Source organism: Lithobates pipiens, unplaced genomic scaffold (assembly GCF_037356315.1).
Source record: "Lithobates pipiens isolate NorthernLeopardFrog02 unplaced genomic scaffold, aLitPip1_a1.2 Scaffold_22, whole genome shotgun sequence".
NCBI lineage: Eukaryota > Metazoa > Chordata > Amphibia > Anura > Ranidae > Lithobates > Lithobates pipiens.
The window spans coordinates 68,116,655-68,260,833 of NW_027507784.1; positions in this window are offsets into that span (position 1 = coordinate 68,116,655).

The following is a 144,179-nucleotide window of genomic DNA, read 5'->3' on the forward strand; positions in this document are numbered from 1 at the left end:
TTCCCAGCAGGCAGCGGGGCACTTGCGGGAAGGGGCGGGCACTTGCGGAAAGGGGCGTAAGTTACGCCCCTTTCCGCAGAGAGCTATCCCGGAAGTGGGTGCAGTTACCTGGATTATCCAGGTAACTGCACCCCCCCCTGAAAGGTGCCAATTGTGGCACCGGAGGGGGGGAGGGTTCCGATGAGCGGAAGGTCCACTTTAGGGTGGACCTCCGCTTTAAGTAAAGCCAACTCAATTTTTTTCATTTTATAGACCATAGTCGGAAATCTGCTTTAAGTTGGGGGTACATACCTTAACTTGTCTGGAACTATAGTTTTAAGTAAAGCCAACTAAATTTTTCCAGTTTATAGACACTAGGGTTAAGTAAAGCCAACTACATTTTTCCAGTTTATAGAGCATAGGTTCAGGTAAAGCCAACTCCATTTTTCCAATTTATAGACCATAGGTTTAAGTAAAGCCAACTATTTTTTTCCAGTTTATAGACCATAGGTTCAAGTAAAGCCTACTTAATTTTTCCAGTTTATAGAAAAGTTTAAGCTAGGAACACATACATTAACTTATTTATTTCAAGTAGTTATATAGCACCGTCAATTTACACAGCTCTTTACATATACATTGTCATCAGTCCCTGCCCTCAAGGAGCTTACAATCTAAGATCCCTAACTCACATTCATACATACACATACTAGGGCCAATTTACACAGGAGCCAATTACCCTACCAGCATGTCTTTGGAGTGTGGGGGGAAACTTACTCAGGCACAGAGAGAACATGCAAACTGCAGGCAGGTAGTGTTGTGGTCGGGATTTGAACCAGCACCCCCTTTGCTGCTAGTACTAACCACTACACCATTGTGCTGCCCTATTACTTAGTTACTTAGTATTAAGTGATATCAACTTGTAACGTGCTCAATTTTTTTAAGTTGGTAAACCTTATTTTCCAAATGTATTTGATATATGTTTGAAGGTTCTTATATACAAATAATACAATATGTTGTATGGAATAGTCTCATGAAAAAGGCTTTCAAAACAAATTAACATTTTTATTTATAAAGTGTTAAAAATGCAATATTATGAAAGTAGCATCAAATGTAAATGTAAACATTTAAAAAAAGAAAAAAAAATGCCTCTTTCTCAGCTTACAAATCAAACTGAAAAACACACATGTATATACAGTATATCTGTAATGAACATAGAATACAGAATGTATTAACTTTTTTTTTTTAAGCCTTTTAGGGAAGTAATTTGCACTTTAACCACTTCAGCCTTTTTTTCCCCCTCAAATAGAGCTTTATGTTGGTGGTATTTGTTCAGCTCTGCGTTTTTTATTTATTGCGCTATAAACAAAAAAAGACTGACAATTTGGAAAAAATATATATATTTTTTTACTTTCTACTTTAACCGGTTCCCGACCAGCGCACGCCGATGTACGTCGGCAGAATGGCACGGGCAGGCATATTAGCGTACAGGTACGTCCAATCTTTAATGCACCCCTGCCATCGCGAGCGCGCGCGCGCTTGGCGCGCTTGCATGATGGTCGTGACCCCCGTGAGTCCAGTCATGGGTCCCGCAGACTCGATCGCCGCGGGCATACCCGCGATCGTCTCACGGGGCGGCTGAATGGAGAGATGCCGTTGTAAACAGCATCTCCCCGTTCTGCCTAGCAACAAGTGACGCTGATCTCTGCTCCATGTAATTGGAGCAGAGATCAGTGTTCACTAAATTAAAGCCCAGCCCCCAACAGTTAGTAACACACCCCTAGGAACACTTAACCACTACACTGCCAACCACTGGTTAACCCCTTCACTGCCAGTGTCATTTACACAGGAATAACTGCATTTGTATAGCAGTGATTGCTGTATAAATGACAATGGTCCCAAAAATGTGTCAAAAATGTCCGATGTGTCCGCCATAATGTCACAGTCACAATAAAAATCGCTGATCGCCGCCATTACTAGTAAAAAAAAAAAATTATTAATAAAAATGCCATAAAACTATCCCCTATTTTGTAAGCGCTATAACTTTTGCGCAAACCAAACAATAATCGCTTATTGCGATTTTTTTTTACCAAAAATATGTAGAAGAATACATATCGGCCTAAACTGAGGGAAACATTTTTTTTATATATATTTTTGGGGGATATTTATTATAACAAAAAGTCAAAAATAATGCGTTTTTTTCAAAATTGGCGCTCTATTTTTGTTTATAGCGCAAAAAATAAAAACCGCAGGGGTGATCAAATACCAGCTTGTTTTTTGTGGGAAAAAAAGGATGTAAATTTTGTTTGGGAGCCACGTCGCATGACCGCGCAATTGTCAGTTAAAGGGACGCAGTGCCGAAAACCAAAAAGTGGTCTGGTCTTTGGCCAGCAAAATGGTCCGGTCTGTAAGTGGTTAATACATATCAAACCCCCCCCCCCCCCAAAAAACACATTTATTCATAAGTTTAGGCCAATATTTATTCTTCTACATATTTTTGATCAAAAAAATCCCAATAAGCGTATATTGATTGGCTTGCGCAAAAGTTATCACACCTAAAAACTATGGGATAGATATAGTGACTTTTTAAAATTGTTTTTACTTGTAATGGCTTTGATCTGTGATTTTTAGTGGGACTGCGATTTGGGGTCAGACAAATCTGACCCCGAATGACACTTTTTGGGGACCAGTGACATTATTACATTGATCGGTGCTATAAAAATGCACTGATCAATGTATAAATGACACTGACAGGGAAGGGGTTAACACTAGGGGACGATCAAGGAGTTTTGTATTCCCTGGGTGTGTTCTAACTGTGGAGGGGATGGACTAAAGAAAAAGCTGTTTCCGATCACTTTGAACAGAAGATCTCTGACATGTTATCTGGGAGAACGGGGAATCGCCTTGTTTATATAGGCAGTTCCCTGTTCTTCCTCTGTATACTGCGAGCGTGGGTCGTTGACGGACATCGATATCTCCTGTACAAAGACCGACTTACACCTGCGGCGGTTTGCGCAGGAGAGCCGACCTGCCGCAGAGTAATGACGGTGGCTGGTTGGCAAGGGGTTAGAGTTTGACCTTTTGAAGATAGATTCCCCACATTTAGCTCTAAAAAGATCTTCTGAAAAACTTCAAAGGTATATTTTAGGTTTTCAGGGTAGCTCAGGCTAAAAGCATAAATGAGTCCCATAATCATTTTTTCTGATACAAAATGAGAGTGCTATATGAAAAAAAATACACTATACCAATATGTTTGTGTTTCCTGCCAATGCAGCATAAATATGGTATATTTGTTTTTGAAATGTAAGTGGTTTTAGGTTACATAATATAATGTTGAATATCCAATATATCAATAACTGATCAAACGGAAAGTTTGTTTTTGTGATACAAAATCAGCACCAAAAAATTGTATACCATATTTATTGGAGTATAACACGCACCTTTCCCCCCTTAAAATCATTGTGTTATACGCCGGTCTCCTCTCCGCTGAGGGGAGAGGAGCCAGCGCCGCCAATATCACATAGCCGAGTGTACTTGGCTAGGCTCGGCTCCACTCACAGTTACGCCCACCATTGGACCTGTATTATGTCCATCATAGGGGCAGGACTGGGTGAGACTGCGAGAGGAACGGAGCTTAGCCGAGTACACTCGGCTTTGTGTATGTCGCTGGTGTTCCGTGTAGAGCTCATGATCAGCTGTTGATGTTTCGGCATCTCCTATGCTCTCCGTACTGCGCAAGCGCTGCGCCTGCGCAGTACAGGGCGGACATTATCCAATGGGGGACATTATTCGACAGGACACCGGCTCTCGATCCTCTCCCCTCAGCAGAGTGGAGATCGGCGGCAATTTTAAACAATCAGCCTTCCTGGGCAAGGCTGCAATGGCAATAACACAAAGCTGCAATGGCAAAGACACAAGGCTGCAATGGCAATGACACAAGGCTGCAATGGCAATGACACAAAGCTGCAATGGCAAAGACACAAGGCTGCAGTGGCAATGACACAAGGCTGCAATGGCAAAGACACAAGGCTGCAATGGCAAAGACACAAGGCTGCAATGGCAATGACACAAGGCTGCAATGGCAAAGACACAAGGCTGCAATGGCAAAGGCACAAGGCTGCAATGGCAATGACACAAGGCTGCAATGGCAAAGGCACAAGGCTGCAATGGCAAAGGCACAAGGCTGCAATGGCAAAGACACAAGGCTGCAATGGCAAAGGCACAAGGCTGCAATGATACAAGGCTGCAATGACACAAGGCTGCAGATGGACACTGATAAGGCTGCATTGATGGGCATTTAAATGTAAGTTTTTTTTTCTTAAACTTCCCTCCTAAAAGTTTTTTTCCTTAAAATTCCCTCCTAAGCTTGGGGCATGTGTTATACGTTGATAAATACGGTAATAGCTTTTAAAATGTAATAACATGTGGTGCAAATTGGGAGAGGTTTCATCAACTGTAATGCGCAATATCTATGAAACCAAACCAGCACATACGTTTGTTTTTGCAGCACAAATTCGGCACAGATGCAGTGCAAACTAATGCTATCTTTGTTTTTAAATTTCAAGAACATTGGGTGCAAAGTCGGCTGGGCTTGATGTTACATAATCTGAATTTGAATTTGAATATCTCAAAAACTGAACCGGCTGAAACATTCATTTTTGTGGCACAAAATAGTTTTTATGCTTAACAGCTGGTGGTCCCTCACCCTGCATCTTGGTAGTGTTCTGCCGCATGCAGTAAGCGCAAACTTTGCGTGCGCACAAGGGTGTTGTCTCAATAGGTGTATACAACGGACGTATGTCCATTTATGATAAATATATAAATCTGAAAATAAAAGAAACATTTTGGATGGTAGGTTAAGCAACATTTAAAACATGTGAATGATAATTTGTTCAATGTTCACTCTTACCTTTCAATGGCATTGCATGGCTTTGTAAATTCTTGTCACTGGTGGCACTCTTTTGTCCTGATGGGCCTCAAACTTATGGGAACTGCCTTGTGCAGGCTTTTAAAGTTCCAAAAGATGTCAAACTCTTTAAAATATACAGCATCAAAACTTGTGTGGTTGCACGTTTGGCAAATATATGCGTCCTGCAATTTCAGTCAGATGAAAAGATCGTTTTTTTTAAAGCCAAGTTCCACCCAAGAACGGAACTTCCGCTTTTCCGATCCTCCCCTCCTCCGGTGTCACATTTGGCACCTTTCAGAGGGAGGGGGGGGGGAGCATATACCTGTCTAATAAAGGTATTTTTCTCCCACTTCCGGGCATAGATACCCAAGCCACCTGTGGGTATCTGCGCCACTTCCAGCCCTCCCCCCCCCCCCCCGCTGTCTTCTGGGATACAAACGGGTCCCAGAAGATAGCAGGGACCAGTGGTAGTGCATGCATGGTAGGGAACCAGGAAGTAAAGCTGCAAGGCTTCACTTCCTGATTCCCTCACCGAGGATTTGCGGCGGCAGCACCCGACAGCCGAGGGATAGACATCGCGGGCACCCTGGACAGGTAAGTGTCCTTATTTTTAAAGTCAGCAGCTGCAGTATTTGTTGCTGCTGACTTAAAAAAAAAAAGGCGAAACTCCGCTTTAAGTAAATGTAACTCAATTCGAATATGGAAATGCACATGTATTAAAAGTTTTGTCTAGATTACGCAATATTATACATTATTTTTGTAAATTTAAAAGGTGTACTTTAAGAACTAATGAAAATTAAGTAAGGTAAGTAAAAATTAAAGTAAACTAATTAACATTTATTTTTATGCTGAAAATTATAAAAAATGTATGTTAAAATTACAAGCCAACAGAATCATTTTTATCAGTGTTCTTTCACTGCTATGGTCTTTCTTCTTCCTTCCCACCCTTTCCTTGGTGACATCTTTTCCCTTTTTTCTTCATCCTTCCTATTTCCTTTTTAACGTTTTCCCTTCTCTACCCGTGTTCTTTCTTTTTTTTTCCCCTCTCTTCTTCCTTTATTGCCCCCTTCCTTCCTTTCCCTTTCTTTATTCTCCCTCTCACTCTTCACTTCTTCCTTTCTTTCTTCTCTCCTTCCTATTTTCAACTCATTCTCTAGCTGTATCTCTCCCATCCTTCCTCCTTTCCTCTTCATCATTCTTTTCTTTCTTCCCACTTTCTTTTATTTCCTCCCTCTCTTCTTCCTGACTTCCTCCCTTCCAAATTTTTCAGTTTATTTCATATCCCCTTTCTAAGTTCCCCCTTTCTCTCTCCCTCCTTCCTTTGTTCCACCCTTCCTTTCTTTCCCTCTCTTTATCTTTTCGTTCACCTTTCTTTCCTTCCTTTGTTCTCTCCTTGTTATATTCAACCCTTCCCTACTCATTCTCTTCTTCCTTGCAAGCTTATCCCTGCTGTCCTTCCTCCTTTCCTCTTCTTCATTATTTTCTGTCTTCCCTCTTTCCTTCCTCTCTTCCCTTTATACTTCATCCCTCCTATCTTACCTCACTCTCTTTTCTTACCCTCTTTTTTCTTTCTTTTACTCTCTTTTTTTCCCCCTCCTACTTTCTTCTCTTCTTACATCCTTCCTTCCTTCCTAGTCCTATATTCTTCCTCCCTTCCTTCTTCTTCCTTCCTTCCTTCCTTTCTTCCTCCTTCTTTCTCTCTTCTTCCTTTCTTTCTTCCTTTTTTGCCATCTACCCTTTCTTCCTTCTTGCTGTTGGTAGTATATAAATAAGTAAAATAAATAAATGTTATAATCTGATTTATAATGCTCTATGGTTCTCTGAGACAGTACTGAGTGATGAGTTTAGATAATGCATATCAGCAAAGTGTACCTAAAAATGTATATACATACACTATATTACCAAAAGTATTGGGGCACCTGCCTTCACATGCACATGAACTTTATTGGCATCCCAGTCTTAGTCCGTAGGGTTCAATATTGAGTTGGCCCACCCTTTGCAACTATAACAGCTTCACTTCTGCTGGGAAGGTTGTCCACAAGGTTTAGGAGTGCGTCTATGGGAATGTTTGACCATTCTTCCAGAAGTACATTTGTGAGGTCGGGCACTGATGTTGGATGAGAAGGCCTGGCTCACAGTCTCCACTCTAATTCGTCCCAAAGGTGTTCTATCGGGCTGAGGACAGTCAAGTTCCTCCACCCCAAACTCGCTTATCCATGTCTTTATAAACTTGCTTTTTGCACTGGTCCAAATAATTTGGTGGTGGGGGGGATTATGGTGTGGGGTTATTTTTCAGGGGTTGGGCTTGGCCCTTTGGCTCGAGTGAGGGAACTCTTAAGATGTCATCATACAAAGACATTTTGGACAATTTCATGCTCCCAACTTTGTGGGAACAGTTTGGGGATAGCCCCTTCCTGTTCCAACGTGACTGTGCACCAGTGCACAAAGCAAGGTCCATAAAGACATATGAAAGGGAAAGACACCTAAAGAGAAAAAGAAGGATGCTGCACACCCCAAACAATATGCAAAAAAAAGGGAAATGTCCCCTAAAGGGGTTTTCAAGGCAGCAAGTGGATGAAATAATATTACATACATTTAAAAAGTTCAAATGTTATTAATGACAATGGTCAAAAAGAAGTTAAAATGACAATTAAAACATGAGCTATGGTACAGGAGATACAGAGACAGATACAGAGACAGCATCAGCGCGATTAATTAATAATACACAACATTTAAGCATAAAAAGTATTGGTGATATGCAAATCTGACGCGTTTCCCCCCTACGGGGACTTCTTCAGAGAATTTACTCGCTATGAAAGAATTTTACACATATTGAAATTCATGCACATGAGCATGAAAAATATATCTAACAATAACAATATAAAAACTCTTAATATATAGTTACCAATCACATCTTTCTGTACAAAATCTTCTGAAACCAAAGTCTTCTAAAAGACCCCCTCCACCTGATCCCACCAGGAGTCCCCAACCAACCGGCACCCCCAGGGGAACAGTGAGCCCAGACATCGGAGTGTGGCTTAAGAGGAGTCACAGTAGTGGAGGAATTCCCAAGAGCCCGGGCAGGGCGTAAGGGCGAGGAAGCGGCACCTATGGATAAAGCACCAAGGGGCAGCGCTGTGAGTGCATTGTGTTTAGCACAGAAACAATTGGTAATTTCTTTGGGTATAATTAATGAGCAGTTTCATATTGGATAGGGAGTAAACTAGTATAGGATATGTACTAATCAAATTTTAATAAGAAAAATGGAATTGGATGTGAATATGACTTATTAAAGATTATATTAATATTAAATATAATTTATTTAAAGATTGTAATCAGGTGAATTGGAAGTGAAGGAACATAATAATGGTACATAATAATGTAAGGAAAAGTGCGTGTGAGAAAAAAAAATAGTGAGATTACACTAAAAAGTGATGGGAGATGAAGAAAAAAAAAAGCTCATGTTTTAATTGTAATTTTTACTTCTTTTTGACCATTGTCATTAATAAAATTTGAACTTTTTAAATTGGTCCATAAAGACATGGCTGAGCGAGTTTGGGGTGGAAGAACTTGACTGGCCCACTCAGAGTCCTGACATCCACCCGATAGAACAACTTTGGCATGAATTAGAGCAGAGACTGCGAGCCAGGTCTTCTTGTCCACATCAGTGCCTGAACTCACAAATGTGTTTCTGGAAGAATAGTCAAACATTCCCAAACCTTGTGGACAGCCTTCCCAGAAGAGTCTAAGCTGTTATAGCTGCAAAGGTTGGGCCAACTCAATATTGAACCCTACGGTCTAAGACTGGGATGTCATTAAAGTTCATGTAAATGTAAAGGTAGGTGTCCCAATACTTTTGAATATATATATTTATTTTTGGGCTTGCTGTTACCTTTCGTTCTCCTTGTGACACGTCTAGGGGATGTTCCGTGGTAGATGGCCCAGTAATTTGAGACTGACAATAGCTCCAGTTGAATGGATTTTATTTGCAAACGTCGACCATTGAACAGTCTTTTAACTTGGGATCAGAGGGTTGGAAAGGAAAGTTCAGGTACTCTCAATGTCAAAGTCTATAAACATTATGGAACTTGCTTACTTCGACTGCATACAGAGAATAGTCATTCGCAGCTGGATGAGCACTCAGGTTGGACAGTCCCTCTCTCACAAGGCCTAGCAGCCAACAAGGTGCTTACTCACTTTATCACCGACATTGTTGCAGAACACGTAGGGAAATAAGCGGTATAACACTTGTAGGATACCTGGATCTTTCAGCCCAATTGGCGATATCCCCCAAGACTGGATTCTCTCGGTTACTTCAGCCCTTCCAGGCTCTTGTTAAGGAAACCAACCTCATGCATGGTGTTCTTCTAAAGGGTCCTCCCCTGTAATGCTCGGAGTACACTGGGTCTCTCCCGGACCGGAGACGGCACCCATCCACCTCGGAATCCTTCCTTGGTTCCCTTGCCTTGGGCTAGCCAGCCTCGAGGCATCAAAGTCAGGTGGAATGGCACCCCAGGCCATAGCCTTCCTGGGGGCTGGTCAGGAAGACCAGGACCATATACTCAGCACAGCATACTGGACTGGAACCCAGAACCACGTGACGTCCGCATCTTAAATACCCTCTCCCAGAGGGCACAGCGGGAGGGCCACTCACACTGACCTGACTCCGAGAGGGAATAATTCAAGCGCCTCACCAGACCATAGTTCCACACCTGCCCCCAGAGACAGTGCCCCCCTGTGGCCAGGCTGAACATCTCACAGTCCAGTCAGACTGACACAGAAGCCAAATTTAGTCAAATAGACCAAAACCAAACTGTAGTTTGGGTAAAGCTTTTAACTTTGAAAAACATAGCGCGTGCTCTTCAGGAGCCCGCTGCTACATATATATTATATATATAAATATATTATTGTATACATAAACACGATAGTAAACAGTATACCATAGAAAACCCTCTTACTTAAAGATTAATGATACACAGTACACCGGCCTGATGTAAAACTTCTATGCATGATTAATCCAAGATCCATTTTTTCCATTGAAAAATCACTCCCAGCACTGGATAGTTTAACGATACAAATGACATTACTCCCATAAGGAAATACAGATCTACTGACACTAATAGAACATTTGCAATCCATTGACTTCCTGTCTCTCTCTCTTGCTGGCAGATTATCAAAGATGGAGGGGAAGATACAACGTAGCTATTGTAGATACTGAATCGATATTTGGCGCAAGGACTAGAGGTCAGACAAAGTACTTAGACGGGCATTTTGCCAGACGAAAAGAGATGTCAAGGAAATCAATTAGATGCTAAAGAAAGAGCTGCCCCTGCTCTGAAAATCCAATCTTGAAAGGCTTGCTGTAGTTCAAAAGAAACCTATTAACATAAGTTATATCTTTGTGTGTCTTTAATACATATTATTTCTCAGTTGAGACATGTTGTGTGCATGCCGCCAGTACACCCCAGGTACAGGGAAATCATTGCATGAGTGTAGAAAACTCCAGATAAGTGAACTCCAGATAAGTGAACTCCAGATAAGTGAACTCCAGATAAGTGAACTCCAGATAAGTGAACTCCAGGAAGACAAGTAAATACTCTTTTGAACTACATGTATGTTAACCAATTTACCTGCAAAAGGATTTGTGATTCTGTTCAGCTAATCTTTTGACCCAGATAACTCTGCCAGACAGAACAGTCAGGCCCTGACTTCCCCCCAGCAGACTACACTTCAGTTTAAGCAAAATGGTGCAGAGAGAAACAATTATGCTTTCACTGACCTTCCTTTAAAATTACAAGTTGCCTGAAAGTTAAGCTTGAATCAAGGACACAAAACTAGCAGGCAGCAAGTGAAGTCATACTTAAAGTAATATTAAACCCTTAGCATTTTTTAGCCTAAAACATTGAAAACTTACATTCCATAGTAAACTACTTGTTTAAAACCTAAGTGCATCCAAAATCAACAATATAAATATCAGCACAAGGGACATAACTTACAACCAGTGGGATGTGTCCCTTTTGCTATTTTTTAATCTGTTAATAGCAATCCTCCTCTGTCCTGCCCTCTGCCTTTATAATCGTCCAGTGCTGTGGGGGTTAATACAACTAAAGGGCTGCCACAGGCTCTCAACAAGAAGGCCTGACTATGCCCCCCTCCCCCCCAGCTCTGTCATTCATAGAAGTTGTACTGCATCTTCTAATAATGAAGCAGGTTCTAAGAGTGGAAGATGGGCAGATGATTGATAGCTTTGTCCACTCCATTCTTAGTTCCTGTTCCATTCATACCGGTAGTAGCTGTAGTTCGGCTTCTATGAATGGTGGAGCTGGTCGGGTATAGGTGGGCTCTTTTGACGAGGACCTGTGATAGCTCTTTAGTTCTTTTAACACCTGCCACACCGGCAGGGCTGTCTTAATGCATGGGCACTGCCCAGGGGCCCCGAGTACATGGGGGGCCCATGATAATCTTGCATTACATCATATTTGCCAACTGTCCCAGATTTGCTGGGACAGTCACGCTTTTTACTAAGCTGTCCCGGGATTGCCCAGGCAGCATCTCGAAACCAGTATTGTGCCCTCCTGATCCCAATATTGTGCCCTCCTGATCCCAGTATTGTGCCCTCCTGATTCCAGTATTGTGCCCTCCTGATCCCAGTAATGCGCCCTCCTGATCCCAGTATTGTGCCCACCTGATCCCAGTATTGTGCCCTCCTGATCCCAGTAATGTGCCCTCCTGATCCCAGTATTGTGCCCTCCTGATTCCAGTATTGTGCCCTTCTGATCCCAGTATTGTGCCCTCCTGATCCCAGTAATGTGCCCTCCTGATCCCAGTATTGTGCCCTCCTGATCCCAGTATTGTGCCCTCCTGATTCCAGTATTGTGCCCTCCTGATTCCAGTATTGTGCCCTTCTGATCCCAGTATTGTGCCCTCCTGATTCCAGTATTGTGCCCTTCTGATCCCAGTGTTGTGTTCTCCTGATCCTCCCTGTACTGTGCCCTTCTGATTCCCCCCATTCTGAGCCCTTCTGCCCCCGTACTGTGTTGATTAGTTTTTGATTTGTGGCATGTTTTCTTATTGTTTAAAATTGATTTTATTGGTAAAACAAATAAATATATGTTTAATGCTATCAGCTTTTTACACTTTAAGGCCCCTTTCACATATGCGGATGGTATGTCCGTATTTCATCCATCCGTTTGCGGATGAAATATGGGCATACATTCATCCCTATGGGATAGCGGGTGTCTGCGGATGAGCATCCGCAGACACCCGCTATTGTCCGCCTCTGCAACTGTCCGATTCTGCAGACGGAGGAAAATCCTATTTTTCTGTCCGTCTGCAGAGCGGATCGGACGAACACGGACAGATAGTCCATGGTCATCCGATCCCCATAGAGGAGAGCGGAGAGCTGACAGGGCGGTCCCTGCACACTGTGCGGAGACCGCCCTGTCCGCCGCCGGCTCAGCGGGGACAACGGAGCGGTCCCCGCTGAGCGAGCGGATCATCACGGGGCGGATCATTACTGATCCGCCCCGTGTGAGAGAGGCCTAATTCTTGAGAGTAGGTGTGTAAATTGGGTTAGGCTGGTAGGGGGCCCAGTGCATTAAGACAGCCCAGTGTACCAGGGGTGGGGGGCAGGACAGAGGAGCAATACAGTGAACAGTAGAGGAATCAACACAAGGGACACATTCTACTGAATGTAAGTTCCGTTCTTTGTGTGGAGGGAGCTTGAGAAGCAAGAAACTGGCTCCCCCCATCTGTAAAACAGGAAAGTTGAGAGAGGAGATAACCTCATGGTAAAACGATAGATAGTTCTATAAGGAAATTTTTTAGTATGGTGAAGATTTCTGTAAGCTGTATTAGTCTGGAAAACAAGTGCCAATGTATAATATATAAGATACCCAGTGACTGTGGTGGTAACGACATTCTCATCTCTGTTCTCAGAAGGAGAAAAGGACAATGTGCTCATAATTCGAGCAGCTTATTCTGTCATCAAGTCATGAACGCCCCTCTATCTGTATAAACACAGCTGCTGTTTTCCAAGAAATACGGTACGGAATAATTACAGTCACAGTCACAAACAAGATCAAAGTGTACCGGTAGCCTCCACTTCCGGTAAAGGAGTCATCTTTAATCTTCACACTCGATGATGAATGAAATAGAAGTCACTAAAGGACAAGGATTTATTTCAATGCTAGAGAGACCTGTCAATCTCCATGGTCCCCGCAGGGAATGGGGCAGAATTCTGATGTCTCTTTAAATACTTTCTCCGCTAAATCTTTAACAATCAAACACGATTACTGAAATGAAAATGAAAACAAATTAGCAGCATGCAGTATGGTTATAGAGGATCTGTACTGTGGAAGGCATGCCCAAAAAAAAGCAAGCAGAAGGCAAGGGACTAGCCAACAGTATTACGTGTAGGCTCCCTGGAGCTAATTTCCTCATTACTGATTTACGGTATATTATTATGCAGTGTGTGGAGGCGGCCATCTTGGTAAAGGAGCAGGGCTTTGCTTATCCCCGATGATTAATATGATGATTAAAGTGGAGCTCCACCCTAAAGTGGAACTTCCGCTCATTGGAACCCTCCCCCCCCTCCGGTGCCACAATTGGCACCTTTCAGGGGGGAGGGGGGTGCAGATACCTGTATAGTACAGGTATTTGCACCCACTTCCGGCATAGATATCCGCAGAATCTGTGGGTATTTACGCCACTTCCTGCGGGTCCCCCGCTGTCTGCTGGGAAACACACGGATCCCAGAGACGCCGGGAACCATCCTTATTGCGCAACGCGACTCACGCATGTGCAGTAGAGAACTGGGAAGTGAAGCTGCAAGGCTTCACTTCCTGATTCCCATACCGAAGATGGCGGCGGCAGCACCCGAGAGCCAATCGAGAGATCGGCTTCGGGTGCCGACATCGCGGGCGCGCTTTGCGGGTAAGTGTCCTTATTTTAAAAGTCAGCAGCTGCAGTATTTGTAGCTGCTGACTTTTAAAAACAAAAAACGGCGGAACTCCCGCTTTAATGGAGGCACTTGGTAAGCCACAGAATAAGCACAGATCAACGAAATGAATGAAGCAGAAGCAGGGAGATCCTTGCATTGTAAGTTCTTAGACACAGCTTCTTCTCCAGCAAAGAGAACAGTGAACAGCATAGTAGTGGCATTGCTCCCAGCTGTCCCTGATCTTGAGGGACTGTCCAGTGGCGGCTGATTTTTTTTCTTTGGGGGGGGGGCAGTGGAACCCATGGCCCACCAACCCCCCCCCCCCGCGATCAGATGGATGGGATAAGCCTGGCACTCACCCCATCTAGGTAGCAGATGGGCAGGCAGGCAGCATGTTCTATGGGACATCCACAGCATGTCCTTGCGTGATCCTCCTCCCTTCTCCTAGTCATCCAATAGGATCGCCTGTCTATTCATTCAATTAGAAAATGGGTCTCACACTCGCTTCTGATTGGCCGAATTGAGGATCAGTGTTTCAACAGCGAATATTCATTCGCTATTGTAAAACACCTATGTGGGCTCCGGTCGCACTCTCTGCGACCCAAGCAAACCCTATTTTTAAGCCTATAAAAACCCCTGGTTCTATGCTGGTGCTTCAGAAAAAAACCCTATCCACTGTAATTCATGCGCCGCCGCGGCCATGAATAGATTCATGCTACACATGAATCTATCAATTGCATATAGGGGTAGGCCTGGAGAGAGGGGGCGGTGCCCGGGCTCCCCTAATGGAGAGGCTACCCCTGGGACTGTTCCTGATTTGGAACAAAGTCCCTCTCTCTCTTTCCTGTTGGTTTTGTCCCTCGTTTTGTCTGATCTATATAGCTGTATATAAAATACACTATTTATCTTTCAATAAGTGTTTCACAGTCCTAAACCTTTCATCCAATTTCTAAATTGCTACATTTGTAAATTTAAGAAGTCAGTATGAAAAAACAAATCACTTGTGGGTTTAACTTATTTTTGGGGTATAATTCTCCAAAAAGGGGCATGGCAGGGGGCATGTCCTATGGGTGTGTCCTATGTCTACATACTTTTGCTTATAGGTGTCCCTCTTTACCATCTCAAAAAAGTTGGGAAGTGTGGTAGTGGCATTACCAAATCACACTTCAGATCTCATGAGACAAGCAGTGAGAAGCAGGGACAAGGAGGGGGCAGCGGCCCTGAAGGGAGTGGGGGGACACACAGCGAACTGTGCTATCCTTACCACAGACATGCTTCAGAACAGTAGCTAATTCAATGTCCACTGTCACTGCATTCTACAGCATGCCCACTTTCTGTCTAATGCCCCGTACACAAAAACGGAATTTCCGTCGGAAAAATCTTGGATGTTTTTTCCGACGGAATTCCACTCAAGCTTGGCTTGCATACACACGGTCACACAAAAGTTCTCTGAACTTTCGACCGTCAACGCAGTGATGTACAACACTACGACGAGCCGAGAAAATGAAGTTCAATGCTACCGAGCATGCGTCGAATTGTTTCCGAGAATGCGTAGGAATTTTGCAGAACTTTTGCCAACTGAAAAACAGAGAACCTGCTCTCAATCTTTTGCTGGAATTCCACCAGCAAAAGTCCGATGGAGCATACACACAGTCACACTTTCCGACCAAAAGCTCTCATCAGACTTTTGTTGGCGGAATTTCCGCTCGTGTGTGTGTTCACAAGCGCAATCACTCCCCTGATGTTATAAACAAGGGATTGGCCTTGTACATGCCATGCCCCGCATGGGCAGCTGGATCAAGTGGTTGTACAAAGAATGGCTGCAGGGCGGTATACCCATTCTATACAATGCATTAGCAGTGGGCTCCCTGGGTGCTGGATAGATCTGCCTTGGTACTGCCTTAGAAGACAATTTCACCTTTAGTGAAGTTGCCCCTTTATTAATCCTCCTACCCACCTGAAGGCGGCCCACCTGAAATAATACTTATCTTCCTTCCCGAACTAGTGAACTTTATTCTGACAAGGTCCCAGGCCTAGTCCTCTTCATACTGGACATGCCCACAGCCCATTCATACCTATGGGTGAGAGCCATACTCTGCAGAAGACAGCAATAAATACAGCTATTCATAAGACTGCTTTGGACTATGGTGTACATGATCACTATTAAAAGGAGCTGTCTGGGACCTTGTTAACGGAAAGATCAGGGAGGAATGCAAGTATTGTCCTAGATGGGCTGCACTCAGGGGGTGGGGGCATTAATTAAGACCATCACCAAATATAAAACTATTTTAGAACAGGCCTGGACTGGCTATAGGGCAGACCGGGCATTTGCCCGGTGGGCCGGGGCCGCCTGTGGCCTGTTGATGATCAGGCCGCACAGCGGGAGGTAAGCGGCGGCCGCGGCCTGATCGTGGGTAACACAGGCCACAGGTCACGTATGGCCTGTGTCATGCGGAACTGGCGGCTGCATGGGCTGTGCTGTGTGTCTCTCTCACACACAGCTCAGCCTCAGCGCCGCGCTGACAGTTCCGCTCTCCTCCTCCAGCCATGGGCGTCCGCGCGGTGGGGAAAGCTGCTGCTGTCACTATTCCCCCCTCGCTCCCCCTCCCCTTCTCACGTCGGCAGCAGAGGAAGAGAAGGCATTCCTGTTTGGTCGTTTTCCCTCCCCATTGGCCAACACAGAGGGCCAATCAGAAGAAACTAGAGGGGCATCATGGGAAATGTAGTCCCAGAGATACATGGCACCATTGGTCTCAGCAGGGAGCAGACTACAGTCCCCAGCATGCACTCTGCTGGGGTGAAAGAGAAAACCCAGAAACAAGCTGAGGAGTGCTTGTTACAGCTACTACAGGAGACATGGCAAATGAAACAGAGGACTGTGCTGGGGGAACTAATAGCCCCAGCACAACCAGCCACGCTGCACCGCACCACCAGAGAGAGTGACGCTGCACCGCACCACCAGAGAGAGTGACGCTGCACCGCACCACCAGAGAGAGTGACGCTGCACCGCACCACCAGAGAGAGTGAGTGACGCTGCACCGCACCACCAGAGAGAGTGACGCTGCACCGCACCACCAGAGAGAGTGACGCTGCACCGCACCACCAGAGAGAGTGACGCTGCACCGCACCACCAGAGGGAGCGACGCTGCACCACCAGAGGGAACGACGCTGCACCGCACCACCAGAGAGAGCGACGCTGCACCGCACAACCAGAGAGAGAGAGTGACGCTGCACCGCACCACCAGAGAGAGTGACGCTGCACCGCACCACCAGAGAGAGGGACGCTTCACCGCACCACCAGAGAGAGGGACGCTTCACCGCACCACCAGAGAGAGGGACGCTGCACCGCACCACCAGAGAGAGGGACGCTGCACCGCACCACCAGAGAGAGGGACGCTTCACCGCACCACCAGAGAGATGGACGCTTCACCGCACCACCAGAGAGAGGGACGCTTCACCGCACCACCAGAGACAGGGACGCTGCACCGCACCACCAGAGAGAGGGACGCTGCACCGCACCACCAGAGAGAGGGACGCTGCACCGCACCACCAGAGAGAGGGACGCTGCACCGCACCACCAGAGAGAGCCACGCTGCACTGCACCGCCAGAGAGAGCCACCCTGTACCCGCAGCGCCAGAGGGAGCCACCCTGTACCCGCAGCACCAGAGAGCAGGTCAGTGTAACTGGGCCATGGACACAATAGGAGACAGACAGTACTGGCATGGCCACAATAGGACTGGGACACTATAATATAAAGGGGACTGCCCCGTAAAAGGGCACTGTAATCATTGCAGTGCCCCTTTTTAGTGCAGTTCCCTTTATATCACAGTGTCCCTGCACATTACAGTGTGGAGGACCAACACCAGCCACCCCCGCTAATGTCTACCGAACCCCCCCCCCGGTCCCTGGAAAGGTTGGCTGCTCAATCTAAAATGCCCGGGCCTATTTTTTGTCCCAGTCCGGGCCTGTTTTAGAATGATCTCACGCTGCAGATAATTAGCACTTGAGTGCCTAGGTAGAGGAACTGCAGTGCTAAATTTAAGAGGAAATTCAAGACAAAGGGAAGATTTTTAAGGCACTGCTTAGTTCTAATTTACATTCCAAGATATATCCTATAAGAGAGCAAATTAAATTTTTGTGAGTTTAAATTATAGTGATTGTAAACATCTGAGCATGAAAAAAGCATATCTTTCTACAGTGTGTACTTGCTTTACTTCAAAGGACCTAGTGTGATTTCTATCTGTTGTCTTTGCTACCTGCATGAGTCACTTCTGACAAGTCATGCAAACTCCAAACCCTGTGACTGACAGCCTCCGCTGTGCATGTTTCCCTATGACACTGTGTAGAGTGGGTGTATCCATTCCCTCCACTCAGGTCTCAGATTACACTTAGCTCTCCTTTCTATGCTGTGCAATGTGTGACATCAGATCTCCACCCCCTGCCTCTCGAAGCTTAGAAATGCTGTGTAAACTATAAAATTTGAATGGCTGCAGAGGAGAGAGTGCTACAAATAAACAGGAGGTTTTGTTTCATCTCTGTATATCACCTGAGGTTAGTCACTACACTGGGTATATGCAAGTGTTTACAACCACTTTAAAAGGAATTTGTCAGGATCAAAAACTGGGAACTTCCATTACTGTCTTGTTTTTAATGGTACAAGCCTTAGGGCAGTCATCCTTCTTCTTGCTTTATTATTTAGTAGGTCACTCATGCAGTCGGAGAAGGCTTAACTTTATGGAAGGATGAGGGTAACAGAATATAAAAAAAACGAGTGCAGCTGTACTATACAATACAAGCAGTTAAAGCAGAGGTTCACACAAAAATTGAACCTCCACTTTTCGGAACCCTCCCCCCTCCGTTGTCACATTTGGCACCTTTCAGGGGGAGGGGGGTGCAGATACCTGTCTAAGACAGGTATTTTCACTCACTTCCAGGGGTCTGTGCCTCTTCCTGTCCTACCACGCTGTCTGCTGGGACACACCCAGAATCAGCGGGGACCATTCGGATTGCGCTGTGTGACTCGCGCATGCGCAGTAGGGAACCGGGAAGTGAAGTCGCAAGGCTTCATTTCCTGATTCCCTTACCGAAGATGGCGGCGGAAGCACCCGAGCGACGGTTCGGCCTCGGGTCCCGACATCGCTGGACCCTGGGACAGGTGAGTGTCCTTATTCTAAAAGTCAGCAGCTGCAGTATCTGTACTTTAAAAAAAATAAAATTTGCGGGACTCCCACTTTAAAGGACCATTTTAGTGAAAATGTATAACTGGTATTCTGGTAACAGTTTGTGGTTAACACCTGTAATAATAGTATTCCGTACATGAATTCCTTTTTAATTTCACATACCTTTATTTATATTTTTCTCCACATGTACCCAAAGACCAAGAGGCATTTAAGGGCGGCACAGTGGTGTAGTGGTTAGCACTCTCACCTAGCAGTAAGAAGGTCGCTGGTTCAAATCCCAACCATGACACTACCTGCCTGGAGTTTGTATGTTCTCCCTGTGCCTGCGTGGGTTTCCTCCGGGTACTCCGGTTTCCTCCCACAATCCAAAAAAGACATGCAGGTAGGTTAATTGGCTTCTGTCCAAAATTGGCCCTAGTATATGAATTGGGGACCTTGGATTGTGGGCTCCTTGAGGATAGGGACCGATGTGGGTATAGCAATGTATAAGGAAAAAGGGACAATTGTAGACACTCACTCAGGTTGAACTGGATGGACTGGTGTCTTTATTCAACCTAACTAACTATGAAACTATGAAACTATAACAGCGCTGGAGGTGCTTACAACAGTCTGATTATATGCAAATTATGGCAGATAGGGGTAATTTACTAAAGGAGACTGTGCACTTTGCAAAGTGCAGTTGCACTCTGCAAGAGCAGTTGCGCCAGAGCTCAGTAAATGAACAGAAGCTCTGTTGACTTTCATCATCTAATCATGTGCAAGCAAAAATGCATTTTTTTCCTTGCGTGTGATTGGGTACAAAGTGAAGCTTTATCTCATTTACTAAGCTCTGGAGCAACTGCACTTGCAGAGGACAACTGCACTTTGCAAAGTGCACAGTCTATTTGCCTTTAGTAAATCAACTCCATAGTGTCGTTATTCTTTATCTATTGGGAGCCAGTGGGGATGTACAGATGGCAAATATATACTCTGCACTGCACATGCGCTACAGTCAGTGTACAATTAAAATGAAATACTAGATGAAATTACAAAAACTGAACGGACACAGATGTCACAAAAGTGAACAGACACCCTAGTGATCGGAATGGATGCTGCCTGTGTGAAAGAGCCCTAAAACACTTTTTTTCCCTTTATAATCTCATGTCCCTGCATGTTGTGATGGATTTTTCTTTGGAAATGCTTAAAAAAAAACAACTTTTTTACTCTCGCTAAAAAGGCTTCTTCCTGCCTCCCACTTCATTACTCTGTGCTGGCAGAGCAGAGTAGCAACCACACCCCTCCTCATGTCTACTTGTATTGCTGAGAAGGGCAGGGGGCACGCCTGATCAGGTCTATTACATTACAGTAATAACGTACTAGGTTTACTTCTGGTGCTTATTGGATTGTACAGTCAAATGTAAACTCCCTGAACAACTGCTCTAAGAGAAAAGTGAAGACCATGTATGAGGAGACTGTTAGCACAATATCTTTCTCACTTAAAGAGAACCATCTATGTTGAGCTTATGTAAGAAAATATTTTAAATCCCAAATAAAATATTGCATCTTTTTTCTTTTATAATCCTATGTCCCTGCACATTGTGTCTAATTGCCTGGAAAGCTTTAAAATACCTTTTGGTCTCTTGCTCTGTGCTGCCGGAGCTGAGTAGTAGCCATACCCCACATAACTATTGCAGAGAAAGGTAAGGGGGCGTGTCGGACAAAGTCTATTACATTACATTAGGGGTGGCAACCTTAAAGAGGTGGAGATCTACCTGAACAACATGGGAGGAGTCAAAGATCACCAGGCACAGTGTTGCTTCCTCACACCAGTTTTAAAACTGTATCTGCTGTGCTATTGTGTCTCCGTTGCATGCATTGCACAACAATCATGGGTTTAAATCAAGTGGATTAGAAGGCAACATATCTCCTCCTCACCTCCTGTCAAACACACTCAGATGGCTTTTTAGAGGAGCAGCAGTGCTTGTTGCATTTGCAAATGAGCCCTTAGTTGCATTTGGCAGGAGCACTCTTAGCCCTTGTACACACGGTCGGAGAATCCGTCGGAATGTGTCCTATCGGACCGTGTCGTCAGATAATCTGACTGTGTGTGGTATGCATCGGACTGATTCCGTCCGACCCAATTTTCCAACATGTTGGAAATATTTCCTGACCAACTGGGCCGGACGGACCTAATCCGATCATGTGTAGAGCATTTTCATCGGACCAAGTGCCACGCATGCTCAGATCAAATTCCTACATCAAAGCTATTGGCTACTAGCCTGAATGTAGTCCCATCGTAACGAAATTACGTCATCACGTTCTGAAAGATCGGATTTTTCGCCAACTTGGCCCGATCGTGTATATGCAACAGTTTCGGACACAATCCGTCGGACTAAATCCGACGGGCAAAATCCGACGGATTTGGTTGGCAAAATCTCCGACCGTGTGTACAGGGGCTTAGAGCTCGTTCACATGTAAATCCCTATGGTTGAGTTGCGGATTTACTGCCCCAATCCCTACCCCCTTTAGCTGCTGAGGCAGCAGCCAGAGGTGTACACATGTCGCAGCGGGAATTAAGCCCCCTGTTGCTTTTGGTGCAGGCTACCGCCTGCCAATCAGGACCTATTCAAGTAAATGGGACCACTCCGCATGGTACAGGAGCCAGCACTACAGAGGATGCATCGGCATATGCGGTTCTTGTTCCTTACTACAGATCCATCTTTACAAGTAGTCCTTCTGCAGTTCACCCTGTTGAATGCTCTGGGATGGCAGTGTCAGGGTTGGGCTCAGCCCTTCCTTCTCTGAACTGGCCGCTCAGCTGTTGGGTAATTGCCAGTTACCATCTCTCCACAGTTACTTAGCTGTTGATGATCTTGCTCGTCAGTCCTGCCTACTTAAGCCATCCAGTCCAGAGGAGCTCTGCCTTCGCCTTGGTCACATCACAAGAAACTATCACCTGCGGTCCTGTTTAAAGACTTGCTTTGCTGACATTCCTTCTGGCTCCAGATCCTGCTTGCTGTTCCAATACACTGATCCCTGACTTGGCTGACTATCCCTTCCGGTTACTTTGGCTATGTTTTGACTACGTTTGTTTTTTAACTTTCATTATTAAACAAGTGTGATTTAACTGTACTTCTGTCTCGGTCTGATTTAATGGTTTCTGACAGGCGGGTCAGCAAGCCCAGACCGCAATCTACCAGTCACCTGTCCGCGATCTACTGGTAGATTGCCATCTACAGTTTGCTGACCCCTGCATTACATAGAATAAATACTAGGTTTAATGCTGGTGCCTATTGGATAGTACAGTGAAATGTAAACTCCCTGCACAACTACTGTAATAGTAAAGTGAAGCGAAGCCTATGTACAGTATATGGATGATGTTAGCACAATATCTGTTTCACTGCATATCGACTTCTAAATTAATTTAACTATATGACTGAAGTATGAATCTTACATAAGCCTAGTCATAATTAGTTCTCCTATTATCCAAGCCTTCCAATAAATATCTTTTTTTAATAAGTACGAAATGGTTGTCATTCCTGTCCCCAGTGCAATAACAGAGGATGAAGGGAAGGCTCTGACTGGTTGATATGGTCAGCTAGAACGGTTTTCCTTTAGTTGCTGATAAAGAGGGCTTACGTTCTCTGTCAGAGCTTGGTGAATCTTTCTCCCACATCTAACATTTGTTGAATTGCATTACAGGAAATTGAGAGTTTCTCTGCCCCCAACATTGCACATTCCACTGCCAGTTTCTGCCGCTCTCGAACACCCACTCACACCAGACTTCATACATTTTTTTCATCTAGAATAAATCTTGCGCAGTGTTTTCTCAGTTCAGGAAACATCAGTTGATGTCAATCACACGCTGATCCCAAAATCTGGTGAAGTGTTACAGTCGTTACAAGTGGGAAAGTAGGGAATTAGGCCGCAAAGTTCTTGTGGCTCAGAGTTCAGTGCATATGTAACCCAAGTCGGCTTGCTATGAGATTTGGGAAAGCTGGACTCGAGACAACAGCTTACCACTTTCTTGAAAAGAGTTAAAGCCGACAGCTTTGGGTTTATTATCACATCCTGTTTTCAACGGCATTGATAACGCACGTCTTTAATGTCTCACTTACAAAGTGGGGGCAAACTGACCTAGATGGTAACGCCACCTTTTTCACACGCATGCAGAAGACAAAAAAAACAATCTTTCTTTGTGAAATTGTACAGTGCACCCAAGTTCTCTTTCCCTGCAATCTGCTTGTCCATATTGTTTTTGTAAAATAGAATTTTTATTTTCTATCTGCTTTGTTCCCCCTGTGGTCACAATTGTCCCCCCCCCCCTTCCTATTGGCCACACCAACCCCTTGCTCCATGGCCAGCCACATTAGGGCTAGCCATCCAACACCCCCCAACAGCGATATCAACTGGTCCTAGAACCACACATAGTAGAGTTGCCAACTCATCCCTTTAAACCCAAACACATATTAATTACACAGGTTCTGAGGCTAATTGAATACAGGTAAGACATTAAGTGAGTTAGCTTCCACCTTAATCAGCCACAGAACCTGTGTAATTAATATGTGTTTGAGTTTAAAGGGATGAGGTGGCAACCCTACCTTATAGACACATATGCCCACTTGTACAGACACAGATCAATGTTAATATCAACTGGTTCTTCAGCCATATCAAGTACCTCCTTGCAACCTTAGCAGATATCAGTATAGCTCTCCTCCACTTTTGTCAGGTTACTCCTCTCTCTAGTCCAGCCATTTTCAACCAGAGTTCTATGGAACCCTTGGTTTCTCCTGAGTCTGCTAAGGGTTCCTTGAGCTGTGGCTAATAATTGACCTCCCAGTTGAAAGTATCTGCATAGTTCTGGGGTCACTTGGTAGAGCCAGCTTCAAGACACCAATGATATTTTTTAGCTGCCTGTAAACGTGTCACTCTGACTACCACTGCAAGGGGGGAATCTATCCACTGGCAACCAATATAGGGGACATTTTTACAACTGATCAAAGTAAATTGATTTTGGCAAGGATTCCCCAATACCTGAAAATGTGTTTGTAGGGTTCCTTTGGGTTACAAAGGTTGGGAAAGGCTGCTCTAGCCACATTTATCCCCATCCAAAATAATTATAACCCCTTTTCATAAACACATCTCAGATTTGTTGTCTCCTCACCAATATATGATCTAAATCCTTTTGGTACTCATCATTCTTGGCAAAACAGAAAACAAGTTCCATCAGCCTGCACTGCTGGATTTCAACACTCAACATTGGTCATGGCCTAGATTCCTGAAACCTGTCTGGGGTGGACATAGTATTTTTTGGTTGCTTTTTTTTTTTTACCAGTTTGTAAAGTAGATTTTTAGTTTAATATGATTTATTTTTTTATATCAGCATTTGCAACATTTTTCAAATAAACATTTATGTTCAATCTAAGTTTATTGAAAAACATTTTTAACATACAAAATTTCATTCATAGATGGTACTATCATACAATAAATCACAATAAAACATAAAAAATATACAATCAATATATTTCTGGGAGTCACATTGGTGTAGAGGAATGTGTTATTTATAATACAAAGGTGCCCGCAAAGGAAAAATAAAGAAAGAGAGAGAGAAAAAAATAGAACATGTGTTATATAGACCTATATTACTGAATAAATGGAACAATTTACTTAAATATCTATTAGGAGGATGCCAAGCACTAATCATTAGGTACTGGAGCACAGTGAACCACCGCCCCCCAGTATCGTTAATAGTTAGGGCCTATAGCTTTCCGAACCTTATTATTCAGCAACAACTCCAAGAAGGGGAGAGAGAGGTGAGGAGAAAAAAGAACTGGAAAAACCAAAAAAAGAGGGGGGGGGGTAGTAATATACATTTAAAGCCCAACTTCGGACAACCTAAAACATAATCCTCTGCAGTGGAGCTGGGCCTGCACTGCAAGGGTTTATTGTTCTTTTTGGTCTAGGGGAACAATAAAAAAAGGATTAACTTACCCGATCCTGCTCTCCTCCCCGCAACTAGACTGGTCTCCGCAGCTTTTTCACCATCACACTCCAGTGGTATAGGGTTCTGATGTCAAAAAGACCAAAGCAGGGTCTGTAGCGCTGTAGTGGATGAGATGACACCAAGGGACAGTCTGCTGTCAGAGTGTGGGGGAGCCCCTTCACCTGGGGGAGCAGAGGATCAGGTAAGTAAAACTATTTCTCCTCTCCCCTAGACAAAACAAACGTTTAACCCAGGCAGTGTGGGTGCAGCCGCATTGTAATGCTGCGTACACGCGATCAAACTATTCGGTGGACTTGGTCCGGCGTGTGTGTCCGGCGGACTTAGAAAGTAGTTTTGACTCAAAAATTGAGTCAATCCGGCCGTGTGTGTGCTAGTCCGCCGGACTTTTGAAATTAATGGACTTTCCCGCACACGGAGAAGAGTCCATTAATTTTTAACGCGGCTCTAGGGAGACGGGACTAGTGCAGGAGGTCAATGTCGCCGCCTTCGGCGGCGAGATTGACACATCGCTGGCCCCGTCACCTGGTATGGACTTAAAGGGGAAGCCCTACGCTGAAAAAACAGCGTGGGGGTCCCCCCCAGGTCCATATAAGACCCTTATCCAAGCACGCAACCCGGCCGGTCAGGAAAGGGGGTGGGGACGAGCAAGCGCCCCCCCCCCTTCCTGAGCCATACCAGGCCGCGTGTGCCCTCAACATGGGAGGGTGCTTTGGGGAAGGGGGTGCCCTGCGGCCCCCCCACCCCAAAGCACCTTGTCCCCCTTTTCTCGACAACCCTGGCCGTTGGTTGTCGGGGTCTGCAGGTGGGGGACTTATCGGAATCTGTGAGCCCCCTTTAATAAGGGGGCCCCCAGATACCGGCCTCCCACCCTATGTGAATGAGTATGGGGTACAATGTACACCTACCCATTCACCTGGTGAAAAAAAAAAACACAACACAAGGGTTTAAAATAATTTATTGCACAGCTCCGGGGGTCTTCTTCCGTTTTGGGGGGTCTTCTCGCCGGACTCCTCCGCTATCTTCTGCTAGCTCTTTTACTAGCGGAGGAGCCCGGCTTTCTTCTTCGTCGCCGCCGTCTGGGGGTATTCTTCCGACTTCGGGGGTCTTGTCCCCCTCTTCGGTTCTTCTTGCCGGGCCACTGCTTTCTTCTTCCAGCTCTTTTACTAGCGGTGGCCCGGGCTTCTGTCACCGCCGTCGCCGCCTTCTCTTCTTCTCTCCTTCCTTGAGATATTGACTCCTTCGCTAGTGCCGGCTACCTGGAACCGCATTCAAAATAAACGGACTTTCCTCCTTGTGTGGGCAAGTCCGTTCATTTTCAAAAGTACGGCGGACTCCCGGCAAAAGTCCGGCGGACCTAGTCTGCCGGAAAAGTCTGGTTGTGTGTGGGCAGGTCCGCTTGTTCGGAAAGTCCGGTGGACCTCCGCTTCAATGTCCGACGGTTTGTCCACCGGGTTAAGTCCGCCGTACAGTCTGATCGAGTGTACGCTGAATAAGGGATCATTTTAAAAGTTACCGGAGTTAGATTTTATTACATGATACTCACATTGTACAATGTTTGCAGAGCATGCTGGGCTTTGCGATTAGAAAGTCCAGTACTAGATCTATGACTTCATGCACAAAAGAAAAATAGAAGTGGGCACTGTCTCTGCTAGGAGGGAATATGTCTATGTTTTTTTTCTGACTTAAGTTTGTAGAGAGGTCCCTAGCCATTGTCAGTCCTCAACACGCTGCTAAGGGGGACTGCTACATTACATGGCTGTACAGGGATCTAACGCTTTAGCCCACAGCCACCTCACTGCGCATGCAGACCTAACTGTTTGCTTCTTTGTGTACAGATGGTGGATTGAATACCCTACACTATACCACCCTCATGGTCCATCATAGCACTGAGGTGTCAGGCACTCTGTTAAATAATATCACACTAGCCAGAAGCAAAGTGAATAGCTTTTTTTTTTAAATGCATTTTTTTAAATGCTTGCTACAATGCATGCTACAAATAAAGTGGTTCTAAAGGCTAGACATGCTTTACCTTAACCACTTGCGGACCACCCACCATAGATATACTGTACCTAGTATGTGATCTGACACTTCCAGGTCTGGGGTGCGCCACTGTCGGCCCGCTACGGCTTTGATCACATACAGCGGGAGCCTGGCAGGGGGATATTGCGAACTTGATGTCCAAAGCAAATCACCGTTCTGCCAGTAGGGAGGGTATTGATCCTGTGTTCCTGCAAAGCAGGTAACACAGATCTATGCCTTCCCTTAGTAAAATAACCTCCCCCACAGTACACAGGAACTGGCTAGGAACACAATTAACCCTTTGATTGCCCCTGTTAACGCCTTCCCAGCCAGTGTCTTTTGTACAGTGACAGTGCATATTCTTTAGCACAAATCACTATATTAGTGTCACTAGTCTCCAAAAAGTGTTAAAAGTGTCAGTTATGCCACGTATAAATGATCGGATTATCTGACGGACTTGGGACAATCTGTCCGTGTGTGGGCTGACTTTTTCTGGCAGACTTAGAAAGAAGTCTTGACTCAAAATTGTTCGCCAGACTCGTCTGTGTGCTAGTCCGCCGGACTTTGGAAATGAACGAACTTGCCCACACACGGAGTAAAGTTTGTTTATTTTGAACGTGACTTCAGGTAGACGGGACTAGCAAAGGAAGTCAGATTGACACCTCGCGAGCCCTGTCTCCTGGTATGGATTTAAAGGGGAACCCCTACACTGAAAAAACAGCGTGGGGGTCCCCCTAAGTCCATACCAGACCCTTATCCGAGCATTCCGCCCCTTATGCCTATATAAGTCACCGCACAACGCGTCCCTGGCATTGCGGGCGGAGAGAGCGTCGTATCAACATCGGAAGGAAGAAGAGAAGAAGAAGAAGGCAGCGACAGAGACAGCGACAATGACAAGACTGGGCCAACGCTAGTAAACGCTAGTAAAAGAGCTGTAAGAAGATATCGGAGGCCTGGTAAGAAGAACCGAAGAGCGGGACAAGACCCCCAAAGTCGGAAGAAGACCCCCAGACGGCGGCGACGACGAAGAAGAAAGCCGGGCTCCTCCGCTAGCAAAAGAGGGGCAAAAGAGCAGAAGATAGCAGAGGAGCCCGGTGAGAAGACCCCCGAAGATGGAAGAAGACCCCCGGAGCTGTCTAATAAAGTACTTTAAAAACCTGTGTTGTGTTTTTTTATTAACATTTTTTCCACCAGGTGAATGGGTAGGGGTACATCGTACCCCATACTCATTCACATAGGGTGGGGGGCCAGAATCTGGGGGCCCCCTTATTAAAGGGGGCTCCCAGATTCCGATAAGCCCCCCGCCCGCAGTCCCCGACAACCAACGGCCAGGGTTTTCGGGAAGAGGCCCTTGTCCTCATCAACATGGGGACAAGGTGCTTTGGGGTGGGGGGGCCACAGGGCCCCCCTTCCCCAAAGCACCACCCCCCATGTTGAAGGCACGCGGCCTGGTACGGTTCAGGAGGGGTGGATGCTCGTCCCCACCCCCTTTCCTGACCGGCCAGGCTGTGTGCTCGGATAAGGGTCTGGTATGGACTTTGGGGGGACCCCCACGCCGTTTTTTTGGCGTAGGGGTTCCCCTTTAAATCCATACCAGGCGACAGGGCTCGCGAGGTGTCAATCTCGCCGATGGAGGCGGCGACATTGACTTCCTTTGCTAGTCCCGTCTACCTGGAGTCACATTCAAAAGGAACGGACTTTACTACGTGTGTCCATTCATTTCAAAAGTCTGGTCATGTGTGGGCATGTGTGGTCAAGTCTGCTCGTTCAGAAAGTCCAGCAGATCTCCGCTGCAAAGTCCGGCGGACTGTCTTTCGGACTAAGTCCGCCGGATAGTCTGATCGTGTGTAAGCGGCATTAGTGTCCAATTTTTTCTGTGTAAACTGCCCACAGTTAAAATTAATGCAGCCAGACTCAGTGGAGGGAGATTTTTGTAGCATATTTGGCAAGTACAGAATCCCAGTATATAAAATAATATGCAAAGTGGTTGGAGGGAAGCTTCAGAATGGCAAAGATGTTTTTATTACAAATTATGTGAGCAGACACATGCATTTCACATGCATTTCACATGCATTTCACATGCATTTCACAGTTCCTCCATAAACTCGCCATACCTGTGGTAATTGGAATTTTATTTGTTGCCAAAATCACACAGCAATCAGACATAAAATGGTACTTTCACTCAATCCACAGCACTTCTGCATTAAAGGCTGAACTCCAGGAGAGAAGCTTAAAGTGGAATTTCACTCTCTCAATTAGCATTGACCTTTAATTATGCTGTCAGCATTAGTAAATAGATAGGAAAGTGAATCATATTTACTTGCTTTAAACTTTTCTTAAAGCGGAGTTCCACACAAAAATGGAACTTCCGCTTTTCGGATTCCTCTCCCCCTCTGGTGTCACATTTGGCACCTTTCAGGGGGGGGGAGGGGGAGCAGATACCTGTCTAATACAGGTATTTGCTCCCACTTCCGGGCATAGATCTCTGCAGTATCCGCACCAATCTACGCCATGTCCGGCCCCTCCTCCACCCCCCGCTGTCTTCTGGGAGACACACAGGTCCCAGAAGACAGCAGGGACCAATGAGATCACGCAGCGTGACTCGCATGCACAGTAGGGAACCAGACTGTGAAGCCGCAAGGCTTCACTTCCTGATTCCCTTACCGAAGATGCCGGCGCCTCCAGCCGGGAGCCGTGGGACAGATCGGCTTTGGGTGAGGACATTGCGGGCGCCCGGGACACGTATGTGTCCTAATATTAAAAGTCAGCAGCTGAAGTATTTGTAGCTGCTGACTTTTATTTATTTATTTTTTTCCATGGAACTCTGCTTTAACATTTCTTCAGTTGGTTCCTGGTTTCCAGGCCTAGGCAAATGATGTCATACATCCCAGCAGTCTACAGGAGGGGAGGAGGGGTTTTCTCACCTAAGCACACCCTCCTGCCTGTATGCCTGAGCTAGGGGCAGATGGATTCCATGAAGTAAATGCTATAGGAATCAACTGCCCTTGCCAAAGTGATTTCCCAACATAATAAAGCATTGAGACATGGATGAAGAAGTTTGCTTTAAATAGTAAAAATAAAAAATGAATTAAACAGCATTTTTGATTTGTGGTGTTCAAAGCATTGTTTCACATTAGTATACAGATAAAATACACATGTGGGAGCTCTTTTATGTTTCAAAGGATTTGTATTTATGTCCATCCATTGTCCATTATGTAGAAGCAGAAGACTCTCTTTGTCTCTCTTTTCCTATACATAGCTCAGTGGCGGCCCATACACTGTCACAGCTCCCAACTGTCCCTGATTTTGAGGGACTGTCCTTGATTTGGAGCAATGTCCCTCTGTCCCTCATGCCTCTTCGTTTGTCCCTCATTTTGGTCTGATTTATATAGATGTATATATATATATATATTTTTTTATCTATCAAAAAGTATTTTCCAGCGCTAAATCTGATTTCTAAATTGCTGCATTTGTAAATTATTTTTTGTACAATTCTCCTTTAAGGGGGCGTGGCATACTTTTGCTGATAGGTGCCCCTCATTCCCATCTCTAAAAGTTGGTAGGTATTCACTATGGGCGCACAGGTGCCGCCCCCCCATCCATGAGCCTGGCCCCTTTCAGGACTTGCATGGAATCCTTGCATGGATTCCTATGGCGGGGGGGGGGGGGGGTGGTTCCTTTTGAAGCACCTGATTAGAGCCAGAGGCTCTAATAGGCTTCAAAATGGAGTTGGCTCAGGGTGCAGAGAATGCGCCCTGATCCCACCCAATTGTGTGATGATAGCAAATTAGTTTTTCGCTATTTTTACACTAACCTTCCTCCCTGCCAAACAGGAGGCAGGGCGTTGGAAGAGTGCTGGGCATCCAATAAGCACAAGTGACTGCATTTTACAGGCACAAGTGGCTGCATTTGAAGGGCACAAGTGGCTGCATTTGATCGGCAAAGGTGGCTGCATTTGACGGGCACAGGTGGCTACATATGATGGGCACAGGTGGCTGCATTTGACAGGCACAGGTGGCTGCATAAGATGGGCACAGGTGGCTACATATGATGGGCACAGGTGTCGGCATATGATGGGCACAAGTGTCTGCAGATACTGGGAAAAAGTGTCTGCATTTGATGGGCGCAGGTGGCTGCATATGATGGGCACACGTGGCTGCATATGATGCGCACAATGGCTGCGGTTGATGGGCACAGTGGCTGCATTTGATGGCAGTGAGGCTGCAATTGATGGAGGGGGGGGGTTCAGTATTTTTCAGTTTGTTTTGCACCCCACCAAAAAGTTTGAGCACCAGCCGCCAATGACATAGCTCCCAACTGTCCCTGATTTCGTGGGACTGTGCCTGATTTGGAACAAAGTCCCTCTGTCCCTCTTTCCTCCTAATTTGTCCCTTATTTTGGTCTGATCTATATAGATGTATATAAAATACACTTTTTATCTTTCTAAAAGTGTTTTCCAGCGCTAAACCTTTCATCCGATTTCTAAATTGCTGCATCTGTAAATATCAAAAGGCAATATAAAGGAATAGTAGTGGTAAAAAAAGCACTTACCTAATCATTAAAATAATTCTCCTTTAAGGGGACGTGGCACGGGGTGTGTCCTATGTCTACATACTTTTGTGTCCCTCGCTCCCATCTCAAAAAGTTGGGACGTATGCTATCAGCCTGTCGCTCGTTCTTGTGCTGCTTCTCCACTCCCAGTCTGAGCTGTACTGTACAGGAGGCTGATAACCAGTCAACATCAGGTGCTTACACTATTCGAATTTAAAAAATACCTTTAACCACTTCAGCTTTGGAAGGTTTTACCCCCTTCATGACCAGACCATTTTTTGCTATTTAGCACTGTGCTACTTTATCTGGTAATTGCTCGGTCATTTGTTCTATGCAAATTAAATTTATATCTTTTTTTTTCACAAATAGACCTTTCTTTTGGTGGTATTTGATCACCACTGGGTTTTTATTTTTTTCGATATAAAAAAAAAAAAATATATATATTTTTACTTTCTGCTACAGAACATATTCAATATAAATGTTATATATATCTATTTTTTCCAAATATATTTTATTTGGTATTAAACAACACATACAAAGTCAATGTTCCAAACTTCTCAAAATCAAAGTCTATTACAGCAAATGAACAGTGGGCATTCGCCCCAATCTTATGCCAAATCAATATATCAAACCTAACATTTGAATTAGGCCGCGTACACACGCGCGGACTGTTCGCCCAACTTTGTCCGTCCAACAGTTTCGGCAAACAGTCCGCTCAAACTTAGCATGGACGGACATGGCCACACACGACGGACGAACAGTTTGCTGAAACCGTGCGCGATGACGTGAACGGCACGTACGACGGGACGAAAAATACGACGTCCTATACACTGCATTATAGCTTTCGGCGTGAAAATCCTTTCTGAGCATGCGCGCAACTTTGTTTGACGAACAAGCCTACACACGAGCGGGCTGTTCGCTCAAACAAGGTTTCAGCGGACAGTTTTACGGAATTTCCGAAAAACCTTGTCCGTCCAACTGTCCTCTGAAACTGTCCGCTGAAAGCCCACACACGAGCGGACTGTCCGCCCAAACACTGTTCAGCGGACAAAGTTGGACGAACAGTCCGCCCGTGTGTACGCGGCCTTAGGGTCGCCACCTTTTCCTCAAGTCAAACCCGAACACTTTAGTGGCGCACAATTATTATTTTTTTGTTGTATAAACTGTACATCTATTTTGCTATTAAATAGCATTTCTAATCATATAAAGTTAATAACAAGAGTTCCGATTTACACAGAGTTCTCCTTTTACATTTGAACCCGCAGAGTTCCCTTTCACTGTAAGGGGGGACTCTGCAGACTCTGATGTAAGGGAGAACTCTGAGGACTCTAACATAAGGGATGCTCTGGGAACCCTGATCTAAGGGGGGACACTGAGAACTCTGGTGTACGGAGAGGACTCTGATGTAAAGGGGAACACTGCTGCCTCTGGTGTAAAGGGGAACTCTGATGTAAGGGGTGCTCTGAAAACCCTGTTTTACCTTAGTGTACTCACTCAGAGGCAAGAGAGAGAAGGTGGGAGACTTCAGTCACAAACAGGGATGGATGGTGAGCTCACTCACCCCTTGGCAGTCAGCACCTTTCATCCAGATGTATCTGAGGCTGCTGGACTTCAAATTTCCAGCCCCCACTTTCTTTTTCCGAGGCACATCCCTGGGGATTGGAGTGTGGACAGAGGGGTAGGAGCGGGAGGAAGAGGTGCAGATCGAGGCCTCGCTCCTCTCCCATCTGTACATATATTTGGGGGGGGGGATTGTTAATAATGGCTTTGGACAGTGTGAAAGAGTGTAACGGACACTCAGCTTAGACAACTGCAGCCAGCAACCCTTCTGGGAAGCCATATTCCAGTCTGAATGTGTCCGGGTTTCAGGCAGTCTGAAACCCAAGCGCATGATGCCAAACCCGAACTGTCCGAGTGAATCCTGGACAGGTGGCAACCCTAATTTGAATAGCACATGTGCGGGTACATAATGGTGAGACGTGGTAATAGGTCAGGGCTGTAGTATGATAGTCTTTGGCTCGGGAAGTTTATAACATCACAACACAGAAATGGTTATTAAAACCAGGTACCTGCCCCCCCCCCCCCCAAAAGGTGCCAAGTGTGGCAACAGAGGTCGGGAGATGGCAGATCAGTGGAGCTTCCCCTTTTGGGTGGAGCTTTGCTTTAACTACTTGCCAACTGCAGTTTGTCACCACGCATGTGCAATTTTAAAGCGTGACAAGTTTGGTATCTATTTACTCAGCGTAACATCATCTTTCACATTTTACAAAAAATAACATAAAAAATTGGGGTAAATATTGCATTTTATTTTATTTTTTTATTCATTAAAGTGTATTTTTTCCAAAACTGTTGTGCAAATACTGTGTGATAAAAAAAAATTGCGTTGATCACCATTTTATTTCCAAGGCTCTCTGCTAAAAAAAAAAGTAGAATGTTTGGAGGTAAAAGTAATTTTTCTAGCAAAAAATACTGATTTAAGCTTGTGAAAGTGCCGGTTCACGCTACAGCGACAGCGATTTGGGATCTGACATGTAACTCCTCAAGTCGCCCCAAGTTGCTAGACATAAGAAATGCCATAGAAGTAAATGAGAGCCATCTTAATGTACACTACTGAAGTTGCTCTGACTTCAGAAAAGGTTCCTGTACTACTTCAGGGTGACTTCTAGGCAACTTGTACCCATTGATTTCAATGGAAGTTGCTTCCAAGTCGGATCTCCATCTATATTGAAGCGACTTTACAGGAAAAAGAAAAAAATTTATCCAGGTACTCCCCACAATTACCCAGGCAACCCCCTCCCTCCCACAGAACTGATTATTCTGTGATTGGCCACAGCCAAAGTCACCTGTCCTGGAGGCAACTTTAAGTCGCGTTGTAAGTTGCGCAAAGTCGCGCTGAAGTCGCCTTCAAGTCGACTAGCAAAGTCGCGCTGTAAGTCAGGTTGCCCTGTGTGAACCGGCACTAAGTGCCAGAAAAAGCCTGGTCTTATAGATAATACCTGCGCCATACACAGACAAGGGCGTATCTACCGCAAAGCAAACAAGGTATTTGCCTCGAGCGGCATTTTTCAAGGGGGACGCCCCCCGTACCGGTATAATGCCTGCAGCTGTCAGTCCCACATGCATGCAAACAGTGACACATGTGAGGTATCGCCACCAACGTCAGATCATGGGCAGTAATTCTATCACCAGACATCCTCTGTACATCTAAAGTGATAACCTGTAAAGGCCTTTAAAGCGCCGCCTATGGATAATAAATTTTACGTTGTGGGGCCCGATTTTAATTTTGCCTAGGGTAGCACAAAAGCAAAATACACCACTGTACACAGATCACCCCTTCAGATGCGGGGGACATTACAGTAGCATCATGGAGGTAGTTGCCATCAAGGGGACCCCACTTTAGGACAGGATTTGGGTTTGGCCTGCCAATTTTTGTTTAACCAGCCACCGTCATTATACAGCAGCAGGTCGGCACGATCCCGCGAGCCGTCGCAGCTATACGTCGGCTCCTTTAAGCGGAATAGCAGGCCCACTGCACTGCAGGGGTGCCGATGCTCGTGGCTGATGGTCGCAATGACTGCTGGCCCCGAGCGATCGCGGGCACAAGAGGCAGAACAGGGATGTGTGTTGTGTAAACACACACACATCCCTGTTCTGTTCTGTAAGCAAACAGCTAGGAACCACGATCTGTCATTCACTCTAGTCAGCCTCCTACAGTTAGGCCTCAGGCACACGAGACACAGGTGAAAACTCTGCTCAAAAAAAGCTGAAACGCGTGTTTAGAAACGCACATTTTGCCGCGTTTTGCGGCTGAAACTTGGACATTTTTGCGTCTGAACCCATTTTTTTGCTTCTGGAAAAACGAGGTTAAACGCAACTGCATAAAAACGGCAAAAAAACGAGACTGTGTGCATGGACACATAGGATAACATTGAATGAGTTCAGGGGCAGTTGAAAAAGTGTCCAACTGCATCTGAACACGCGTTTAACTGCGTCTCGTGTGCATGAGGCCTTAGAACACAGTCAAGGAACACAGTTAACACCTTGATCGCCCATTAGTGTTAACCCCTTCCCTGCCAGTGACATTTATACAGTAATCAGTGCATTTTTATAGCACTGATCATTGTATAATATTGTCAGTCGTCCCAAACATGTCTCAAAAGCGTCCGATGTGTCCGCCATAATGTTGTAGTCACAATAGACGTCACAGATCGCCGCCATTACTAGAAAAAAATTAAAAATAATAAAAATGCCATAAATCTATCCCCTATTTTGTAGAGGCTATAACTTTTGTGCAAAACCAATCAATATACGCTTAGAGCGATTTTTATTACCAAAAATATGTAGAAGAATACATATCGGCCTAAACTGAGAAAAAAAAATAGCTTTTTTAAAAGAAAATTGGATATTTATTATACCAAAAAGTATAAAATATTGTGTTTTTTTCTAAATTGTCCCTTTTTTTTTTCTATAGCGCAAAAAATAAAAACCACAGAGATGATCAATTACCCCCATAACTTTTGCGCAAACCAATCAATATACGCTTAGAGCGATTTTTATTACCAAAAATATGTAGAAGAATTTATATCGGCCTAAACTGAGAAAAAAAATTAGCTTTTTTTAAATAAAATTGGATATTTATTATACCAAAAAGTAAAAAATATTGTGTTTTTTTCTAAATTGTCGCTATTTTTTGTTTATAGCGCAAAAAATAAAAACCACAGAGATGATCAAATACCCCCATAACTTTTGCGCAAACCAATCAATATACGCTTAGAGCGATTTTTATTACCAAAAATATGTAGAAGAATACAAATCGGCCTAAACGGAGGAAAAAAATTTGCTTTTTTTAAAGAAAATTGGATATTTATTATACCAAAAAGTACAAAATATTGTGTTTTTTTCTAAATTGTCGCTATTTTTTGTTTATAGCGCAAAAAATAAAAACCACAGAGATGATCAAATACCCCCATAAGAAAGCTCTAGTTGTGGGAAAAAAAGGACGTTAACTTTGTTTGGGTACAGCGTTGCACGTCCGCGCAATTGTCAGTTAAAACGACGGAGTGCGGTATCGCAAAAAATGCTCTTGTCATTGAGTAGCCGAATCTTCCGGGGCTGAAGTGGTTAATGACAGCTTTGAGCGGGCTAAAGTCTTGACTTTACATCTGTTACGATAATTATGTTTCATGGCCCTTTAAATACCAATGCATCAACAAAATTTGAATATCAACTTAAAATAAAAGCCAAAAAACGTTTGCAGATTATTAGAAAAGAACTGTGCTCCCTAGCAAAGCTCTAAGCGTCTATACATTAAAGCCCCTCGCAGCTGTCCTGATCCTACAGCCGTAAATTCAGGAGGGTAAAGCTCTGTGTTCTAGACAAGCGAGGCTAACACATTTGTTATTTTGTCTGGAATATGAGAGTATTTATGGTGCCATATGGCTCTTGTCAGTCTGTTAATTAACACTTTCTCATTTAAATCAGAGGGTTGTGCAAGAACTGTTCAGGCCTATAGAGGTAACCTGATGTTAGGTAACTGTGGACAAGTCAGAGGGCACGGGGTATTTGTCCTGGGGTATGAAAACAGAATTAAATAGGAACGTTGCATAGGAACTTGACCCTAGGACCCATTCACATGGGTATGCTACAGAAAAAAAAAAAAAAAAAAAAACTATAAATGCAATACACATTAACCACTTCAGCCCCAGAAGGATTTACCCCCTTCCTGACCAGAGCACTTTTTGCGATACGTCACTGCGCTGCTTTAACTGACAATTTTGCGGTCGTGCGACGTTGTACCCAAACAAAATTGACGTCCCTTTATCCCTTTATCCTTACTTTTGGTGGTATTTGATCATCTCTGCGGTTTTTATTTTTTGCGCTATAAACAAATAAAGAGCAACAATTTTGTAAATTTTTAACTTTTTGCTATAATAAATATCCCCCAAAAATATATAACAAAACAAATTTCTTTCTCAGTTTAGACCGATACGTATTCTTCTACATATTTTTGGTAAAAAACAACTCCCAATAAGCGTATATTGATTGGTTTGCACAAAAGTTATAGCATCTACAAAATAGGGATAGATTTATGGAATTTTTATTATAATTTTTTTATTAGTAATGGCGTCGATCTGCGATTTTTATCATAACTGCGACATTATGGCGGACACATTAGACACTTCTGACCATTGTCATTTATACAGCGATCAGTGCTATAAAAATGCACTGATTACTGTGTAAATGACACTGGCAGTAAAGGGGTTAAAAACTCTGGGGGGCGATCAAGGGGTTAAGTGTGTCCTAGGGAGTGATTCTAACTCCCAATGGGCTACCACTGACATGACAGTGATCACTGCTCCCGATCACAAGGAGCAGTAGATCCCTGTCATGTCACTAGGTAGAATGGGGAAATACCTTGTTTACTCCGTGACGCGATCGCGGGACACCAGCGGACATTGAGTCCGTGGGACACGGGGGCACGGTCGCGAAGCACGCGGCAATGCCACTGTGCTGACGTACATCGTCATGCGCTGTTCAGCTAGTGGTTAATGCACGATACATTCAAATTTATTTAGAATGCTACCCCAATGCACTTGTATGTTACCTGCCATCCCAAATTTATTGTACTACGCTGCTTGTGTCAAAAATTATGCAGATATGCTTCGGTGCCCTGCTAGCCTATTTGAAATCAATGTTTAACCCTTTCATGACTAAGCCTATTTTTGGAATTTGGTGTTTACAAGTTAAAATCCATATTTTTTGCTAGAAAATTACTTGGAACCCCCAAACATTATATATATTTTTTTAGCAGAGGCTCTAGAGAATAAAACGGCGATTGTTGCAATATTTTATGTCACACGGTATTTGCGCAGTGGTGTTTTAAACGCAACTTTTTGGGAAAAGGGACACTTTCATGAATAAAAAAAAAAAAAAACAGTAAAATTAGCCCAATTTTTTTGCGTAATGTGAAAGATAATGTTACGCCGAGTAAATAGATACCAAACATGTCACACTTTATAATTGCGCGCACTTGTAGATTGACGACAAAGTACGGTACCTAAAAATCTCAATAGGCGACGCTTTAAAAAATTTTTACGGTTACCAGGTTAGCGTTACAGAGGAGGTCTACTGCTAGAATTATTGCTCTCGCTCTGACGATCGCGGCGATACCTCACATGTGTGATTTGAACACCGTTTACATACGCGGGCGCAACTTCCGTATGCGTTTTCTTTGCTTCGCGAGCTCGCGGGGACGGCGGGCGCTTTGAAAAAATTTTTTTTTATTTTTTTATTTATTTTATTTATTTTAAAATGACTAAATTGTTTTTAAAAAAAAAATTTGATCACTTTTATTGCTGTCACAAGGAATGTAAACATCCCTTGTGACAGTAATAGGTGGTGACAGGTACTCTTTATGGAGGGATCGGGGGTCTAAAAGACCCCCCACCCCTCCTTTACACTTCAATGTATTCAGATCGCCGAAAACGGCGATTCTGAATATCGGATATTTTTTTAAAACCGGCGCCATTGGCAGCCGAGTAAACGGGAAGTGACGTCATGACGTCGCTTCCGTGTTTACGATGAGGAGACTGGAACGAAGCCGATTACGGCTTTGTTCCAGTTCCTCCCCAGCAGCCAGAGCCGACGGATCGCTAATCGGTGCTCCCGATCGAGCGGGAGCACCGGTAACAGCGGCGAGAGGCGGCGGGAGGGGGGGACGTCCCCTCCCGCTCCTCCGGCATAACAGCCGAGCGGCTTTTAGCCGCATCGGTTGTTATGGCTGGAAAGCCAATCGCCCGCTGTAAAAAACGGTACCGGGATGATGCCTGCAGGTGCGGGCATCATCCCGGTATACCCCCCGGAAGCCGAGTACGCAGATCTGCGTACGCTCGGCGGGAAGGGGTTAACCGATTCCCGACCGGCGCACTCCGATGTACGTCGGGCAAATGAGGCGTACCAGTACATCCCTTTAAATTTGCCACCATGCCATCGCCACTATGCCATCGCACGTGCGTGCCAGCCGGGACCTCCGTGCGTTGGGTCGCGGGTCCTGCGGACTCGATCACTGCGGGGATACCCGCGATTGTCTCACGGGAAGGAAGAACGGGGAGATGCTAATGTAAACAATGTAAACAAGCATTTCCCAGTTCTGCCTAGTGACAGTGTCACTGATTTTTGCTCCCTGTGATCGGGAGCATAGATCAGTGACATGTCACACGTAGCCACGCCCCCCCACAGTTAGAAACACTCCACAGGACACACTTAACCCTTACCCTGCTCCCTTCACTGCCAGCGTCATTTACACAGGAATCAGTGCATTTGTATAAATGACAATGGTCCCAAAAACGTGTCAAAATCTCTGATATGTCCGCTATAATGTCGCAGTCACAATAAAAATTGCTGATCACCGCCATTACTAGTAAAAACAAATTATTAATAAAAATGCCATAAAACTATCCCCTATTTTGTAAACGCTATAACTTTTGTGCAAACCAATCAATAAACACTTATTGCGGGGTTTTTTTGTGTTTTTTTTTTTACCAAAAATATGTAGAAGAATACATATCAGCCTAAACTGAGGGAAAAACATTTTTTAGATATATTTGGGGATATTTATTATAGTAAAATGTAAAAAATAATGTGTTTTTTTTTTTTCAAAATTGTCGTTCTTTTTTTGTTTATCGCGCAAAAAATAAAAACCGCGGAGGTGATCAAATACCACCAAAGGAAGCTCTATTTGTGGGGAAAAAAGGACATCAATTTTGTTTGGGAGCCACGTTGCATGACGGCGCAATTGTCAGTTAAAGCGATGCAATGCCGAATCACAAAAAGTGCTCTGGTCAGGAAGGGGGGCTGAAGGCTGAAGCAGTTAATGCAACTTTAAGGCAGGAAAAAGGATTGTGTTAAAACAACAAAAGGGCCCGTTTTAAAAAAAAATTGCCATGTGAATGTCTCAGCATTTGCACAGCCGTCACAAGTAATCCCTGTAATGTGTCTGAAATGTGTATTTCCTATGATCGTCAGCTCCATCTAGTGGTCATATTGAGGTATTTTCCTGAAATACTGCTATCAGCAAAATCTCTCATTATGGTCACTAGATGGAACTGCAATCCTAACCAATACACATATTAAACACATTACAGGAATTATTTGTGATGGCTGTGTGAATTCTGAGGTATTTGCACAGAATTTTTTTTTTTTTTTTTTTTAAATAGACCCTGATAGTGTGAATAGACGAGCCTCCTGCTAGCCATATGCATCAGTTTGCCATGCAGTTTTTTAATAGATATCTAAATGTTCCACTAGGCTTTGCACCATTGTTAATTTTGGCAGCACATTTCTATTTAGTCTTATGCCCTGTACACACGGTCGGACATTCCGACCACAAAATCTGTCCAATTTAAAAAATTAATTCCAACGGATTTTGGCCGAAACTTGTGTTGCATACACACGGTCGCACAAAGTTGTCGGAAAATCTGATCGTTCTGAACTAGGTGACATCAAACACGTACGTCTGGACTATAAACAGGCCAGTAGCCAATAGCTCTTGTCTCTTAGTTTATTATGAGCATGCGTGTCACTTCGTCCATCGGAATTGTCTACACACGATCGGAATTTATGCGATTGGATTTTGTTGTCGGAAAATTTTAGATCCTGCTCTCAAACTTTGTGCGTCGGAAAATCCGACGGAAAAAGTCCGACAGGGCCCACACACGGTCGGATTTTCTGACAACATGATCCGATCGCACATTTTCCGTCTTAAAATCCGACCGTGTGTATGGGGCATAAGTCTTTAGTGTCATTTTAGTCTTCTGCAAGTGTTTTAGTCGTATTTAGTCGAATAAAACCATTTCAGTCAACTAAAACATATTTTAGTCATCTAAAATCTAATAGGTGGAGTCAAAGAGTTACTTCCTCTTTTTTCCCCTGCTTTCCCCTGCAAACGTAAAAGCATAATGGGCTAGTAAGCATTGCATACTAGCCCATTATGTGGCACTTACCTACAAACGAAACCCGCATTGTCCCCGCTGGTGGCCGCATTCATCATTGCCCCTCTTTCTTCCCGGGGCCACGGACTGCGGCTCTGTGACTGGCTGTAGTCATGTGACATCACTTCCACGCATTCGCACGGGAGCCGTCGGTCACGGCACTTGCTAGTGAAGAAACGGCATGGTTTAGGAGGTATTTACCATATATGTTTGCGCTGACATCATCGGCACAAGCATATATGGTAAATATCTCCTAAGCCGTGCAGGTTTAGGAGATATTTACAGTACCTACAGGTAAGCCTTATTATAGGCTTACCTGTAGGTACAAGTGGTGTAACTAGGTTTACAACCACTTTAAACTGTAATGCATCATTTAAAGCGGTTGTATAGTAAAAATTTTAACTTTCACCTGCAGGTAGTCAGCGGGTTTACTCCCGATTTAAGCATTTCTCTACAATTTCCAAAATAATTCTATGCTACTGCTGGAGTGAAAAATCAAATATGTTATTATTTATGGTATCAAGGTTTGATCATGCACTACAGACACAGAATTGGTCGGTATATAACGTCTTTATTTAGATAAAACCGTTTTGTCAAGAATATTGCTTATTGACAAAACGGTAACATAAAAATAACAAAAAATATAAAAAAAAAAAAAAACTCTTTGCAGGATCGTAATGATGCCAGTGCTACAATGCAGTGCACTGCCAGTAGTCAGAGGAGGCCTGTAATACTGCACAGTGCTAGATGGTGGTCTTAGGTCTGAGCAGGGCCATCTTTAATATTGATTTAACCCTGGGCAAAAATTTTCTTGGGGCCCCCCTCCTGTGCAGTTTTGCTCTCCACCTGCTCTGAGACATACAATAAATAGCAACTAGACTCAAATTCAGTTTACAAAATCAGATCAGGCAGCTATTGCAATTGGTTGCCAGTGGTTACAGTGTATCATTACCGCTCACTGACTGGTCGCCAAAGGTACAGCACACATTACGGCTCACTGATTAGTTGCTAGAGGTACAGAACATGATTTCTGCTTGTTGATTAGTTGCTTGAGATTACAGTGTATATGACCTCAGGGGGGCATTATCTACACATGAATGCCGCGGCCGCCGCTATTTACATATGAATGCCACCGCTATTTACATATGAATTCCGGTAATTTAAATGTAAATCATCTGTACACCACAATAGGGCAGAGCTGGGCAGCATTAGTAGCAGCACTTCACACTGAGATATTGAGACACAGCACAGGACTAAAACCTCAAGGGACAAGGGAATTTAAACCAGAATATTTGGCAAGTATGAGGCAGCTGCTTTGGGCCCCACAACAATGACAGGGCCCAGGGCAGCTGCCCCTTTTGCCCTGCCTTAAAAACGGCCCTGGGTCTGAGGGATGGCCTATAATGTACAGTGCCCTGGATGCCATTAGCAGTGGCCAGAGTGGGCGTGTAATGCACACACACAGTGCTCTGGATGGACGGTGGTCTGAGGGGAGGCCTCAGGCCTGCTGTAATTGTAGTGTACTACACAACTGTTACTGTACACATTCACAGTCTGCTCTGCTTTCTGCTCTGGGCTCCTGGCGTCTCATGAGTAGAATTGACCACCTTTTCTTCAAGCCAAACCCAACACGTTAGCAGCACAGGGCACATTTGTTTTCGTAGTATACAGTATAGGATTATAAAAGACCTGGGACACCTTTGGGTGCCCCAAGGAGAGTGGTAATGCAGCGCACTGTGGCAAACAGTTTGTGTGGCCAAACTGCTCTTGGTGACATCATGACCCCCCAGTGATGCCAAACTTGCCCCCAGACAGCGGGCTGCAGCTCCTGAATGGCAACAGATTTTTGTGTGACTGTCTCAGTTACTTGGGGAGCCACAGCCCAGTCTAAATAATGTGTTCGGGTTTCAGGCAGACTGAAACCCAGGAACAAGATGCCAAACCTGAACTGTCCAGGTGAATCTTGGACAGGTGGAAAACCTACTCATGAGTTGGGACTCGGAGTGGGACAGACTCAGTCTTGTTGGGACTCGGGAGGCCTGGTTGGCCTGGTTGGCCTGTAATGCACAGTGTTGCTCTCTCTGGTCTCTGGCAGTCGTCATGGTGCACACAGTCCAATGCGCTTGCTTTCTGGGAGTGGATTACGGAAGTAGGCGGAGCTCTGTGAAAACAGGAAGTTAGTTCATGAGGGTAAACGCCCCTGCCCCACATTTTCATCCCGTTTTCATTCCTTAACCAAAACGGATTTGATTTTTGTCATGGTTGTTGTCTATGGACGAAAATATGGTGTACCTTTCATTTCGTTTTCGTCACTGTAAAAATACCGCTGACGAAAACTTTGTCAAAAACATTTTCGTGGACAAAATTAACACTGCTTTGCATGTGCTCCTGTACTTATTGATGGAAAAATACAGGAAAATGTGTTTTTTATTCAATTTGCTTATTATTCAGGAAAAGCTGAAATTGGAAATCAACCATACCTGCCAGCATTCTGGGGGGGGGGGGGAGGGACACTTTTCAGTACAAAGTAGGAAAACTACACATCCCTGCCATGCACCCAGTTACACAGACAATGATGCATATGCAAAAATTGATTGGTTAAACTAGCCTGTGCTTTTAATTAAAAAAAAAAAGAAATTAAATATAATTTAAAGGCTAAAAAGAAAGATTTAGTAAAGTATAACATTTTTCATAGCTAAATAATACATATATATCATACCAAAAAGAGTATGGAGAGGCCGAGGGATTTGGTTCCCAAAGAGCAACAGCCCCTCCAAATGAGAGACAATTTTGAGTTATGCATCAACATGTCTGATACATGAATCATAGGAAGGAAAGGTGCCATTAAATCATAAAGCTAGAACAAAAACGTGAAAAAAGCTACATCTCTAAAGAAGTCCCTAAAAAAATACTTAAACTGGTATTAAACCCAAAACCAAAAATGTAATGTAGCACCCTCTAGTGTGCTAGAAGGGCAATGTAGTTTTTTTAAGAGTAGGTAAAAAACCTGGGAATGTTTTGGTGATCTGGGTTGGGAGTGACCTAGAGCCGTGATGGGTGTCTCACAGGTGGTGTCATCAAGACCTCCCACTTCTTTCCAGAATCTTCTGGTACTTTCTGGGAAAGAGAGGTTGAGAGGGGGTTATTCTAGAGAGCCCTGACCAATCCCCAAGTTGGACTGTCATCGGGCAGTCCTCCTTAAATACTCAGGGACAGCCCAGCTGGAGAGGAGTTGATTGGGTGGAAAATGGAGATGGACTGTTAGGCTGTCGGGGCCTTTGAGGGGGGTGTAACCTTGGGCCTGGGCTTGGATGTGGATGTGACCCTCTTAAATCCCACAGAGGTGTCCTGGCCAGGAGGCACAGGAGGAGCAAGAGAGGACAGCGGGAGAGCACTGCTTGGCAAGTCTCTAGGAGTTCCACAGAGGCAGCCAATAGGGTTGGTGAGTATACACACCGTTGGGAGAACTGGGAGGCAAGCCTGAGAGGACTGAGATGCAGCAGTCTGGGATGGGTACAGAGCCAATCTGGAGGATGGTGGTGGCATGGGCAGTGGAGCGAGGGAGTTGCAGCCAGGAGGGCTGGCAGTGCCTGAAGAGGTTGTATTGGGGGCAGTAGCCACAGGGACAGCTAGCACTGGGACTTTTATTCTATTTTGCTACACCATATGGGCCCGCGGTACCTGCCTGTAAAGGGCCTTTGCTTTGGGCCTGGCTGAGCCAGTGTCAGGCCTACAGTGCTAGCTAGTCTGGAGATACAAGAAAGGAAGCAATGTCCAGGAAGCGAAGAGGAGATTGTATATACTGTGATATATATAGTAGTCCCAACATTGACTGTTAATTACTCGGGCATCTCATAAATTCCCATTCCCCATCCAAGTTTAATCTCCCTCAATAAAACATAAAAACAAGTGCAAGGACTGCTTTCATGTCTCGGAATGAGTGAAAAGTGTGTGCCTGGCTGTGGGAAGGTGACAGATGAACCACAACACTGTTTTTTCTTTAGATTTTTTCCTTCTGTTTTCACCTTGTGATCTCGCCAGTAACACACCTCCTGTATTAGTGAGATACAACTCTGGATGAATGAGCACAGAAGGCAGAGCAGATAGCAGCCTTGTCAAACATAGCATGTTTCTGCAGCATTAAATATCCTGCTTGTTTGCATTTTTTTTTCTAGGTAAAGATTAACTTTAAATGGCATTGCACAAATTATTTTATGTCTTTTATATACTGTAGATATGTAAGCTTTATTCATAAAGCTAACACAGCAGGATAATGATACTTATTTACCAAAAAACATTACAGTTATTTTCAAATAGATTGTCCAAAACAGAGAGGAAATTTGCAGTCACATAACAAATACTAGGCTTATACTATTGAGCTGCAGTAAAACTTGTGCGTTTCGGTAATGCATTGTGCGCTTTGGGGCTCTGCGGTGCCATTCATTTTTTTTTTTGGCACCCCAACACACCTTGCCAATAGATGTGCATTTCAGTACACCACAACACATGCATCTTTTTTGGTGCGTTTGGCAGCCTATTTAAATTTAGGGTTACCTTAGCACAGTACATGCAGCATGTGACATAATGCACGTTAATCCACCACAAATGTGTAAACCCAACCTTAAAGATCCTTTTGTTAAAGCTTTGTGAATTGAGCCTATATATTGCTTTATGCAACTTACTGTTAAGAAGGAAAGAAAAGCTCTGCATTGAACATTTTATCTCTTGTCTTTTTTCTTTTGTTATCTATGATAGCAAAAAAAAAACCTGTCCTGTGATGACAAATGAGACTGTCCCTGTTCCCAGCGATCAATACACGGGAGTCACTGTGCAACAATTACACATGTAATTGCGGACTCCATGCATATTTAATTCAAGCGTTATATAATGATTGACCTACCTCTCTATCGAGCCCGCATCCCCACGTGCTCAAACATTACATCATATTATTATTAGGGGGGTCATGAATCTCTAATGGGGTTATTATTATGACAACACAATGGAAGGTAAATTGATATTATAGGGGGGAAAATAAATCATATTATTAAATATTTATCTCTTCAGTGAGAGCACTGACTTCTGGGGATAGCAATAAAAGCAGTTTGTATGTTGTAACTCATGTACAGCGAACAGCGGGGGAGTGAGACGGTAAAACATTATATAAGGATCATTTGTTCCTTTTATGCAACTTAAAGTGACTGTGTCCATTGTTTAAATACTTTGAAAAAACTGGACCTGCTAAAGAAGAGGATTTATATTCACCTTTCCCTCTCCCTGTTCCTTGGATCTTCTGTTCTAGAGATGTATATGCAGGAGGAATCTTCACATACAACACTTAGCCCTTGTACACACGGTCGGAGATTCCGACGGAATGTGTCCTATCGGACCGTTTTGTCAGATATTCCGACTGTGTGTGGTCTGCATCGGACTGTTTCCATCGGAATATCCGATGGACCAAGTTTTCCAACTTGCCGGTAAAATTTTCCCACAAAATGCTCCTATCGGACATACTCCGATCATGTGTAGCCTACTCCTGCGGACAAAGTGCCACGCATGCTCAGATCAAATTCCTAGACCAAAGCTATTGGCTACTAGCCTGAATGTAGTCCCGTCTAATGAAATAACATCATCACATTATGTACAATTGGATTTTCCGACAACTTAGTCCGGCCGTGTGTATGCAACATCACTTCCGCACCTCTTCCGGAATTAATCCGTCGGAATTACTCCGACAGATTTGGTAGTCGGAATCTCCGACCGTGTGTACAAGGGCTTACTCTAGTATCGGAAATCTGCATCCCCTGCCACACACTGTGGTTCCTTCCCTTGACCCCTACATCACTAATGTGTCCTGTATTTATATAGGGCTGGCAGAAGGAACCACTGCCTGCAACGGGGGGGAACAGGTGTCTGTTATACCTAAAAAGTGTGTCGGATGTAAAAGGGTCATTGCTCTGAAAGAGAGGTAAGATCAGAAGAGTGGGTGGTGGGATAAGTGTGTGTATATAACATATTTTCTAGGAGATCTTTATTTTTTACATTTCAACTATGTGATTGACTTGCTTTAAACCGACAAGCAGATAAATATACAGTACACTTGAAAAGCATATGTAGCGCCGGCTCCTGAAGAGCACGCGCTATGTTTTTGAAATTTAATGTTACACCTGAACTGTAGTTTGGTTTGGGTATAATTATTTCAAACCTCAGCATCATTCTGACTGGACTATAGGGTGTTCAGCCTGGCCATAGGAGACACTGTCTCTTCTGGCAGGCATGGAAACACAGTCTGGTTTTGTGCTTTAAGGTTACTTTCTCTCTGAGCCAGCCCAGTGGGAGTGTCACTCTTGCTGTGCTTTCTGGGAGAGGGTACTTAAGATGATGCGGATGTCACATGGTTCGGGGTTCCGGTCCAGAAGTATGTTCTGACTCCATGGTCCTGGTCCTCCTGACCAGCCCCCAGGAAAGCTATGGCCTGGGGTGCGGATCCACCCGACTTTATGTTTCAGGGCTGGCTAGCCTGAGGCAAGGAAACTAAGGAAAGGATTCGGAGGTGGTCCGGTGCCGTCTCCGGTTGGGGAGAGGCCCAGCAACTTCATAGCTATCCAGGGGAGGACTCTTCAGAGGAAGGCCACGCACGGGTTGGCTTCTTAGCAAGACCCTGGTAAGGCTGAAGGACCTAAGTGAATCCAGTCTCGTGGGTATCACCGAACCGGCCACGGGAAACCCCTAGACGCAAATCGAGGTGAAGAAGGTAACGGTGAGCCCAATCAAACCAGCAGCTCCTTCGGAGGTTAGTGCTACACATATGTGGGTAGTTCAAATTATATATGTCAGAGAGAACAGAAAGGACAAATGTCCCAAGATATTCAATTGCAAAGTGCTGAGGAAAAAATGGAAACTGCCTTTAAATGGTTAGATGCAGACCCTCTTCTGCTGAGAAAGAAATGTCTAGAGCCTCTGACTTGTGAAGACTAACATCAGTTGCTGACCAACCCGAGGTAGGAATCTGATTCTATCTTAGTGGAGTAAAAGATCATTGGCGTATAGGCCAACTTTATGTTGTCAGTTTAAATAGCAGATAGAGGAATTTTGAATAATGACTTTGGCTAAAATGTTCTATGGGTAAAATGTTAGGATTCCTGATCCCATTCCTATTGCAATATGCTATCTATATCCTATTATAAGGTGCCATTTAATTAAACTTGTGCAGTAGGATGTTATAAGGGGCCAATCTTGTCCAATATAGCTGTGGTTGAGCCATCTGGGTGAGGGTTGCGAAGAAGAAATCTCAGCTAAGGCAATTAAAAACCTGAGAAATGTGATTTTGCGTAATGCATGAAGGTCAGAGTTTTGATGGTGGTCCTATCTGTCCTTTTTATATGAGGTAGGGGCTTTACTGCAGTAATCTGTTGGCAATGACTTTTGCCTATATTTTGAGGTCTACATTTATCAACAGAATAGGCCTGTAGCTGACACATTACATTGGGTCCTTGATTTCTTTGGGTATTGCTGTAATACTGACTTCTTGGGTCTGGGAAATAAGCTGCTCATTTTTTGAAATAGAGTTAAAAGTAATCTCAAGTATAGGGGATAGCACATCCAAAAAGTGCTTATAAAAAGTGCCAGTGAAACAATCAAGCCCGGACTTTTACCTGAATGATGGAATCATAGCTATCTCTTCTGGGCTAAAAAGTTTAGATTGGCCGCCTGTTGAAAAAGGATGGGGAGAAATATAGGAGAGTGGGTTAGTGATTCCACCTGAAGGAGAAAAAAAAATAAGGTGTTGAGGGTGAGGTTATACAAATCAGAATGGTAGATGTGGGAAATCTTTGCTGTCTGATCTGAGTAATGCACCAATAGACTGGAGCTAGAGTCTATTTTAAGTAAATATGTGCATGACTGCTTAGTACATATAGAGCAAACCAGGATTTTGCCACATTTGTTGCATTTTTTTTTGCTTTTGGGATCCTGAAGGATCATTGTCATTTTATGCTGGAATTAAAGGGCTTGAATTTCTTGTAAAAGGGTTGTAAATGTAGAGTAGTAGTAGTTTTTTTTTTTGTTTGTTTATGTGGGAATCTGTGGGTGATTACCTAAACAATAACCATTTATTCATGTGAGATGTGTCTCCCGTGCTTCTGTTTTCAGTTTAGTAGAAATCTTCCTCCTCTAATGTCCCCAGCCCCCCACTATACTCTTCTGGTGAAGCGAGAGTTAATAGACCCAAATGAGCTGTAATATACACTTATCATAAGTGACCGGCTATGTCCATCCTTTTCACCCAGCTCCTCCATTCATAGAAATCGTACTACAGCTTCTCTGAATGAATCATGATCCATGAATGGAGGACAGACAGGTGATTGAAAGGTCTGTTCCCTCCATTCATAGATCCAGTTTTCCAAGATTACAATGTAAGGCCCATACCCTCAGCTCCAGGTGCTTCTGGCTGAGATAGTCAGTGCTTGCTAATTGTCCATGGCTGTGATGTAAAGGGCAGACAAGGATGGAATGTGAAGTTTGGTCTGGCAAAGAAGTCTTTCTACCTTTCTTACAGCAGACCCTGGTGTTAATATACACTACTTCCATGATATTGTCTGACTGGATCCTGATTGGATGACCCTCCAGTAGGTTGTGCAGCATTGTAGGGACAACCAAATCAACCAAAGCTCCAGAATGTTGATCAAGACACAGGATTCCTTCTGTGTCCATGTCCCCTGCACTAACAAGGTTTTTTCAGAAACTGAACCTATTTGTCCCATGATGACAGGATGTTGAGTTGTAGGGGTCTAGAGTGCAACTACGTTCATGGGAGGAATGAGGCTACCATCAACCACAGAATTCTCATGCGAAACAAAGTGTTGGGCAAATCTGGGAGCAGAGTTTGAAGTTTTAATTTGGAAAGAGAAACTCCGGCTTGACCTGTGTCTAGGGTAAGGGCCAGATGCTCCAAGTGATCAGTGAGCTCCAACACTGAATTCTAAAGGTTCAGAATCCAACTGCAACTTATCGAGGTATGAACTGTCCATGCCACTTTGTTAGTCAAAACCTGTGCTCACTTCTTCCTCAATAGAAGATCATCCAGATATCCCACAATTGAGACACCCTGGCAGAGTAACAAGGCAAGCACAGGAGCTAAATACTTGGTGAACACATGGGGTGGGGAAGGCAGGCTGAATGGTAGGGCCACAAGAATCTTTGATGTGTTAGAAAAACAAGACATGTAAGTAAGCATCCCATGACCCAGAAGATTTGCAAGGGCTGCATGGAGATCTGCTAATGTGCAGTAAAACATGCAGGTTGGAAAACAGGAATTAGGGATAAGGCTCAGAATGGAACTTGTAACCTCCAGAAACTACCTCCTCTACCCAGGCATCTGAGATACTGTCTGTCCATGTCTTCACAAAAGCTAGCAGCACTTTGGAAAGATATGGGACCCCCTAATGCTGAAAAGGATTTGTCCGGGTGTTTGGGTGATTTACAAAGCCCAGGGTCGGTGGTTGAAGTAACCACCTAGTTTCAATTTAGCCTTTGAGGATGTGGACTGAGAGTAACAAAAGAAACACTTCTTGACCTCAGAAGAGAGTTGTGTCTTCCCAGCCACTTTTGCTGTGGTAGATGAGAACTTTTTCTCCAGGTGACATTGATGAGGATGTCAACGACAGCCCCAAATCGATTTTGTCTCTTGAAGGACATACACAGCAATTGCTTTTTACATTTGTCTGCTATACAGTTTCACATTTCAGCCAAAGAGTTTTCCCCTTGTTCACTGATGGGGGACTCATGTGGCAAATAAGACAGTTCACTAACCCATATATGCAGTAGCTCAAGGCTGGTGGCATGAGCTCTAAATGTTCTACAAATAGGAGTTCAGTGTGGAGAGAGACTGGATCCCTTCTCATGAGCCTAGTCTGTTCCCATAATGTTTAACAGACCAGCATCATGCCATTGCAAGGTGCTATGCAGGTCTTGCCAGAGAAAACAGGGTTCTGGCAAGAATCTGAATTTTTTTATTTTTAGGATCCTTAAAAACTGGCGCACCCCACAGGAATAGTAATTGCTTTAATACCATTGAAAACTGCAGGAACATCCCACTTTTTAAAAGAAACCTCATCAAACAGGTAGAAGAGTTGTAAAACATTTGGGAGATATGAACAGTTTATCGGAAGTACCTTGGACTAGTCGGTGAAATGGTACTATTAGTCGTAGGACCTCTAAGGTACCATAGACAGGCAGTAGCATTGTTTAAAATGGTCTCTCTAAGCCTGGGAGCAATGGCCGCTGCTTGTGTCTCCTCAGGATCAACATCATCCATCATCCATCCAGGCTTTCTGAGATTCCTCCTCAGAATATCAGCTGAATTTAGCTGGTACAGCTGCCGCCCTTGTGGCAAAAGGATTTAAGACTGGTAGCAAAGCAGGCAAATCAGATAATGATTCTGAAGGGGAAGACATGGAGGTATGCATAAAGTCTTTGTGGTCAGAGTCAGCAAAAAAAGATGCTAACTGGCCCATGAAAACCTGCATAGCTGTAGTGAAATCCTACTGGCATAGAACTGAGAAGGGGACCATGCCTGGCAGAGCTAATGGAGACTCTTAATGCCACGTACACAGAGTGGATTTCCCATCAGAAAAATCTTGGATGTTTTTTTCCGACAAAATTCCACTCAAGCTTGGCTTGCATACACACAGTCACACAAAAGTTCACTGAACTTTCAACCGTCAAGAACGCGGTGACGTACAACACTACTACGAGCCGAGAAAATGAAGTTCAATGCTTCCGAGCATGTGTCGAATTGTTTCCAAGCATGCGTAGGAATTTTGCGCTGCATAGGAATTTTGCGCGTCGAATTGCTACAGACAATTCTGAACTTTTTCCGACCGAAAAATTGAGAACATGCTCTCAATCTTTTGCTGGCGGAAATTCGGGCAGCAAAAGTCCAATGGAGCATACACATGGTTGCAATTTCCGAGCAAAATCTCTCATCGGTCTTTTGCTGGCGGAAGTTCTGATCGTGTGTACGGGGCATTAAGTGTGTAGGGATTCAAGCTGGGGACAACGTTACGGAAGGCCATGACTAACAGGCCTTTGAGAGAGAGCTGAGAGAGAGCCCTCCCTTCCTTGAGAGGGAACTATTAGGGGATTTAGAGCTGGAGGGACCCAATACAGCTAGACTGCTCCCCCCGTGTATGGGATTTGACATGTCATGCTGCAAAGCAGGAACAGCACTCAGGTCAGGATATAGTGCAAGTTCTTGAGTATTCCTAAATGGGATGCATGTAGCAGGAGAGCTTTAGGTGACAGGGGTGACTAGGCCACTAGCAGTAAGGACTAGCAAAGGTTAAAATGTATGTTTCATGTGATTAGGAGCCGTGGAAAGAAGGCTACCTGACACTAAATAGAGGGAACAAGAGTGTGGACTATGCACCTAGTGATGCAGCGTCAACTCAGTCCCTCAAAGTTTTATCCCTTTCTCATGTTAAACTACCTTTCCATAAATGGGACTAAAAATTACATCCAATGGTTGTAATAAACAAAGTGACTCCCAGTACTACTCACAAGTGAACCTTCATATACAGGGTCAAACCAGAGGCTGTGCCACAGCTCTGAATCTGGGAAGTGCTCCATTTACAACTAACACATTACACAAAGGTCTGCCACAGTAAATAAGGATTAGCGCCCTAAGATCACATTCTAGGTATGCCCTGCAATCGCCCAGTCCAGCTATGTGCAGGTACAGTCTCCAAAGCTATAGCTGAGGATATGCCACATAAAGAGACCATTTCAAGCAGTGTGTAAGACAGGGGTTCTCAACTCCTGTCCTCAGGACCCACTAACAGGTCATATTTGAAGTATTACCTTGGGGAGATGCAGAATAGAAAACTGCAATCACTGAGCAGCAAATTATATCACCTGTGGTGTATTTCAGTTATCTTGCAAACCTGGCCTGTTAGCGGGCCCTGATGCCAGGAGTCCTGACCAAAGAAATTTTTTTTTTAAAACAGTAAAAATGGCCTGTAAAAACAAATCAAACTTTCTTCAGTGGAAAAAAAGGTGTCTATCCACCCAGGGCACTAACAATAAACTGGGGCATGTTGGAAGCGGGAGGGGTCATACCAAACTGCTCACTGTCTTTTTGTTTGCCGGGGTCCAAATCCTCCTGTAGGTGGAAGTATAACCCAGTAGTCTGTGAATGCTGTGTCCTTCATTGATCAAGAAGGAAAAAAACATTTTATTATATTCAATGTGGTATACAAAAGATTCTTCAACCTCTGTGGAAATGTTCTAGACATCGATAAGCAAAATCTAGACACAAGCAGATGAGACACCAGTTTTCTAAGGCGTAATATATTATATATAATATTCCACCCATGACCTTGGACACCATAATAACCCAAAAGGTACATTTTAGCAATTTATTACCAAAGCATAGAAAACCTTTCTGGCTCTGTGAAAGCTTTTTTCCATTCATTCAGCTAAAGGAAACATTCTCAACAAAGTATACAGAAAGTTACAAGGGTATATGCGGCAATGGTTTTAATTGGAATAACAGTTTTTCTCAATTCAGTCTAAAGTTTGGTCCATTTTATTTTTTTATGATTTATTACAAAGTATTGAACATTCATCAGTGAACTTTGTTTCAAATAGAAGTTGATGGGTCTAGACATGATTTTTTTCTAGGTGTGATCTATTCTCCTTTTTCAGTGTACAAGGCAGCGTAGCGTGTCAACCACATACACCTTATAGAAAGAGGAAAGGGGTACAAACTTTTGGAGGAACTTTACAGCACTGGATATTCAAGTCAGGATGAAAGTTTACATGTGTTTTTTTTTTTGTTTTGTTTTGTTTTTTAACATCCTCGCCCTCCTATTCATTATCAAATACTGTATAAAGAGATGAAGGCACTTAACTTTCCTGGCCCACCTGAGCCCTTGGAATGACTCAAGGAGTCTCTTTACTAGAATGTTGCATGACTTTTTCTTGTCAATATTTATCTATAAAAATAAATATTATTTTGACGTGAATTTTTTTTACATTTTTGAGATTTGTGAGCAATGACTTCTCTCTAAAGATCCAGAGGAAGGGGTTTATGCAAATGATGACAACCCCAGCATCTCTACTATGAAGTGTTTTCCTATTGGTGGGGCAGATCACTTACCTATTATCGGCAGTCTGACAGCACTTCTCACACACACCATTTTCTTGAAGCTGGACCATGGCTCATTGTAGCACCTCAAGAACTGGAGCCCACACAGAGCACCACTTGATACCCCATTTTTCTTCTTGGGGCTTGTTTTCCCAGTGGGTCCTTGTTACCACAGTTCCGAGAGATAGACACTACAGGCAGCCTACAGGTTCTAGCTTTATAGGTTCCAGACTTCGCTCATTTATGTGGATGCACTCGTCCCTGAAGAAGCGGTTTAACCCACGAAATGCGTCGGTAATATCTGGATGTATCTTATTCCACATAGATGGTCTAATATTTTTCATTTAGTTTACTTTACTATTCTGTTTTCCAAACTATTCCAGCACATGGAGGACAGGGTCCTATGCCATACAATGTAGTGTGCCATGATGATGTGATCTTTTTCTATGAACATGGTCTGCAATACGCTAATTGTATGTTCACTGTTTTATATATGTATATACGGTATCATGGAATGTCATCAACTGTTTAGACAATAAAAATATACTTCTGCAGATAGCAGAGGTAGGGGAGAAAAGTCAGAAATCACTCAGTGCTTTGGGTTGTGGCAAGTACACACCATAGACAGATATGCTTTGTTCATTTTTCATTTCAGAGGTTTACAACCACTTTAACCACTTCAGCCTCGAACCAATAAACACCTTAAGGACCAGAGGTCTTTTTAAAATTTTGCACTGCGCTGCTTTAACTGGTAAATGCAATATTGCACCCAAACGAAATTCGCTTACTTTTCTTCCCACAAATAGAGCTTTCTTTTGATGGTATTTGATTGCCTCTGCGATTTTTATTTTTTGCGATATAAATGGAAAAAGAGCGAAAATTTTGAAAAAAAATTATATTTTCTTCTTTTTGTTATAAGAAAAATCGAATAAACTAAATTTTAGTCATACATTGAGGGCAAAATTTATTCAGCCACATGTCTTTAGTAAAAAAAATGTCAATAAGCGTATATTTTTTGGTTTGCGCAAAAGTTATAGCGTCTACAAACTAGAGTACATTTTCTGGAATTTACACAGCTTTTAATTTATGACTGCCGATCTCATTTCTTGAGGTGCTAAAATGGCAGGGCAGTACAAAACCCCCCCAAATGACCCCATTTGGAAAGTAGACACCCCAAGGAAACTGCTGATGGGTATGTTGAGCCCATTGAATATTTATTTTTTTTGTCCTAAGGGATTGAATAATGACAAAAAAAAATAAAAAATTTACAAAAAGTTGTCACTAAATGATATATTGCTCACACATGCCATAGTTATATGTGGAATTGAACCCCAAAATATATTTCGCTACTTCTCCCGAGTACGGGGATACCACATGTGTGGGACTTTTTGGGAGTCTAGTCGCGCACGGCACCACCTTCAGGATTTCTAAGGGTGCAAATTTTTGATTTCACCCCTCACTACCTATCACAGTTTCGAAGGCCATAAAATGCCAAAATAGCACAAAACCCCCCAAAATGACCCCATTTTGGAAAGTAGACACCCCAAGCTATTTACTGAGAGGCATGTTGAGTCCATGGAATATTTTATATTTTGCCACAAGTTGCGGGAATATTACAAACTTTTTTTTTTTTGCACAAAGTTGTCACTAAATGATATATTGCTCACACATGCTATGGGCATATGTGAAATGACACCCCAAAATACATTCTGCTGCTTTTCCTGAGTACAGGGATACCACATATGTGGGACTTTTTGGGAGCCTAGCCGCGTACGGGACCCCGAAATCCAAGCACCGCCTTCAGGATTTCTAAGGGCATAATTTTTTTATTTTACTCCTCACTACCTATCACTACCTATCACAGTTTTGACGGCCATAAAATGCCAAGATGGCACAAAACCCCCCCAAATGACCCCATTTTGGAAAGTAGACACCCCAAGCTATTTGCCGAGGGCCATCTTGAGACTATTGAATATTTTTTTTTTTTGTCCCAAGGGATTGAATAATGACAAAAAATAAAAAAATAATTTTTTTTTACAAAAAGTTGTCACTAAATGATATATTGCTCACACATGCCATGGTTATATGTGGAATTGCACCCCAAAATATATTCAGCTACTTCTCCCGAGTATGGGGATACCACATGTGTGGGATTTTTTGGGAGTCTAGTCGCGTACGGCACCCCGAAAACCAATCACCACCTTCAGGATTTCTAAGGGTGCAAATTTTTGATTTCACCCCTCACTACCTATCACAGTTTCGAAGGCCATAAAAAGCCAAAATAGCACAAAACCCCCCAAAATGACCCCATTTTGGAAAGTAGACACCCCAAGCTATTTACTGAGAGGCATGTTGAGTCCATAGAATATTTTATATTTTGCCACAAGTTGCGGGAATATTACAAACTTTTTTTTTTTAGCACAAAGTTGTCACTAAATGATATATTGCTCACACATGCTATGGGCATATGTGAAATGACACCCCAAAATACATTTTGCTGCTTCTCCTGAGTACAGGGATACCACATATGTGGGACTTTTTTGGAGCCTAGCCGCGTACGGGACCCCGAAATCCAAGCACCGCCTTCAGGATTTCTAAGGGCATAATTTTTTTATTTTACTCCTCACTACCTATCACTACCTATCACAGTTTTGACGGCCATAAAATGCCAAGATGGCACAAAACCCCCCCAAATGACCCCATTTTGGAAAGTAGACACCCCAAGCTATTTGCTGAGGGGCATGTTGAGACCATTGAATATTTTTTTTTTTGTTCCAAGGGATTGAATAATGACAAAAAAAAAAAAAGTTGTCACTAAATTATATATTGCTCACACATGCCATGGTTATATGTGGAATTGCACCCCAAAATACATTTTGCTGCTTCTCCTGAGTACAGGGATACCACATGTGTGGGACTTTTTGGGAGCCTAGCTGCGTACGGGGCCCCAAAAACCAATCGCCACCTTCTGGATTTCTAAGGGCGCAAATTTTTTATTTCACTCCTCACTACCTATTACAGTTTCGAATGCCATAAAATGCCAAAATAGCACAAAACCCCCCCAAATTACCCCATTTTGGAAAGTAGACACCCCAAGCTATTTACTGAGAGTCATGTTGTCTGAACGAAAAAAAAGATTGATCGGTGGGTATGCCCACCATTAGATACCTCCCTTCATCCACCCACTTCTAATGATGGACATACATGCACCATTTATATATGCCGAAGCATGGGGGCATCCTCCCGCAAAAAAGTTATGCCGCGTACATACGTTCAAACTTTTCCATGGGCAAGCCCTCTGTCGGAATTTTGACCGTATGTACGCGGCATTAGGAGCAAAATCGCTCCTCCACCCCTTATGCCCCCATGCTTCGGCATATATGCTCTTTTTTAACTGTGGTGGTGAAATCACCTCCTACAACACTGGAGTCACGGCTTTATGTATCGTGGGAGCAAACGCTGTTGCTGTGAAGATAAATAAATCCGCGCTGCAGTTGAATGGCGTACCTGCTAAGCAAATTATGGTTAACGTTAAAACAAAGTAACATCACAGGAAAACCTTACCATACCATACCTGCAAAGCAAATGCCAAAAAAAAACAGTAAAAAATAAAACATTTTTTAACGCAACCTGTGCCTAAAATATATATATGCCGAAGCATGGGGGCATCCTCCCGCAAAAAAGTTATGCCGCGTACATACGTTCAAACTTTTCCACGGGCAAGCCCTCCGTCGGAATTTTGACCGTATGTACGCGGCATTAGGAGCAAAATCGCTCCTCCACCCCTTATGCCCCCATGCTTCGGCATATATGCTCTTTTTTAACTGTGGTGGTGAAATCACCGCCTACAGCACTGGAGTCACGGCTTTATGTATCGTGGGAGCAAACGCTGTTGCTGTCAAGATAAATAAATCCGCGCTGCAGCTGAATGGCGTACCTGCTAAGCAAATTATGGTTAACGTTAAAACAAAGTAACATCCCAGTATAACAGTAAAACCTTACCATACCATACCTGCAAAGCAATTGCCAAAAAAAACAGTAAAAAATAAAACATTTTTTAACACAACCTGTGCCTAAAATATATATATGCCGAAGCATGGGGGCATCCTCCCGCAAAAAAGTTATGCCGCGTACATACGTTCAAACTTTTCCACGGGCAAGCCCTCCGTCGGAATTTTGACCGTATGTACGCGCCATTAGGAGCAAAATCGCTCCTCCACCCCTTATGCCCCCATGCTTCGGCATATATGCTCTTTTTTAACTGTGGTGGTGAAATCACCTCCTACAGCCCTGGAGTCGCAGCTTTATGTATCGTGGGAGCAAACGCTGTTGCTGTCAAGATAAATAAATCCACGCTGCAGCTGAATGGCGTACCTGAAAACATGAAAAATGGTTAACAATAACACAGTAAACAGTAAAGTATAAAAAATTAGAGAGAAGAGAGAGAGAGAGAGAGAAAACAATAAAACAACAACTATTTTTGGTTTTTATATTTTATATTTTTTTGGGTTTTTTTATTTTACTTTTTTTTTTTTTTTTTTTAATACACTTTTTTTTTAACTGTAAACTGTAACGGTTCGGGTCTCTCAAAATGCGATGGCATCTTGGGAGACTCTGTGTTAGTGTGCCTAGCCTGTGAAATGCTGTACCCTACGCTAATACTTCACTAGTGTGTGGTAGCGTTCAAAACACTCACCCTGACAAAGACCAGGATTGCCAGGACAGCGTGGACAATAAGAACGGGTGTCACGCCTAAATCCGCGCTTGGTACAGACACGACATCTTTTTTGGGGGGTTCGTTGGGTAGGGGTACTCAGGAGGACATAAGAATAATGCCTCTCATGCAGCCGGCTTACTGCATATGGTTGGGAATGGTGAGGTGCAGAACCCTCTGGATACAGAAGCTCTGTGGGGCGACGCAGACCCTTTCTGACCCTAAAACCAAATTTATATCACCCGCCGGGTGATCAGGGAGTTAAACCTTTATTAGGTAATAAATGGCGGGTGCCCTGATGCTATAAAAAGCAGACTACCTAACCAGCGTCACCCGTAACACTTATACGGTGATCACTGGTGAAAGGGTTAACTAAGGGTAATCAGGGGTTAAAACCTTTATTGGGTATTTATATGGGGGTACCTGAAGCTTTATAAAAACCTGACGGGGAACCTAAATAACTAAAATAACTAACTGGCTAACCAGCGTCACCAGTGACACTTATGCAGCGATCGCTGGTGAAAGGGTTAACTCTAGGGGCAATCAAAGGGTTAAAACCTGGGGCGTGGCCAAGCAGCGCATGTAGGCAGACGTGTGTTCCCGGAGCTCCGCCGATCATCCGCACATACATCCTCCCCAGCCCGCGCTAGTGCGGCGAAAAGCTCCAGAATTGCTCCACCGGGTACCGGGAGACGACCGGGCTCTGCCTCCGGACCCCGCAGGACACCGGACATGTCTAAGGGACACAAATTGAGCAAGGCCCAGCCGGATCCCCCTGACCAAGATGGCGCCGGCGCGCGGAGGACGGCGAAAGACTGTTACAAGGAGGCAGCGCAGAAACTCCTGTATGGAGGGAAATCCTATAAAGAAGCCCTAGCTGGTCCACCCTCGTCGGGGGCTACCCCCCAAGGGTCCCCTGAAGCTGATGACACTCTTCCCTTGGAGGATGCTGATGGATTCCCTGCGCCATGGAACACAGTGAGTACCCCTGATGGCGGTGTCCCTGAGCTGCATGCTCACTCCCCTGCTGCTGATACACCAGAACCTACATTGAGAGACATATTTACTGCGGTTACCTCATGTAATCACTCTATAACTGCTCTCTCTGCTGACATTAAAGGTGTGAAAGCCGAGATTACTTTTGTCCGTCATGATATGCAGAAGCTTAGGGAGAGGGCCTCAGCCCTGGAGGGCCGGCTGAGCACAGTGGAGGATGACATGGCACCCATGCAGAGAGACTTGCAATTCAATTGCCATCTTACTGAGCAACATGCTATGCGACTTGACGAAATGGAGAATCGCATGAGACGCAATAATGTGCGCACTCTGGGGATTCCGGAAAAGGCTGAGGGCAGAAATCCTGTAGACTTTATTGAGAACTGGTTGATTGCAACTTTTGGCAGGGAATCCTTCTCTCCTCTCTTTGCTGTGGAACGTGCCCATAGGGTGCCATCCCGCCCGCTGCCTCCTGGTAACCACCCACGTCCCTTCCTGTTTAAACTCCTCAACTACAAAGACAGGGATGCGGTACTTTCCAAGGCCAGAGGCTTCTCTGAAAAGATGGTGATTGACAATGCCAAAATATCGCTGTTTCCTGACTTCTCAGCAGAACTACAGAAGAAACGGGCAATGTTTATTGAAGTCAAAAAGAAGCTCAGGGATCTTAATGTTCAATACGGCATGCTGTACCCGGCCCGTCTTCGGGTCACCGCCCTGGGCTCTACCCATTTCTTTGATAGCCCTGCTGCGGCCAGGCAGTGGCTGGACCGCGAAGATAAGGCGCTTAGAGAAGCCAGGCAACAACGCCCTCCTGTTTGATCCCGGATCCGAATGACTTCTTCAGATGGGGACTATCTTTTTTCCAGATTCGGCGGAGCAAGCAGGACTCAGTGTTTACTTCTACCTACTGACAGACTATGCTGCTTGTTTGGGTGAAACCCCTTTTGTTACCTGGGAATGTTTTCTCTGGGTGTTTCCGTGGCCTTCCCCCCCCTCCCCCCATAATGATAGTGGGGGCACGTCCCACCCTTGTTATGCAGACTCAGTGCCTGTTTGGTTCTGCAACTGACCTCTTTATTTTCTCCCCCTGCTTTTTGGATTTTCTTTTTTTTCTCTTTTTTGTTTTGTTTCCCTTTTCTTCCCCCCTTTTCTTTTTTTACAGAATCCCTCTGCTTCCACAACCTTCTCCTTGCTACGCAGACAATGCCTACATATCTGGATCCGGAACTATGACGGGAGGCTTTGTGTTTGTCCTGCCCAGATGCTCTGGCTTTTGGTGTGACTATGCCGGGGTGCTTTGGTCTGCTATTACCTTCCTGTTTATTTTGATACTGTTATCACATATGTTGAGTGTGCACATTCTTATGTTTCTGAGCAATGTCGACCACCGTTAAGTGCCTTTCCTGGAATGTCAGGGGACTGAGCAGCCCTGTGAAGCGCCTGGCTGTCCTCCGGCATTTGAAGGCCATGGGATCAGGTATTGTCTGCCTGCAGGAGACTCATTTCCCCCCGGGTCACATACCTAGTCTTAGCCCGAGGACATACCCTACCCAGTTTCACTCTACGTTCTCTGCATTTGCTAGGGGGGTGAGTATCTTGATACGTCAGGATACCCGCTTTACCTGTTCTCGGGCGGTTATTGATCCTGGGGGAAGATATATATTTCTGCATGGCAGGCTTGGTCACTGGGCATGTATTATAGCTAATATTTATGTACCACCCCCGTACTCAGCTGAAGTTCTCCGCTGTTTGGCCAAGTTTATGGCCCCACACCATACGGTCCCCCTGCTGGCACTGGGTGACTTTAACAACTATCTTAACCATAGATGGGATAAGATTCCCGCCCCCCCGCCCATGCCTTCCCGCCCTGCGGGTGATACCCCTTTCGCAGACCTGTTGACTGAACTTGGATTGAAGGATGTCTGGCGGACTTCCCACCCCCGGGTCAGGTGCTACTCGTGCTGCTCTACCGCTTATGGAAGCCTGTCGCGCATTGACCTGGGGTTGGGTAACGCGGCCTTACTCCCTTTTGTCGTTGACTCTGGTTATGGGGACAGACACGTTTCTGATCATTCATCCTTTTGGGTCGAGCTTAATCTATTTACCGCGGCTACCCCTAGAATATGGAAGTTGAACCCTTTCTGGCTGACGCTTTTTCCCTCACCCGACCCCATTAGTGACAACCTCCAGATTTTTTTACGGGACAATATTGGTTCCGCCCCTTTGGGTACGGTTTGGGATACGGCGAAAGCCTTTCTGAGAGGTCAATTTATTGCCGCTATTACTTCTATTAAAACAAATACTAAGGCCTGGGAGCGGGAGGTTTGTAAAACCCTTAGGGATACAGAGGACCGATATATCAACCACCCCTCAGATGATACTAAAAAGCTTTGGCTGAGTGCACAGGCTATGGCTACTCAGCTGACTCTACAGTTGGCGGAAAATAAGAGATTTTTTCTGCAACAAACACACTTTGAGGAGGGTGAATCTACTGGACACATGCTGGCTGTGCTGGCGAGAGCGCAGGGATCCGCTCCGATGGTTTCCTCCCTGTGTGATGCACGGGGGGAACTCCACACGGATACTCCCTCTATATTGCAAGTCTTCCGCTCGTTTTATGCTGATTTGTATGCATCCAAGGTTCATCCCGGCGCAGAAGAGATTGATGCTTTTCTGGCTAGGAGTGACCTACCTTGCTTGTCTACTTCAGATGCTTGTAAGCTGGATGCCCCATTGACTATAGACGAACTTGCTCTAGCATTGGAACACACCCACAACAATAAATCTCCGGGGGCAGATGGGCTTCCTTCTGAGGTGTATAAGCGATATGCGGCCACCTTATTGCCGACACTTTTGAATGTTTTTAATAATGCATTGGACTCTGGCACGCTTCCGGATTCCATGAATGAGGCCATTATAATTGTGTTATTGAAGCCAGGTAAAGAGCCAACGTCCCCTGACTCCTACCGGCCTATCTCCCTACTTACAACGGATGTTAAGATGTTAAGTCATGGCGACCAGATTGTCTCACGTTATTCAGAAGTTAGTGCACTATGACCAGGCGGGTTTTATACCCACGAGATCCACGGCACACAACATACGACGTCTTTATCTAAATATTCAAATCCCTGTATTAAACCCTGGTAACCGAGCCATCCTTTCGCTGGATGCAGCTAAGGCCTTCGACAGTGTCGAATGGCCTTACCTGTGGAAGGTTTTGGAAAAGATGGGCCTAGGCAGACGGTTTATTGGATGGGTCAGACTACTTTATGCTAACCCTGTAGCTAGGATTAGGGTTAACTCTGCAACGTCGGAACCCTTTCCCTTGTTTCGTGGTACCAGGCAGGGTTGCCCTTTATCTCCCTTGCTCTTTGCTCTGGCTCTCGAGCCTCTTGCTGCTAGGATCAGGGGAGATGCTGGTATTAAAGGATTTATTCGTAACACGGGTGTGGATGTAGTATCGCTCTATGCAGACGATACTTTGTTATACCTAGGTGACACGCAGGGCTCCCTGTCGGCCGTTATGACCCTAATTACGGACTTTGGTGCTCTTTCTGGCTTCTCTATTAACTGGAATAAGTCAGTACTCTTACCCCTAGACCCCATACCGACCGCCCTCCCTGACTGTGCAGCTATGATTCAAGTGGTGTCCACTTTTAGATATCTGGGGGTGCAGGTTTCCCGAGAGGTCGCACATTATGTTCAATTAAACCTGGTCCCCCTGCTGACTAAATTTAGGGAAAAATGCAAGGCTTGGTGCAAATTACCGTTATCAGTGGTGGGGCGGGCTAATCTTATAAAAATGGTCTGGGCTCCCCAATTATTATACGTTTGCCACAACTCCCCGGTGTGGATACCCAAGTACTGGTTTGACAAAATAGACTCCCAATTCAGAGAATTAATTTGGCGTAAAAAAGCTGCCAGGATTAGTTTGCGAACGTTACAATATGGTAAAGAGGACGGGGGCCTGGCTGTTCCACATGCCAGGGCCTATTTTTTGGCGTCTCAACTACAGCAGCTTGGTGGCCGGGGACTGGAAGATTCACTGGACCCTGTTCGCAAGTTGCTGAGCCATACGGCTCACCACCGTGTAGCGTTCTCAAACTTAGAGGCGGGCTTCCCTCATCTTCCTAAGGGTGCTCCGACTGTGGTCTTATTAAACACACTCTGGAAATATGTTAAGCGACTGTTGAAAATCCAGGGCTTTTTTTCTCTTACCCCTATTTGGGACAATGGTTTTTATTATCAGCTGCTGAGACTCAAGGGTTTCCGCAGCTGGCAGGTGAAAGGTCTGGAATACTTGACCCAATTATACAATGGCCCTACTCTTAAGTCTTTTTTGGAGCTACAGAGGGAGTTCGCACTACCACGCACTGATTTTTTTAAATACCTTCAATTGAGACATGCCTTACAATCTCAGTCCAGAGCTACCCCACTTGCCTTGGTTGACCATGCAATTATACACTCTATCATGATGACGGCCAGTAGGAAGGGTATGATTTCTAAGGGGTATGCCATTATTACCGGGGTGCTTCAAGACTCGGCTATGTTGCTGTGCAGGCGTGGATGGGAAGGGGACCTAGGACCTCTAGATGGTGAGACCTGGGATCTCTGTCTTATGTCTGCCCACAGGGTATCAGTGTCGGCCTCCCAGAGACTTTCCCATCTTTATTTGTTACATAGAGCCTATAAGACACCAGCTAAATTGTATGCTTGGGGCCTCCGGGACTCCCCCCTGTGCCCTAAATGTAAAAGAGACCACGGTGACCTTCTCCATATGTTCTGGAAGTGCCCTAAACTGACTCGTTATTGGACTACGATTCTGGAAACTATTCATCAGGTATTTCGAATCATGATTCCCACAAGCCCGGTGATATGCCTGTTGGGGGCCCTGGACGAAGAGTCCCTTACCCCGGCCGGGTAATTGCACGGCGATTCTCAGGCTGCTTTATATGGCTCGTAAACTGATAGCCCAGATGTGGATCACGCCCAGGGTACCCAGCAGGCAACAGTGGATTGATCGGGTTAACGGGATGTTGATACGTGAGAAGCTGGCATACCAACATAGGAATACCCCCCAAAAGTTTTATAATATGTGGCAGGACTGGCTGGACGTCCCAGGTCTGGCACCGCACCAGTTGATTCAGAATAGGTTACTGCAGGGCTGATTTGACCTTGACATTTACCATGGGTCCTGTCTTACCTGTTTGGTTTGGTTGTATACAATTGTTGAAGCTAGCTATTGAATGCTAATAATTGTGGGTATTGTGTACGGTACTATTTCTATGTGTTCTGTGGCTCAGGGATCTCTGACTATCTCTCCCTCCCCCTAGTTTATTCTGCTTTCTTTTTCTGTTAATTTTTTTTTATTTTGTTTCTTTTGAATAAGAAAATGAAAAATTTGAATACTGTAACTGCACGATAGCTTTCTCCTTCTTCCCTCTTGCTTCTTATGCTGAGGACAGATTTGCTGACATCCTGTCTATTATCCGGTCTCCCTTATTCTCATTTACTGCACCTCCTTGATCTGCTGTTTCTGGGAAGATTATGTTTGTTACTCTGATTTCATATTGTGTGTGTTCTCATTATGTGAGGCCATTGTATGGATGTCTTGTACCATTATGTTTTTCTAATAAAAACTTTTTCTGATAAAAAAAAAAAAAGGGTTAAAACCTTTATTAGGTTATATATCGGGGTACCTAACGCTATAAAAACCTGGCGTTGAACCTAAAAAAAAAACTAGCTTCCTAGCAGGACCAGTGACACTATTGCAGCGATCAGAAAAACGATCGCTTAGTGACACTGGTAAAAGGGGGTGAAAGGGTTAACTGGGAGGGCAATCAAGGGGTTAAACCTTTATTAGGGGGGGTAGGGGGCTACCCTGGACCTAAAGGGGCCTAACACTAGCTGCCCTGACACTTTTTACAGTCACAACTGACACTAAATGTAGTGATCAATAAATAAATGAACACTGCATTAGTGACACTGTGACTGGGGGGGGTGATCGGGGGGTGACTGGGGTGAAATGTGTGCCTATGTGTACCTATGTGTCAGTGGACTGTTGGTGCACTTACTTGGATGTCTTCACTCCTCGCTGTCCGGTTCAAAAAGACCGCCACGAGGAGTGTGACATCACTTCCTCCTCCTGTGTTTACATTTTCACAGGGGAGGAAGTTCGTCACTGGCCAGGAACGATCGAGAGGGGATGGCCAGAAACCAACGGCCATCCCCTCATCGCGGATCGCTCCGGCACCGAAAGGGACCGCCGTATCTAGCGGGAGGGGGTCCGATCGGACCCCCCACCCGCTGGAAGGCAGGCACGTACAGTGGTGTGAAAAAGTGTTTGCCCCCTTCCTCATTTCCTGTTCCTTTGCATGTTTGTCACACTTAAGTGTTTCGGAACATCAAACCAATTTAAACAATAGTCAAGGACAACACAAGTAAACACAAAATGCAATTTGTAAATGAAGGTGCTTATTATTAAAGGTGAAAAAAAATCCAAACCATCATGGCCCTGTGTGAAAAAGTGATTGCCCCCTAAACCTAATAACTGGTTGGGCCACCCTTAGCAGCAACAACTGCAACCAAGCGTTTGCGATAACGTGCAATGAGGCTTTTACAGCGTCCTGGAGGAATTTTGGCCCACTCATCTTTGCAGAATTGTCCTAATTCAGTTACATTAGAGGGTTTTCGAGCATGAACGGCCTTTTTAAGGTCATACCACAACATCTCAATAGGATTCAGGTCAGGACTTTGGCTAGGCCACTCCAAAGTCTTCATTTTGTTTTTCTTCAGCCATTCGGTGGTGGACTTGCTGGTGTGTTTAGGATCATTGTCCTGCTGCAGAACCCAAGTTCGTTTCAGCTTGAGTACACGAACAGATGGTCGGACATTCTCCTTCAGGATCTCTTGGTAGACAGCAGAATTCATAGTTCCTTTTATCATGGCAAGTCTTCCAGGTCCTGAAGCAGCAAAACAGCCCCAGACCATCACACTACCACCACCATATTTTACTGTTGGTATAATGTTCTTTTTATGAAATGCAGTGTTCCTTCTACGCCAGATATACTTGGACACACACCTTCCAAAGAGTTCCACTTTTGTCTCATCGGTCCACAGAATGTTGTCCCAAAAGTCTTGGGGATCATCAAGATGTGTTGTGGAGAAATTGAGACGAGCTTTGATGTTCTTTTTGCTCAGCAGTGGTTTTCTCCTTGGAACTCTGCCATGCAGGCCATTTTTGCCCAGTCTTTTCCTGATGGTGGAGGCATGAACGCTGACCTTAACTGAGGCAAGTGAGGCCTGCAGTTCCTTGGACGTTGTTGTGGGGTCTTTTGTGACCTCTTGGATGAGTCGTCGCTGCGCTCTTGGGGTAATTTTGGGCGGCCGGCCACTCCTGGGAAGGTTCACCACTGTTCCATGTCTTCGCCATTTGTGGATAATGGCTCTCACTGTGGTTCGCTGGATTCCCAAAGCTTTGGAAATGGCTTTATAACCCTTTCCAGACTGATAGATCTCAATTACTTTCTTTCTCAATTGTTCCTCAATTTCTTTGGGTCTCGGCATGATGTAGCTTTTAAGGATCTTCTGGTGGACCTTACTGTGTCAAGCAGCTCCTATTTAAGTGATGCCTTGATTGTGAACAGGTGTGGCAATAATCAGGCCTGGGTGTGGCTAGAGAAATTGAACTCAGGTGTGGACAACCACAGTTATAGTATGTTTTAGCAATCACTTTTTCACACAGGGCCATGATGGTTTGGATTTTTTTTCACCTTTAATAATAAACACCTTCATTTACAAATTGCATTTTGTGTTTACTTGTGTTGTCCTTGACTATTGTTTAAATTGGTTTGATGTTCCGAAACACTTAAGTGTGACAAACATGCAAAGGAACAGGAAATGAGGAAGGGGGCAAACACTTTTTCACACCACTGTACATCTACGTGCTTGTGCCTGCCTGTGCCATTCTGATGACGTATAATGGCAATACGGCGGTCCTTAAGTGGTTAATGACTGGTACACACGGTAAGTTTCTTTCACTTCAATCCAGCAGGCTGAGCAAAAATAAATTAAGAGCTTGCACAGAGCTCACTTTTTCGGCATGCTTGTTCGACAGAAGCTGGTCATGAAATTGTCTTCTGTCAAGCAAGGACCTGTAAACACGGGCCAAATGTCAGCCGGTTTCTACTGTACCAGCTAATTTCAGCTGATATTCAGCCTGGGTGTACTGGACATAAAGAGGAAATAAACCCTGATGGGTTTACTTCCTCTTTCATTCCCTGCAAAGGCAAAGCATAATGGACTACTATGCATCGCATAGTAGTCCATTATGTGTCACTTACCTGACACAGGAGCCAGCGATGTCACCGCTGTCCCCTGTAGTCCGGCACATCCATCTTCTTGGTGGGGTCTCGCAGCTCCGCCACTGTCATTCGGCGAAGCCGCAATGACGTCACTCCCACACATGCGCACGGGAGCCGACACGCGCCCCATCTTCGTCATTGACGATGCCGCGCTCAGTGCGCCTGCGTGCCGCTGTCTACAGCGCATGCGCCGCGGACAGCGGTGCCTGTCTTTGGGTAAATATCTCCTAAACCGTACAGGTTTAGGAGATATTTCTTGGACCTACAGGTAAGCCTTAATCTAGGCTTACCTGTAGGTCAAAATGTGTTGTAAGTGTTTACAACCACTTTAAAGGAGAAGTACGGCCAAAGCTAGTTTGGCCGTACTTCTCCTGTGCATCACAGAAGTGCAGTGCATTCTGCATGCCTGTGACATGTTTTCGGCAGACAGCGGGCTGAAGCCTTCTGTTGGCTGATGTCACAGAGCTGGTCCAGGCTCAGGACCAGCCTGGACTGTCACCCAGCTCAACCTCTGGAAGCCTGAGCTGGCTGCTCCCGTCCCATCCACAACCCAGTGCTCCAGTGAGCATGGGGGTTGGGGGTAGAACAGGGAGTCGATGAATGACAATGATCAGCTCTCTGCTCAGGGAGCTCTGAGAACAAGCGATTAGTGGTATTTGATTGCTTGGTACTCAGTCTTGCAGGGGAACCTCCAGGCTCATCGGCACAGCTTGCTACTTCACCGGCTAGTGTCAGCACTGGGAAGAATCCCCGTCATAGGCGGAGCTCTTAAGGCAGGAATCGTGGTGCGGCTTCCCCCCAGTCCCGCCTCGTGGGAGACAAGAGCGTGCGGCTGCCTCCCCTGGCAAAGCTCCTGTCAGGGAGATGGCCCGGCAAGGGAGAAACCGCCAGCCAGTCGGTTAGATCGGCCAGTGGCCCTCCCCCTTCCCTCCCCATTCCCGTGCTGATTTCTGGTTCCTGGGCTGGCAGGATGTCACAGAGCTGGTCCAGGCTCAGGAAAGATCGGGTTAGGATCCACCCACATGCCTGGACTGTCACCCAGCTCAGCCTCTGGAAGCCTGAGCTGGCTGCTCCCGCCCCCTCCACAACCCAGCGCTCCAGTGAGCATGGGGAGGGGCAGAACAGGGAGGCGATGAATGACAATAACCAGCTGTCTGCTCAGGGAGCTCTGAGAACAAGCGATTAGTGGTATTTGATTGCTCAGTACTCAGTCTTAGAGCCGGCAGGGGACAGATGCACACTCGCACCAATGCTACATCCACCTAGGTAAGTATGGTCCACAAAAAAACAACAACATTCCCATACTTCTATTTTAAAGTTTCACTGGAAGGGGTGGGCAGACAAATGAGGTAGAATAGAAAAGTAAATGTTCCAGAAAACCTATAGTGAGGGAAGTATGTTGATTACTACTGTTGCCGTTTACCTGAGAAAATGCTTGTTGCCTGACTGCCATGTGATGGCTTTGATGCTTTCTAAATCATTGACCTGGAACCAATCAAGGTTCCTGACTTTACTGGCTGCATACTTGCTCTGGATCACTAAGGAAATACTCAAGCCAAAAACAGCCAGGCAACACATTTTCAAAAGGAGTCAACAGTGACAATCTATGTATTTATTCAAGTTTGTTCTTCCTTCCTGACCTTATAACAGTCATTAATAGCATAAGAAGCTCAAAGAATTTGTTCTTTTGGTTCCAACCCTTTTAATGCTAGCCAGCATGTTGTATATATTTGTGTTCGTGTTAATGCTTCACTGCAGCAGAAGTAATGAGGTTTACTGTTAGAACTGTAAACATCCATCAAAAGGTTTATTTTGTAGCCTTAGATTGCCGTATATAAGTCACATTTACAGCCAACTATTACACGCATGCAACCGCAGCGCAGAGAGAGGCACGCTCCAATTGTGAAGGCTGCTGTTTGTTTGCATTGGATGGAGAATAATCCTGAGGTCTAACCTTGTACCTTTTCTCCATCATTATTCACAGGATCTGGGAGGGCGGATTATTGTTCTGTGTTTTCACAGGAGACAAAGAGGCGCGCGCCTGGAACAAAGTCAATTACCAATGATAACTGAAGTATACAGAGTGTTGAATAGCATGCCTATAACAATACTTACTTTTCTTGCGGTCTTCTAAAATCCAGAGAAAAAACCCAGTCAAATTAAGAACACAATATTTATATTTAAACCACTAAATGCATCCATTTAAAAGCCAACTCCATGCAAAACATTTTTGTTGTTTTTGGAAAGGATGAAAAAGGGTTAGACACTTTGCCCCACACCTAAACCTCTTCCTTTTTTTTTTAGAAAGAGAAGCCAGTAGCAAAAAGAAACAGAAATAGGCGTAGGGCTGGCATGATAGGGTAGCAGGGCAATCAGAGCACAAGGGGTTAACCCAGTGTTTTGAGTTGGTCAGTTTGGTGGGCCAGGAGGGGGTTTGCAGGTTAGGTAGGGAGGTGCCAATTGTCCGGTGGTCCGTTGGAGGTCACTGGATGAAGAATCAGCTTCAGCCTTCCTTTCCTCGGTCTGTGAATTTAACATGGGTGATATGGACGATTTTTTAGCCCAACTTGAGTGGCTGCTACCTCCAAGGGCACAGCCTAGCTTTAGCAGAAGATCTCCTCTCTTTCACAGGGGGAGAGTTCTGCATCGGGCGAGTCTGGGGGCCAGCATTCTTGGAGGTCACGGCTCCAGAGTGATTTTCACCCCCCTACTCCCAGCGCCACCATGGGAGCCCCCCCTGCAGGGGACCCTCCAGGTTCATCTGCACAGCTTGCTACTCCACCGGCTGGTGTCAGTGCTGGGAAGAATCCCCGTCGTAGGCGGAGCTCTTCAAGGAAGGAATCGCGTTGCGGCTTCCCCCCAGTCCCGCCTGCACATCGTGGGAGACAGGAGCGTGTGGCTGCCTCACCTGGAAAAGCTCCTCTCAGTGAGGCGGCCCGGCAAGGGACCTGCCAGTCGGTTAGAGCAGCCAGCGGCCGTACCCCTTACCATGATGTGCGGGTCCTCAGATCGGGGGGTGGGGCCGTGCTGATTTTTGGTTCCTGGGCCTACAGAATGGAATCCAACGTGCCCTGCATTTTTTGGGGTGCCCACAGGTGTAAGGCTTTAAACCTGTGCGCCTTATGGTTGGGATCTTTGAAGGCCTTCTAAATTAATACCAATATGGTATAGTGGGGAACCATCTATGGTATGGGGTCCTCGGTAAGATGGCAGTTAACCAAGGTTTAACTGGACATTTGGATATGGGTATCAGCATTGGAAGGTGGAGAGTTGGTATTGTCCTCGAGTCAGTGTGCTGTGACTGGGGACTTTGTGTGGTCACGCTGATACTTAGCCAATTTGGGGGTCTTTTCAGTGCCTTCAAAGATCAACAACATGGTTAAGATCTATCTGGGAGATTATTGTTTGTAAATAAAATGTTTATGGTTATTTGTTAATAAATGCCAATTTTACTCCAAAAAAGGGTGTCGTCTGGTTATTTAATATGGCATACAATATTATGGTAGGTGTAGAGGGTCAATGGTCAGTTTGCATCTGTCTTACCATAGTCATGGGTGCACACAGGTGGGTAACTACAGATCATGGGGCCCAATAGCAAAATTTTGATCCTTTTCAAGGTGACCTTCCTACTGTTATTGATCTTTTTGGTCTGCATCTTCCCTGGTGTTGGAGTGTTGCAGCCATCTATACTCTTTACAATCTGACCCAAGCAACTCTATCCCAGAAGGAGAAGAACATTTTGAACGCTGGTTTAAAATGTTCTGTACGGCAGTCTATGAACAAATTTAATGTCTATATTGACGTACACAAATATGTGCGTAAGATTAATATTAAGAAATACATGCTTTCAAACAGTAGCATGATAAAGAATAATAGGAACAGTGAGACAATAGGCATCAATAGTGGACTCAGGAACAAGTCATTGTTTAATCCTTCATTACCTTCTAATCATCAGGTGGAGGTTTTTAAGCAATCAGTGCTTAGAGACTTGAATAACCTGCCTTTGAAGAAAAATCTCTGTCCCAAACACATTAAAGAAGAGATTAAAGCCCTAGAGGAGAGGAAGGATATAATAGTCCGACCAGCTGATAAGGGGGGAGGTGTGGTACTTCTTGACAAGCAGTTTTATCATACTCAGCTGATTAATATGCTGTCAGATCAAACAACGTATACACCATTAGTTAAAGATCCCACGAAGTCTTATCGAAAGGATTTGACGAATCTGGTGAATTATGGGTATTGTATGCGTGTCTTAACGAAGAAAGAACAATTGTTTCTGGTACCGAGTTATAACAGAATTCCTAACATCTATACACTACCCAAAATTCATAAAGATCAGAGTGACCCCCCGGCCAGACCAATTGTCAATGGAATTAATTCAGTGACTGCAAGGATTGGACAATATCTAGACCACTTCTTGCAGATGAGTGTAGTCACTACACGTTCCTATTTGAAGGATACAACCAGTTTTCTAAAATTACTACGGGAGGTTGAGTTCCCTGCAGAAGCTGAGATTTATCTGGTAACGGCGGATGTAGCCTCTCTCTACACTATTATACAACATGAGGACGCCCTGTTGGCTCTCAACTGGGCTTTCTCCCAGAGAGATGATTTGCCTTTTATCCAGAAGAAATTTTTGAGTATGGCTCTTGAGTTTTGCCTCTCTCACAACTACTTTTGGTATAACGGCAAATTCTATAACCAAAAGAAAGGGGTAGCGATGGGTTCAAAGTTCGCACCAAGTTTGGCTAATTTATTTATGAGCCAATGGGAGGATATTCGCATTTTTGCAAACCGAAGAAGCGAACTATTATTTTATCAAAGGTATATTGATGATTTGTTTTTCATTTGGCAGGGCACTGAGGATTCCTTGATGAGCTTCTCCGATGGTTTAAATAATAATAACAACAATATTAAATTAGAGTTTAGTTGGAGTAAACAAACGATTAATTTTCTCGATGTAACAGTAATGAGAGAGAGGACTAACCTATCCACAAAGGTGTTTTTTAAACCCACGGACAGAAACAGTTTTATCCCCATTCATAGTGGTCATCATCCCCTTTGGTTAAGGGGGATTCCAAAGGGACAGTTTCTCCGTGTGAGGAGAAACTGTACTTCTGATGTTGATTACCTGACACAAGTGTCCCTAGTTAGAGACAAATTTGTTGAAAAGGGTTACCCAGCTGAGATTTTGGACCAAGAATTACAACGGGTTCTTCGGGTTCCTCAGGAACAATGTTTACGACCCAAAGAAAACAAAACTGGAAACACACAGGAATGGGGTTTTATTAGTACTCTACATACTCAATATAAAGAGGTAGAGGGTATTATCCAAAAATATTGGAATATTCTTAAATTGGATAAGACTCTCAGGGATGTCATTCCGGATAGACCTAGGTTTATATATAGGCGGAATTCCTCCTTTGGGGATAAATTAGTTAAAAAGGTTCTGGATCCTCCCTCTAAACCGCTTATGTTTTGGGATAGAGCTGGCTTTTATGCCTGTCGCAACTGCCGGGCTTGCAAATCAGTATGTAATCACCTAAGAGGGTTGGTCCAGTTCACCTCTACTGGGAATGGACAAAATTTTAAAATCGATCAATTCATCACATGTGTTACTACGCATGTAGTATATGTCCTTCAGTGCCCATGCGGGCTTATGTATGTAGGACGTACTAAAAGAAAGTTGTGCACCAGGATAGCAGAACATATTTATAACATCTCTATCGGTTATAAAGAGCACAGTGTTTCCCTACATTTTAGACGTGAACATGGTAGGGACCCAACTGGACTCAAGTTTTGGGGAGTGGATAGGATCTTTCCTGATTGGAAGGGCAGCAACCTAGTCCGAGAGATATCAAAGCGAGAAACGGAATGGATTTTCCGTACAAACACTTTGAGTCCTTTTGGTTTGAACATAGAGGTAGATATTAACTGCTTTATTAGTGATTATTGATTTCATCTATTATAGAAAAGTTGGGATTTGAGTTTGAGCGTATTGTTATTATCCAATGCATGGGTTCTAATATTCAGCAATTTTAATTTTATTTTTATTTTCATTTTTATTTTCATTTTCATTCTCTTTTTATTGTATTTTTTTTTCATTCCCATTTTTATTTTTGTTTTCATAGTTTTGTTTATTTATTTTATTTTTTATTTTTTATTTTTATTTTTATTTTATTTTTTATTTTTAATTTTATTTTTATTTTTATTTTTATTTATATTTTTATTTTTATTTTTGATTTTTATTCATTTTTAATTTTATTTTATTTTCATTTTTGATTTTATTTTTATTGTTATTATTTATTTTTATTATCATTTCTATTATTTTATTTTTATTTTTATGTTCTCACCTCTGCCATCAAGACTGGATAATTGGGATTTTGTGCTTATTGGTCGATCAGTGAGTGATAAGTTTGATCACTTATAGTTTTGTACATAGGTGACTTTGACATATTATAATATGGTTTCGTGTAGACTCATAACATCTACAGCTGTATGCCCCGCATTTGTTATATTATAGTAATGATATGCCCTGTTTAAACTAATATAGGTGATGGGGTAGGCATACAGGTATTTTAGATAGGCTATAAGGATAAGTATTTGTTATCAGTATCCTGGCCGGTATGCTGATAGCTTGCACGGCGGGACCTAATCATGTAACAACAAACAAAGCAGAAGGTTCTCTTCATTTCCTTTCCCTTAAGCTAGATAGTGATTTTTAGCAGGCTGTTGTTATGACGATCGCTTATACGGCGATGTCATTACATTGTCACATCGAATGCGAGGAGAGGGGGCCGGACGTGGGCGTTATTTCGATCTGGCTCCCCGCCCCGCAAGGTATTTAAATGGACTAGCTGCGTTGCCTGGCCACGCCCACGGACAAAGACGTGATGACGAAACGCGTATGGGCGTGACCAGGCAGCTATACGTCACCAGAGCAGGCTATTCGGAGTGGTTACCCGGGACCCGCCGTGGAAGCTGAGGCAGTATTCGACCAAACGCGCTCAGGACTGCGGTGAGACCACCTCGTTATCGCTGCAGTGACATTTTAAATGTGACATTTTGCTGTGCACATTGTGTACGTATGATTTTAAGCGCATGAGTGTTTTTAGTGAATAAAGCTGTTTTGCACTATGGAATCTATATTTTATTGTTTCCTATATGTGGATCTGGGGCTGTTAATGAGAATCAAGTGAACTCTTATCGGTGAGAGAGCAGGGAGCCCGAGAGAGAGGAACCTATGGTGGTATGATAAGACGATTTTCGGGAGGGACACTAGTGGAACTACTTCTACAGTCGTAGTGAAGTGCCTGTTAACCCTTTGGGTTCTGGTGAGTGAATTACCATAAGGGGTGTCACCGGCCGTCAGACTCTTCGCACACTGGTGTTTTCTTCTTCGGAGATGGATCTTCTTTTCTGAACTTTTTCCAAAGTGTGATAGCTCAATTGAATATTGAGTCATATATGTTTGGAGATATTATGGACACTTGCTAGTGACTTTTTCTAGACACTGAGTTATTATCCTCTATATATTTATTATATTTTATCCTCTATACATTTATTATATTTTATTTTTTGATTATCCCCCCTTTTTTTGTTTTAGCGCTGTCAATATAGTATATGCGGGGTAATTAGGGTACGGATACGGTATACTATATATTTTTGTGATTTGTCCTTCTGTATGATAGCAGCTTGTTAGGGTGAGTTTTGACTTACTCCATAGGGCGCTGGGATCATTGGTTGTCACTTTCAATATTTTGTGTGTACATTCCAGTGATACTAGTACTTGTTACATTGTTTTATTTACCCTGAGCGAACATGGAGGCAGTCAATTTTTTGAGGGATCGACAGATCGATTTAGAAACAGTTTTTTCTTTTGAAGGGGGAGAACTTGAGGATAATGATTACACCGAAACTTTGACAGCTCTGGCCAACACCTTGGAGAAACAAGTCCGTACATGGTGGGATATCTGTACGTTCGAACAATATCTCAAGGACAAATTAATAATGAGAAGTCTAAGGTGGGATGTGGCACCTCAAGACGGCCTTGATGATATTTGCTCTATGTCAGAAAATTGCAGCAATTAGTCTTAACACGTAAAAAGAAAAAAATGGTGATCCTGGAAAAAAGGATTGCAGATTTACAAGCATCACTCGAACCAATAAGGGGGAGTCCACAATGGGTCTCTTTTAATAATGATATTCAGAAGAAATTAGAAAAGGTAGATAGAGAAACACAGAAAAAGAAAATAAAAAAATTTAGGAGAGATTACAATGACTTCAGAAACCATACTATTTATAGCTGGCAAGAAGGTAATAGGCCACCAATACAAGAAGTGACTAATGAGGGTAGAGTAGTGATTCAATCATCATCGGGAACATCTAAAAATTCTGGGAATATCCCAAGGATGACTGATGAAGTCCTGCCAAAAAAATTAAACTTTGTAAGTAAAAAATCCCAGAAAAATCAGGGATACCACCAACCTAATGCTTTAGGGCCAAATAAGAGATATAGGGACCCTCGCCCGGTATATAATCAACAAGGGCCTTATCAGGTTGACACATACAACCGATTTACACCATTATTGAGATCATCCTCACCTCACAATACTCAGAGGCCCCCTTTTTTAGGGAGAGGAGGGAGAGGTCAGTGGAGAGGGAGATCAAGAGTGGGGCGTCCATGGAGGGGCCGACCGCCGTACCCTCCAACCACTCAGAATACTCAGGAATGGAGGCAACCCCAAGATTGGGGAATGCCGTACAGTCCAATCAGGCAATTAAAAACCATCGCAAAAGAGGCTGCAGAGCCGGTAAGCGCCTCAAGCAAAAAAAGGCGCAGGGAGACGGAATGACAGGGATTTACAATCTGACCCAAGCAACTCTATCCCAGAAGGAGAAGAACATTTTGAACGCTGGTTTAAAATGTTCTGTACGGCAGTCTATGAACAAATTTAATGTCTATATTGACGTACACAAATATGTGCGTAAGATTAATATTAAGAAATACATGCTTTCAAACAGTAGCATGATAAAGAATAATAGGAACAGTGAGACAATAGGCATCAATAGTGGACTCAGGAACAAGTCATTGTTTAATCCTTCATTACCTTCTAATCATCAGGTGGAGGTTTTTAAGCAATCAGTGCTTAGAGACTTGAATAACCTGCCTTTGAAGAAAAATCTCTGTCCCAAACACATTAAAGAAGAGATTAAAGCCCTAGAGGAGAGGAAGGATATAATAGTCCGACCAGCTGATAAGGGGGGAGGTGTGGTACTTCTTGACAAGCAGTTTTATCATACTCAGCTGATTAATATGCTGTCAGATCAAACAACGTATACACCATTAGTTAAAGATCCCACGAAGTCTTATCGAAAGGATTTGACGAATCTGGTGAATTATGGGTATTGTATGCGTGTCTTAACGAAGAAAGAACAATTGTTTCTGGTACCGAGTTATAACAGAATTCCTAACATCTATACACTACCCAAAATTCATAAAGATCAGAGTGACCCCCGGCCAGACCAATTGTCAATGGAATTAATTCAGTGACTGCAAGGATTGGACAATATCTAGACCACTTCTTGCAGATGAGTGTAGTCACTACACGTTCCTATTTGAAGGATACAACCAGTTTTCTAAAATTACTACGGGAGGTTGAGTTCCCTGCAGAAGCTGAGATTTATCTGGTAACGGCGGATGTAGCCTCTCTCTACACTATTATACAACATGAGGACGCCCTGTTGGCTCTCAACTGGGCTTTCTCCCAGAGAGATGATTTGCCTTTTATCCAGAAGAAATTTTTGAGTATGGCTCTTGAGTTTTGCCTCTCTCACAACTACTTTTGGTATAACGGCAAATTCTATAACCAAAAGAAAGGGGTAGCGATGGGTTCAAAGTTCGCACCAAGTTTGGCTAATTTATTTATGAGCCAATGGGAGGATATTCGCATTTTTGCAAACCGAAGAAGCGAACTATTATTTTATCAAAGGTATATTGATGATTTGTTTTTCATTTGGCAGGGCACTGAGGATTCCTTGATGAGCTTCTCCGATGGTTTAAATAATAATAACAACAATATTAAATTAGAGTTTAGTTGGAGTAAACAAACGATTAATTTTCTCGATGTAACAGTAATGAGAGAGAGGACTAACCTATCCACAAAGGTGTTTTTTAAACCCACGGACAGAAACAGTTTTATCCCCATTCATAGTGGTCATCATCCCCTTTGGTTAAGGGGGATTCCAAAGGGACAGTTTCTCCGTGTGAGGAGAAACTGTACTTCTGATGTTGATTACCTGACACAAGTGTCCCTAGTTAGAGACAAATTTGTTGAAAAGGGTTACCCAGCTGAGATTTTGGACCAAGAATTACAACGGGTTCTTCGGGTTCCTCAGGAACAATGTTTACGACCCAAAGAAAACAAAACTGGAAACACACAGGAATGGGGTTTTATTAGTACTCTACATACTCAATATAAAGAGGTAGAGGGTATTATCCAAAAATATTGGAATATTCTTAAATTGGATAAGACTCTCAGGGATGTCATTCCGGATAGACCTAGGTTTATATATAGGCGGAATTCCTCCTTTGGGGATAAATTAGTTAAAAAGGTTCTGGATCCTCCCTCTAAACCGCTTATGTTTTGGGATAGAGCTGGCTTTTATGCCTGTCGCAACTGCCGGGCTTGCAAATCAGTATGTAATCACCTAAGAGGGTTGGTCCAGTTCACCTCTACTGGGAATGGACAAAATTTTAAAATCGATCAATTCATCACATGTGTTACTACGCATGTAGTATATGTCCTTAGTGCCCATGCGGGCTTATGTATGTAGGACGTACTAAAAGAAAGTTGTGCACCAGGATAGCAGAACATATTTATAACATCTCTATCGGTTATAAAGAGCACAGTGTTTCCCTACATTTTAGACGTGAACATGGTAGGGACCCAACTGGACTCAAGTTTTGGGGAGTGGATAGGATCTTTCCTGATTGGAAGGGCAGCAACCTAGTCCGAGAGATATCAAAGCGAGAAACGGAATGGATTTTCCGTACAAACACTTTGAGTCCTTTTGGTTTGAACATAGAGGTAGATATTAACTGCTTTATTAGTGATTATTGATTTCATCTATTATAGAAAAGTTGGGATTTGAGTTTGAGCGTATTGTTATTATCCAATGCATGGGTTCTAATATTCAGCAATTTTAATTTTATTTTTATTTTCATTTTTATTTTCATTTTCATTCTCTTTTTATTGTATTTTTTTTTCATTCCAATTTTTATTTTTGTTTTCATAGTTTTGTTTATTTATTTTATTTTTTATTTTTTATTTTTATTTTTATTTTATTTTTTATTTTTAATTTTATTTTTATTTTTATTTTTATTTTTATTTTTATTTATATTTTTATTTTTATTTTTGATTTTTATTCATTTTTAATTTTATTTTATTTTCATTTTTGATTTTATTTTTATTGTTATTATTTATTTTTATTATCATTTCTATTATTTTATTTTTATTTTTATGTTCTCACCTCTGTCATCAAGACTGGATAATTGGGATTTTGTGCTTATTGGTCGATCAGTGAGTGATAAGTTTGATCACTTATAGTTTTGTACATAGGTGACTTTGACATATTATAATATGGTTTCGTGTAGACTCATAACATCTACAGCTGTATGCCCCGCATTTGTTATATTATAGTAATGATATGCCCTGTTTAAACTAATATAGGTGATGGGGTAGGCATACAGGTATTTTAGATAGGCTATAAGGATAAGTTTTTGTTATCAGTATCCTGGCCGGTATGCTGATAGCTTGCACGGCGGGACCTAATCATGTAACAACAAACAAAGCAGAAGGTTCTCTTCATTTCCTTTCCCTTAAGCTGTCACATCGAATGCGAGGAGAGGGGGCCGGACGTGGGCGTTATTTCGATCTGGCTCCCCGCCCCGCAAGGTATTTAAATGGACTAGCTGCGTTGCCTGGCCACGCCCACGGACGAAGACGTGATGACGAAACGCGTATGGGCGTGACCAGGCAGCTATACGTCACCAGAGCAGGCTATTCAGAGTGGTTACCCGGGACCCGCCGTGGAAGCTGAGGCAGTATTCGACCAAACGCGCTCAGGACTGCGGTGAGACCACCTCGTTATCGCTGCAGTGACATTTTAAATGTGACATTTTGCTGTGCACATTGTGTACGTATGATTTTAAGCGCATGAGTGTTTTTAGTGAATAAAGCTGTTTTGCACTATGGAATCTATATTTTATTGTTTCCTATATGTGGATCTGGGGCTGTTAATGAGAATCAAGTGAACTCTTATCGGTGAGAGAGCAGGGAGCCCGAGAGAGAGGAACCTATGGTGGTATGATAAGACGATTTTCGGGAGGGACACTAGTGGAACTACTTCTACAGTCGTAGTGAAGTGCCTGTTAACCCTTTGGGTTCTGGTGAGTGAATTACCATAAGGGGTGTCACCGGCCGTCAGACTCTTCGCACACTGGTGTTTTCTTCTTCGGAGATGGATCTTCTTTTCTGAACTTTTTCCAAAGTGTGATAGCTCAATTGAATATTGAGTCATATATGTTTGGAGATATTATGGACACTTGCTAGTGACTTTTTCTAGACACTGAGTTATTATCCTCTATATATTTATTATATTTTATCCTCTATACATTTATTATATTTTATTTTTTGATTATCCCCCCTTTTTTTGTTTTAGCGCTGTCAATATAGTATATGCGGGGTAATTAGGGTACGGATACGGTATACTATATATTTTTGTGATTTGTCCTTCTGTATGATAGCAGCTTGTTAGGGTGAGTTTTGACTTACTCCATAGGGCGCTGGGATCATTGGTTGTCACTTTCAATATTTTGTGTGTACATTCCAGTGATACTAGTACTTTATACTCTTGGATGGATTCATTCTGGGCTGTGATTAATATCTCTTAGGCTACTTTCACACTGAGGCGCTTTACAGGTGCTACATCGCTAAAAATAGTGCCTGCATAGCGCCTGCAAAAAGCCTCTCCTGTCTCTCCAGTGTGAAAGCCCGAGTGCTTTCACACTGGAGCAGTGTGCTTGCAGAACGGCAAAAAAAACGGTTAAAAAAGTCCTGCAAGCAGCATCTTTACAGCGCTGCAGGAATCAACGGGGCAGTGCCGCCAAACCCTTTTTTGGCCGCTAGCAGGGGTTAAAAGCACCCCGTTAGTGGCCAAATAGTCCCTCTTTGTCCTTCCCTATGCACCTAGAAGTTTACCAATTCTTTCATTTGCATACTCCATTATGTGAAATAATTCAAATATCCAAGAGGAAAAGTGGGAGCCCCTCTATGACTACAACGGATGTACTGACTGCTATACTAAAGTGCATATATAAGTTACTTCTCCACCTGAAGTATTAAGGTGGACTAATCTTTGACTCTTCCAGGTGACAAAGGAAAGCAACTATAAAAGCAAAACTACACAGAAAAACTTAGGCCGCGTACACACGCGCGGACTGTTCGCCCAACTTTGTCCGTCAAACAGTTTCGGCAAACAGTCCGCTCAAAATTAGCATGGACGGACATGGCCACACACGACGGACGAACAGTTTGCTGAAACCGTGCGCGATGACGTGAACGGCACATACGACGGGACGAAAAATAAGACGTCCTATACACTGCATTATAACTTTCGGCGTGTAAATCCTTTCTGAGCATGCGCGGAACTTAGTTTGACGAACAAGCCTACACACGAGCGGACTGTTCGCTGAAACAAGGTTTCAGCGGACAGTTTTTCGGAAATTCCGTAAAACCTTGTTCGTCAAACTGTCCGCTGAAACTGTCCGCTGAAAGCCCACACACGAGCGGACTGTCCGCCCAAACACTGTTCAGCGGACAAAGTTGGGCGAACAGTCCGCGCGTGTGTACGCGGCCTTAGGGTAAAACAACATGACCAGGACCAGAAAGGACATTTTAGGCTTGGTGCTCAAAGCGAGGACCCACAATCGTGCCCTGCCAAATGCAAGACCTTCTCCAAGTTCTTCCTTTAGCCTAGGTTCACATTGATGTGATTTGGTATGCGTTTGGACATGTCAATGGCACTGTCTAAATCGGTGCGATTTCAACTTTGCGGCGCCACACCGATTACCAAAAGTCGTTTCTGTATTACTTTTGGCTACTTCAGGCGTAATTTCCATAGACATCTGTGCAGGAACCCACACAGATGTCTATTAATTTTCCCCCCCGAAGTCAGAACTGAAATTGAGTGAGTCCAATCCTGCAGCAGTGTGAACCTGGACTCAATAGGCACTGTGCAAGAAGGCCTCAACCAAACAACCAACCCCCCTTGGGTCACATTCACTGTCCTGACATCAGCAAAGGATGATATCCATGCTTAGCAAATGATCGCTGTAGCCTATAGGGCCCTTACTGTTTGCCTTTGTCTCTTAGCCCCTGTACACACGGTCGGAGATTTCCACAACCAAATCCGTCGGATTTTGCCCATTGGATTTTGTCCGTCAGATCTTGTCCGAAACTGTTGCATACACACGGTCGGACAAAGTTGGAGAAAAAATCAGATCTTTCAGAACGTGATGACGTAATTTCGTTACGATGGGACTACATTCAGGCTAGTAGCCAATAGCTTTGATGTAGGAATTTGATCTGAGCATGCGTGGCACTTGGTCCGATCAAAATGCTCTACACATGATCGGAGTATGTCCGATCGGCCCAGTTGGTCGGGAAATATTTCCAACATGTTGGAAAATTGGGTCCGACAGATATTCCGACGGAATCAGTCCGATGCATACCACACACAGTCGGATTATCCGATGACACAGTCCGATAGGACACATTCCGACGGATTCTCCGACCGTGTGTACAAGGGCTTAGAATTGACACATCCATATGAAAGAGCAATGAACAATTTACATATATCATCATTGTTCATTATTGTAATATTATTGAATTAATATATCTGCACCATTGTAGTGTGATAAAATTCTCTCCCTGTCCAGTTTCAAGGTTATTTCAATCTATGAATCACAAATGTGAGCATAAGTGCAACAACGCCTAATTGAATTGTGGGACTTTGTGCTGCGACTGAGCTGCACTCGGCAGTGTCTCCCAGACCATGTTGATACAGTTGGCTGTAGGTAATAGGATTACAGCTGGATTATGGCTTGCAGACTTTATAGAGGTGCCAAGAGCTAGAAGGCAGCCCATGACTGGGTTAATGGACTCTTAATTTGGTGCCAATTTCATTTTATACCACCACCTGCAACGTGTGAAAGGATTAGATCTTGTTTTAATGTACTGATCCTTTCGTGCCAGATACCAAAGCAGATCCAATTGATTAAGCAGTTCATGGCTGCCTGTAAGTGGTCATCTTGTAAAGTGATGTAATGCAATGAAAAATCCACAGAGATCAGAATAAAAAAACATAGGGCACATACAATGCTATTTGCTTTAAAAGAGATGGATGGTGTTTTAAAGCTTTATAATTATACATGCTCACGGATAAAGAATGCCCATTATGGACCTGAATGGGTAAGGGAGTATAGTGAGGGAATGTAAGGGTAGAATTGGGGAGACATAACTCTCCCTAGATCGTATCCCCTAAATGATCACAAATGTTTTGTTTTTTGTTTTCTCTTGTGCTTTTTTAGGCATGTGTTTTTTTTGGGGGGGGGGGGGGTTTGATTTTATTTGTCACAGGGGAAGTATTGGGGTGACGGGGGGGGGGTGTTGAAAGGGGGGGATGAGTGAATTGTATAAATCAATTGATAATAAAATAAATTGCTAAAAAATAATAATAAACATGTAAAAATTATAAAGTGTCCATAGAAAAAAGTCCCATAGAAAAATCAGTGTTGAGTAAGGAAAATCCAAGGACAGTAAACATGACACCCAAGGTAAGATCACACTGGAGGCTTACCAGAAGACCAGCGACCCCCCCCCCCTTACTCTGACTCGTTGCTTGGGTGGTATTACAGGAGTTTCAAAGCAACATTTGAATTAAAGTGGAGCTAAACCTATTTAATTAATGGGAAAATAATAATTGATTTAATGGTTTGAAAAAACAGTTGCCTTATTTATCGGTATATAACACGCACAGGCGTATAACACGCACCTTCATTTTAAGAAGGAAGTTTCAAGCAAAAAACTTACATTTTAAATAAAGAACTTTGAAGTAGACATATACGCCATCAATACATTTGTTTTATTTCGTTCTGTTCTATTTCGTATTAGCCGTTAATTCATATTTCGTAATACATGTCTGAAATTCAATTTGGATTCGTACGGAATACGAATTTTCGTTAGGTTCGTTAACTTTTCGGAACAATTACAAGCGTTCGTTATGATGAATTTATCATTAAGAGGGGCTCCCACCATCCCTGTGCTGTGCTCATTATGAGGGACTCCCAACATCCCTGTGCTGTGCTCATTATGAGGGACTCCCAACATCCCTGTGCTGTGCTCATTATGAGGGACTCCCAACATCCCTGTGCTGTGCTCATTATGAGGGACTCCCAACATCCCTGTGCTGCTGTGCTGAATTCCTGGGATTTTAACTTCATCATAACGAATAATCGTAATTAACAAAAATTCTTATTTTGTTCGATTCTGAATCTCCCATCGACTACCATTACCAGTCTCCCACTCCCGTATTAAAAAAGGTAATTTTCCCAACCCTCACTCAGGAGCAGAAGAAAACCTCTGATTGGTCAACAAAACAGCAGTCACGTTTCCGTTGTAACGGAATTTGGATCCGAAATTCGTCAACAAAATTTCGTATTTAGTACAAAATTCGGAAGCATAGCAATTCGTATTTCGGATCCTCTCGAATGTACGAATTTATGGAAATTCATACGAGTTTTTGATTCATACAAAAATAATCGCACATGTCTAGTATGTATATCTAAAAACTTCTGCGCTCTATGGAAAGAATGGAAAATAACTAATAGAAAAAAGCAGCAATCACTAAATGAGTTGTCTCTCACTACTGGAAAATAAAATTAAAAGTTGCGATGCGCTAATTTCAAACCATAAAATAATCGTAGTAGACCACAAATATGCAATTAAAAATACAAAGTGCAACTGTGCATAAGTTAATCAAATAATGCTTCTGTGCATACATAAAAGTGATAGCTAGTGCCTAAACCGTAAAGTGACTTTATGTGCAACCAAACGCAAATTTGTCATAAAAATACATACGTATGTACAGTGTGTGAACTTATTTGCAAAATGTATATAATAAAACAAAAACAAGTTAAGAGTGTACGTTTAAGTGATAACTGGTGCAAGGACCATAAAGTGACTAAATGTGCAAAAAACGCAAATTTATCATATGAAATTTAAAAAACATATAAAGAGTGGATATACTTAAAAAAATATGTAAAATACAGGTAACAGACAAATATAAACTGTTCAATACAAGTGACCAGCGTGATTGGAGATAAAATGTCCCATACACAGGCAGATCATGCAATTCGGTAAATGCACTAAGTGAAATGTGCAACGTGCTGGGCAATCAATCCATCCGTGATGATCCGTGCAATAAAGTGCAAATAATATGCAATTACCTCACTGCTGTGAGTAAACAGCAATATAAATGATGATCACCAGGATGATTGCTGGAAACAGCATTAGAGCATTAGTTCCAAAGGAACCCGGAAGTGACGTCCATATCCGGTTTTGCTCTAATGCTGTTTGTCTGATGTGTTTATACCAGCTTCGTTTGTGAGTAGTTTTTAAACTTGTTTAATAAAACTTAGATGTTTGAAATACTACACTATGGCGGTCTCCTTTAATCTATTCCTTTGAGTTTACTTGCCATTTACGAGGAAGTTAGAGAAGTCTCCCAAAGATTGTGTTACTCTGCCGTTTCCAGCAATCATCCTGGTGATCATCATTTATATTGCTGTTTACTCACAGCAGTGAGGTAATTGCATATTATTTGCACTTTATTGCACGGATCATCACGGATGGATTGATTGCCCAGCACGTTGCACATTTCACTTAGTGCATTTACCGAATTGCATGATCTGCCTGTGTATGGGACATTTTATCTCCAATCACGCTGGTCACTTGTATTGAACAGTTTATATTTGTCTGTTACCTGTATTTTACATATTTTTTTAAGTATATCCACTCTTTATATGTTTTTTAAATTTCATATGATAAATTTGCGTTTTTTGCACATTTAGTCACTTTATGGTCCTTGCACCAGTTATCACTTAAACGTACACTCTTAACTTGTTTTTGTTTTATTATATACATTTTGCAAATAAGTTCACACACTGTACATACGTATGTATTTTTATGACAAATTTGCGTTTGGTTGCACATAAAGTCACTTTACGGTTTAGGCACTAGCTATCACTTTTATGTATGCACAGAAGCATTATTTGATTAACTTATGCACAGTTGCACTTTGTATTTTTAATTGCATATTTGTGGTCTACTACGATTATTTTATGGTTTGAAATTAGCGCATCGCAACTTTTAATTTTATAATCGCACATGTCTACTTTGAAGCAAAATAAGGGTCACAGTCCAATGCAGCCTCTCCATTGCCCATCAATGCAGCCTCTCCATTGCCCATCAATGCAGCCTCTCCATTGGCCCGTCAATGCAGCCTCTCCATTACCCATCAATGCAGCCTCTCCATTGCCCATCAATGCAGCCTCTCCATTGCCCATCAATGCAGCCTCTCCATTATCCATCAATGCAGCCTCTCCATTGCCCATCAATGTAGCCTCTCCATTATCCATCAATGCAGCCTCTCCATTGCCCATCAATGCAGCCTCTCCATTATCCATCAATGCAGCCTCTCCATTGCCCATCAATGTAGCCTCTCCATTATCCATCAATGCAGCCTCTCCATTGCCCATCAATGCAGCCTCACCATTGCCCATCAATGCAGCCTCTCCATTACCCATCAATGCAGCCTCTCCATTGCCCATCAATGCAGCCTCACCATTGCAAATGAATGCAGCCTGCACATTGCCCATCTGCAGCTGCACCAGTGCCTGATTAAACAGCCCTGCCATCTCCTGTGTACCCGGCGATCATTTACACAGTCCCGTATTCTGTGATAGACAGAACAGTGGTCCAATGACGGCCAGGAGGTGGGACTGTGCCTGACTGAGCACCGGATACACGAGAGATCGCGGCTATGATCCGGTGGTGTTCGGCACTCCTCTTCCCTCGGAGACAGCAGGAATCAGTGTATAGCATGCACACGCACTGATTTTCAGGGCGGAAACGTGCGTGTTATACGCCAATATATATTCTGGACATGCTGGGAATGCTAACTGTCACATTTGCTTGTGCTGTCAACTAAACTTTCAAACCTTCAAATGGCTGGTGTCATACCTGATCACATGTGGAGCACCATGGCAGTTGCAGATCAAACAGAGGCTAAGATGACAGTTTCCTTGGCTGAAATTATAGGAGGGTTTACTTCCGCTTTAAAGAATAAAATTAGTAATTTGTATCAATTGTGTTTCTGGCTGTTTTAAAAAATGTTCACAGTTCAAACTAGGATAAAAATTTATATTTTTTATATTTTTCCATTAAAATAATGTTAAAATGAAATAATCTAGGAAGACAAGAACACAAAAAGAAAATGATGTGCTGTCTCTAAAAGAAATCATTGTATGTATTACTTCAATATCATAAGTAATTATATAGTTAGTGAATTAATAGACCAATTAAACCAATAGCTGAATTATGAAAGCTGCTCTGGAGCTTTTCTATTTAAATTGAAATTCCAATTTTATTAAGATACAAATTCTCCTACTAGTAAGGATTTTTAGCAAACTTCATTACAGATTCATACTATTCTGTTCTTAACAAACTAATGTCTACTAGTTCCTTTCAAACTTATTAAGAAAATGGATGGATCTTCCTTAAAGCGGAGTTCCAATAAAAAAAAAAAAATTAAAGTCAGAAGCAACAAATAATGCAGCTGCTGACTTTTAATAATCGGGCACTTACCTGTCCCAGGGTCCAGCGATGGGGGGGAACAAAGCCCCTTCTCTCTGCAGCGCCAGCTTTGTCACTGTGGGAGGCCGGCTGTGGCTTTACAGCCGAGCACGCACTGCGCATGTGCGAGCCGCGCTGCGTGCTGTGACTGGCTGGGCAATCATCTGGGACCTGTGACGTATCCCAGATGATTACTGAGAGGGAGGGGGGGGGGGAGAGGTGATCTTTCTTCCCATGCCACAGGTGCGCCAGGAGGAAGTGGGAGCTGGGACCCTCTAAAAAGAGGGTTGCCGCCCCCCCCCCCAAAAAAATGACATGTCAAATGTGGGTGTCACCTTCCCTTAAAGCGGAAGTTCAATTTTTGGGTGGAACTCTGCTTTAATTATCACCACCTGAACAATCTCTATGACATAAGCAAAGGGGGACCGTATGTATCCCCTTTAAGTGTGAACTCATACACCCCGGTCACACTGATCACGGCATTGAAATCATGCTACTTTAGGTGTGACTTGGAAGACATGTGTGCGATTTCATGCACAGATGTCTATGCAAGTCGCACCTAAACTTGCAAAAAGTAGTGGAGGAACTACTTTCAAAATTGGTGCGATTTTGTTGCACTGACTTTAGGTGGACTTTAGGCAGACATTCTATAAATGTGCACTAAGTACGAATGAATAGATATCTGTTCCTCCTCAAATAAAATGTAGAATGATGCCATGGGGGTTATTTACGAAAGGCAAATCCACTTTGCACTGAAAGTGCACTTGGAAGTGCAGTCGCTCTAAATCTAAGGGGTAGATCTGAAATGAGGGGAAGCTCTGCTGATTTTATCATCCAATCATGTGCAAGCTAAAATTTTATTTTTTTCCTTGTATGTCCCCCTCGGATCTATAGTGACTTTACTTCCAAGTGCACTTGCAGTGCAAAGTGAATTTGCCTTTAGTAAATAAACCTCCATGTAACATGTACAGAAAACATATGACTATGTGCAGGGCTGCAGTTAAAAATCATGGGGCCCCACACAGCCTACCAGATAGGGTCCCTTCACCCCAAACCCCATATCAAAATACCACAAAAAATACACTAACAATTTTATTTGCAGGCACAAACACAACTCAGCTTGTTTTTTATGTGGCTGGAGCTGTGTGCAGGCAGCCTATATTTAATTATGAGGATGCAGAGCTGTATGAACATAGCCGCAGGTCCTCATTTGAAAGGTGTGTGGGTTCAAGTGTAAGTCCCCAAACACAGACAGCATGCATTTGGGGCCACTCATTTACACCTGGCTGTGTTCGTACAGCCACTGCATCCCCATAGAGTAACAGGCATTGAAAGGGACTGAGAACATACATCCCCAATCCCTTTCTCTGCAGCCTCAGTTGCACTGCAGATGAATGAAAAGGAAACGCCCTATGTGGGTCTCCCTGCAGCAGTTGAAAGCTGGCGGGAGGGAGAGGAGGAGAAGCCGGTGTATAAGGACATATTCGGCGACCCAGTATGCTACAGAAGTGACGTTCCGTCGCCGCCATCTTGCTACACCCCACACTCGTCCACAGTAAAGATACACTAAGAAGGGGAAAAGCGGACATCTTGTTACACCCACTGGAGTTTTGCATTTTAGATGTATTTATAACAGTAAAGTGAGTTTCTATAGTGAAATACAGGACTTACAACTCCGTCAGACTATTTAGATGTTGAATTTTAAAAGCAGCAAACTTCTGTCAGATTAGCAAGCATGTGAAATGAGCAGGGTTGCCGCTGCTTTTAAAATTCAAGATTTAAGTAGTCAGACAGAGTTGTAAGTCCCATATTTCACTATATAAATTGACTTTACTGTTATAAATACGTGTAAAATGCAAAACTCCGGTGGGTGTAACAAGATGTCCGCTTTCTCCCTTCTTAGTGTATCCTTACTGTGGACGTGTGTGGGGTGTAGCAAGTTGGCGGCGACGGAACGTCACTTCCGTAGCAAACTGCGATGGGTCGCCGAATATGTCGTTACACCGGCTTTCCGATCAAGTCCGTGGTACCTGCAGATCTGTAATTATACACAGTAGGAGCGGGTCACCGGCAGCACACATGCGCATCCCAGCCTTGGAAGTGCAGGATAATGTAATAGGTACGTGATCCTGCACAGAAGAGCCGCCTTGCTGCCGTATATGTAAGTTATACGGTTGCAAAGCGGTTAAAGCAGGTTGATGCAATTTAGAAGGTAGTAAAATGCAGGCCAACTACACCTGTCAATGAGAGATCTTTAATGCATCTGAGATCAAGTACATGATAAATGCACCTGGAAGCATTGACAAGCCCAAAATCATCCAGTGTCCAACCGGAAACATGGCAACTATGCTAAAATCAGAGTCCACTCAGTAACACAATCATGTTCATCACCAGCATGACTGTTAAGGATTGTAGTGAATGCTCCTCGTCTTTATAAGGGATGTCTGCTGACAAACAAGTCACACTGAAGTTGATTTACTAAAACTGGAACGTGGAAAATCTGGTGCAGCTCTGCATAGAAACCAATCCACTTCCAGGTTTTTTTTTTTGTGAAAGCTTAATTTAACAAGTAGACGTTAGAATCTTATTGGCCACCATGTGCAGCTGCAGCAGATTTTGCACTCTCCGGTTTTAGTACATCATCAACCCCATAGACATACCTCCCAACTTTTTGAGATGGGAGCGAGGGACACCAATTAGCAAAAGTATGTAGGCACAAGATACACCGCCTGCCATGCCTCCTTAAGGAAAAATTTTTTAATGATCAGGTGAGTGTTTTTTTTTTTACCACTACTATTCCTTTATATTGCCTTTCGACATTTACAAATGGAGCAATTTAGAAATTGGATGAAAGTTTAAGCACTTTGAAACACTTTTTTAAAGATAAATAGTGCATTTTATATACAGCTATATAGATCAGACTAAAACAAAGGACAAATTAGGAAGAAAGCAGGACAGAGGGACTTTATTCCAAATCAGGGACAGTCCCTCGAAATCAAGGACAGTTGGGAGCCATGCATAGGGGGTTATTTACGAAAGGCAAATTCATTTTGCACTACAAGTGCAAAGTGCACTTGAAATTTCACTGAAAGTGCACTTGGAAGTGCAGTCGCTGTGGATTGGAGGGGGACATGCAATTAAAATAAAAAACAGCATTTTAGCTTGCACATGATTGGATGAGAAAATCAGCAGAGCTTCCCCTCATTTCAGATCTACCCCTCAGATTTACAGCGACTGCACTTCCTAGTACACTTGCAGTGCAATTTGAAGAGCACTTTACACTTGTAGTGCAAAATGAATTAGCCTTTCATAAATAACCCCCATAGAGTTAACAAAGTTCATTGACAATCATGCACATGAGCTTGACGCTGACTGCACAGTCAAAGCTTCTGCCTTTAGCGCTCTCTAGTGTTGGTTTTCGGGAGCTGCACGATTCAGGTGACTGCAGCATAGCATATTTCCACCTTGATTTGAACAGGTTTACTTATTAAGAAAGCAATTATTTCAACGATTCATACAGTAGTTTAACACAGAAAAAAATAGGAATATATATTTTGCAACTGGGTTAATCCACATAATAATGTTAATAACACTTTTTATTTTTTATATTACTTATTTATAATTTCTAAATGTATAATTACAGGTATTTATATAGCGCTGTCAATTTTAACGCAGAGCTTTAAATACTATTTATTCACCATCCCCATTGCACATATAAGAGGCTATTTAGACAGGAGCCAAATAACCTACCGACATGTCTTTGCACTGTGGGAGGAAACCGAAGGTCCTGGAGGAAACCGAAGCAAGCAGAGGGAGAACATACAGGGGTTGATTTACTAAAGGCAAATAGACTGTGCACTCTGCAAAGCAGTTGCTCCAGAGCTTAGTAAATGAGGTAAAGCTTCAATTTGAAAAGATTACCCAATCATGTACAAGGAAAAAAAAACAAAAAAACATGCACATGATTGGATGATGGAAGTCAGCAGAGCTTCTGATCATTTACTAAGCTCTGGAGCAACTGCACTTTTTAAAGTGCACAGTCTATTTGCCTTTAGTAAATCAACCACACAGACTCCATGCAGAGAGTGTGCTTATTTTTATTTTTTGTTTTGTTTTTTTCTCCTAGTTTCTTTTTTAAACTAGTTGCCAATGTGTCCAGTTTTCCACATTTATTTTTCACACCCTCTCATTTTTATGGAGCTTTGTTAGGGGTTTCTAAGAACTAAATACATTGTAACATAAACATCTTTCCTGTAGACAGGTTCTGTCCATGTACTTATATTGATGTGATAGAAGAAATTACAACTGGTGAAACAATCATGACACTTATGACCTCATGCAATGAAAGCTTTTACATAAATTATTAGACTGTCTAGAAATATCTGAGTTGCCCAGCCGATTCACTCTTCCCATGTAAAAAGATACCAAATTTACAATTACATGATTCTGTTAACCCACAGCTCCCAACTGTCCCTGATTTCGAAGGACTGTCCCTGTCTGATTTGCAGCAAAGTCCCCCTGTCCCTCTTTCCTTCTCATTTGTCCCTCATTTTGGTCTGATCCATATAGTTGTATATAAAATGCACTTTTTATATCTCAAAAAATGTTTCCCAGTGCCAGGCATGTACTGGCCATCGGGACTACCGGGAGATTCCCGGTGGGCCGATGGCTCAGTGGGCCGGTTTCATTGACAGCCTGCCAAATTAATGGCTGCGCTACTCGCGCAGCCATTCATTTGAGCACCGCTGTGCTTCCGAGCGCAGTGCACTTCGGCTCTTTCCGCCCCCACTCGGTGCTCTCAGAACACTGGCACTGCACATATCTTCGGCCACCTCCGGCCCACAGTCGTCCTTTTCCGCCACCGCTCGGCTTCCCCCGCCCCTCTCCGTCAGCTCTTCAGCAAACAAAACTCTATCTCCGGCGGCCCCCGTGGTAACGGACACTGTGAGATTAAATGAGCAGGGGCCGCCATGTGATGTCCTGAGAGCAGCCGACAGGCTAAGAAGTCCCCGGAGCAGACGAAGGAGGCCGGAGGATGGCAATGCTGCAGGAACCCGTCCAGGTAACCAGCCGTCCCAGCACAGCCATTGAATACAGCATGCATATATATATATATATATATATATATATATATATATATATATATATATATATATATATATATATATATATTCAAAGGATGTGGTGCTAAATAAAATAACATAAAAAATCCATTTGGTGAAAATAATGGTTAAAATAATATGCAAAATCCAACATAGCTAAACACCAAAACTGTCAATTAATATTAATGTGCATAAAAATATTTTCAGCAAAAAATTCATATATAAACCATGCTTATAATTAAAATCCCCCCCCCCCCCCTTTTTTTTCCCACTATTTTTGCACTTTAATACCAAGGACATAGTTTGGATAAAATGGTTTTAATTATAAGCATGGTTTTTATATGAATTTTTTGCTGAAAATTTTTTTTTAATACGCATTTCAATATTAATTGACACGTTTGATGTACTTTTAGCTATGTTGGATTTTTTGTATTTGAATCATTATTTGCACCAAATGGATTTTTTTATGTTATTTTGGTTAGCATTACATCCTTTGCTATATATTCAATTTATCTGTGGGTTTGTGTTAACCTGTTTGATGTTGGCAGCTTCTCATTACTGCAGTTGATCAAAAATAGGTGTGCGCATTAGTTGTTTGTTTTAAAATATATAATGCAGAGCCAGGCTTCGGGCAGGTGACAGGGGGACACCAGGGGGTAGAGGGGGGGGGGGGGGGCTGGAAAATAAAAGATCACTAGCAGTGTGCTGTCGGCTTCTGAGTTTGCATACTCCTGCTATGTGTCTAGCCGGGCCGTGATGACGTCACTCTCGTGCAAGTGCGCAGCATACTGTTTTTGTGCGTGTTTGCAAAATAGGAGTGGGCTGGTCTGGATGAAGTCCAGGGCCAAATTTTTGTCCCAGTCCAGCCCTGCCAAGTGCTAAACATTTCATCCAATTTCTAAATTGCTGCATTTGTAAATTTCAAAAGCCAATATAAAGGAATAGTAGTGGTAAAAAAAAAAGTCCCTTGTGTGTTTAACAAATCTCTTTTTTAGGTTAATTCCCCTTTAACCACTTCAGCCCCGGACCATTTGGCTGGTCAAAGACCAGAGCACTTTTTGCGATTCGGCACTGCATCTCTTTAACTGACAATTGCGCGTTTGTGCGGCGTTGCTCCCAAACAAAATTGGCGTCCTTTTTTCCCCACAAATAGAGCTTTGTTTTACCACCTCTGTGGTTTTTATTTTTTACGCTATAAACAAAAAAGAGTGACAATTTTGAAATATACACATTATTTTTTACTTTTTACTATAATAAATATCCCCCAAAAACATATAAAAAAACATTATTTTTCCTCAGTTTAGGCCGATACATTTTCTTCCACATATTTAGGTAAAAAAAAATCGCAATAAGCGCTTATTGATTGGTTTGCACAAAAGTTATAGCGTTTACAAAATAGACGATAGTTTTATGGCATTTTTATTAGTAATTTTTTTTTCTACAAGAAATGGTGGTGATCAGTGATTTTTTATTGTGACTGCGACATTATGGAGGACAGATAGGACACTTTTGCGCAAACCAATCAATCCCGAATTTGAGACCATTCACATTTATACAGCAATCAATGCAATTAAAAATGCACTGATTACTGTGTAAATGTGACTGGCAGTAAAGGAGTTAACCACTAGGTGGAGCTGTAGGGGTTAAGTGTGTCCTAGGGAGTGATTCTAACTGTGGGAGGGGGGGGGGGCTGTGTGTGACACAACACTGATCACCGCTTCCGATCACAGGAAGCTGTGATCAGTGTCAGTGTCACTAGGCAGAATGGGGAAATGCTTGTTTACATCAGCATTTCCCCGTTCTTCCTCTCCGTGAGACAATCGTGTGTATCCCGGCGGACATCGAGTCCGCTGGACCCGCAATCACACTCATGAAGCTCACAGCAGGTGCGTGCGTGCCCGCAATCTGCTTCTTAAAGAGCAACGTACAGATATACGTACAGATATCTACCTGTACGTGCCCTTCTGCCGACGTATATGTGCGTGAAGCGGTTGGCAAGTGGTTAAGGGGGCGTGGCAGTGGGGCGTGTCCTATGCCTAGATACTTTTGCTAGTAGATATTCCTCATTCCCATCTCAAAAAGTTGAGAGGTATGGTTAACCCCTGCCAGTGGCCCTTTAACTAGGTCTTGATACAAGGAGGCGAGGCACGTGTGATCACCATGATCAGCTGCCACAGTGCTTACATGACTGGGAACCAGAGTGAAATTGGGAGCTGTCTGTTGCATCTCATAAAACTGTGCTGAAAGTGTGCAGTGAGCGCACTCTAAGACCCGGTTCACACCTATGCATTTTTTTGTGCATTTTCAGTTTTGCAGAAACACACTACAGTCCATTTAGCATGGTTTCCTGTGGATGTAGTTTACATCTGTGCATTTTATAGAAAGGGCCAGGGACTTTTTTCTGGTTCCATAGACTTCTTTAAATCAAAAGCATGTATTGAAAAATGCAAAATGCGCACAAAGAATTAGGATGGAACCCACTATAACAGGTATTGAAATGGGTGGCTTTCATCATAAGCTCTGTTTATTCGCAGACGATATTCTCCTTTTTCTATCTTCTCCACATGTTTCGGCCCCAAATCTTATGGTTGTACTACAAGAATTCTCATTTATTTCGGGCCTTAAGGTCAATATTCAAAAATCTTCAGCATTAAACATTTCACTTGTCGAAAAAGATAAACAATCTTTACAAAATTCACTACCCTTTAAGTGGGTAGATCATAGCCTCCCATATCTGGGTGTGCAGTTTACTCCTAACCCGTCCGATTTATTTGCAGCTAATTACCCAGCTCTATTAAAAAATATTACAAGGTCGTTATCTAATTGGTCATCAATGCCTATATCATGGTTTGGGAAAATCAATATCATAAAAATGTCTGTTCTTCCGAAATTTTTATATTTATTCAGAACTCTCCCGATTCATATTCCTGCATATTTTCTTAGGTTGATTCAACAAAAAGTAACGAAATTTACTTGGGGGGAAAATAAAACCCAGACTTCACAAAAAAACACTTGTTCTCCCCAAAGCTTTGGGTGGTTTGGGATTCCCAGACTTTAACATATATTATAAGGCAGCTCAATTATCTCAATTAACAAAATATCACTCTTCTACAGAGATTCCTTTATGGGTCCTCATTGAAGCTGTAGACTGTGATCCTCTTCCTATAAACAATATATTATGGTTACAACCTGCGGATCGTAAGTCTATAAATAACCCCATTTCTAAGCACTCTCTATCTATATGGGATAGGTATAGAAATTCACATGGTCTGCAATCTCCACAAAATCCGCTATTATCTTTCCACAAGAATCCGAATTTTTACCCAGCCTGGAAATATCCCAAAACCTTTAAAGCTTGGTCTAAGACTGGTATCACTTGTCTATATAATTTAACTTCAACTACATCAATAAAATCTTTTACAGATCTATGTGAATTATATAAGCTTCCACAATCAGAAATATTCAGATATCTCCAAATCAAAGATTTTTATACTCCTCTTCTCAATTTAAATGTAAACTTACATAATATTTCTCAATTTGAAAGATTTTGTTTCAAGGAACCACACGCTGAAGGTCGTATTACATCATTGTATACACAATTGATATCTAATTCTAATACTGTTATACCTAAATATGTGGCCAAGTGGGAAAAAGATTTGGATTGTACGATCGATTCTAGGTCTTGGTCCAACATATGGTCTTTCACAAAATCTTCCTCTATAAATATATTGGCGTCTGAATCATCATATAAAGTTCTCACACGCTGGTATTTGGTTCCTGCGAGAATCGCCAAATTCTCAACAGACAACACAGGCCTCTGCTTTCGTGGCTGTCCAGAAAAAGGTACCTATATACATACCTGGTGGCATTGCTCAATTGTACAATCATTTTGGAAAAAGATCTTTCTGATAATTACAAAATTTTTTGATCGTCCAATTTTTCCAGACCCAATTATAGCTCTCCTTAATTTAAAACCAGCCTTTCTGAATCAGAAACAATTCAAATTAGTTCTTACACTCCTGATAGCCGCAAAGCAGACTATAGCCAATGCGTGGAAAACAGATGTGGTGAATATTGCAGAAACCAAACGTAGAATGAATCAATCTTTCATCCATGCTAAAATGGATGCTATAGATAAAAACCAGATGACAAAGTTTGATATCATATGAAAACCCTGGATTAAATATTATACGTCAGATAATATTGACAACCGAGTTTTACTGTTATGGTGATTAAGATTTTTTATAGAATTACAACATTAGATGATATATAAAACCTCCTCCGGATAATTATTCCCTCCCCTCCCCCTCCTATATACCTTTTATGTTCTTCCCTTACTATATAATACTTACTATAAACATACTTTAGAAGTTATGGTCAAAACTTTAAAATCATATATTTTCTTTTAGACATATTTATATTTTCTTGTGATTAAAATGTTTAAAACTCAGCTATAAGAATGTTTTCAAATTCTAAAATATATAAGGCCATTTATTGTCATTCCCACGAGAATATCTTGAAATTCTTCTTTGCTTTGTATCATCCGTACTTCAATATGTCTACTTTTTATTTCTGGTATCACATAATTTGTCTTATATTCTGTACATGTAATTTATTTTAACATAAAATAAAAAATTTTGAACGAGAAAAATGCAAAATGCACCTGCAATAATGCAAACTGAAATCTCCATAGGTATGAATCAGGCCTTAGCACAGAAACCTACGCTGCCATGAATACATATGCGCGTAATGAAGGGTTGCCTCCGCACATATGCAACATCTGGTTGGCTAGAGGTTAAAGAGTTACTAAACCCACAACTAGAGATGGCCTGGCGGTCGGTTCTGTCTTTTGTCAGTGTAGGGACAGGACGCTGTGTGGATCAGGGACAGTCAGTTTAATCACTAGCTATTACTATTAGGTCCACAAAGGTCCTTTTAAGGACTGGTATAGGTGTACAGTATATAGGGTTCTGGTGCACTGCTGCTGATTGCTGTGCTGCTGATTGCTGAGTGCACTGCTGACCGATTCTGCAGCTGTCTTTTGTCAGTGTAGGGACTGGACGCTGTGTGGAGCAGGGACAGCCAGTTTAATCACTAGAAATTACTATTAGGTCCACAAAAGTCCTTTTAAGGACTGGTATAGGTGTACAGTATATAGGGTTGTACACGTATAATATACTTTCTTTCAAATATACAAAGTATATTATGGTGCACTGCTGACTGCTGTGCTGCTGAGTGCTGACCAATTCTGCAGCTGTCTTTTATCAGTGTAGGGACTGAGGGACAGTTTGGTGTTCTGAGAAGGGACAGTCTGCAAATCACTAGCTACTAGGTCCACAAAGGTCCTTTATAGGTGTACAATATATAGGGTTGTACACGTATAATATACTTTCTTTCAAATATACAAAGTATATTATGGTGCACTGCTGACTACTGTGCTGCTGAGTGCTGACCAATTCTGCAGCTGTCTTTTATCAGTGTAGGGACTGAGGGACAGTTTGGTGTTTGGAGCAGGGACAGTCTGCAAATCACTAGCTACTAGGTCTACAAAGGTCCTTTTAGGGACTGGTAAAGGTGTACAGTATATAGGGTTGTACACATATAATATACTTTCTTTCAAATATAGAAAGCATATTATAGTGCAATGCATGCAGTGCTGCTGACCGATTCTGCAGCTGTCGTTTCTCAGTGTAGGGAGGGACAGTTTGGTTTTTGGAGCAGGGACAGTCTGCAATTCACTAGCTATTAGCTAGCTACTATTAGTTCCACAAAGGTCCTTTTAAAGACTGGTATAGGTGTACTATTTGGTGTGCAGTATATAGTGGTGTAATACACGTATAAAATACTTGCACATATAGAAAGTATAGTATAGTGCATTTCCACTGTGCAGCATTGTGACTGCTGAGCGGTTCAGCAGCGATACTACAAAGAGTGACAAACGCAATAAAAAAAAAAGTATTATAACTGGTGTGATAGATCAGTGGCCCCCAAAAACGACAGATTGAAGCGGGGTGTTATATACCTTCTTCCACATACATACTGCACTTCTCTAGAGACTTTTGTCACAGGGTCATTTAAAAAATGACAGGCAGAGGAAGAGGCAGGCCCTTCAGCAGGGATGGTAGGGGTAGGGCAGGAGCAACAGGCTTGAGCCAAAGTGGCAAATTGCAGAACGTGCGTGCGATTACGTCAAAGGATGCACCAAACTTGGTTGAGTGGCTCACTCAGGCTTACTCTTCTGCACCCTCCTCATCCTCTCGATCTGCACCCTCTTCTTCACTCTCTGCTGTGTGCACCCCCAAAGACACTACCACCAACACCACCACCACCATATACCCTCCGCTTGAGTCACAGAAATTATTTTCCGATCCATCACAAGACATTGCCGATGCGCAGCCACTCTTGGCATTGGATCAGGAAGAGGAGGTAGCAACAACCGCCACTCAGCAGTCTGACGACAGTACCCAGACCAGCCCAAGGAGGAGGTTGGTCCCCGGTGTTGATGCTCCGAGATCTCTAATTATAGCGGTGGGGAAGGTGACGTCGATGAGGACGTGTCTAGTGATGTCACGTGGGTGACCACAAGAGAGGAAGAGTAGGGGAGTTCAGAGGGATATATAGACCAGCAGATAGGGAGGAGAAGCAGGCGGTGCTGGTGTGGTCTCAGTGCTCTCTATCACGGTGCTGGTGTCAGTGCTCTCTATCACGGTGCTGGTGTCAGTGCTCTCTCTCTGTCTCAGTGCTGGTGTCAGTGCTCTCTATCACGGTGCTGGTGTGGTGTCAGTGCTCTCTATCTCGGTGCTGGTGTCAGTGCTCTCTATCACGGTGCTGGTGTCAGTGCTCTCTATCACGGTGCTGGTGTCAGTGCTCTCTATCACGGTGCTGGTGTGGTGTCAGTGCTCTCTATCTCGATGCTGGTGTCAGTGCTCTCTATCACGGTGCTGGTATCAGTGCTCTCTATCACGGTGCTGGTGTCAGTGCTCTCTATCACGGTGCTGGTGTCAGTGCTCTCTATCACGGTGCTGGTGTCAGTGCTCTCTATCACGGTGCTGGTGTGGTGTCAGTGCTTTCTATCTCGATGCTGGTGTCAGTGCTCTCTATCACGGTGCTGGTATCAGTGCTCTCTATCACGGTGCTGGTGTCAGTGCTCTCTATCTCAGTGCTGGTGTCAGTGCTCTCTATCACGGTGCTGGTGTCAGTGCTCTCTATCTCGGTGCTGGTGTCAGTGCTCAGTCTCTGTCACGGTGCTGGTGTCAGTGTTCTATCTCAGTGCTGGTGTCAGTGAGGGAGATAGCAGCAGAGAAGTCAATCAGCAGGCAGTGGCAGCACCATGGCTGAGGATCAGCACTGGACTGGCACCTCCGGACCACCGCAGTGGAGCCCTGCATAGGTGGGGGTAAGGGCCGGGCAGAGGGAGGGGCTCAAGCACAGGTTGGCACACTGGGACACCTTGCCTCTCCTCCATGGCCTTTATGCACTCCTGAATTGTGAAAATTTCACAGATAAAAAAAGCTTGTCGTTGTCGATCCCAGATTCACTTAATACTTTTGTTATGTCAGTTTCTATGTTGTGGGAATATGTGTGCACAGCTAGTAAGTATTTTGTGGCTGAAAATATGACCTGGAGGTTTTTAAGGTTCGCCTGCCATTAAAGTCAATGGGGTCCGCCGCAAACTTTGCGGTTCGCAAACATTTGGCCGCGTTCGCGGTTCGCGATACGTCCCGTCGGGGGTTCGTCCATCACTACCCACAACAGTAAAATCAGTCTGTATATGCAGTAGTAGGGCATGCTTGTTATACTCACTGTGGAACCTAAAGGGTAAATCCTCCGCATTGTGTAAAAAGGCTGTTTGATCCTGTCTTTTCTGATCCCCCTTCTTCCACAGTCCCCAATCCATCTGCTGATAGTATAGAGCCTTGCATTTCCATGTTCTGTGCACTGTGGGAGACCAGATATAGTGACTGCAGGGTCTTGGTGTCAGGGCTCAGCAGCCAGGGTAAACCTTGGTCAGTTTATAGGGGGGAGGGCAGAACCAGGCAGGATCAGCCAGGTATTTTAGGTGATACAGGGGTAGGGTTGCCACCTTTTCTTCAAGTCAAATCCGAACACTTTAGCGGCTCATGACATTTTTTTTTATATAATATAAACTATACATATATTTTGCTATTAAATAAAATTTCTAATCATATGAAGTTAATAACAAGAGTCCCCCTTTATAGCAGAGTTCACAGAGTTCCCCTTTTACATCTGAACTTGCAGAGTTCTCTTTTACTGGAAGGGGGGACTCTGCAGACTCTGATATAAGGGAAAACTCTGGGGCCTCTAGCATAAGGGATGATCTGGGAACCCTGATTAAAGGGGGAAGACTGAGAACTCTGATGTACAGAGAAGACTCTGATGTAAGGGGAAACACTGTGGCCTCTGGTGTAAAGGCGAAATCTGATGTAAGGGGTGCTCTGAGAACTCTGATTTACCTTAGTGTACTCACTCAGAGGCAGGAGAGAGAAGGGGGGAGATTTTGGTCACAGACAGGGATGGATGGGGAGCTCACTCACCCCTTGGCCTCTCATCCAGATGTATCTGAGGCTGCTGGATTCAAATTTCCGGACCCAAATTTCCTTTCCTGAGGCACAGTGCCCGGGATTGGAGTGTGGGCAGACACAGAGGGGTAGGGGTGGGGGGAAGAGGTGCTGATCGAGCCCTCTCTCCTGTCTGTCTGTGTGTGTGTTTGGGGGGGGGGGGGAGTTGTTAGTGCTGGATTTGGGCAGTGTGAAAGAAAGTGTAACAGATCCTCTCAGCTTAGACAACTGCAGCCAGCAACCCTGCTGGGAAGCCATAGTCCAGCCTATATAATGTGTCCAGGCAGTCTGAAACCCGAACACATGATTCCAAACCCAAACTGTCCGGGTGAATCCTGGACAGGTGGCAACCCTATACAGGGGACCGAATTACACAGAACAAGCACTGTGTTGTATAACATGCTTTTTAGGGTAACAAATAATTTAACATGTAATGGATCATAAGCTTTTGCCACTACTTCCTAGCTGCACATATTCACTTTACTTTCTCTCCTGCACCACTCCATTGGCCAGGAGTAAAGAGAAGAATGCCTGACTTGAAACTTAAGAGCTCAGCACATGTGCAATACGGTAGAACCTGATTGGGTGCTAGGGCTGGTCTCAGTCTGAGTGCTGCTATAGAGTACCGTATATACTCGAGTATAGGCCGACCCGAATATAAGCCGAGGCCCCCAATTTACCCCAAAAAAACTGGGAAACTTATTGACTCGTGTATAAGCCGAGGGTGAGACATGCCTGTCCATCCCTGTGTGTCCATCCATCCCTGTGTGTGTGTGTCCATCCATCCCTGTGTGTGTGTGTCCATCCATCCCTGTGTGTGTGTGTCCATCCATCCCTGTGTGTGTGTGTCCAGTAGTAGGCAAGTTCAGGTTAGACCAAGTAATTAGGAGGCTGCAATAAGAGATAGCAGCCTTAGACTAAACGAGCTAATAGCAATGTTTTGCTAAAACGCTCGCCAGTAAACGAAAAAGCCCCCAATAGATCACTTCACAGTGGATGTGGGATATATGTGCACATCTGAGGGTCAGGTAGTCAAAAGACAGGATGGTGCTTGGGTCCTCCTGCAGCAGGCGTCCATGCACAGTGTAGGAAGTTCCGCCATTGGGGGGGGTCAAAACACCCTGCTAGTGCCAGGCAGTGGGTTGTTCACAAGGCGGGTCAGCTACAAGGGCAGAGGTGGTGAGGGGGGGAAACAGAAAATGACATCTTGCTGACCTTTCCACAGACGGTGCCTGGGATCTTCTCCTTGATGCCCGGATCGCCGCTCTTCTCGTCTGACAGACGGCGTCGGCGCCTCGGCGGCCATGCCACTGTTCAAAAGCCGCGCCTCCGTCTGTGATAGGGGGAACACTCAATTTCCCAGCAGTCTGTGTTCCGCCTATCACGGACATCCTCTCATCCTCGTCGTATGAGGATGAGCGGATGTCCGTGATAGGCGGACCACTGACTGCTGGGAAATTGATAGTTCCGCCTATCACAGACAGGGAGGCGCGGCTTTTGAATTGTAGAATGGCTGCCGTCTGTCTGCTCGACACGCTGATCGGGCAGGCAGACGGTGATGACTCGAGTATAAGCCGAGGGGGGCACTTTCAGCCTCAAAAAAGAGGCTGAAAATCTCGGCTTATACTCGAGTATATACGGTATTTCAGGAAGTTGATATAAGGACAACATTCAGGTACTTTTACTAGTTGCATTTAAAGCGGTTTTGTACAGAAAATTGCAAGTTCATCTTATTCAAATGGCTTTGGAACATAGATGCAGTTATGACCATTGAAATAAAATAATATGCAGTATTTACCTTTTATTTTTAATGTTTATGCCGACTTCCGGGCTCTCCTCCCGTGGGAGTAGGCGTGTTTATCGGCTTCGCAATGGTCCCTGGGAACTTTTTTAGCTATTTCCCAGGAATCAGTGGGGGACACAGTCATGCCAAAATCTCGTGAGATTTCGGAAGGAAGACGCCGGTCACGTGACGAGGTTGTGTCCGAAATTGCCATTTTAAAAGTGGGCAGGCAGCTCTATCTGCCATTACCACTATAGCACATGAAGCAAGAGGAAGGAAAACAAAGAGGACACTCAACGAGCATGTGCGAGATGGAGCGGTGGATGCTGGGAGCTCAGCATCATCGCATCCAGGAAGTAAATGCCTGTGGGCTTCAAACGCCCACAGTGAAAATGGAAACCGCCAGACTGCTTTTTTAAAAGTTTTCCTTAGGAATGAAATCGTCACGCCGGGGGTTAAAAAGACGCGGATCGCGACTGCAAAGACACCGTAGGAATCGCCCACCAGTGACACAGGTAAAAAAAAAAAAAAACGGCAGCGGAATCCCGCTTTAAATTTGAACCCCAAGTATGGCAACTTTTACATTAGTTAGAGTTTTCCAGCTTGGACCAGTGTAAGTATATATGTGTCTGTCATACATGAAGCTGGAAATCACTGTAGTAGGTACAACTACTACAGTGATTTGTGCTAGCTTCTTGGTCCCATCCTGGGCAGCTGTACTGCTGCTTACTGAACACAGGAGGTCACCTATTGGAATCTTGAAGCCCCCTTTCTGAAAGCGGTCACCCAGATCCCGGCTGTTTTTGACAAGTCCTTTATTAGAAATTAATAATGCCGAAGACTCTCAATATTCTGGCCGCTTCGGTGTCTGACAGTTATTACATAACTATGGGCTGTGGTGATGTCTCCCTTTTGCCCCTTTTAGACATCATCACCCCAGGGATGATGGGTCTTGACATCCCCACATCACGCCCCATAGTTATATAAGAAGTGTCACACACTGGAACTGACAGAACAGCGGAAGTCAGCGTTGGTGGAGGAGAGTTTTTTAAATGTTCATTGGGTCGGCGGCAGACATTGAGGTTGACATTGGAGCTACCATGGAGGACATTCTTCATCTTTTTTTTTGGGGTGAATTGAAAGGGTTGCTATGTACCTCATATTCATTCACATAGGGGGTTGCTATGATCTGGGTGCCCCCATTCTTAGGGTTTTCAGATTCCGATTAGCCCTCTGCCCACAGACCCTCAAAACCACAGCCCAGGGTTGTTGGGAAGAGACCCCCCTGCCCCAAATCACCCCCCCATGTTGAGGGCATGTGGTCTGGTATGTTTCAGGAGGAGGAGGGGAACTTGCTTGTCCCCCCCTTTCCTGACCTGCTAGGCTGCATGCTCAGATAAGGCTCTGATATGGATTTGGGGGGGGGGGGCCCACACTGTATTTTATTTTTATTTTAGCGTGGGGCTTCCCTTCAAGACCCAAGTCGCACTAATCTCAAAGTCAAATCAAAATTGGATCCCGTTCATTAAAGTTGCATGGAAGGCGGATCAATCTAAGACTAATGATGCAGGGCAAAGTTGGGTCAACAGTTTTGAGACTTTCATGTCGCACCAGTGTGAATTTGTCCTGATCCTACAAATTCCCAGACTTTGAGGAAAAGTATGCAAGTGCAACAATTGATGCTGATTTAAAGCCAAAGGGCAGTCACACCAAATATTGATTTGATTTCGATTTTTCTTCTGTTCGCATTGCATTTATATACAGTGCCTTGCGAAAGTATTCGGCCCCCTTAAACTTTTCAACATTTTTGCCACATTTCAGGCTTCAAACATAAAGATATAACATTTTTATTTTTTGTGAAGAATCACCAACAAGTGGGACACAATTGTGAAGTGGAACGAAATCTATTAGATTTTTGAAACTTTTTTAACTAATAAAAAAATGAAAAGTGGGGCGTGCAAAATTATTCGGCCCCCTTGCGTTAATGCTTTGTAGAGCCACCTTTTGCTGCGATTAAAGCTGCAAGTCGCTTGGGGTATGCCTCTATCAGTTTTGCACATCTAGAGACTGAAATTCTTGCCCATTCTTCCTTGCAAAACAGCTCAAGCTCAGTGAGGTTGGATGGAGAGCGTTTGTGAACAGCAGTTTTCAGCTCTTTCCACAGATTCTCGATTGGATTCAGGTCTGGACTTCTAACACCTGGATACGTTTATTTGTGAACCATTCCTTTGTAGATTTTGCTGTATGTTTGGGATCATTGTCTTGTTGGAAGATAAATCTCCATCCCAGTTTCAGGTCTTTTGCAGACTCCAACAGGTTTTCATCCAGAATGGTCCTGTATTTGGCTGAATCCATCTTCCCCTCAATTTTAACCATCTTCCTTGTCCCTGCTGAAGAAAAGCAGGCCCAAACCATGATGCTGCCACCACCATGTTTGACAGTGGGGATGGTGTGTTGAGGGTGATGAGCTGTGTTGCTTTTACGCCAAACATATCGTTTTGCATTGTGGGCAAAAAGTTAAATTTTGGTTTCATCTGATCAGAGCACCTTCTTCCACATGTTTGGTGTGTCTCCCAGGTGGCTTGTGGCAAACTTTAGACGAGACTTTTTATGGATATCTTTGAGAGATGGCTTTCTTCTTGCCACTCTTCTATAAAAGCCAGATTTGTGCAGTGTACGACTGATTGTTGTCCTATGGACAGACTCTCCCACCTCAGCTGTAGTTCTCTGCAGTTCATCCAGAGTGATCATGGGCCTCTTGGCTGCATCTCTGATCAGTCTTCTCCTTGTCTGAGCTGAAAGTTTAGAGGGATGGCCAGGTCTTGGTAGATTTGCAGTGGTCTGATACTCCTTCCATTTCAAAATGATCGCTTGCACAGTGCTCCTTGGGATGTTTAAAGCTTGGGAAATTTTTTTGTATCCAAATCCGGCTTTAAACTTCTCCACAACAGTATTACGGACCTGCCTGGTGTGTTCCTTGGTCTTCATGATGCTCTCTGCGTTTCCAACAGAACCCTGAGACTATCACAGAGCAGGTGCATTTATACAGAGACTTGATTACACACAGGTGGATTCTATTTATCACCATCAGTCATTTAGGACAACATTGGATCATTCAGAGATCCTCGCTTAACTTCTGGAGTGAGTTTGCTGCACTGAAAGTAAAGGGGCCGAATAATTTTTCCGTTTTTTATTTGCTAAAAAAGTTTAAATTATCCAATAGATTTCGTTCCACTTCACAATTGTGTCCCACTTGTTGGGGATTGTTCAAAAAATTTTTAAATTTTATATCTTTATGTTTGAAGCCTGAAATGTGGCAAAAGGTTGAAAAGTTCAAGGGGGCCGAATTCTTTCGCAAGGCACTGTATATATGTATATATATATATATATATATATATATATATATATATATATATATGTAAAATAGAATTAGAACATTTCTTCACACCTGCCTAAAACGTTTGCACAGTACAATATATATATATATATATATATACATATATATATATATATATATATATAATTATTATTATTTTTTGGCTTGACATACACAACATTAATACTAAGGCCACTTTAGGAACATTAGAACAGAACTCCAGACTAAACAAATATTCTTGTCCAAATACAAGAGGGATTTGTATTCTTGAATCTTGATGCCCTTTTTGTATTTGTAGTCTAGCATAAAACGAGTTCTGTACTTTGCCTCTGTGCCGAGCTTCCAATAATAAAGACTGGTCATTGCTGTTCTCTATCTTTGTGCAGGGTGACTGGTCTTGTATCTGCCTGCTGCTTTTACAGGGCAACATCTGGGTTTTTAAAGTCATTTGGTGCACACAAAGTGGCTATTTCAGAATAAACTAGAAATAAACTAGGGCTATTCTGTCTGGAGTTCAGCTTTAGCATAAAAAAATTGCTTGCTTAGGAATGTTATAATTTTTCCTTTCCCTCAAATGTTGAGTTGCCTTCTAAAAAAAATCCATTTCTTCATCTGATGAAAATTTATTACATCCTGATCTCAGGTGAACCAGGTGAAGCATTTTTCCATCTATAAATCGCTGCCAATGTATTGGTTTATCAAAGATTAGTGTGTCTACGCTGACAGCTCTGCTGCAGGTTAGAACCAATCTCCAGGGCCTTAGGGCTGGTTTCTGCCGAATGAGCCGAACAAGTCTCCACAAGGCAGAAATGAAAACTATTTTTTTGTTTATCCAGAACTGAAACGCAATTGATAAGAAGACCTTTAATAAAAACTCTGACCGCCCTTTAAGCAGCCACAGAATTGAGTTACACATTGGCAGCTCCGCGACTCTTAATGGCCCTTTCGCAGATGGTTGGAACACTGGACGTCTCTCAGTTATACAGTCCTGACTCAGAATGCTGCTTGTTTCCCAAAGCTCGGCCTATTGTTTGTACAGTAAATGACCCCTTTCTTTTACAAGGATAATTCTTTAAATCCACTCTTTGTTACTATGGAAAGCCATGGAAGAGACATTGCTGAGAAAGATCACTAAATTCAGCTTCTATTGAGTGCGGATTCAAAAGGCTGGACAGCAGAAAATATTTAAAGCTGAACTCCAAGCCAAAAACTTTGATTGAAATATATTCCTCTATGGCCAGAAAGGATACAGTATAAATCCACTTTGTGTGCACCAAATACCCTTACAAAACCACATATTACCTTGTAAAACTAGCAGTAACATCATCATTGTGCTTTACATAGTAGGGAGAACAGAAGTCCCTGGTTTCCGGTGACAGTCCCCAAGGAGGGAAAAAACGTCCCCAATTTTGATCTGGTTAAAAGAATGTTGTCAACAATTTCTTTCCAACTTTAATAATGGCAACTCCGGCCTGGGAGGCTGCAGGGCAAACCATGTTGGCAACATTTATGTGATTGGTCTGCAGCAGGAGGAAGGAGAGGAGGGGTGTGCCTGCCCCCAACTGTGTTTGGGGTAATTGATGAGGTTACTTGTCAATATTATGTGGTCTTCCCAGCCCCTTCCCTCCCAGCTTCAGCAGATTACGTTGTGAGTGGTAAGGATGTGGACCATTTGGTCGCCTTGCCCTTGCTTGTGATGGTGACCTGCAGTGTTATTAAACCATACTCCTTTAAGAACCTCCCACAGTTAGCACAATTTTCCACACCCAACATTTGGCGTGGCATGTTTTGGATGTGGCTATTATCCTCACCCCTGTTCCACCCCCACTATAACTGGGCATCGTCAGAAGGGTGTCCTTGGATTTAATTTTGGTCACCTTTAATACATACCCTGTGCAGATCTCAATAAAAAAGACACTTTAGCTTAACCGGTTGCCGTCTGCCCTATAGCAGTTTTACTGCTACAGGGTGGTAGCTGTGTGCCAGACGTACAGTATATATATATGTGATCCCGCATGTGCACCACCGATGGCTCGGTTCCGCTGTGATTACATCAGTGGCGGCTGGTGGGTTTTTCTTTTGCGGGAGGCGGCAAACAGACACCCCCCCCCCCCACTCAGTTGGGAGGACAGCCGGGGCCATCTAGGAAGCAGACAGGCAGCGTATCCAGCGGCTTTCTTCCTCCTCCTGTGGTGTGGATCACGGCGCCTTCTGCCATGCATCTCCCTCCTCCATCTCCTAGGCATCCAATAGCATCACCTGACCTTTCAGCCAATCAGAAAATGGGTATCAGACCCACGCTACCTGATTGTCGGAGAGGCGATTCAGTGTTAGAAATGCGAATATTCCTTCGCTTTTCTAACACACCTGGGTGGGCTCCGAGCGCAATTGCTCTGCGCTCCGAGTCCACCCCATTTTGAAGGCTATTAGAGCATATGACTCTAATCAGATGCTTCAAAAAACACCCCTGATGCTGTAATTCAGGTCCCCGGCATCCTGAATGGAGATGGAAGCATGAATAGGGGGTGATCGTGGCAGCTGTGGATAGAGTCATGCTATGCATGAATCTATCCATTAACGATATAGGAGGTGGTGTGGATAAAGGAGGCGGCGCCCATGTGCCCTAATGGACGGGCCCCTGGATTACATACAGTGGAAGCCAACAGTGGAAGTCTGCTGGCACCCGATGATCTTCAGGCAGAGACACAGAACTGCGCTCTGCCTATGTAAACATGGCAGATCGCCGTTCTGACAGGGGGAAAGGGATGGAGATTGTGTCCCTGCAAAGCACATTCCATCTCTTCCCCTAGTAAAAGCACCTCACACAGTTCACATAAACACAAGTTAGGCACACAGTTAACCCTTTGATCTCCCCTGATGTTAATCCCTTCCCAGCCAGTGTCATTAATACAGTGACAGTGAATATTTTTAGCACTGATCACTGTATTAGTTCACTGGTTCCCAAAAAGTGTCAAAAAGGTCAGTTAATGTCAGGATGTTCGCCGCAATATCGCAGTCCCACTATAAGTCGCTGATAGCCACCAATACTAGTAAAATAAATAAAAATAATAAAAAAGATCCCATAGTTTATAGAAGCTATAACTTTTGTGCAAATCCATTAATATACACTTTTTTTTTTTACCAAAAATATGCAGCAGAATACATATTGGCCTAAATTTACGAAGAAATTAAATTTTTTTGGTTGGATATGTTTTATAGCAGAAAGTAAAAAAATATATATAATTTTTTTCAAAATGTATTACATACCACCAAAAGAAAGCTCTATTTGTGGGGAAAAAAGGACATATATTCTATTTGGGTACAGCATTGCACGACTGCACAATTGGCAGTTAAAGTAATGCAGTGCTGTATTGAAAATAATGACCTGGTCATAAAGGGGGGTAAATCTTCCTGAGGTCAAGTGGTTAGAAAAAAAAACTGTACTGAGAAGATATGCAGGAGACATTGCTAACATGACCAATAATCACTGAAGTGTTTGGAACTACATGACATTCAGAAAACTGGATTTGTTAAAAGGAGGGTTCAGCAATGGCAGCCTACTTATTTTCTCAGTAATTTTCCTGTAAATGTGTAAATTGACTTCTTGTGTGCCTGCTTTACATTTCTGATTGCATCATGTGAAAGAATATTGCATATAACCTTTTTCAAGTGATGCAATGCCTGGAAAAGGAAATTGAGCCTATGCGACAACATGCTCCCCTGTGGGTTTTGAACAACCAGCTAGCTCTAGCTTTGAAAGACCTAAGGCTAACCATCAGGGCCGCTGTTAGAAATCATGGGGCCCCATACAGCCTACCTGACGGGGCCCCATTGACCCCGCCCACAACCCATCCTGGCTCCGCCCATAACCCCACCCCTGCCTCCACGCTGTCAGGGCAGGAGGCAGGAGCTGGAACATTTAACATTTACAGCGCCCCACCAATCATAACTGCATCTGAATGGGAGAGATGTCAGTGTTTTGACATCTGTGCCCATTCAGTTTGTGTCTTCATACGGAGCTTTCAATCAGGTCTGCATGAAAAAGGACCTAATTGCAAAGCTTGGGTGAAAGGTTATGAAAGGAGAGTGGTTTGGGGGTGGTAAAAATGCAGCTTGGCTATGTATTTTTACTGTCCCTTCCCCCATCACATGTGTAAAAGTAACATCTCACTATGTGCTCATGGTCATTATCATTATGATGATCAGAGCACAGCAGGTGCTGTGTGGCTCTGTCAGTGTAACATGACTGTGTGATGCTGACTTTGTTATGGCTGTGCTGAGTTATAGTCTGTAACACACAGTACAGCCATATATCAGGAAAGTCAGCACCACACAGTCATGTTACACTGACAGAGCCATACAGCACCTGCTGTGCTCTGATCATCATAATGATAATAACCATGAGCACACAGAGTCTAGGGACTGCACATGCTACAATAGTGTGACCTGTCAGTGTGTGTGTGTGTGCGCAGGGGACTGCTTGCCTGTGCACCACTGCCATTGTCCAGATTACTCCTGCTGCTCTGTCTGTCTCAGCCGTCCCAGTGATAAGTCCCTCAAGCTGCAGCACTTACTGGATGAAGGGAGCCGTATAACAGTAATATCCATCCGCCGGAGAGGCATACAGTGAGCAGGAAGAACTTTAGTTTGTGCAGGTATACTGAGAACAGCATGCGGCACAGCATTGTATCCCTGCACCCGAAAATAGAAAAAAAGTCCCTCTTCTGCTTTCACCTCCTGGGCCCCTCTGGTAACCTGATGGGGCCCAGGAAATGAATATATATTCCTTATATATGTTAGTAATCAAGTGGGTGCAGGTTAATATAGTTTTTTTTTTTTTTTTGTTTTTTGTTTTTTTTAGCTAGAAGTTAAAAGCTGCTCGGGCCCCCCCTGCTGGCTGGGCCCGGTACAACAGGGCTGGTTGTACTGCCCTATCAGCGGCCCTGCTAACCATACATGAACTGCTATTTCACTGAGAATGATGTGCAGTGAGTAATCAGCCCATTCAGGAGTCATGGGAACACCAGGTCCTTCCACAATCTTCCATTCTCAGCTTTTAGTTATTTCTGAGAAACGTCTAGTACAAAAGTTCAACCCACACAGAGGATTTTTTTAAAGGGTATATTCAATGCACTTAAAGGGGGTTTTTAAACCTACCTGCTTTTTCACCTTAATGCATCCTATGCATTAAAGAGGAAGTAAACCCTGATGAGTTTACTTCCTCTTTCATTCCCTGCAAAGGTAAAGCATAATGGACTACTATTCATCACATAGTAGTCCATTATGTGTCACTTACCTGACACAGGAGCCAGCGAAGTCACCGCTGTCCCCTGTAGTCCGACGCATCCATCTTCTCAGTGGGTCTCGCTGCTCCGCCGCTGTCATTCAGCGAAGCCGCGATGACGTCACTCCCGTGCATGCGCACGGGAGCCGCCACTCGCGGCATATCGCCATTGACCGCGGCTCGCTCAGTGCGCCTGCTTGCCGCTGTTGACGGCGCATGCCTGTCTTTTGGCAAATATCTCCTAAACTGTGTAGGTTTAGGAGATATTTCTTGGACCTACAGGTAAGCCTTAATCTAGGCTTACCTGTAGGTCAAAGTTGGTTGTAGGGGTTTACAACCACTTTAAGGTGAAAAAACACCTGGCACTGACCGGCCCCCCAGTTTTACATACCTGAGCCCTAAAACTTGACCCACGGGGACACGCTGTCTCTCTGCCCAGGGCTCTTGATTGGATAGATTGATCCAATGTCACAGGCTCCTGGGGGGCGGGACCGAATCCTGCATTCAGCCTCATGGATGCCAAATGCTGGACTCGGGAGAGTGTCTGCAAGGTAACCCCCACGGAAGAGCAGTTCTCCTAGGGGTTTATCTGATGTGGGGAGGAGCCGCAAGAGCCGCCGAGGGACCCTAGAAGTGCAGGTTCGGGGCCACTCTGTGCAAAATGAGCTCCACAGTGGAGGTAAGTATGATATGTTTGTTATTTTTTTTAAAACAAACCCTTATAATCACTTTAACCATTAAATGTTTCAAAAAATCTTTTAAAGTGAGATGAACTTTTGTACCAGGTGCTTCTCAGAACACATCCAAGAATTTACTGTCTGGCAAGCACTTTCTCTGCTGCAGTCAGAGAGGTAGCAGCCTAGGACTGAAACAGGATCCACCTATATTATATTTCAAACACAGATCTGCTTTGAAGGAAAAATATCTTTCTGGTAGATCCATCAAAACCAACTTTTACTTCTATTGGTCCAGTGCTATCACACACACACGTAAGGCAGCTGTTAGTCATGAACAACTAGATGGTTCCAACTTTGACAGAACTAAGGGGAACCATACATGAACTGCTGTTACACTGAGAATGAGGTGCAGGGAGACATCTGCCCATTCATGAGTCATGGGAGCAACAGGTCCTTCCACAATCTTCTTCTACTATCATATATTAGTCATTTCGTGAAGGTGTACTGAGAAATACCTTGTACAAAAGTCAATTTCACTTGAAAGACTTTTTTTTTTAAATGTAATGATTAAGAGCATCAAATATAGCCAAAGGCTGAATTTTGGGGATTGTTATGGATCCCCAGTTCTTACGGATCAAGGCTCCACCTCCAAATAGGAGGAATCGGAGGAGGCTCTTTTTGGCAGTGGTAACTGACCGTGAGAAGATAGATAGAAAGGCCACTCCCTGAGTCTTTCAGTGCCCATTACCAAGCCAGAAATATGAAGGATCAGTAGGAGTGTATAAGACTATCTGTTCAACAGAAGCTGGTCCAATGGCCAAATTCTGAAGAACAGTCTTGTTGGTGTATTCTGACGGGGGGGGGGGGATTCCCTCTTTCAGAATACAATAGCACAGCGGGAGAGATTCCCCACATCGCCTGGTTAAGGTGAAGGGATATCTCTCTGGCGAGGATGGAGAAGGCAACAAAAGCACCTTTATTTAGTTGAACTGGTAAACCACTTCTCTACACCTAGGAGCAGATAGGGACCCCTAGTAGTCAGGTAGGCTGACATTTCACCTCCGGGCAGAGTGCTTGATGTACAGTATATATAGTGGGGTTGTGGACAGATGAGCGCCAGTCATTTCAAGTGTACAAAAATTTTAATAGCCACCATAAGTCATAGGATTAGGGAACAGGACACACAAAGGATTCAACAGATGCCAAGAAAAAATGTTATCACAGTTTTTACAGGTAAAGGACTTTTAAGTCAGACCGGCATCCTGTGACTCTCAAGCATATGCCTTTAGAGCAGTTCCACAAACTCCATGAGTAAATAACCAACCTCTCTGTAAGGTCTAAGCCAAAATCCAGCTTTTCCGGCACCACCAATCAGAGTTGCTCCCTGGTGCTCCTTTCCAGGACTGGTTCCACTACTGCTATGAAAACTCACCTCCAGTAAGGCAGTATGACCCGAGACATGGGCGCCATTATCGGGGGCCGGTCAGCTGCTGGTTTTCTAGCAAATTTACATGATTCCCCCATCAACACAGACATTGTTAATGCGGGAATCCCCCCTGCCTGGACCACTGTCTTCTCCCAGCATGATAATCACAGGTAAAACCCAGCATGCTGGTTGTAGCCAAGTTGATAGATCGATCAACTTGGTAAATTCAGCCTGCCCATACATGGTTCGAAGAACATCCAGTAAACCCTGTCTATTAGACTAGAGCACCCAAATATTTATATAATCTACCAGCCTCCATCACTGGCAACAAACCTCCCAGTGATTGGCCAGGGACACATAATCATAACCCGGCATTACCGAATCCTCTTGCTCTAATACCAGGGAAACTCCTTCAGCATCAGGCAGAAGCAAACAATAATATTGGGTTTAGGCAAGACCAAGTCCCTCCTGCTTAGACCAGGGTGGCTACCTGGGAAAGGTTAGAGCAGAGGTAGGCAACCTGGGGCCCTCCAGCTGTTGTGGAACTACATTTCCCATGAGGCATTGCAAGGCTGGTAGTTACAGTTACTCCCAGAGGCATGATGGGACTTATAGTTCTGCAACAGCTGGAGGGCCCCAGGTTGCCTACCCCTGGGTTAGAGCATCTGCCAGTATTTTACTCTCTGTGTTTTCCTGTCAGGATGACACCTACACCCTTTCACGTACTGGTGTCTCTAAATAAGAGAAAACACCCTAATGAGAACATTTGACAGAAGTTCTGAGTCACTATATTGAAAAGAAAATTAGGCTGGAGTTGGGCTTTGGTAACTTTTTTTGTGAAGCTTGGGGACATTTCTGAGCTTTGTAAATGTTTTACTGATAGACCAGAGATGCATCAACATTCTTTTAGTGATTTTAAGTGGTCATTACTATCAAAGCTTGGAGGCAAAAACAGAGGGAGCAGCCTAGATACTGAAAAGCCCCTAGGGATTAGTGATCTGTTCCCAATAAATAAGCGCATACTCATTGGGGTGTCCACATCCTATTTATATAATTATCTATACACCAACAAATCGTTTTTGAGACTTTGAAGGACATCAGCAATAAGTATTAGATTTTACAATCATAGCATACGCACCACGAAATGTATTTATTATCTTTTCATGATCAAAAGTTAAGATTCTCTAGTGTCTAAAGAGAAATGTTAGAATAATAAGAAAGTGTGTATGTTCTTGTTTTTTAAACCTTCTCCAAGCATAATTAAAAAATTGTTCATACATGGCACCCATGGCTCAGACCGGTCTCATCCCCTGAACACGAATTACAATCATTAATTAATAAGCCTCTGTGAATCGTGAAACGTGTCAATACAAAAATATTTTACTGCCAGCCACCATTACCTCCATGTTAACAAAACACCATGTACATCATACTGGGACCTGTACTTCCGCTACATATCGGGAGCAATTATGGACATGTTTATGGCCATCCTAAGGTGGAGGTGGGGTGCTCCAATACAAAGCAGGAAGCAGAACCTGCAACTGTAAAGACAAATATGGCTGTTCTTGAGTACATACTGTATATACAGTGCCTTGAAATAGTAGTCATACCCCTTGAAATTTTCCACATTTTATTATCATGTTACAACCAAAAACGTAAATGCATTTTATTGGGATTTTATGTGATAGACCAACACAAAGTGGCACATAATTGTAAAGTGGAAGGAAAATAATAAATGGTTTTCAGTTTTTTTTTACAAATAAATATGTGAAAAGTTTGGCATGCATTTGTTTTCAGCTCCCCTGAATACTTTGTAGAACCACCTTTTGCTGCAATTACAGCTGCAAGTCTTTTTGGGGATGTCTCTACCAGCTTTGTACATCTAGAGAGCAACATTTTTGCCCATTCTTCTTTGCAAAATAGCTCAAGCTCTGTCAGATTGGATGGAGAGCGTCTGTGAACAGCAATTTTCAAGTCTTGTCAAAGATTCTCAATTGGTTTTAGGTCTGGACTTTGACTGGGCCATTCTAACACATGAATATGCTTTGATCTAAACCATTCCATTGCAGCTCTGGCTGTATGTTTAGAATCTTTTTCCTGCTCAGTGGTGGCTGGTGCTCAAAATTTTTGGGGTGTGCAAACAAACTGAAAAATTCAGAAATAAAACATCAATTGCAGCCTCACTGTGCCATCAAACGCAGTCACTGTAGCCCAACAAACACAGCCACTGTGCCATCAATTGAAGACACTGTGCCATCAAATGCAGCCACTGTGCTGATCAAATGCAGCTACTGTACCCATCAAATGCAGCCACTGTACCCATCAAACGCAGCCACTGCACCCATCAAGCGCAGCCACTGCGCCCATCAATTGCAGCCACTGTGCCATCAAAGGCAGCCACTGCTCCCATCAATGGCAGCCACTGTGCCATCAAATGCAGCCACTGTGCCCATCAAACGCAGCCTCTTGGCTCATCAAATGCAGCCACTGTGCCCATCAATTGCAGCGCCTCTGCCTTGTGTGCCCATCATATGCAGCCTGTGTGCCCATTAATTGCCATTGTGCCATACTCTCCATTTTCGGATGATGGATTGAACAGTGCTCCGTGAGATGTTCAAAGCTTGGGATATTTTTTCATAACCTAACCCTGCTTTAAACTTCTCCACAACTTTATTCCTGACCTGTCTGGTGTGTTCTCTGGCCTTCATGATGCTGTTTGTTCACTAAGGATCTCTAACAAACCTTCAGAGGGCTTCACAGAACAGCTTTATTTATACTGAGATTAAATTACACACAGGTGGACCCTATTTACTAAATAGGTGACTTCTGAAGGCAATTGGTTCTACTAGATTTTAGTTAGCAGTAGCAGAGTAAAGGGGGTTGAATACAAATGCACGCTGTACTTTTCACAAATATATATTTGTAAAAAAAATTGAAAAACATTTATCATTTTCCTTCCACTTCACAATTATGTGCCACTTTGTGTTGGTCTATCACATAAAATCCTAATAAAATACATTTACGTTTTTGGTTGTAACATGACAAAATGTGGAAAATTTCATGGGGTATGAATACTTTTTCAAGGCACTGTATATTTATGGTTTGTGTAGTGACCGGGTCAATCCAAATAAATTCAGATGTACCTGAATAGCTTCAGAAAAAATGACAAAAACTTTAGTTTGCCAATAAACAATTTACTAATAAGAAGATGAATGGTGCTATCTAATCGTCAATCTCCCCGACATATATAATGAACTTGCTGTAATTAGCCATCTATGCTATTTGCCGTTTGGCTTAATATTAAATGACTCATGAAATTAATTTGTGTGTACTTAGATGAACCCGTACTGTAAGAGCATGTAAAGTTAAAAGTACACTCTATTGAAACATGGGAGATTTGCATTTAAATTCTCTCAGGGGATACAGCTTATCTCTGTAGTGGCTTTTGTTTTCGCAATGACATAAATGTTATGCATCTATGCTGATATCCTGCAGTTATCAGTAATTTTATTTTTGAAACAACCTTAAGGCTAGGTTCACACTATTGCGATGCGGGAACGCCGCGAATCCGCGGCGTTTTCCCGCATCGCTCACCTCCCGCCGGCAGTTCACACTGCCCTATGCGGACGGCTGGGGGTGTCAATGTTATGTTAATGACACCCCCAGATCCGTCGGCATATCGCAGTGCGATCTGCCGACTCGCACAGGAATCGGATCGCATGGTGTGAACCCCCCATGCGATCCGATTCCGTTGCGGACCCAAAAAAGGGTCCTGTGCGAGTTTGCTGCGGGACAGCTGCGAGTTCAGCCATACTATCTGTATGGCTGAACTCGCAGTGCTACGGAGATCGGATGTGATTTGCTGTGCGAATCACATCCGGTTCTCCCCCCGCAGCGGTGTGAACCCAGCCTAAAGAGTATTTCCAGTTTTACAGCCAAATTGGGATAACACCTCAGTTATATTTATTGCATGTCTCCATTCACTTAGCATTACTTAAAAAAATAAAAATATAAAAATATTGATGCTTACCTTTTTTTATATACTCTCCATCAAGGAAAAATGCTACATAGTTCTTTTTGTTTATGAGGTGAGTGGGCAGCTGTGTTTGCCATGATTAATGTGATTTTAAATGCAATTTAAAAAAAAATAACAGACGGGTTTATACTTGTTGAAGAAGCAACAGCAAGTAGCTTTTTATATTGTGAACTATATATACTGTATGCATTATACCTATCTATCCATTAGATGGCACTGCAGTGTCATAGCGTGTATTGTCTATGATACGAAGTAATGACAGGATGTACCGTCTCTATCTAAATGTGTACTTGTTTTTATCCTTGTTCCTGTTTTATGATAAATACATGCTGTAAGATATGTTCTGATATTCCTCCATAAAAGCAAAGTGCATTGCTGTATACAAGAAGCTTCCAGTGCATGATTTCAATACTCTGACAACAGGTTATGGGCCCAGCGTACCCAGCAAACCCAGCAGCACCCAGAGGCATTGGAAAGAATACTCAGTGAGTACGGTGAATCAGAGAATACTGTATACAAGCTGCTTAAAGATGGCAAGTGGTTCAGATGTGAAGTTTGCAATAACAAAGCTGAACAATGGCAATTGCCAGCTGTGGAAGTTTAAACTAGAAAGGCTTTTGAACAAGGATGACTTGTGGCAAGTGCTGAATACAGAATACAGACCCACAAACGGAGAGACAGAGGAATGGGACAGAAGAGATAGGCAGGCGTAAGCAACGATAAACTTATTAGTGGAAGATGACCAGCTTATCCACATAAGAACAGAGAAAACGGCCAAAGGTATCTGGACTTAATTACAGAACCTGTATGAGCGTTCAAGTCTAAACAGCAAGCTGTTTCTACTAAGAACGCTATATAAGATGAGACTAGAAGAAGGCCAGAAAATGTGTGACCATGTAAAAGCTATGTTAGAGATCATAGACCAGCGATGTGCCATCGAAGAGAACATCACATATAAACATATTGTTGTCCTGCTCCTTTTGCAGCCTTCCAGAGACATACAGTATCTCACAAAAGTGAGTACACCCCTCACATTTTTGTAAATATTTTATTATATCTTTTCACGTGACAACACTGAAGAACTGACAATTTGCTACAATGTGAAGTAGTGAGTGTACAGCTTATGTAACAGTGTAAACTTGCTGTCCCCTCAAAATAACTCAACACACAGCCATTAATGTCTAAACCGCTGGCAACAAAAATAAGTACACCCCTAAGTGAAAATGTCCAAATTGGGCCCAATTAGCCATTTCCCCCCCCTGTGTCATGTGACTTGTGAGTGTTACAAGGTCTCAGGTGTGACTGGGGAGTAGATGTTGAAGGGGTGGGGGATCAGCCTGTCAGTGCTCAGACCATACGCCGCACACGGCATCAAATTGGTCTGTATGGCTGTCGTCCCACAAGGAAGGTGTCCCCAGCAGAGTCCCTCCTTATGTCATGTGTCCGCCACGGAGTCCCTCCTTACATCAGGTGCCCCCAGTGGAGTTCCTTCTTAAATCAGATGCCCCCAGCAGAGTCTCTCCTTACAGCAGGTGCCCCCCCTGGAATTTCCAAGTGCGTCCCATGCGCAGCTTCCTGTCTGATGGATGCAAATGTTCCTCCAGTATTTTTTGATAACATACTGCATTCATCTTGCCATAAATTTTTACCAATTCTCCTGTGCCTTTGTAGCTCAACCATCTCCAAAACATCAGGGATCCACCTCCGTGTTTCACAGTAGAAATGGTGTACTTTTCATTATAGGCCTTGTTGACTCCTCTCCAAATCAATCACTTATGCTTGTGGCCAAAAAGCTCAATTTTGGTCTTATCACTCCAAATGACTTTGTGCCAGAAGGTTTGAGGCTTGTCTCTGTGCTGTTTGGCATATTATAAGTCGGACACTTTGTGAAATTTGCATAGTAATGGCTTTCTTCTGGCGACTAGACCATGCAGCCGATCTGTCTTCAAGTGCCTCCTTATTGTGCATCTTGAGCCATACCACATGTTTTCAGAGAGTCCTGTATTTCACCTGAAGTTATTTGTGGATTTTTCTTTGCATGCCAAACACTTTTCCTGGCAGTTGTGGCTGAAATTTTAGTTGGTTTACCTGACCGTGGTTTGGTTTAAACAGAACCCCTCATTTTTCACTTCTTGATTAGAGTTTAAACACACTCTCAATTCATTGGATATCTTTTTATATCCCTTTCCAGCCAGGCTGAATAAAATTATTCAAAAATGTATGCATCCAGATCAAGCAGGATTTATTGCTAGTAGATCCACTAGTATGAATATCAGAAGGGCATACCTTAACCTGCAGACCCCGACAAAACAATATGGGATCAAGAGCTGTCTTTTCCCTAAATGTTTGATAGCCTGGAGTGGGGCTATCTCTGGTGAGTTCTGGAGGAATTTGTGTTTGGACCCTCTTTTATTGGATGGATAAAAAACGCTGTACAATGACCCAGGTGCTAAAGTTAGAATTAATAATGAATACTCTGGAAATATTCAAATGGATAGAGCTAGGAGGCAGGGGTGTCCATTATCGCCTTTACTCTTTGCCCTTGTGATGGAGCCACTGGCGATTGAAATTATATCAAGCTCAGGTATGAAAGGATTTCAAAGGAAAACAGGGGGGAGGAAAGGATCGCACTGTATGCGGATGATGGTCTTCTTTTCCTGGGGGACACTGAACAGTCCCTCAGGAAGGTAATAAATATAGTCGAGGGGTTTGGCTATAAACTGGGAGAAGTTGGTACTTCTACCAGTGGACCCTATTAGTACCCTGTATTGCCCGAAATGCCTCAGCTGGCTGTAGTAGAGACAATGAAATACTTAGGTATACATCTGTCGAGAGACCCTAATCAATATATCAGTAACAATATAATACCACTTTTGACTAAATTTAAACGAAAAAGCGATATCTGGAGCCGAATTCCAAATTATCAGTAGCGGGTTGATGCAATTTGATCAAAATGATATGGATGCCACAATTGTTGTACCTGCTACACCCCCCCCCCCCCCCCGGTGTGGATATGTAAGGAAAAAATAACAGAGGGACAGTGGAGAAGGATGTTGGAGCTGGGGCCATTGGTTATCGGTCTCCCCCTCACAGAAAGTATCACACTTGATGTTGATACAGAGAGCTTATTATACCCCTAAGAGATTGTTCTTGTTTGGCAGAAGACCAGATGCCAATTGCCACAGGTGCCAGGAGACAGGAGACCTTATACATATGGTATGGAGATGCCCAAAGCTATTGCAATACTGGGCAGAGGTTCTCGACACCATAAATATAACCAATGGGACATTGTTGGATATGGAAGTCAGACTCTGTGTACTGGGATATAGGGAGAAATCTAGTGAATTGGCAAGCATTACAGTAGCATTATTAACCGCTTAAGGACCGCCTCACACCGATGTACGTCGGGCAGAATGGCACGGATGGGGCACAAGCACGTACAAGTACGTTGCCCAATAATGGATGGGAAATCTAGAGTAAAATAATCAATACACATAGTTATATATGAAAACAGCTATAGATCTGACAGGTGAACTAGATGGAAGGATCAAGGGGTGGTTAATTGGGGTGCGGGAAGGGGTAAAGGTTTGGAGATATGTATTGTAATGTGAAAAGAAAAACTCACAGGGAAAAATGTTGTAATGTTTTTTTTATATGACGTTTTATAAATGGGTGAAAAACTCAATAAAGAATATATAAATAAAAATAAAAAAAAGAGTCTGAACACTGCTGACTGGCATTCTCAGTTCCTTGGATATCTTTATTTATCCCTTTCCTGTTTTTTACAGTTCAACAACCTTTTCCCGTAGATCCTTTCACAATTATTTTGCTTTCCCCATGACTCAGAATACAGAAAGGTCAGTGAAGCGCTGGATGAAAGATGCAAGGGTCTGTCAGGAGTCCAGAAACTCATTGACCTTTTAAGGTCCTTTCACATGGATATCCACTTGCTCAGCGGGGATCGCTCTGTCGATCCCCGCTGAGCAGGCAGAGGACAGGTCCGTCTCTGCACACTGCGCAGGGATGGACCTGTCAGAGTGCCACTCTCCCCTATGGGAGATCGGATGACGATGGACCGCAGTGTCCGTTTTCACCCGATCCGATGACTGATGGAAAAGTAGGTTTTTCCCCTATCACACTTTTTCAGATCAGAGCGGGTCGGATATCACCGCTGACATCCAACGCTCCATAGACCTCTATGGAGCATCTGTTCAGGGCCACCTGAAAAACTGACAGGCGGACCTGAACGGATCGGTCGTGTGAAAGAGGCCTTATACTCACACACTAATTACAAGCAAACAGATCACGGGTGATGATGGTTACCTTTAATAGCCATTCAAACCCCTTTGTGTCAACTTGTGTGCATGTTATCAGGCCAAAATCACCGGGGTATGTACACTTTTGATCAGGGTAATTTGGGTAGTTTCTGTAGTGATTATTATTTAAAAAGAGTAAACACAGTTGACTGATAATAAATGGCTTCAGCAAACACTAACCATGAGTGAAAGAAAAGTTTCTGTGTTTTCATGCATATTCTCTGAAAAATGCCCAAGAAATCATAAATTCTGCCAGGGTATGTAAACTTATGAGCACAACTGTATATGTACAGATCTGTGATGTATCCAGTGTCCAGCTGGTAATCGCTACAGCACCCTCTCCACATGAACCTGTAATCCAGGAATGTGCTATGGGAATATAGACAAGACTATAAGTTCAGGTTTTTATTCATCTATTTTTCATATTCATATAGCATCAATATATCATGCAACATGTAACAGAGTACATAGGGCTGTCTTTCTAACAGCACAAGTTGTTCTAAAGCTAGAAAACCATCCTTAAAGATGAATTACTGGTCTGTGACAACACACACAGACCATAAACCTGCAAATGTATTTTCTCTTTGTGCGTATTAGCCGATTTGGAGGCTTGTGGCTAAAAGGCCTCTGAGGAGGCACGGGGCCTTAGTTATACAGGACCCTTATCATAACATTTACAACGATGGCACCTTTAGAAATGTTTGGCAATGGTAATCCCCAAACAGACACATAAGACCCGTACACACGATTGGACTTTCCGACGGGAAATGTTCGATGTCAGGCTGTTGGCGGAGAATCCGACCGGGTGTACGCTCCATTGGACATTTGTTGTCGGACTTTCCGCCAACAAATGTTGGATAGCATGTTTTCAAATTTTCTGCGGACAAATGTGTGTTGTCGGATTTTCCGAGCATGTGTACACAAGTCCATCAGACAAAAGTCCAAAGTACAAACACGCATGCTCGGAAGCAAAGGCGAGCCAGAAGCTGTTGGTCTTGTAAACTAGCGTTCGTAATGGAGAATTAACATTTGTGACGCGGCAAATTATGAAATCTCGAAATGCAGCGCACAATTCTCTGCTTCTTTAATGGGATAATAATCAAGCTGCTTTGCTGGTGATACTGATGGAGTTATTACAAAATAATTTTCAAAAGCTTTTTTTTCTAGTGATATCAAGAATAATATTATTATGCTTTTTTTTTTACTATTTGGGCAAGTTACCACAACACCATTATCCCGTAGTTTTTAAGATCAAAGATACAACTATGTTGGTGTCCCTTGTCCATTTTACATTGTATTTTTTTAAATGTAACTGCCTACTCCCAAACTGTCATTTGAAGTAAAACACAAGGCCAAGTATTATTCTACACAATTTTTTTACTGTGCATTAAAAAAAGAAAACAAATAAAATTAGACATGCTATCTGCCAATAGAACTTAACCAAAAAGTGCATTTTATGCATCCAAAAATATAGAAAATTTACCAAATCAAATCATTATTCAACCAAAAAAATAATGTTAAAGCAATAACTCCAAGGCCAATAATAAATAACACGTTATCTTCTCCAATTCCGCAACATGTCTGGTTGACGAACGGCCATTCAGAAACAAACTGAAAAGCGTGAAATGAAAAGCGCGAAATGAAAAGCGTGAAATGAAAAGCGTGAAATGAAAAGCGTGAAATGAAAAATGTGAAATTAAAAGTGCAAAATTAAAAGTGCGAATCAACACTCACCAAACTGCTGTTAACACCAAATTAGCAGAAGGAGCCTAAAGGGTGGCGCTAAAGAGCTGAAAAAACACGTAGTACGTCTAGTACGTCACTATGTTCGTAATTGTTGACAAACAATTGTGTGACCGTGTATATGCAAGACAAGTTTGGTCCAACGCCCTTCGGACAAAATGTCATGTTATTTTTGGCCAACAATCCGATCGTGTGTACGAGGCATTACAGATAATTACAGGCTTTTTATTCCTAGCAGATCTTATTTTTCTTTCTCTCCCCATTCTTCTCATGGTGGCCGTTTTCACAAAGGGAAGGTGAATCCATCCAATACATTTATGTCCTGGGATGCAGCCTATAACTCTAGGTCTACCGTCTGGAACATGGGACAAAACAGTAGGTTAAAAACAAGAGGATAGGTAAAAACAGTAATTGTAAGTAAAAGCAAAAATTGTTTCTTAACTAATGAATATAAGATGATTTTTGTATCAGCATGCAGAACTGTGTGTTGTTGTGTTTCTTAGTGAAAGGGGTAAAGGTTTGGCTTTAAGGTGTATGATAACATGAAAGCCTGTATCCTGCAAAAGTTTTAGCTTTTGAAAAAAGTAAAAACCTGGATTAAATAAGTTGTATAAAAACTCCATTAAGATATATGTTACCGATCATAGAACATTCTCCAGTAACATTCCAGGAATTTCCATCCTCATGTTAACTAATGTTTGCAGCATCTGTTTCCTGGTATCATTTTTGCCTAATCTCTGTTTGCGGTTTGTTCGGTTGCTGTGTCCCACGTATCTAGGTCTTTTCTGCTCAAGGGTCATTCCTATGCTGTCTTCTGATTGACATTTCCTTCAAGATGTCAAGCACAGAGTTACAGTATACTGCACTGGCTGCAGAGTCATCATTCTGCAGGATCGTTATTTCTGAGCTGCGTGTAACATAAAACGAAATAAAGGAAACCCAGTTATGCAGCACAAACATAAATATTGCAAATAAAAATCTGTAAACTTTATGCCTAAATACAGTGTGTACCATATAATCCATTTGTAGTGATCATCCTCTTAGGGGCTGTTGATTTGCCCAAGGTTCTTTCCCAAGCGAGGGTAGTCTCAGTCACTCTTCTGGCTCAGTAGATAGTCTTGCGGTATCCTATTTTTGGTGGTTTATTATAACTTGAACTTGGATGGGTTGTAGGGTAAGGCCGCGTACACACGGGCGGATTGTCTGCCCAACTAAGTTCGTCAGACAATCCGACAGACAGTCCGTCCAACTTTTAAATGAACGGACTTGACCACACACGATGAACAGACAGTCCGCTGAAAGCTTGCGCGATGACGTGTACAGCACGTACGACGGGACTAGAAAAACGACGTCCAATACACTGCAATGCAACCTTCGGCGTGTAAATCCTTTCTGAGCATGCGCCATACTTAGTCCGTCCAACTTGCCTACACACGAGCGGACTGTCCGCTGAAACCAAGTTTGGACGGACAAAATTACGGAAATTCCGAAAGACTTAGTCCGTCAGACTGTCCGCTGAAAAAGTCCGCTGAAGCCCACACACGAGCGGATTGTCCGCTGAAACACGGTTCAGCGGACTAAGTTGGGCAGACAATCCGCCCGTGTGTACGTGGCCTAAGGCTTCGCGTACACTGGTTTACATTTGCCGCAGCCGTGAAAAAAAGCATAACGTGGCAAAAATTACACCGTGATTTTGCTCTATTTTGCACTTTCCCGTTGCTGGCAGTCAAAACGTTCCTATCCTGAATGCGATTCTTCCATGTTCAGGAGAGTGGGGTTGAAGCTCATCTAAAAACAGACTCTTAAACGCTGCTAAAAGCCTATGTGTACATTGAACTGTAGGCTTTTATGGAGTTGAGTTTAGAAGATTTGGCAAAAAAATGGCAAAAGCTCCTAAACTCAAGTTTAGGAGATGCCAGTGTAGGTTAGTATACATGAAGCGTAAGGCTTTTTTTTTTTTTTTTTTTGCCAAATCTCCTAAACTCAACTCCATAAAAGCCTACAGTTCAATGTACACATTTGCTTTTAGCAGAGTTTAAGACTCAACTCCATAAAAGCTTATGTGTTCATGTACTGATAGGCTTTTAGGAGCCGCTGCAGTTAGGGGAGGTTCAACCTTCCTCTCCTGAACATGAACGATCTGGCCGCTGGTCACAAAACCTTGGAAAAATTGTAAATCATGGCACGATTTTGCAGCGTTTTGCGTTTTCCCGCGGCTAGCAGTCATATTAGGCTATGTGTACATGAATCTTAACTGTGGTATACTTCAATAACATTAGGTGATAACTTGTCTCATGTTATACTTACCTTCTCTGTGCAGTGGTTTTGCACAGAGCAGCCCAGATCTTCCTCTTATCCGATCCCTCTTCGGCTATCCTGGCCCCTCCCTCCTGCTGAGTGACCCCACAGCAAGAAACATGCTATGGGGGGCACCTGAACTGAGCTACTGCTCTGTGTGTCAATTCAGACATGGAGCCGCGGTTGGGCCTGCCCCCTCTCTCTCTTCATTGGCTCACTGACTTTGATTGACAGCAGCGGGAGCCAATGGCGCTGCAAAGCCATCTCAGCCAATGAGGAGGGAGAGTTCCGGGCAGCCAAGACACTCCTGCAGCATAGCTGGATTAAAATGGGCTCAGGTAAATATTGGGGGGCTGAGGGGGGCTGCTGCACTGACTTTACAACCACTTTAAGCACAGGGTGAAACTGATGAAGGGATAGCAGCAGCACACAATCATTGTGCTTTCACATTCTGGTCTATACTCAAAAATGTCCCTGGATATTTGGATGCCTCCTTTCAATATCTTTTTTTTTTCCACAAACAAAGGTACTTTATTGATATTTCACAGGGTAATATTCAGCATACAAATTTACATGAGACAATGCATAATATATCTGACATCGGTTAAAACAGACAAGTAGTCACACACGTACAGGGAAGGCGTATAACAGTACACAAGGTACTATTGACAGTTTAAACATGGATTATAGTGCAATCAATAAATCAACTCTGGGGAAAGCAGGGAAGGTGAGACAGCAAAAGGAGGTGAGCGAATAGGAAAATGTGGAGGGGAAACAATGGGAGAAGAGCAGAGGGAGAAAAGGGGTAGGGAAAGGATGGGGGGAAGGAGTAAATGCAGAAAGAAGAGGGAGGGAAGAAAGAGCCAGACCATCCAACCCAGTATTCCAGACCTTATACCTAGTGCAATATTCTGCATAATAAATTGATACTTTCAGGTGGAGGTCCATGGAGCCAACACCTTATCATATTTCCACTAACAACCTCTATTTATATATGTTATCTTATACCTAGGCAAGGCTGCGTCTATCAGTGCTTCCCATTAGGAGACAGCTGGGGGATGAGGCGAGATCAATTTCATAAGAATCTCCTTTTTGGCATAGAATAGGAGGTAAGAAATCAATAGCGTAGAGTGGTGAGAGCGTTGGGCATCCTCAAGAACCCCCAGCAAGGCCAACTCTGGTTCCACCGGCAGGGACAATTGTAACCTAAGGCCGCGTACACACGGGCGGACTATCCGTCCAACTAAGTCCGTCAGACAATCCGACAGACAGTCCGTCCTACTTTCGAATGAACGGACTTGACCACACACGATGAACAGACAGTCCGCCGAAAGCTTGCGCGATGACGTGTACAGCACGTACGACGGGACTAGAAATACGACGTCCAATACACTGCAATGCAACCTTTTCGCCGTGTAAATCCTTTCTGAGCATGCGCCATACTTAGTCCGTCAAACTAGCCTACTCACTAGCGGACTGTCCGCTGAAACCAAGTTTGGACGGACAATATTACGGAAATTCCGAAAGACTTAGTCCGCCAGACTGTCCGCTGAAAAAGTCCGCTGAAGCCCACACACGAGCGGATTGTCCGCTGAAACGTCCGTCAGACAGTCCGCCCGTGTGTACGCGGCCTAAGGTTAATCTCTGCAAACACCAATAGGGCGAAATGACTGGATAGTCCCAAAATATATGGAGAAATGATCCAACATGCGATTTACATCTTGGGCAAACGGGGTCTTTGTGCAGAAAAATATGATGGAGTTTCTGGTTAGAATAATAGATTCTATGTAAGAATTTCACCTGTATAAGTTTATCCCGTGAAGAAAAAAGTAGCTTACGGCCATGTTCAAGACAGTCCTCCCAATCCTTTTTGTCTAGTGATGGGATGTCAGCATGACATATTTCCCATAATCTGTCTACCTTAGGGGAGTCAGTGCCCAAGAGTGCTCCATGTAAAGTCAATAGGGGTTTACTTAAACCTCCCGGGGATGGTAATTTTTCTATAGGATCAGCTTGGAGGAGAAGTAACTGAGGGAACTGAGCCCCGGTGGGAATGTCTTAGCTGCAGGTACCAAAATCATTGCATCCAGTGGGGCAGTTCGAAATTTAAGGGAAAGTTTGGAGAGTGACAACAGAACTCCCAGGGGCATAACATCCACCAAGGGCGTAATTGCATTGAGGATCCGGAAGTTTACGAAACTGCGGCAGGTTAGGGTTCCCCCATGAAGGCTGAGAGGGCGACCACTGATTAGGATGCAAAAAACGATGCTGTGCAGCAAAACTGCCCATCTCCTACATACTTTCTGGGAATCTCCTAGCTTAATAAGCTTCTGGAACCAGATATTCCAGCTGATATAATCAATTACAGCTGTTCTAACTCCCTACCACCAGTGATTCTCCACATAGGAACTGAAAAATTCCCCTCCAATTTCAGACCTTTCATATCCTGTATTTTACTAACTGCTCGCACCCTGGTACTCCGCAACTGGAAAGACGCTCCTTCTATTAATGTTTCCAAAGTAACAAAAGTAGTCCAACAGAATCACAAACAGAATGTACATACTTTGATAGGGAAATATGGACAGACAAATATAAAAGCTCATAATTAGTGATGGATGAACTTCCGACGGGACGTTTCGCGAACGTGGACCGCAAACGCGGCTGATAGTTTGCGAACCGTAACGTTCGCGGCGGGCCCCATTGACTTCAATGGGAGGCGAACTTTGCAAACCTACAGGTCAAATTTGCAGCCACAAAATAATTACTAGCTGTGAAAACATAGTCCCACCACATGGCCAATGACATAACACATGTATGAGGTGAATCTGGGATCGACAACTACAAGCATTCTTTTTTTATATGTGAAATTGTTGTGACAATTCAGGACTGTGGAGCGCATGAAGGCAATGGAGGAGAGGGAAGGTCAGGGTAGGCAAAGAAGAGGGTGCAGGAGATGATCACCAGCAGCGTGACATACAGCAATGACACCTGCACCGTGATAGAGTGATCTGACACCAGCACCGTGATAGAGAGCGCTGACATCAGCAGCGTGACATACAGCAATGACACCTGCACCGTGATAGAGTGATCTGACACCAGCACCGTGATAGAGAGCACTGACATCAGCAGCGTGACATACAGCAATGACACCTGCACCGTGATAGAGTGATCTGACACCAGCACCGTGATAGAGAGCACTGACATCAGCAGAGTGACATAAAGCACTGACACCAGCACCGTGATATACAGCACTGACACCAGCACCGTGATAGAGAGCACTGACATCAGCAGCGTGACATAAAGCACTCACACCAGCACCGTGATATACAGCACTGACACCAGCACCGTGATATACAGCACTGACACCTGCACCATAAGCAGCCCCAGGAGGATGTCAGCATAGCACAGGGATGGTGGGAGCCCCACATAATAAGCAGCCCCAGGAGGAAGTCAGCACAGCACAGGGATGGTGGGAGCCCCTCATAATGAGCATAGCACAGGGATGGTGGGAGCCCCTCATAATATGCACAGCAGAGGTACAGCCCCAGGAGGAAGTCAGCACAGCACAGGGATGGTGGGAGCCCCTCATAATAAGAAGCCCCAGGAGGATGTCAGCATAGCACAGGGATGGCGGGAGCCCCTCATAATAAGCAGCCCCAGGAGGAAGTCAGCACAGCACAGGGATGGTGGGAGCCCCTCATATTGAGCATAGCACAGGGATGGTGGGAGCCCCTCATAATATGCACAGCAGAGGTACAGCCCCAGGAGGAAGTCGGCACAGCACAGGGATGGCGGGAGCCCCTCATAATAAGCAGCCCCAGGAGGAAGTCAGCACAGCACAGGGATGGTGGGAGCCCCTCATAATGAGCATAGCACAGGGATGGTGGGAGCCCCTCATAATGAGCATAGCACAGGGATGGTGGGAGCCCCTCATAATATGCACAGCAGAGGTACAGCTCCAGGAGGAAGTCAGCACAGCACAGGGATGGTGGGAGCACCTCATAATAAGCAGCCCCAGGAGGAAGTCAAGTATGTGCAAGTATTTTATACGTGTATTACACAACTATATACTGCACACCAAATAGTATACCTATACCAGTCCTTAAGGACCTTTGTGGAACTAGTAGCTAGGGATTAGCAGACTGTACCTCAGTCCCTATACTCATAAAGGACTGCTGCAGTATAGGGCAGCAGTCAGCAGTAGTGCACCTCAACCCTATATATTGTGGACCTATACCAGTCCTTAAGGAATAGCAGACTGTACCTCACTCAACCCTATGTACTGTAGTACCCTATACCTTACCAGTCCTTATAAGGACCTTTGTGGAACTAGTAGGTTGTGAATGATTAGCAGACTGTACCTCAGTCCCTATACTGATAAAGGACTACTGCAGCAGAAGAGCAGCAGTCAGCAGTAGTGCACCTCAACCCTATATATTGTGGACCTATACCAGTCCTTAAGGAATAGCAGACTGTACCTCACTCAACCCTATGTACTGCAGTACCTTATACCTTACCAGTCCTTATAAGGACCTTTGTGGAACTAGTAGGTTGTGAATGATTAGCAGACTGTACCTCAGTCCCTATACTGATAAAGGACTACTGCAGCAGAAGGGCAGAAGTCAAGTATAATATTATTTCTATATTTGGAAGAAAGAATATTATACGTGTACAAGCCTATTACCATACCAGTCCTGAAAAGAACCTTTGTGGACCTAATAGTAACAGCTACTGATTAAACTGACTGTCCCTCACTGCCTCACACACAGCTTCCTGCCTGTCCCTATTTAAACTGACAAAACACAGGCTGCTGGAACAATAACTTGAATAGCACTCAAAACTATATCCTGTATTACTTTACCATACCAGTCCTGAAAAGGACTTCTGTGGACCTAATAGTAACAGCTGATGATTAAACTGACTATCCCTGCTGCACACAGCGTCCTGTCCCTCTCTCTACACTGACAAAAGACAGGCTGCTGCAACAATCACTAGTACAGCAGTGCCTCAAACCTATATCCTGAACGACACCTAACACCTATACCAGTCCTGAAAAGAACTTTTGTGGACCTAATAGCTAGCAATTTGGGTCACTGCAGTCTCTCCCTGCTCCACACAGCAACCTCTCCCTATAGTGACATACGAAAGAATGTAAAATGGCCGACGGATCGGGTCTATTTATAAGTTAGGGGGAATGTCCAAGTGTCCATGTGCTGTAATGTCTCAATTGGCTGTCCTGTACCCCATGATGGATGTGTCATCATAGGTCAAAGTTCTTTTACACAGTAAACACGGAAGTCTGCCGGGCGAACGGCGGCAATAGTCCGCCGATCGGGCGGAATTTCGCCGCGAAACAGCCGCCGGGCGAACCGTTCGGCCATCCCTACTCATAATACTCTGGTTACTCAAGTCATAACAAACCAAGACAATCCATGCCTTTCTATGTCATCTATTACTGGTAATGAATTTGTTATAATCTTGTCTTAAAGCGGAGGTCCACCCTAAAATGGACCTCCGCTCATCGGAATCCCCCCCCCCCCTCCGGCGCCACAATCGGCACCTTTCAGGGGGGAGGGGGGTGCAGTTACCTGGATAATCCAGGTAACTGCACCCACTTCCGGGCTAGCTCTCTGCGGAACGGGGCGTACGTTCCGCAAGCGCCCGCCCCCTTCAGCAAGTGCCCCGCTGCCTGCTGGGAAACACACAGCTCCCAGAGGCAGCGGGGACCGTCCGGATTGCGCCGCGCGGCTCGCGCATGCGCAGTAGGGAACCGGGAAATGAAGCCGAAAGGCTCCATTTCCTGATTCCCATACCCAAGATGGCGGCGGGACCCGGCAGCCGAGCGAGCGATCGGCTTCGGGTGCCGACATCGCGGGCGCGCTGGACAGGTAAGTGTCACTATTTAAAAGTCAGCAGCTGCAGTATTTGTAGCTGCTGGCTTTAAAAAAAAAAAAAAAAAAAAAACGCGGAGTCCCGGTGGACTCCCGCTTTAATAATATTTGTCTAAAATAAGAGTACAACTGCACATTGTAACTAAAAATGTATGCTGATACGAAATGTGTCTATTTACTTGTTAAAAATTGAAAATTCAATAAAAAATTTAAAAAAAGAAGAAAAAAAACGTTTTTGCTAATTTTTATAACAGAAACTAAGGCCGCGTACACACGGGCGGACTGTATGGCCTACTTAGTCCGTCGAAACACATTTCAGCGGACAGTCCGCTCGTGTGTGGGCTTCAGCGGACTTTTTCAGCGTGCAGTCTGGCGTACTAAGTATTTCGGAATTTCCGTAATTCTGTCCGTCATACTTTGGTTTCAGCGGACAAACCGCTCGTGAGTAGGCTAGTTCGACGGACTAAGAATGGCGCATGCTCAGAAAGGATTTACACGGCGGAAGGGTGCATTGCTGTGTATTGGACTTCCTATTTCTAGTCCCGTCGTACGTGCTGTACACGTCATCGCGCAAGCTTTCGACGGACTGTTTGTGCATCCGTGTGTGGTCAAGTCCGTTCATTCGAAAGTATGACGGACTGTCCGTCGGATTGTATGATGGACTAAGTAGGCCATACAGTCCGCCCGTGTGTACGCGGCTTTAGGAAAATGTTTGTTTTTTTTTCCCCCCAAAATTTTTTCAGCCTTTTTTAATTTGTTTAGTAAAAAATAATCATCCCAGTGGTTATTTAAAACCACCAAATGAAAGCTCTGTCTGTCTCAAAAAAAATTAAACCAATTTCATATGGATACAGTGTTCAATGACCCCGCAAATGTCATTCAAAATGCAATAGCACTGAAAGCTAAACATTGGCCTGGGCAGGAAGGTGGTGAAAGTGCCTAGTATTGAAGTATTTAAATATTACTTTTAGGTAGACTGGCCCTTTAAAAATCACCATACTATTGGATAGCGATACTGTCAATCATGGTGATGACAGAAGGGGTTCAGTAGTGTCCCCTTAATCCCCAGTAAGGACACAAACAGCTAAAAAAATGTTTGGGCTACAATTTCAGTTTAAATGGCCACTGAACATGTTTTTTATGGGTCAATTTGCATACATTTTAAGAGTTTACCAGAACGGAAGATGATTAAATATAAATAGTGGGAAGTGATATTTTCCAGTAGACGCCTAACTTCCTGTTCAGTGATCCCAAATTCACTTCCAGGTTTCCTTTATTAGTCTACAGTTTTAGAAAACAGCAGAACAATCTGAACAGCAAAGTTATGCAAGTGTCACATTTTTTTGCTCAGATATGAGAACTCAACACAAAAGAGATGAAAAAATGTCAATACAAATTAAATGAGGTCACCTGTATGAAATTCTTGCTCTGGTTTCTCGGAATGGTATGGTTAATGGAATGTGCAATATTGTATGCATGTATTGGTAAAAATCTAGAAAATTGCTGCAGCATTTTTATTCACTATTTAAAGTCAACTTTTTAATTTGTCAGACATGTAAATATAGTAGTATCTATATGATCCACTCCATCAGATTTGTTAAGCTGGTCATACAGTAGATCAGGGATATGCAATTAGCATAATACATTTGTGCTTAAACTATAACTGTGTGTGTCTCCCCCTGTGTGTGTGTGTGTCTTCCCCTGTGTGTGTGTCCCCCTGTGTGCGTCAGTGTGTCCCCGTGCATGTCCCCCTCGGATCTACAGCGACTTTACTTCCAAGTGCACTTGTAGTCCCCAGTCCCATAGACCCGACAGTTTATTTGGCTTTAGTAAATCAACCCTCATTCTATGGCCAGCATAAACACACAACATGCAGTCTAAGGAAAGTAAACAGCCGTTACTGATATGCAAATTTTGACTTTTTGTCAAAAGTCAACAGCTAAACCTTCACTGCCATCTCCAATCATATTCCTCGGCAACTGATGTATGTAGAGTGCTCATGGCTGTCACAGCAAAAGCAAAAAAGCAAACATGTCTTTAAAATGTATTTAAACCCAAAAAGAAACATTTTATATATTGCAACTTTCTAGTTCTTAGATGTGGTAGCTGTGTTGGTTTTCTTTTTTCAATCTTTATTTTCACCTGGCGATTCAGTAAGTAACATCTTGTGACCTAGAGTGAAATCACTCACTCCCTACACCCTACTTTATCAGGACAAGAGAAACTACCGATAGTCCCCCTTCTACTCTTCTTTATAACGGGTGTGATTTTGTAGTCCCCAGAGATAACTGGGTAAGAAATGTAACTGGTAACAGTCAGCATAAGTAGAGAGCACAGGAAGCTATGAGCTGATTTCTGGCAAGGTTAAAAAGGAACTGCAGCCCCCCCCCCCCCCCCCCATTTTTCCTCTGCTTACCTTTTTTTGTCTTCTGCACAGTAAGCATACTCCCCTAGCCAATGGGTCCAGCGTTTGGCTGCTGGGATCCTCCTCTTCAGCCACTGCATGGATCTGGTGCCACCATGTTGTCTGTGGAAGGAAGAGAGGAAAGATCCCTGGTGCCACACATCCACCTATGGTGTTATGAGAGAGACAACCTCAGCCTGAGCTCCTGCCAGGCCACACCCCCAAAGCATTTCACTCCACCCCTGGAGCTTAGTCATATTGTCTGTGACAGCTGCTGGCTCTTCCGGGTGCAGGCACCACTAGGGCCGCTCCCTCCTCTTTGCTAAATAGGACTGCACTTTATGTTTTCCAGAAGGCACCGTGTCATTTGCCTAGGCAAGTTCTGGAAGCTGGGGGTGGCCTGAGTCTTTGATGCAAAATAAATCTGGAAGTAAACAAAAACATACCCAATATTGGCACTGCAGAGGGGGAGCAGGATGGAGAGGAGGAGAGTGCCACGGGAGGGTGAACGTGGGATTTTGAGAGCTCGGAGGAAGAGGGTATATGCCTTGAAACACATTATTATTCTAGCATTGTATCCTGCACACAAATTCCTTTCCGTTTGAGCCACCAGACTCCACCGGCGGCAGCGTCTTCCCAGTTTTTTAGGATACTTTTCAGCAGTGAAATTCCTTCCCCTGGTGCTTTTTTTTTTTTTGTAAATTTGTTTTTATTAACAGTTTTTCAACACAAACAACACATACAAACACATGACCCAGAACCCCCCCCTCCCTCCCATACCCCTGTGTAGCCCCCCAGTCGATAACAGATCACAGAGCATGTTCATCAGCCGTATCCCACAGATAAAAACTAGCTCCCCAAAAAGTAATGATGTACCCTGACTCTGAAGGCACAACAGAAAGACCCATAGAGCTCATAGCATCAACCTGCCCCGTGCACCTATTGGCTATCAAGGAATCCTCTCCCCACTCAGCAAACTAATTCAAAGTATCTTTGGCGTCTAGCCAGCCCTGCCACACTTTCTCAAATTTCTTGGAGCATCCCCTACTTAGGTACGTGGCCTTGTAAAGTGGAAGTGCTTTGTTAATCAGGCTTTTCCAATATGACACAGTAGGTGGTTCAGGTTTTTTCCAACATAACAGGATGGCTTTACGCGCATAGAACAAAGACAGAGATATCATAGTCCTTTGTGCCCTTCTAGGAGCCAACTCCTCCACCAGCCCCAGCAAACAAAACGCGACCGTAAGAGGAATCGGCACCAAAAGGACTGTTTGTATGGTGTCCGTCACTCCCCTCCAAAAGTCTCTAATCTGTGGGCACTGCCAAAATATATGATCAAAGCCAGCTCGGTCCTCCGTACACCGCCAGCACCCCGCCGCACCCGTGCCATACATTCCAGCTAGCCTTGCAAGTGTATAGTGTACCCTGTATAGAATTTTAAATTGAATAAGTCTATCTCTGGCTGATACCAGAGTCTGAAACGGGTAGGCCCACATGTCGTCCCAGTCCTCCCCCCCAAAGTCTGTCACCAAAGCACTCCATGTGTACCTACATTTTTGTCTTCCCCTGGTGCTTTAACAAGGCTCCAACTTCACTCCTCCTGTATGTATCCTTCAGGAAGGGAGTGCAATCCCTTCAAGTGTTCAGCCTCAGACTCAGGCCCGTGTTTGACTTTGACCTCCCAAGGCAGCAGGCCTGGGAAGCAGGAACTTCCAACACAACCTCTTCTACTGGCAACAGTCCAGTAGGAAAGGGGCAAAATACCTTTCTGGAAGGTCACATTTATATTATCCCCTGGGTTGTAACACTGACAAGAAGCCTCCTAGTGGTTAGCCAGGGGAATATAATATTCATAATTTTGAAGTATTGCCAGGTATATTCCTCAACGGCAAGCAGAAGCAAATAATTGTCTGGGTTGAAGGAAAACCCAACAAAAGAATGAACTATAACAATTTAGATCACTGGATGGCCACTACCTAGCAACAGCACTAAATTTAAGCTTGGGGCACTTATTCTTAGCCCTTGTACACACGGCGGAGATTCCAACGGAATGTGTCCGATCGGAGCATTTTGTCAGATATTCCGACTGTGTGTGGTCTACATCGGACTGTTTCCGTCGGAGTATCCGATGGACCAAGTTTTCCAACTTGTTGGTAAAATTTTCCGACAAAATGCTCCGATCGGACATTGTCATGTGTAGAGAATTCCGATCAGACAAAGTGCCACGCATGCTCAGATCAAATCCCTACACCAAAGCTATTGGCTACTAGTGTGAACGTAGTCCCGTCGTAACGAAATAACGCCATCACGTTGTATTTTCCGACAACTTTGTCCGACTGTGTGTATGCAACAGTTTCGGACAAAATTCGACGGACAAAATGCGACGGATTTGGTTGTCGGAATCTCCGACCATGTGTACAAGGGCTTACAGTAGGCTTCCTACACACATAACGTCAAAAAAAATCCAAATCTGGGTCTACTTTTAATTTATGATTTAAGCTCAAGGGCTGACTTTAGTATTACAATAAGTTTGCACTACTTTTTCAGGTATAATCAATTACCTATTTGGGTGTGGAAATTCCTGGGAGTGTAATTGGAAGCACCCAATAGTACCGTGCCAATTTTCTCGCCAGGAAAACAAATGCATCATGACAAACTTTATGTGTTAGTCAAAGGCCAAGAAATAAATTCTGCGCACTATTTTAGAGAAGGCAGTGACAATTAGCCATGTATAGCTGTTGTGCTCATTACAAATCACATTAAACATCTCCAATAATGACAAAGTGCATTTTCTTTAATTGAATTGAATACAAATGAGAATAACACATTTCCTAAATGAGCAGATTTTTCATCACAATGACAATTATGTTTAATGTTGTTGTGACACATAGAGAGGTTTTTAGCAATTCCTTATTTACTTAATTATAGCTCATCTCATCTATTCTTAGAAGGAATCATTTTTGGCAGGTTTGTTTTACTTTGTCATATTTTTTTACATTTGTAGAAAATAAAATGTTGCTTTCCTTGTCATTCTTTTTTTTTTTCCCTCGATGTGCAACTAGAAGCAAGGGAAATATTTAAAAATAATAAAAAACAAAACTATAAAAGAATAACAATTTTTACACAAAAAAATATATGCATAATATGTCATAAAAGTAACAGCATATAAAATGGTACAAAATTTGGTTACTTTTGGAAGATGACCAATGCTATATGCAGTACATTTAATTAGGAACCAGAATACTCTAGTACTAAGTACTAGTACTAGTATAAGCTGCTCCAATGTCTATCATTGCAACCGGGTCTGAACTCACATGTGATTGTTGCATGAGAGATTACATGCAAGTACCCTCGATTAACAGACAGCCAACAGTCTCCTATTGCTTTCAATGGGCCTCCCTCTTGAAACGTATCAGGGGAAGCTCTGCTCAGGTTCTCACATCTAATCACAGTTCGGGTGCATTCGCAGGTGTGAATGCACCCTAAAGTGACACTAAACCCTAATTAAAAAATAAAAATAAAAACGCTAGTAAAAGAGCTGGAAGAAGAAAGTGGAGGCCCGGCAAGAAGAACCGAAGAGAGGGACAAGACCCCCGAAGTCGGAAGAAGACCCCCGGACGGCTGCGACGACGAAGGAGAAAGCCGAGCTCCTCCGCTAGTAAAAGAGCTAGCAAAAGAGCAGAAGACAGCGGAGGAGTCCGGCAAGAAGACCCCCGAAGACAGAAGAAGACCCCAGGCAATCAGAGATTATGGGGCCACACAGTAGACACACACACACAGTATACACAGACATGTTTCTATTGGCTGAGAAGGTACTGGAGAGGTGGGGCAGCTATAATCTCAGGATTTTTAGACCAAAAGGATGTCGGTAAGAGACATTTCAGAGACAGATGTAAAAAAAAAAACCCACAAATTTTGACATACTGTCCCTGGTTTTACTGAGGCTGGCAACCCTGATGGGGCCCCCTAGTGACATGGGGCCCTCGGGCAGTGCCCGAGTGGCCCAATGGTCAGTCCGCCCCTGCCCCGGAGCTGTCTAATAAAGTACTTTAAAAACTTGTGTTGTGTTTTTTTTATGTACACTTTTTTCCCCAGGTGAATACTCATTCACATAGGGTAGGGGGCCGGAATCTGGGAGCCCTCTTATTAAAGAGGGCTCCTGGATTCTGATAAGCCCCCCTGCCCTCAGACTCCCGGCCAGGGTTGTCAGGAAGAGGCCCTTGTCCTCATCAACATGGAGACAAGGTGCTTTGGGGTGGGGGGCTGCAGGGTCCCCCTTCCCCAAAGCACCCCCCCATGTTGAGGGCACGCGGCCTGGTACGGCTCGGGGGGGGGGCTCGCTCGTCCTCATCCCCTTTCCTGAACGGCCAGGTTGCGCGCTCAGATAAGGGTCTTCTATGGACTTTGAGGGGACCCCCACACCGTTTTTTGGGCATAGGAGTTCCCCTTTAAATCCATACCAGGTGACGGGGCTCGCGAGGCGTCAATATTTTCGCCGATGGAGGCGGCGACATTCACTTCCTTCGCTAGTTCCGTCTACCTGGAGCCATGTTCAAAATGAACAGATTTTATGTGGGCAAGTCCGTTAATTTCAAAAGTCCGATGGACTAGCTAACAGACGGCCAGATTGTCTGCCGGACTACAGAGTCTGGCGGACAATTTTGAGTCAAGACTTCTCTCTAAGTCCACCGGACTTTTGGGAACAAAAAGTCCGCCAGAGCCCACACACGGGCGGATTGTCCGGCGGTCTCTGGTCCGCTGGATAATCCGATCGTGTGTACGCAGCATAAGTAAAACTACTAACCACCCTATGCAGTTTGCCTTTGATCCATTTCTGCAGTGCTTTTTGCGGTGCATTTTGCGTTTTTGCACATGCGTTTTTGACAAAAAATATGTGTTTTTTGATGCGTTTAGCATTTTTTATGGCTTTTTTTGGCAATTTTGGTGTTGGCACAAACGAGCGAAAAACAACGCATAGGACTTTAACAGTTGCCAACTGTAATCCCAAGTAGGAAAAAAATTAGTACTCAAATTGTAAAAGTATTCAAAGTTTATTTAACAACATATTTAACTTAAAATCTCATAATAATAAAAATCTCAGGAAGCACGTGCAATCAGATATGTATTATGTTCCCCCATAGGTTAAATAGCTGGTATGGTATGTACATATACATAGAGACCTGTCTTAATGACCCATTTAATTCAGATTATAGTGGTAGAGAAATAGATGAGAGAAAATTCTTCCATATGCAGGGCCAGCCTCAGGAATCAATGTACCATCACCAATAGTAATCGCTAGGTCTTTCGCCAAACGCTTCCTCAAGGAATCCTATTGGTAATGGGAGATGTGTTGTAATTAGTATTTAGACTTATGTGATTATAGGCATGCATGAAAATATATATACAGTATATCACAAATATAGAAAATTTACATTTCTTAGTAAGAACAATACAGACAGAGAAGGGAACCATGGAGTTGATTAACCACTTCAATACTTTCACCCCCTTCCTGCCCAGTCCATTTTTCAGCTTTCAGCACTGTTGTATTTTGAATGGCAATTGCGTGGTCATACAACACTGTACGCACTCCACTGATGGGCACTGAAGAGGTGGCACTTATGGGCACTAATGAGGTGGCACTTATGGGCATTGATTAGGTGGCACTTATGAGGAGGCACTAATTTGCTGCACTGATGGGCCCTGATAGGTGGCACTGATAGGCGGCACTGATGGGCACTGACGAGGTGGAACTTATGGGCACTGATGAGGCAGCACTTATGGGCACTGATTAGGTGGCACTGATGAGGAGGCACTAATATGCTGCACTGATGGCCACTGATAGGTGGCACTGATAGGCAGCACTGATAGGTGGAATGGATAGGGAGCACTGGTGGGCACTGATGGGCAAAGATGGGTGACACTGATGGGCGGCACTGATGGGCATTGATGGGAGGCACTGATGGGTGGCAATGATGAAGGGCACTGATAGGCGGCACTGATGAGAGGCACTGATAGGCGGCACTGATGGCCGGCACTGATGGGCACTAAGGGGAGGCACCCATAGGCATTGATAGGCAGCACTGATAAGCAGGCAGTGATGGGAAGTGAAAGGCAGCACTGACTGGTATCACTAATGCGCACTGATTGGTGTCACTGATGGGCACTGATTGGTGTCACTGATGGGCACTGGGGGGGCATTACTGTAATCAGGGCACTGATAATCAGTGATTACCTGTCCGGGTGTCCCGCCTCCACTCTGTCAGTGTGAGGCGACAATAGGCGATTACTGGCACATCCGCATTTACATGTGACCAGCTGTGATTGGACACAGCCGTCATCGGCTCATTACAGAGATCGTGTCGCACCGTGTTCCCCGCGGGAGTGCGAGAGCGGCCGTTCTGGGGAGATGTCATATGACGTCCACCCAGAACGAGAGCTCCTCCGTCATTTGACAGTGGGTGAGCGGCAAGTGGTTAAAAAACGCAAATCATGGCAAAATCACTAAGAAGAACCAAATTAACCAAAAATGCTGGCCCTTTCCAAAAACACAGGGGCTGCAAATAGCAATAAAAAAATGCATAGGTGTGATCTGAGCATAAGCTACTGTGCTGCTGTTTCTTAGGGCAAGTTTCCTTTAATTGGCATTTCCTTTAAGGTACTGTGAATCAATGAGCAATGGGTTTATGGAGCTATTAACTTGAAATATGAAGAAAAAAAAACATTTACTGACTATTGCTTTTGTTTAAAATAAATCCACAACTCTCTATGCAACTAAAATTACTGATTGCTTTTATTTTCTAAGTGCCCCGTGGCCCCACAAAGCAATTTTACAATCTGCCGCAATTTTTTTTGAATAGCTAATAACTGTTCTGATGAATCAGCAAATTCAACAGTAGTGATAATTGTAGTGTAACTTTTCTTGATTATAGATAAAAAAATGTGAACTGATCAGGTTTTGTTTTTAGAGAAACTTCAGTTCTACATTCCATCGATACTCTAATTATGTTAGTTAGACAAATTTTTAGGTTTAAGATTAAACTGAATTAAATTTGGTTTCAAACATATTGGGATTGATTTGCTAAAGGCAAATAGACTGTGCACTTTGCACCCTGTAAGGGCATTTGCTTTTCACTTTACAAAAAGAGTACCCAATCACCTCCAAGGAAGATAAAAAAAAAATGCAGTTTTGCTTGCACATGATTGGATGATGGAAGTCTGCAGAGCTTCTGCTCATTTACTAAGCTCTAGAGCAACTGCTCTTGCAAAGTGCACAGTCTATTTGCCTTTAGTAAATCAACCCCACTGTCTGCTTGTACCTCTGATAGGGGCAGGTAATTACTGAAGCCCAGGAAATCTCAATGGACTAAGGCTCGGTTCACACTAATGCGTTTTTTCCTGCTTTATGCAGAAACGCAGGACATTATTTTTAACATGGGTTCCTATGGAACATGTTCACATCAATGCACTTTTGTTCCTCTGCACTTTTGGAAAGGGTCAGGGACTTTTTAAATGCAAAAGGCTGCTTTATTTGTTTCAATAGACCTTAATGGAGAAGCAGCAGAAAAGCATGTAGTGCGTTTTTCGCGCATTTTTAAAGAGTTTTTGATGCGTTTTGCATTATTAAATCTGCCTAACAACAAATTGGCCAAATAAAAAGAAAAAAAAAGAATCAAAAATGCATCAAAAATGTGTCAAAACCAAGTGTCCGAAAATGCGGAAAGCAAAGCAAAAAGCACTGCTGAAAAAAGCAACATGGATAGGTGTGAATCGAGCCTAAGAGAGTACTCAACAACGCCTTTATTGCAAACTACAAGCCGCATAGGCATTTCATGCACAGAACTCTGCAATTGAATGACACGGCAAAGCCCCACACAGCCGCACAGTTTTCGAATTGTGACAATGAGTGTGGGGAGAAGGTCTGTGGCCTGGGTGTGGGGGGAAGGTCCCCGGCCTGCTGTCACAAGGAGAAGGGGATGGGGGTGAGGGGGAAGATGCTAAACATGTTACGCCCCAAATACAGGTGTGCAACAAGTTGAGATAGGTGAACTTATCCTTTAATACCGCTTTAATTACAAACATTCAGACCAAAGACCTGAACCAAACTTAAATAGGTATGGTCCTAATCACACAGTCAAAACCATCCCAAAGATGGCAATAGCAATACTACCAAATGGTATGGCAAAAGTTCCAAAGTCCCAATGTTGGGCGCTACAGGGGAGTGCTGCAGTAGTCTCTATGATGCATAGATCTTATTGCTTCTCTATGTTTCTATTATTCTATGGGTCCAAGGCCAGACTGCTCTATTGTTCCGCCCTCTGGCCCAGGATGGACCTCTAACTAAATTCTCCCTCCATGAAATATCCCAGCAGTTGGACCTCCCTAAGCAGGGGGAGGGATTCATGCCAAGGAAGGAAGACCATACTAAATAACCAGTAACCCCTGTTACAAGGGGGTCTAACTCTTCCCTATTCCAACCAAAATGAAAAAAAAAAAACCTCAGTTAGAGTTACCAATAATGG